General features: G+C 43.8%; 11 protein-coding genes and 3 long non-coding RNA genes across 33 annotated transcripts; 6 read left to right on the plus strand and 8 right to left on the minus strand.

Annotated features, from left to right (window-relative positions):
• Positions 1–12922: 12922 nt before the first annotated feature.
• Positions 12923–17632, plus strand: KCTD13 (potassium channel tetramerization domain containing 13). Its single transcript, XM_003762088.4, has 6 exons — positions 12923–13311; positions 14566–14735; positions 15784–15873; positions 15958–16010; positions 16207–16402; positions 16746–17632. The coding sequence occupies exons 1-6, from the start codon at positions 13035–13037 to the stop codon at positions 16980–16982; spliced, it is 1023 nt and encodes a 340-aa protein (XP_003762136.2). The 5' UTR covers positions 12923–13034; the 3' UTR covers positions 16983–17632.
• Positions 17500–19848, minus strand: ASPHD1 (aspartate beta-hydroxylase domain containing 1). The gene is made up of 3 exons (XM_003762065.4): positions 18683–19848; positions 18438–18551; positions 17500–18315 (listed from the first exon to the last, which is right to left on the minus strand). The coding sequence occupies exons 1-3, from the start codon at positions 19416–19418 to the stop codon at positions 18206–18208; spliced, it is 960 nt and encodes a 319-aa protein (XP_003762113.1). The 5' UTR covers positions 19419–19848; the 3' UTR covers positions 17500–18205.
• Positions 19849–20736: 888 nt separating this feature from the next.
• On the plus strand, positions 20737–35657 carry SEZ6L2 (seizure related 6 homolog like 2). 2 transcript variants are annotated; one of them, XM_003762058.3, is made up of 18 exons: positions 20738–21730; positions 23012–23143; positions 23613–23909; positions 24116–24255; positions 25036–25237; positions 27917–28102; positions 28378–28546; positions 28936–29099; positions 30351–30551; positions 30967–31105; positions 31538–31734; positions 31997–32191; positions 32806–32997; positions 33145–33336; positions 33700–33738; positions 33960–34077; positions 34397–34493; positions 34870–35657. In XM_003762058.3, exons 1-18 carry the CDS (start codon positions 21658–21660, stop codon positions 34897–34899), a joined length of 2763 nt encoding a protein of 920 aa, XP_003762106.1. In that variant the 5' UTR covers positions 20738–21657; the 3' UTR covers positions 34900–35657. The 2 variants fall into 2 exon arrangements, with proteins under 2 accessions (XP_003762110.1, XP_003762106.1); XM_003762062.3 differs by lacking the exon at positions 33700–33738 and having other exon boundaries at positions 20737–21730.
• A 997-nt stretch (positions 35658–36654) lies between these two features.
• Positions 36655–39727, minus strand: LOC100929721. Of its 2 annotated transcripts, XM_003762057.4 has the most exons (9): positions 39526–39673; positions 39104–39178; positions 38862–39006; positions 38571–38607; positions 38018–38072; positions 37765–37836; positions 37549–37683; positions 37140–37298; positions 36663–36869 (listed from the first exon to the last, which is right to left on the minus strand). In XM_003762057.4, exons 2-8 carry the CDS (start codon positions 39173–39175, stop codon positions 37140–37142), a joined length of 675 nt encoding a protein of 224 aa, XP_003762105.1. In that variant the 5' UTR covers positions 39176–39178; positions 39526–39673; the 3' UTR covers positions 36663–36869. The 2 variants fall into 2 exon arrangements, with proteins under 2 accessions (XP_023353626.1, XP_003762105.1); XM_023497858.2 differs by lacking the exon at positions 37140–37298 and having other exon boundaries at positions 36655–36741; positions 39526–39727.
• A 119-nt stretch (positions 39728–39846) lies between these two features.
• Positions 39847–43907, plus strand: CDIPT (CDP-diacylglycerol--inositol 3-phosphatidyltransferase). 2 transcript variants are annotated; one of them, XM_031963588.1, is made up of 6 exons: positions 39847–40882; positions 41059–41193; positions 42007–42160; positions 42446–42527; positions 42807–42888; positions 43104–43907. In XM_031963588.1, the coding sequence occupies exons 1-6, from the start codon at positions 40840–40842 to the stop codon at positions 43247–43249; spliced, it is 642 nt and encodes a 213-aa protein (XP_031819448.1). In that variant the 5' UTR covers positions 39847–40839; the 3' UTR covers positions 43250–43907. The 2 variants fall into 2 exon arrangements, with proteins under 2 accessions (XP_031819448.1, XP_031819455.1); XM_031963595.1 differs by lacking the exons at positions 39847–40882; positions 41059–41193 and adding an exon at positions 41337–41451.
• A 3089-nt stretch (positions 43908–46996) lies between these two features.
• MVP (major vault protein) lies at positions 46997–80391 on the minus strand. Of its 3 annotated transcripts, none has more exons than XM_031963607.1 (15): positions 80063–80391; positions 70826–71005; positions 70321–70519; positions 63050–63173; positions 62465–62596; positions 61870–61964; positions 61000–61236; positions 60634–60918; positions 57524–57768; positions 57221–57418; positions 56030–56416; positions 55413–55529; positions 48335–48461; positions 47742–47930; positions 46997–47301 (listed from the first exon to the last, which is right to left on the minus strand). In XM_031963607.1, the coding sequence occupies exons 1-15, from the start codon at positions 80116–80118 to the stop codon at positions 47146–47148; spliced, it is 2727 nt and encodes a 908-aa protein (XP_031819467.1). In that variant the 5' UTR covers positions 80119–80391; the 3' UTR covers positions 46997–47145. The 3 variants fall into 3 exon arrangements, with proteins under 3 accessions (XP_031819467.1, XP_031819482.1, XP_031819474.1); XM_031963622.1 differs by having other exon boundaries at positions 79944–80137; XM_031963614.1 differs by having other exon boundaries at positions 79824–80137.
• An 82-nt stretch (positions 80392–80473) lies between these two features.
• Positions 80474–82769, minus strand: PAGR1 (PAXIP1 associated glutamate rich protein 1). Of its 3 annotated transcripts, none has more exons than XM_031963685.1 (4): positions 82521–82769; positions 81435–81954; positions 81037–81119; positions 80474–80869 (listed from the first exon to the last, which is right to left on the minus strand). In XM_031963685.1, exons 2-4 carry the CDS (start codon positions 81929–81931, stop codon positions 80670–80672), a joined length of 780 nt encoding a protein of 259 aa, XP_031819545.1. In that variant the 5' UTR covers positions 81932–81954; positions 82521–82769; the 3' UTR covers positions 80474–80669. The 3 variants fall into 3 exon arrangements, with proteins under 3 accessions (XP_031819545.1, XP_031819544.1, XP_031819542.1); XM_031963684.1 differs by having other exon boundaries at positions 82260–82768; XM_031963682.1 differs by having other exon boundaries at positions 81435–82768.
• Positions 82770–83070: 301 nt separating this feature from the next.
• PRRT2 (proline rich transmembrane protein 2) lies at positions 83071–87553 on the minus strand. Of its 2 annotated transcripts, XM_031963677.1 has the most exons (4): positions 87423–87553; positions 85401–86395; positions 84835–84967; positions 83071–84486 (listed from the first exon to the last, which is right to left on the minus strand). In XM_031963677.1, the coding sequence occupies exons 2-4, from the start codon at positions 86334–86336 to the stop codon at positions 84476–84478; spliced, it is 1080 nt and encodes a 359-aa protein (XP_031819537.1). In that variant the 5' UTR covers positions 86337–86395; positions 87423–87553; the 3' UTR covers positions 83071–84475. The 2 variants fall into 2 exon arrangements, with proteins under 2 accessions (XP_031819537.1, XP_031819532.1); XM_031963672.1 differs by lacking the exon at positions 83071–84486 and having other exon boundaries at positions 84553–84967.
• Positions 87554–87720: 167 nt separating this feature from the next.
• LOC116422996 lies at positions 87721–91460 on the plus strand. Of its 2 annotated transcripts, XR_004233486.1 has the most exons (3): positions 87721–88252; positions 89631–89806; positions 91094–91460. It is a non-coding gene; the product is annotated as an uncharacterized LOC116422996 (long non-coding RNA). The 2 variants fall into 2 exon arrangements; XR_004233487.1 differs by lacking the exon at positions 89631–89806.
• Positions 88653–94576, minus strand: MAZ (MYC associated zinc finger protein). Of its 4 annotated transcripts, XM_031963647.1 has the most exons (7): positions 94487–94576; positions 93362–93448; positions 92387–93234; positions 91981–92044; positions 91514–91685; positions 90192–90431; positions 89718–89797 (listed from the first exon to the last, which is right to left on the minus strand). In XM_031963647.1, exons 1-6 carry the CDS (start codon positions 94520–94522, stop codon positions 90214–90216), a joined length of 1425 nt encoding a protein of 474 aa, XP_031819507.1. In that variant the 5' UTR covers positions 94523–94576; the 3' UTR covers positions 89718–89797; positions 90192–90213. The 4 variants fall into 4 exon arrangements, with proteins under 4 accessions (XP_031819518.1, XP_003762103.2, XP_031819507.1 ...); XM_031963658.1 differs by lacking the exon at positions 90192–90431 and having other exon boundaries at positions 88653–89797; XM_023497856.2 differs by lacking the exon at positions 94487–94576 and having other exon boundaries at positions 93362–94350.
• An 817-nt stretch (positions 94577–95393) lies between these two features.
• On the minus strand, positions 95394–107001 carry KIF22 (kinesin family member 22). Of its 8 annotated transcripts, none has more exons than XM_012543315.3 (15): positions 105940–106574; positions 105065–105132; positions 100323–100518; positions 99976–100103; positions 99711–99865; positions 99293–99502; positions 98899–99129; positions 98288–98450; positions 98038–98155; positions 97067–97235; positions 96712–96877; positions 96556–96620; positions 95784–96005; positions 95627–95686; positions 95394–95549 (listed from the first exon to the last, which is right to left on the minus strand). In XM_012543315.3, the coding sequence occupies exons 2-15, from the start codon at positions 105078–105080 to the stop codon at positions 95490–95492; spliced, it is 1959 nt and encodes a 652-aa protein (XP_012398769.1). In that variant the 5' UTR covers positions 105081–105132; positions 105940–106574; the 3' UTR covers positions 95394–95489. The 8 variants fall into 8 exon arrangements, with proteins under 8 accessions (XP_012398769.1, XP_031819558.1, XP_023353620.1 ...); XM_031963698.1 differs by lacking the exon at positions 105940–106574 and adding an exon at positions 105337–105911 and having other exon boundaries at positions 100323–100655; positions 105065–105190; XM_023497852.2 differs by lacking the exon at positions 105940–106574 and adding an exon at positions 105337–105910.
• LOC116423016 lies at positions 95956–98911 on the plus strand. Its single transcript, XR_004233507.1, has 3 exons — positions 95956–96029; positions 96939–97021; positions 98856–98911. It is a non-coding gene; the product is annotated as an uncharacterized LOC116423016 (long non-coding RNA).
• On the plus strand, positions 99501–100419 carry LOC116423018. The gene is made up of 2 exons (XR_004233509.1): positions 99501–99786; positions 99872–100419. It is a non-coding gene; the product is annotated as an uncharacterized LOC116423018 (long non-coding RNA).
• A 15307-nt stretch (positions 107002–122308) lies between the features above and the next one.
• Positions 122309–125764, minus strand: ZG16 (zymogen granule protein 16). Its single transcript, XM_031963740.1, has 4 exons — positions 125709–125764; positions 125424–125473; positions 125099–125231; positions 122309–122747 (listed from the first exon to the last, which is right to left on the minus strand). Exons 2-4 carry the CDS (start codon positions 125470–125472, stop codon positions 122432–122434), a joined length of 498 nt encoding a protein of 165 aa, XP_031819600.1. The 5' UTR covers position 125473; positions 125709–125764; the 3' UTR covers positions 122309–122431.
• Between the last annotated feature and the right edge of the window lie 10577 nt (positions 125765–136341).

Raw genomic sequence — 136341 nt, forward strand, 5'->3', positions numbered from 1 at the left:
TAGGTTGAATCATAGACAATAGACACACAGTCTGTCAGTCACTGAACTCATTCTTGAAAGCTTTCTAGCCTGGCTGGACTGGCCAGAGTTTGTACACTACTGGTGTAACCAACAGTCTCACCAAAAGAATTCCACTTTATGGTCCAATTAAATCAGAGTCAGTCATTGTAGCAATTTGAATGAGACCAATTTCTGTTTGTCCTAGGAATTTAAAAAAATGAACTTAGTTTCTCCTAATCAATGCAAGTCCTACACTTGGTAGATGCAGTTGGTCTATGCAAATGAGTGATTTTCTAGTCTATTCATGGTCACATTAGGGAGAGCAAAAGGAGAAATCCCATCAATGAGCTAAAGTGTGTATATATGAGATTTATTAAAAGATATTAGGTATAGATGATCAATGTTTCAGGAAGATAAAAATAGAGGTAAGAGGGGTTCTTTGGTCCCCAGCTTTATATCATGAATAAGATGACTTCCCAGTTTTCCACTTTTGTACAAGAAATGTTTAATCTCTGATTTGTTTATCTTTCATCTCTGCTTCTTTGTCTACATTTTGGGATCTTTGAGTATTGGTGGAGAAGGCAAAGGAAGAAGAAAAGGAGTAGAGAAAGAATATGACTCACTATGAGTCAGACTTGAGTCCATTCTCCTCACAGAGTTTGAAAGCTGTTCTTCATGGCTTTGGTTGGACTTCTCAGGAACTTTTCCTCTACAAGTAATCATGAGCTCCTACAAAGAACAAATGAACCAAATTTTGTTGATGACCTGAGTTTCTGATTTAATTCTTAATTCATTTGGATTTCTAGATGCTAAAGCATAGGTACAACGAACAGCTTCACATTAGCTCAGGGCCTTTTGTTCAGGATTTCATATATTCAGATGTCTTTCATCTATGAAAGCAAGCATTTACTTTGGCCTAGAATAATCCTCAATATAAAAAAGGTCACCATGGTTAGATACAGATTGCAAGTGGAATTACAATAAGAATAGTTTTCACTACTATATTTGAAGGCTAAAGAAGCCGCTTTGTTATTGGGTAGAAAGTAGGACAAAGGTTTGTGGCTCTACCAGCCCTTAGTGTTGCTCCCTGAGGTGATTCACAAAGATAATTGGCAGGACTGGAATAGAAAGGAGTTGAAAAATATTTTCACACTCTAAGTCAAATAATGAATTGATTTCATAAAAGGGAAGGCAAGAGTGTATTAGAGCTACTTTGAAGCCACTCCTGGGTTTGTTAAATCTCAGGTTTTAGCTTTTAGAACTCAAAGTTTTGTTGATTGTTTAAGACTTAAGAAAATGAAGGAGAAAAATGTTAATAATGCAGATTTAAATTTAAAAGTGTATCTTGAACACATTTTCCTCCTCTATTCCCTGCCATCTGTTTGTTATATTAAACATTTACTTTCATATCCCTGAGCAAAAGTATTCAAAAGATAGATTTAATCAGAAACTAAGATTTTCTGCTGGTTAGTGGTGGCTTTGGGGTTTAAATATCAAAATTACAAAATAACCTCTGAGGCCACATGCTAAAAGAGCTGCCAGATCATTCCTTATCTCCACCTCTACTCCTCACTTTAAAGAATAGCAAAAGACAGAATAAACACAATTTATTGGGCTAAACATTAGGTGTGGACAGCTGAGAACCAGTAGACAGCAGTGACAAATATCATAACAATCTACCATAACAATCTATAACTTATTGACTATTGTACCAGCAGATGAGTGGAAGTAATTCAGCAGTATATCAAAGGAATCTGAGTTATCCTAGCTACATGTAACTAGTATTTACATACTTCTGTAAGGTTTACAGAGCACTTTATGTTATCTCATTTGAGGTAGATTCTATTATTATCTCCATTTTAAAGACAAAGAAACTGAGGTAGAGAGATGTCATGTAATTTGTACAAAGTCACAGAGCAGAAAGTATCTGAGCCAGGCTTTGAATTCAGATGTTCCTGACTCCAAGTTTTCTTTGCCATCTAACTGGCACCTGATTGACACCAAAGACAATACATTACTGGGGGCTCATGAATTATGGTTTTAAATGGAGGCTGACAGAAAATATGCCTTGAAACCAGAGTAGCTGTCTAGGGGCATATGGGCATTAGGCGAGTCCATAGACAAATCTAATAGTTTGGATTTTAAAACATTGCCAATATTTTATTTCACTTGAGCCTCAAAAATAGCTCTGTAAGGTAAATAATGAAAATGTTACTATTACTATTAAGGAAATAAGGTGTTTAAAGCACCATTGCTAGTAAGTGGTAGAGCTGGGATTGGAATTTAGAACTTCTGACTTCAGAGCTAATCTTCTTTTCTCTATGCCATTTTCCTCAGGTTGCATTGTTGCATTCTGAGTTGAATCTCCCTTTACTCCCAACTCTCCTAGACATAGGGACCCTAGAAGTATAATTCATTTCTCATTCAGACCCAAGCCCTGATTCATCTATAAGGGAATTACATGAATGAAAGCATCCCTGCTAATTCTTCAGGTATTCCCAAGACTTTTGACCAGATTTGAGGAAAGTGGTCTTCTAATTCTTTTCACACTGAGGTTGAAATAATAGAACAAAAAGTTTCTTCACACATATGTATATGTATATACACACATGCACACACACACACATATAGATATACACACATATATGTATATAAAGCTTTTTGATAGTGATTGCCTTATTTGTTATTTATAGGAACTCTGTGAAGTTATTTCAAAGGAAAAAACTGAAGTTCATTGGACATTAAGTCATAAAGTTGAGCGATAGAATCCTAGTTCTCATCACTCCAAGTGCAGTGTTCTATTTACTACATCAGGAGGATACAAGAGGAGCTTGGTTCTCAGAAGACTGATTAATGAAGTTTTACTGTACGGTTCTTATCACCATCACCATAGCTACAAGCTAGCACTAGAGAAAGTAGAATGGCCTGCATCTCTTTTCTATAAAGTGGAATTTTGACCTCATTCATAAAGTAGAAAATGTGGCAGGCAGCCTGACAAATGTTATCCTATGAAGCTCTTGGCTTCTATACCAAAATTTGACTCATTCAAGCAGGAATAGTTATAGCATTTAAAAATTCTTGGCATTATATACTGTGAAGTTAGCTTTCAGTGATATGACAATGATGTTTGCTTATTAAGTTGCAGAATGATGAAAGAATGTTTCTTCCTGCCCATTTTCTTTTTCCCTTCTTTCATTATATTGTTCCTTGCCTTGCTCTCTGCCTGTCTCCCCATCAAAACACTACTTATTCCTCAAGATGTCTATATCGATACACACATATATACATATAGGTATATGATATGTATACATAGATATATGTATATAAAAACACATTGATTCTGGCTGGGGCAAAGTTAAGAATAGTTTTGGGGAGAAGATGATATTTCTCTTGTGTTTATATATATATATATATATATATATATATATATATATATATGAAACTCATATAAAGCAGATACACTAGTTTACATTTATTTATATTTCATTTAAGGTTTTGCAAAACTACTTGATTGGGGGAGGTAGTGCCTGAGCTAAGCTTCAAAGAGAGCTATAGGTTTTGCTATTGCATTTTACTTTGAAGCTCTTTAGAGCTTCTATAACTATAGAATTTTTGTCATAGGAATATAGATTTAGAAATGGAAGGGATCTTTGAGGTCATCTAGCTCAATTCTCTTTATTTTACAGATACGGAAACTGAGGCTCAGAATGGATAGACAATTTTCACAACACTATACAGGTATTTAGTAGCAGACTAAGGATTTGTTCTCAGATCCTCTAACTCCAAATTAAGCATACTGGCTTGAGCATCATGCTATCTTCTTTCTCTCTGGTTACACATGTAAAATTGCTGATACCTTTTTTTCTAGTACTTATAACACTGGGCCTTCTACTATAATTAAGGTATGTGTCTTAAACCTTATATCCTTTAGAAATAATTCATAACTTTAGCAAAGTTGCAGGATATAAAATAAATCCCCATAAATCCTCAGCATTTTTATACATCACTAACAAAATCCAACAGCAAGAGATCCAAAGAGAAATTCCATTCAAAATAACTGTCAACAGCATAAAATATTTGGGAATCTGTCTACCAAAGGAAAATCAGGAATTATATGAGCAAAATTGCAAAAACTTTCCACACAAATAAAGTCAGACTTAAATAATTAGAAAAATATTAAGTGCTCTTGGATAGGCCGAGCGAATATAATAAAGATGACAATACTCCCTAAACTAATCTATTTATTTAGTGCTATACCAATCAGACTTCCAAGAAAATATTTTAATGATCTAGAAAAAATAACAACAAAATTCATATGGAATAATAAAAGGTCGAGAATCTCAAGGGAATTAATGAAAAAAAAATCAAATGAAGGTGGCCTAGCTGTACCTGATCTAAAACTATATTATAAAGCAGCAGTCACCAAAACCATTTGGTATTGGCTAAGAAATAGATTAGTTGATCAGTGGAACAGGTTAGGTTCACAAGATAGAATAGTCAACTATAGCAATCTAGTGTTTGACAAACCCAAAGATCCTAACTTTTGGGATAAGAATTCATTATTTGACAAAAACTGCTGGGATAACTGGAAATTAGTATGGCAGAAATTAGGCATGGACCCACACTTAACACCGTATACCAAGATAAGATCAAAATGGGTCCATGATTTAGGCATAAAGAACGAGATTATAAATAAATTAGAGGAACATAGGATAGTTTATCTCTCAGACCTGTGGAGGAGGAAGAAATTTGTGACCAAAGATGAACTAGAGACCATTACTGATCACAAAATAGAAAATTTTGATTACATCAAATTAAAAAGCCTTTGTACAAACAAAACTAATGCAAACAAGATTAGAAGGGAAGCAACAAACTGGGAAAACATCTTCACAGTTAAAGGTTCTGATAAAGGCCTCATTTCCAAAATATATAGAGAATTGACTCTAATTTATAAGAAACCAAGCCATTCTCCAATTGATAAATGGTCAAAGGATATGAACAGACAATTTTCAGATGATGAAATTGAAACTATTACCACTCATATGAAAGAGTGTTCCAAATCATTATTAATCAGAGAAATGCAAATTAAGACAACTCTGAGATACCACTACACACCTGTCAGATTGGCTAAGATGACAGGAAAAAATAATGATGAATGTTGGAGGGGATGCGGGAAAACTGGGACACTGATGCATTGTTGGTGGAGCTGTGAACAAATCCAACCATTCTGGAGAGCAATCTGGAGTTATGCCCAAAAAGTTATCAAACTGTGCATACCCTTTGATCCAGCAGTGCTACTACTGTGCTTATACCTCAAGGAGATACTAAAGAAGGGAAAGGGACCTGTATGTGCCAAAATGTTTGTGGCAGCCCTGTTTGTAGTGGCTAGAAACTGGAAAATGAATAGATGCCCATCAATTGGAGAATGGTTGGGTAAACTGTGGCATATGAATGTTATAGAATATTATTATTCTGTAAGACATGACCAGCAGGATGAATACAGAGAGGCTTGGAGAGACTTACATGAACTGATGCTGAGTGAAATGAGCAGAACCAGGAGATCATTATATACATCAACAACAATACTGTATGAAGATGTAATCTGATGGAAGTGGATTTCCTTGACAAGAGACCTAACTCAGTTTCAATTGATCAATGATGGACAGAAGCAGCTACACCCAAAGAAAGAACACTGGGAAATGAATGTAAATTGTTTGCATTTTTGTTTTTCTTCCCGGGTTATTTTTACCTTATGAATCCAATTCTTCCTGTGCAACAAGAGAACTGTTTGGTTCTGCACACATATATTGTATCTAGGCTATACTGTGACATATTTAACATATATAGGACTGCTTGCCATCTAGAGGAGGGGGTGGAGGGAAAGAGGGGAAAAATCGGAACAGAAGTGAGTGCAAGTGATAATGTTGTAAAAAATTATCTTGGCATGGGTTCTGTCAATAAAAAGCTATTATGAAAAAACAACAATAACAACAAAACCCCTTATATCCTGACTTTCAAGCTTTACAAGGAGAGGGGATATTATAGATTGAGGAAATTGAGGTTTAAAGAAGTTAAATGATATCAAAATTCACACAACAGGAAATTTAGGAGTTTGGATGCGGAACAAAGTCCAGTATTCTTTCTATTATATCAAACTGTATTTCAATATTGTGTATTTTACCCTTAAATGCTTTCTGTTTGTGTAGTGCTCATCTCTGGGAGAGATAGGAAGATTGGTTAATATTGATGCTTTCATGAAATTTAATAGAAGTGTTTCCCCATTGTATGTTAGACAGAGTAGTGCATATATAGTTAATGTTCAGTGGGAGTCTGATTGAATAAATTGATATAGAATATAAGAGCATTGGACTGGGAATTGGAGAGCTATGTAACTTAAGACAAATCCCTTCAAAGTTCTCTTTGATGAGTAGAATCTTTTTTCTTAATTGCTTTAAGTGAGACGAGATTAAAACCTGATCATTTCTCTAAAACTTTTCTCATTGGTGGAGAGTAGAGTTGATGAGAACTTAGGATAGGTGAGTTCATTTGGCTTCCAACTCTGAGGGAGGACATGCACTGATCCAAGGTCTCTTCTGAGAGAGAACTCCAGAGGAGAGAAAGACTTTGGGAAGGAGTTGACATGTAAAGGGAGCCATTGTCTCTTAGTATATCCTGGATTTCCAGGTTGACAAAATAGAGACTTTGGGAAATTTCCCTTTGGGTAAGAACAATAAAAGGCAAAGCTGAGATATAGGTTACTACCAATAATAACTTCCTTAGTGAAGCTGAGAAAGGAAAAAAAAAGAATCTTTAATAGAGCAGAGGACTTTGAAGAATTTCTGATGAAAAAATCAGAGCTGAGCAAGAATTCTAAAATGCAAATAGGAGTTGAGAGGAAGCTAGAAAGGTAAATGTACTTGTGCAATTAGAAGGGGCTGTATGATGATACAGTGCTAACATCTTAACTGGAAGGGAAGACATGAGTTTCATTTCAGAATCTTAGAGTTTCCAAAGGAAATTAAGGGAATTAATAAAAAACAAAGGACCTGGGAATGAATTGGTTCTGTTCTGACATTTTTGAAGAAGAGAAAGTAAAGGAAGGGAGGAACAAAGGAATACACCAGTGTAGGAAGGAAGAAAAGTAAGGTGGAACTTGTTATTTCTCTTCATTGGGGTGCATTAAAAGTGTACAAACATGAAGATGAAGAGGTAGGGAAATGAGCATCTGGTGAACCTCTGAATCTTTTATCTGAATTGAACAAAAAAGACTTGAATATGTGTATACATACCAAGAGTTTGGTGTAAGAATACTAGACTAAAAAGGGAAACAAGTAAAAATAGGAAAAAGGAGTTAAGAGGAAATATAGTGCCAAGAGCAAGTAAAATGCATTTCTGGATACTGGAAGAGGAGGAGGGGAAAAAAAAAAGAAAACAATCAGAATTTAAGGGAATGCCTTAGATAGCCTCAGGCTCTTGAAGAATAAGCAAGTTGTGACATATAAATGTAATGACATATTATTACACCATAAGAAATGGTGAAAGAGATGATTCAGAGCATTCTGGGTAAAATAAACTGATGCAGAGCAAAATGAGCAGAACTAGAACAATTTATGAGAACAACACATGGTAAGGAATAACAACATGGAAAGACTTAAGAACTCAGATCAATGCAATGATCAACCATGCGTCCAGAGACTCTATTGGAAAAACATGTTATCCATTTCCTGCTAAAGTGATGGATACAAGGATCAGAAAGAAACATACATTTTGGGACATGATAACTGAATAGATTCATTTTTGCTTGTCTATGCTAATTTGTATTCTTTCTTAGTTTTTAATGAATGGGCTTTCGTTGTTCTTTATTCTTGAAGAGGACCAAAATGACATCACTATTTTAGCATTAAGTTACAGTGTCTGACTGTGGCTGATCAGATAAATAGGAATTTAGAAGCTTCTACTACAGGTGAGGAAATAATAATCGATGAGAACATTAGGGTGAATTCTCTAACTTTGCATATCTTGAGTTTCTTTTGAGCTACTTAATTTCTGTTTTGTTCATGAAGCACAGCACCTTCTCTGATGAGGGCAGTCAATGCTGGGCAGTCCAATGCCAGTGTCTCCCATGTCCCACAATGAATCCCAAACTTCTGAAGAGAGGCTTTGAGCATATGGAAGAGGCTTTGGAGGACAAGACAGATTAACAAAAGTGTTGCCCCCCTCTCCAAAAAAGGGCAATTGAAACATTTTAAGTTAACAAAAATTTTTATTAAAGCTTTTTATTTTTCCAAATACATACAAAGATAGTTTTCAACATTCGCCTTTGCAAAACCTTGTGTTCCAAATTTTTCTCCCTCCTTCTCCCTTTCTACCTTCCCTCAAACAGCAAGTAATCCACTATAAGTTAAACATGTGCAATTCTTCTAAACATATTTCTATATTCATCATATTGCACAAGAAAAATCAGATCATAAGGGAGAAAAAACCACGAAAGAGAACAACAAAAACATTTAGTCACCACAGCTCTCTCTCTGAATTCAGATGGCTTCCACCACCACCAAAAGAAGGTAATTTGATTTACATTCATTCTCCATAATTCTCTCTTTGTATTTGGATGGCTTTTTCCACTATTGGAATTGCCTTGAATCTCACCTCGATGTTGAAAAGAGCCAAGCCCACATTGATTATATTAAATTAAAAAGGTTTTGCACAAACAAAACTAACAGAAACAAAATTAAAAGGGAAGTCCAAAGCTGGGGGGGGGGGGAAATCTTTTTTTTATTGTAGTAAGTTTATTTTTTTAAATACATATTACTTTATGAATATGTTGGGAGAGAAAAATCAGAACAAAAGGGAAAAACCATGGGAGAGATTAAGGAAAAAACCCAGAAAAAAGAAGTGAACATAGCATGTGTTGATTTACATTCAATCTTCTTCATTCTTTTTCTAGATGCAGATGGCATTTTCTGTCCAAAGTTTATTGGGATTGCTTTGGATGACTGAACCATTGAGAAGAATGAAGTTTTTCATAGTTGATCATTGCACATTCTTGTTGTTATTGTTCACAATGTATTCCTGGTTCTGCTTGTTTCATTCAGCATCAGTTCATGTAAATCTCTCCAGGCCTTCCTATAAAGAGCTTGTTCATCATTTTTTATAGAACAATAATATTCCATTGTCTTCATATGAACAACTTGTTCAGCCATTCCCCAATCTTCTCATTTTCCAATTCTTTGCTACCACAAAAAAGAGCTACTACAAACAGTTTTACACATGTGGGTCCTTTTCCCTCTTTTAAGATTTCCTTGGGATATGAACCCAGTAATGGCACTGATGGGTCAAAAGGCATGTATACAGTTTTATGGCCCTTTGGGCATAGTTCCAGATGGCTCTCCAAAAAAGTTGAATCATTTCACAATTCCACCAACAATGCATATTAGTGTCCCCTACCCCAAAATAAGGTCAAAGGATGAAACTATAAATAAATTAGGAAAACAAGGGATAATTTATCTATCAGATCTTTGGAAAAGGGAGGAATTTATGACCAAAGAAGAACTAGAAAACATTATAAAAGGCAAAATGGACAACTTTGATTACATTAAATTTAAAAAGGTTTTGCACAAACAAAACCAACAGAAACAAGATTAAAAAGGAAGTACAAAACTGGGAAAAAGTCTTTGTAGCCATTGTTTCTGATAAAAGTCTCATTTCTAGTCATATGAAAAAATGCTCTAAATCACTATTGATTAGAGAAATGCAAATTAAGACAACTCCAAGGCACAACTCCACACCTCTCAGATTAGCTAAAATGACAGGAAAAGATAATGATAAATGTTGGAGGGGATGTTGGAGAACTGGGCCACCAATGCATTGTGAAATGATCCAACCTTTCTGGAGAGCCATCTGGAACTATGCCCAAAGGGCTATCAAACTGTACATACCCTTGGATCCATCATTGCCATGCCTGGGTCTGTATCCCAAGGAAATCTTAAAGGAGGGTAAAGGACCCACATCTGTAAAAATGTAGCAGCTCTTTTTGTAGTAGTAAAGAATTGGAAAATGAGTAGATTCCCATCGATTTGGGAATGGCTGAACAAATTGTGGACAATGGAATATTATTGTTCTATAAAAAAATGATGAACAAACTCATTTTAGAAAGGCCTGGAAAGATCTACATGAACTGATGCTGAGTGAAACAAGCAGAACCAGGAATACATTGTACATAATAACAGCAAGAATATGCGATGGTCACTATGAAAGGCTTGGTTTTTCTCAGTGGTTCATGATCCAAAGCAATCCCAATAGACATTGAACAGAAAATGCCATCTACCTCGTAAAAAAGAAGTATGGAAGCAGAATACAAATCAACACATACTGTGTTCAGTTTTTTTGTTTTTTTTTTTTTTAATATCTCCCATAGTTTTCCCCTTTTGCTCTGATTCTTCTCCCCCAATATAATTATAAAGTAATGTAGAATAAAAATAAATAAATTTATGAGGAAAAAAAAGGCAAGTTCACCATAGCTGATCATCACATAACCTTGTTGCTGTGTACAATATTCTCTTGATTCTACTCATTTCACTTACATCAGTTCATCTAAGTCTTTCCAGGCTTTTCTAAAATTACTCTGCTCATCATTTCTTTTAGAACAATAACATTCTATTATTTTTATATACCATAGCTTAATCAATCATTCCCCAACTGATGGACATCTACTCAATTTCCAGTTCCTTACTACTACAAAAGAGCTGCAACAAACCTTTTTTTAAAACATGTATGTCCTTTTGCCTCTTTTTTGATGTCTTTGAAATACAAATTGAGTAGAGATCCTATTGTTTCAAAGAGTATGCATGGTTTTATAGCCTTTTGAGCATAGTTCTAAATAACCAGAGTGGTTAGATCAGTTCACAACTCTACCAATAATATCTTCTCAGTTTTCCTGTACCCTTTCCCATATATCATTATCTTTTCCTGTCATCTTAGACATTCTAAAAGGTATGAAGTGGTACCTTTGAATTGTCTTAATTTGCATTTCTCTAATCAATAGTGATTTAGAACATTTTTTTATATGACTAGAAATGACTTTAATTTCTTCATCTGGAAATTGTTCATATCCTTTGACCACTTATCAGCAATTGAAACAATATTAAGAAAATAGAGAGCACAGAAGGAAGTTCAGAAGGAAACAGAAAAACAGGACAATTTTGAAAGTAACATGTAGAATTTATTATATATACATATATATATGTATTTTTAAAATGTAGCATGAGATAGATTCATCATTTCGTTCAGAATCATTTTGTGTTCTGCTGTGTGTATAGAAAGATTCTTTAGGGTGTTTAAGTTAATAATTTTAAAAATGACACTTCCTACTCTCCCCTTCCCCCAATCCTTTCTTTCTCTCCAATCTCAGTTGAAAGATTGCCTTACAGGAATGCATATTATTTAGAAACAATATTAACTATGGTTAAAAGGAGTTAGAGGCGGGGCTGGGGACAAAAGGATAAAGCTGTGGTCTTTTATTGCATTTTTCCAAACTATGGGGCAACAACTCTTTCAAGAGAGGCAGGAAGAAGTAGTTAAAATCATTGGGCACTTTGAAGTACAACTTTTATAAATGTTTGAAACTGAAAGCCTTTAAAATATTTGGCTATGAGTGAATAAAGGGTTCTGTGTATTAGACAAAAAGGAAACCATTTTTCACTATTCTTTTTTTAAAAAATTTATTAAAGCTTTTTATTTTTCCAAACTTGTGTGGACAATTCTTTAACATTATAATATTCATATACCACAATTTATTCAGCCATTCTCCAAATGATGGGCATCCACTCAGTTTCCAGTTTCTGGCCACTACAAAAAGGGCTGCCACAGACATTTTTGCACATATGGGTCCCTTTCCCTCTTTTAAGATCTCTTTGGGGTATAAGCCCAGTAGAAACGCTGTTGTGTCAAAGGATAGGCACAGTTTGGGAACTTTTGGGGCATAGGAAACTTTTTTTTTTTCTCCAAAATTTACTGGTTCTTAACACCTTATTTCTATGAGAGGTTTTTCTGATATGGCTATTGTAACAACAAAGTTGCCATCTTAATTAATAGCAGCCATTAATTCAATGACATATAGTTTTGGAAAACTGCACCTAAAATAAGCCTATCCTCGTATGAATAATGTTATTATGCTTATTTAAAAATCATAAATATGAAATTTGGAAAGTTTAATCAATAAACAAGTATCTCAATCTGTTACCTTATATTTTGTTTTCATATTAATTTATTATAAAACATGTTATTTATTTTTTTCTTTATTTTTCTGGTCATCTATGGATGTTAAAAATAAAAAAAAACATTTCTTTATGAATCACGTTGGGAGAGAAAAATCAGAACAAAAGGGAAAAATCACTAGAGAAAAAAACAAGAAAAAGGAAAAAAATAACGATGTTTTTTATTTGAATAAAATACAAGCTAAGAAATTTATTTTAATAGTTTTTTACTGAAAAGCGCGCCTTGGGGCACATGAGTAATTTGCTCCGTTTTGTTTTTAGCAGGGCATCGCTGCATTGAGTTCTTAGAGAAGGCAAAGACAAGAGTACCAGACCCTCCCCCACGGCCCCCGCGTGCCCCGACGCAGCCTGCGCCGCTCAGGGCTCTGGGAACGCCCGGGGACACAGGGGGCGCTCGAGAACCAAACCGCTCCGGCCGCCAGTGCGCATGTCTCCCTCTCTTCTTCCTCCTCTCCCAGGGAAGTCGCAGTGCGTTTGCGTGGCTTGGGTCAGCACTAACTTCCGGGCAGCGTTGTAGAGATGGGGCCGCGAAGGGGTCCGGGAGCCGAGTAGAGCCGAGTCGGGGCGGGGGGGGATAGCGGGGTGGGCGGGAGGGAGGGGTGGGGGCGGGGTAGGGGCGGGGGGGAGGCGGGGTGGGGGATTGGAAGGGCTCGCGGAGAGGGGCGGGGTCTGAGGACCAGGGTCAGAGGTTGCCGCTAGGACTGGAGGCTCGGTGGGGGGGGGGTGATTTTGCCGCTGTCTCCGGCGGGAGGGGCCAGCATGTCAGCCGAGGCCACGGGCGCGGCGTCCCCGGCCGCCCCCTCTCCTGGGGGTCCCGAACCCCCGGGCCCGGCGCTGCCGCCCACGCCTCCCACCCCCGGGGCCGCGGGCGGGGGCGCGGCCTATGACCTCAAGCCGCTGAGTCCGAGTAGCAAGTACGTGAAGCTGAACGTGGGGGGCTCGCTGCACTACACCACGCTGCAGACCCTGACCAAGCAGGACACCATGCTCAAAGCTATGTTCAGTGGCCGCATGGAGGTGCTCACAGACTCGGAAGGTAGCCGGGCTTGGGGCCGGGGCCGGGCAGGACAGCTGCGAGTCCGAAAGCTCCGCGGGCTCCCGGGGACGGAGCCCGGTCTACACCCCGCCGCGCGGGGTAGCCGTCCCGAGAAATGGGTTTGGGGTTCCGGGCGAGTCACTTAGACCCTCGGCGCCTCAGTTTCCTCATTTGAACCAAGTTAGACTTGGGCAGCTCAGAATAACCTTTCTCTAAAAGCGTCTCGTCTCTTAAATATCGGTTGGATAGATGAATAGAGATTAGAGGCTAGCCTCAGCACTGTCAGAAAAAAAAGATGGAAAAGTACTCAGAGTTTGCAGGTAACCTGTATCAGAAGGTGAGGCCTTCCTTCCGAGAGAGCGACATCCCTGTCGTCGTTAAAAAAAAGTGCCCAAGTGTTTCTCCAAGTATTGGTGCTATAGCTTTACGAAACTGCCCTCTAGGTAAAGGGCTGCCTTTTGGGGCCAGAGGGAAATTGTTCCTCCTGGAGAGACAGATGGCTAAAGGCCGAGTGTTTCCCCTCCGGCAGGAGTGCAGAATTAAAGGCATGCTTGGTCCTCAACTCAGGATGGAGTAGGGACCCTTGCAATGCCTGCTTTTCTCAAGAGGCAGGGGTGAACCCTTCACATCCAGAAGGAAAGAAAAAGCAGCTGCTAGTAGATGTATTTGTTGGGGGTTGGAGTTGGAGTTGGAGGAGGGGAAAATGAGTATTGAATAAAGAATAAAAGCAGCTGTTCCATATGTTGCCGAGGGACAGGATTATGCTTTTGTTCCTATAGAAGCCAAGGACTTGGGAAGTGGGGGTGGTAGGCTTTGCTGTGCACCTGATCCCACCAGAGGAAAAAGGGGAGGATACACGTTTGAAGGAGCATATTAAAAGCTGAGAAGTTTGGGTGATTTTGTAGTCACAAAGTCTTGTTGAAATAGGAGGATAAGTCAGTGGTTACCTCTGAGAACAGGACAGAGAAAGGATATCCTGAATATTTTAACTTTTTAGGTTAGATACTAACCTAGATCAAAAAGCAAGGTTTATGGAGTTGGGTACAGTATGATCATTATCAACAAAAACTTGTCTTTTCTCCAAGTATTAATGGTTTAAAGACAATGATTGCCCTCTAGAGAAAGGGCGGTTCTTTTTTTTGGGGGGGGGGATTTTTATTTGTTAGATATGGTAATAATTAAAAAAACATAGAGAAAATTGAACATTTCTCCCTTCCTCTTTGTGTTTCCTCACCCCCCCCCCCCCCCATTCAGGTTGGGTGCTGATTGATAGGAGTGGACGTCATTTTGGGACAATCCTGAACTACCTTCGGGATGGGTCAGTTCCTCTTCCAGAGGGCCCTCGGGAGCTGGGTGAGCTGTTGGGTGAGGCACGTTACTACTTGGTTCAGGGACTAGCTGAGGACTGCCAGTTAGCTCTACAGGTGAGACCACATGTTTTTCTACCTTTTTCTCTGTATGTGTTGACTTCTTGAGGGGCACAGAAAAAACACTTTTGTCTCCAGCCTATTTCTTCCCACACTATTCTATCCCTCATTTGCTTTTTATCGCACATTATCTGAAGTAGTAACCAAGATGGAATGGGTACAATTAATGTGAGAGAATAAACTGCAGGGAGTGACATGTGAGTAAGGGAGCCTGGGGCCTTGTGGGCTTTTTTTTTTTTTTTTTTTTAGGAACACTGTGTTCTCATTCAGGCTCCATGCCCACATTAGCTAGCTTTTTAATCTCTCTGGATCTGTTTCTTGTGAAATGAATAAATGGAACTGGTTCTAATATTTTGTCTAGTTCCAGCAAGAATAATTCACACTTATAAAATATTTTAAGGGCTATAAAGCATCACTACTACCCCTCCCCCCAAATCCTGTGAAGTGTAAAAATTGAGGAAACTGAGGCTCAGAAAAGTAAAATGATTTTGCTCCTGATCATACATCTAATGTCAGAACCAGAACATAAACTCTGGTCTACTGACTCCCAGTATCTTGTCTTTTCTAGTATGCCAATTGCTTTGGGTGTCTTAGTGCTGTTTTAAAATACTTAAAATGGCACTAAGTTTGAGACATTTTCTATTTTTATAGTATGTTCAAAAATTTATGTAACAAAATAATCCCATAGAATAGTTAGGCTCAGTGTTTTCTTCCTTTCACAGATTAGGAAATATACTAAGAGGTAGGTAAAGTCCTTTGCACTAGTTCATTCAAAGCAAGTGGCAGAACCAGAATTATATCCCAGTGTCCTTTCTTTTGTATTATTTTGTTTTTCCTGCTCTGATTTAACAAGACCCTCTTCTGGGCTATTGTGTTTCCTGATAGTTGTGGAGCTCTGAAAAGTGTTGTAGCCATGAGTAATAGTGAAAAGAGAAGTAGAGATGGCTGAATTTCTTACTTGATTCTTAAGCCCCAGTTCTTCTCACCATTCTTCCCACTTCTTCTTCCCTGTCAAGCAATAACTAATCTCCTTTTTCTTTCTTAGCAAAAGAGTGAGAGTCTTTCCCCGCTCTGCCTTATCCCCATGGTGACATCTCCACGGGAGGAACAGCAGCTTCTGGCTAGCACCTCTAAGGTGAGACACCAGCAGATTGGGAAGGATTGGCTTTTTTGAACTCAGCCTGATCCTTTTCTTCTGTCCTTTCTTTCTCCCCCTCAGCCAGTGGTGAAGTTGTTGCACAATCGAAGTAACAACAAATATTCCTACACCAGGTAAGGGGGAATCCTGGATTGGCCCAGCCCTTCAATTCTCCCCCCCCGTTCTCTTCCTTAACAGGTTATAGACTTATTCCCCAAGTTCCTATCTCCTTTCTAAATACATTCTCAATAACCATAATTCTAACTTGGTCAGTTGGTTTTGGTGCTAGAATTTGACTGCCTTTTGCTACCCACCTCTCCAATCCCCTAGCACGTCGGATGACAACCTACTAAAGAACATTGAGCTGTTCGACAAGCTGGCATTGCGCTTCCACGGGCGGTTGCTCTTTCTCAAGGATGTGCTAGGTGATGAGATCTGCTGCTGGTCTTTTTATGGACAGGGCCGAAAGATTGCCGAAGTCTGCTGTACCTCCATTGTCTATGCCACTGAGAAGAAGCAGACCAAGGTCAGAGATGAGCCTGGGATTTGAAGATGGGAGAGGTCTACTTTAGCATTCTTAGCTGTTAAAGAAGCAATGGAATGGGTATTTGTATGCTTATGGGAGGAAGAAACTGGGTGTATTGAAAATAAGGTAGTTGTAGAGGCTGTCACTTCTCTTTCTCTCTCTTCTCCTTTTCCCTCTTTCCTCCCACATCTTCCTCCCTTTCCTCTCTCCATTCTTCTCTTTCCTTCCTTTTCTCTCTTAATTTCTCTTTCTTCCTACTCTTCCCTTCCCCACTTTTGATGAGACCAAAATGGCTCAAATATGGGACAAGTGATTGCCAACCTTGACATCTACCTTTTTACAGGTAGAATTCCCAGAGGCAAGGATCTTTGAAGAAACATTGAATATTTTGATCTATGAGACACCCCGGGGGCCTGACCCTGCTCTCCTAGAGGCCACTGGGGGTGCTGCTGGAGGAGGTGGGGCTGGGCGGGGAGAAGATGAAGATGGACGAGAGCATCGAGTCCGAAGGATCCACGTCAGACGACATATCACTCATGATGAACGACCCCATGGCCAGCAGGCTGTCTTCAAGGATTGACCTTTTCACTCACCCTGCCCTCAAATTTGTCCTACTCTCTTACTATTACCACCATCATAATGCTTCTACTCTCTCCTTTCCCATGATTTCTGCCCCGGCTTTGCTGGTCAAGTCGTGGGTTTCCTTTCTCCACTCAGTATTTCAGATTTATGTTACGGTACATTTAGCCCCTTTTATCCTCCTTATTACTCCAAGACCATCAACAACATGGTACATTCCAAGGCATATAATACAGTGCTTCCCAAAATATCACATTTATTAGATTCACCCTCTCCAAACCACTCAGATATTTTCTCCCACTCACTCTACTTTCTCCCTATCTCCAGTTCTTACATTCCACTGTCTTTGCATCCATCATAAGTCCGTTTCAGATTTTTGGTTCTGTGTTTTCACTTCCTTTTAGTATGTATTATGTGCCAAAGTTTTTTTCATGACCTTAACCATCTGCTACATTCCAAGCCTACTTCTTTACTCCTTTATGTTTTACAACCAATTCACCTACAATCCTGTCCCTGGCCCTTGTTCCTTCTTGAATTGGTACTGAAGTGGCCTGTGGTCTTTCCAACCTGGCCTCCCCACCTACTTTTTTCTTATTATTTATTTTAATTTTCTATTAAATTATTGAAATAAAATTAAATTGCAAGGATAGACTTGGTTTCTGGAAGAGAGATTTTATCTTTGACAGGCTGGAATTTGTTTTGTGGGGGTATGATGAGAGAAGGTTGAGGAACTTCTGTGCAGGGTAGGTAAGTTTCACCTATTTGTAGAGTTGGAAGGAATCTTAGGTTATTAGTCCAGCCCTGTCATTTCAGAGATGTAAGAACCTGAATTTCAGGTAGTTAAATGATTTGTTTAAAAACCAAATTTTAGTGGCAGGAGCAAGCCTAGAAATTGGTTTTCTCATTTTAAATGTAGTGTTCTTTGCTTTATATTATACTGCATCTAAAACTACCCAATCTCAGCTTTGTGTCCCTTTTACATATCATAGAAGGATGCAGCCAGGATTTAAAGAGTTTTGTAAATTTGTATTTTAGTTCTTGGATATGCCACCTCCTCACTTCTGCATGCCCCATCAGTGACACCCATAACAGCACCAGAAATCAGAGGCAAACCATGTCATACCAAGCTGTCCAAGTCCAATGTATCTGTGGTTCATGGATAGGAGATGGGGGGGGGGGGGGGGGGCTCTCTCTAGGGGGAATAATGGGACATCAAATTACCCTTCAGGGGTCAGGTGCAAAGACAAAATCAAGAGCTTGTCTCTCAGCCCCAGCAACATTGGGATGCCAGAGGTCAACAATGAAGACCACACGAGGGCCATCTTCTGCAGAGCCTGGAGACAAAAAGGAAGCAGAGGATTATAATTGTTTGGGTTTCGTTCTTAAATCCAGATTTGGTCAAACCTCACTTTAGACTCCCAAATCCCATATTTGCAGAACTCTGTGTCTTGGTTACCATTGTGAGCTGCAGTGTGCAGGAAAGAATCATCCACGAGCAGGCAATGTCCCTCAGACCAGCACTGGGGCTCACCCCCAACAACTAATTCACAGCCAGGGGGAATCTTCAGGCCTGTTGGAGAAGGCCCAGGTAAAAATCAGAGAAGTCACCAAACTCAGAAATTACTATCACTTCCCCAGGTAGACCCATAATCTTCCATTTTGCCCCAGGTTTGACCTAAACATCCTTGATTCACTACTTACCCAAGTGACAACGAACCCGAGCATTAGTGGGTCCACAGCGTCCTTCAAGTCTGGCTCCAGGCAGAAGAACAGAAAAACCAGCATTGCCAAAAGAATTGGCACTCACAAAGCTCCTCAGTCCTCGAAGAGCCCGATATGCCCCTGGGCAGCGTCGGCAATTATTTGGCTGACACCGACCAGCCCTGTAGAGTAGGAACTGGTGGCACCCAGGGGCCAAAGGAGGGGACCAACCCCGTGGTGGAGAAGATGTCCCTGAGAAATCCCAGCTCACAGTTCCAAAGTCCCGAAGAATGGCAGGGAAACTACTCTCTAGGAGTTCCACATCATGTCGCTGAGCATCCCGGGGCACAAATGGAGCAGAAGGAAGGTCCGGCAAAAAGAGTAGAGCTGGGCGTTGGATTCCTGGACCTCCACCGAGGCCGCCGCTGCCCTGAGCTGCCCTCCTCACCCTCCCCATCCCAGCCCAGGAGTAACGCTGGGCATAGGCCCGAAGTCTCTTACTCACTAGGCCTTCTGCCCCGGGCCCTTCCCCGGGCTCCCTGGTGATCCCTGACCCTTGACCTCCAGCCTCCGAACCTCTACCAGCTCCAGTACCCCCTCTGCTAGCACCCCCTGCCCCAGGGATCAGGGTATCCTGTGAGCCCAATCGATAGCAGTACCAGAGGAAAAGGGAAGTGAGGGCCCCAAGGATCAGAGTGAGGGCTGGGCAGGCCAGGGGTAGTGGCCAAGGGGGCATGGTGGAAATGGAGTAGGGAGTCTAGTCAAAAGGCCCCAGGCATTCCCTAAATCTTTCCCTCCACACCTTGCCCTACTGGCTCTTTCCTCTGGCAACCTCAGATTTACCCCCCTAGGGCCTTACTCCATGCTGTCTTCCTCATTCTCCATCACCTCTCCTTCCTGGCCCCCTTTTTCTGGGGCTTCTGCCTCCACGATTCTGCTTCCACTTCTCAATTTCTCTCTTCCTCCATCAGCAGTTCCTGCCCCACCTCATCATGCAGCCCTCAGATCCTGAGGTGGTGGATCCTAATCCTCTGCAGCAGCTTCCACCTTCCCTCCACGACCCTCTCCTTCCTTTCCTCTCTTCTTCTGTCCCTCTCCACCTCCTCGCCTCTCCTTTTCCCCTCCCCTTAACTCCGCTCTGTCCCTTCTATTCTCCTCTCCTCTCTCCCCCTCCTTTCCCACTCACCCTGACGTCACCTTCTCCCCCCTTCCCGCCCCCGCACCCATCCCTTCAGGCCCACCCCAGAATCAGCCGCATCTCGGGGATACTCGCGTCAGGAAGGGAAGGAGCAGGGGGAAGGGGGCAAGGCAGGGAGGGGAGGGGGAGCTTTTGTAATCCGGGGTCGGAGGCGGGGGGGGGGATGACCCCCGAAGGCTCGGAAAGCAACACTGACAGAGCCGGACTCCCCTCCTGGGCGGGGTGTCAGGTCCGCTCCGAGGTGGCTGCGCTGGAGTCCGGCCGGCCCGCAATGCGAAAAGGGGGGAGGGAGGGGCGGGGCGTGGAGCCAACGGTTAGGGAAGGGCGGGCGGACCCGCAGATTGGCGGGGCGAGGGCGGCAGGGACAGCCGCGGGAGGCTAGCAGATAGTCAGCAGCTTCTAGGGCCCGGGCCGCCTCGGGCGCCAGGCTCCGCTTCCCGCTAGCCAGTCGCGGGAGCTTGCCGGCGAGGGGCGAAGGCGGAGGCGGCCCCGGCCAATCGGCTTCGGAAGCCTGGCTTCTGGAGCGGGGGGCGGGGCTGAGGCCGAGCGCTGTCCTTGGGTCCGTGGTGCTGAAGGGGCCCGCGCCCCGAGCCCGTCCAATAAAGCTCGGCGGGCGGAGTGCGGCGGGGAGCCCTTCTGGGGGGGGGGGGGGGGGGGGGGCAAGCTCCGCGCCAGGCCGAGGCCGGCCTGAAGGATTCTGGGGTTCCCCGAGGAAACCCAGAAGGGACATTCTAGACCTCAGCCCCCCCCCCCACGTCCCACTGTTGTCCTTGGGGGTGGGGAGCGCGGGCCCTCCGACGCGCGGGGGCGAAGCCACCCTGCAGGGCTGAGGGAAGGGAGGGGGAGGTAAGGCCGGGGGCAGGGTGGGGGTGCCTGGGAGACAGAAGGAAACGCAGCTGCGCTGCGGCTCACAGACCCGGGGAGAAAGCGATTAAAGTCCCAGATGTACGGGGAGGCTGCCCGGGAGGGTTAAGGAGCGCGGATGCGGGGTGGGGGATCCCGCACAGCTCGGGGCCCGCCTTCATACAGCGGTCTCCTCCTACGTCGGCTCTCCCCCCACACCCCCACGCAGCAGGTCCCTCCCCTCGCCCGGCCCCAGGATCTGACGTGGGCTTCGACACCTTTCTCAGCTTCTCCCTCTCGCACCCGCAGCTCCCTCCCCCAGGACCCTGCGACCCTCTCTCCTCTTTCCCCCCCAAACCCTTCTAGAACCCTTTAGAGACTCCTCCCTGGCCTCCATTCTCTCCACCCCCCACCCCACGCTACAATTCCAATCTCTACCCCGCATCCCAACAACCCGGGATCTAACCGAGGCCGAAAGCAGGCGTCAGGGGTAGAGGGGAACCCAGGCGTCCGGACCCCCGAGAGAGCCTGGGCTGATTTAGCGCCCCCCACCGAGCCCCACCCCCTGCAGCCGCAGCCGCGCCCCCTTTTCCTCCCCCCCCCCATCCCCGGGAACAGAGAGGACAGAGGTGTCCGGGCATCCAAGGAGGCAGAAAGCTCAGAGTCTTCGGTCCCCAGTCTTTCTCCCATATATTCCTCAACACCCCCCCCCCCCACCTCGGCCCTTCGCCTCCTGTCGAGCCCCGGATTTTCTTCCTTAAAAGGAAGCAGTAGTAGAGGGAGCAGAAGGGGCGAGAAGAGCGAGAAGACTAGCTCCAGCTCCTGGCGAGGGGAGAATCGGGGAACAGCCAAGAAGCTGAGTCAAGACTAGTCCTTCAGCGCCCGGGAGCACAGGGGTTGGGGTGCGGGAGAGGGGTTTGGGGACCAGGGTGCCATGGGGACCCCCGGAGCCGGCCTCCTGCCCCCACCGCTGCTGCTGCTGCTCCTCAGCTGTCCCTGGACTTGCGGTAAGAAAACATGGCCTTGCATGTAAGAGATGGGGGAACTGCGCCCCCCGAATGCGGAGGGGGCAGGGCGATCAGGGTATGCTGCAAAGAGAAGCCTCGGGGATGCTGCCTCCTCCTACAGCCCCCATGCTCTGCGCGTCTGGCCTGGGGCTTCCTCGGAGCCGGTAGAGCAAGGGGGAGGGGCGCTGCAGTGGCGAAAGGGGAGAGGGCTGGGATCTAGGGTTTCACCGCCGGCACTCAAGAGTTCCCCCAAGTCCCGTCGCTGGGGCTGTGGGATGAGAGGAAGAACCGAAGGACAAGGGGATCAGTGGGGTTAAATCCAGGAAATAGGAATGGGGGAGGTAGTGCCCATGGTGCTGAAAGGCAAGGATCTGAGGCAGAGAGGCAGGCGAGGAGAGGAGAGAAAGGGGGGCATATTACAGGAGAGATGCTTAATCTTTGACGTATGGCCAAAGGCAGATGGACATCTAAGTAAGGACAGATCCCTAGCAAAACAGCTACCCGCACCGACCTACACACAGGCACAGGGACATATTTGGCTTCTGACTGCATAAAGAGGCCCAGAGATCTAGAAAAACAGTCCCAGGGAAAACCAGAAAGCAGCGTGTGTGTAGAGAGAGGCACTAGAGAGAGACAGAAACTCAGAGAAATCCAGTAACCCAAAAAGAGGCTATGGATGCCACAGAGAGAGAGGCTAGAGGCACTACAGAAATAGACATAAAGTTGGGGGGGGGACCCCAGCACAAAACAGCAGATGGTACAGAGAGACCTGGAGAGAGCTATTAGGGGAGAGAGAGAGAGAGAGAGAGAGAGAGAGAGAGAGAGAGAGAGAGAGAGAAACAGCAGGCACTACAGAGACGGTTACTCAAAGATGTGAGTAAAAGAGAGGCAACAGCCCCAAAATACTGACACTCACCAACGTAGGCACCGGAGAGGGAGCTCTGCGAGATGATGGAATCAAAACCTTAGCCTACCAACCAGGAGCTGTCCATGTTTTGTCAAAAGTACATGGAAGGCATTCATTTCCTTTTCCTGTATCTAAATAGTTGAAGAAACAGAATGGAAGGAAACTGAATCACCTATTTCCAAGCATCTTAACCCCCTATCCCAAGTTCTGTTCTCTAGAGAAAAAAGACCAGAACTAGAGGTTATGACTTGAACTGGTAGTGATTAAGAATTGAGAAGCTTGTGGAAGTATAGGAAACAATATAGGAGAAGCACAAACGTGGAAGAAAGAAGAGATAATCAATTCTCTCAGACTCACGGGACATTTCCTTCTAGGTGTGCCCTTAATGGAGGAGGAGAGTCTGGCTGGGGAAAGCAGTGAGTCTCCCACAATTCTACCAGCTGCACTGGCTGAGCTGCTACATGGAGCTCTACTAAAGAGGGGGCCAGAGATGGGGGACATCCCTGGTAAGACTCAGACCAAAGTAGTTTGGAAACATGGGAGCAAAGACAGAGACAGGAAGACAGGAAATAATTTAAAGGAAAGTTAATAGATACAAATATTTAGAAGCACATAGGATGGGAGGCTTAAGAGAATAATGTGAAAGAACACTGGGAAGATGGAATATAAGAGTTGGAAGTGTAAGCACAATTTAGGCTTTATCTCATAGTCTGTTATGGGAGGAAGGGGTTAGAAAGAATTGTCTCTTGGCCATGTCCTCATCCTAATCAGCCTGAGCTTGACCTGAATCCTTCTGGGTGGATAGAGGGATTCTTTTGGGAGAATCTCAGCTTAGTGCAGGAGGGCTGTAAGGATGGAGACCCAAATCTTTTCATTTTCCAGCCCATCACCTAGAACAATCCTTTCTGTCCCAAAGACTACTTTTCCTCAGGTTCCTTACTTTAGATTTTCCTTCTCTTCGCCCTGCTGTCTCAGGATCCTTTTTGATCCCCACACTAGCTGCTGATACAGAAGACCAGACTCTTGCCCCCCCCTCCCCGCCTTGGGTCACAGAACCAGGAACAGGACCTCTGACAACAGCTGTGACTCCTAAGGGAGCAAGGGGGGCTGGGCCTACTGCACCTGAGCTACTGACTCCACCTCCTGGAACCACAGCTCCACCTCCCCCAGGTCCTGCCTCTCCAGGCCCACCTCTTGGGTCTGAGGGAGGAGAGGAAGAGACCACAACTACCCTCATTACCACAACCACAGTCACCACAGTGACAAGCCCAGGTAATCCACCAATGTGGAGAGGAGGAAGCTGGGTCCAAATGGATGAAGAGTGATGGATATAGAAGAGAGGAGAATGTATTGTATTTAAGGATAGAATAATAAGAATGATTAGGAAGTGTGAATATGGGGGAGGGGAAATGAGGACACTTGAATTGTCATGGGAACTCCATGACCCTGTGGATTTTTTTTTTTTTTTTTTTTTTTAGTTTTATGTAACAACAACGTCTCTGAAGGTGAAGGTTATGTAGAATCTCCAGAATTTGGGCGTTCAGCTGCACCCACTCTAGGACCTCTCGACTGCACTTACAGCATCTCTGTCTATCCTGGCTATGGCATTGAAATTCAGGTACTTAGGACTCCATTCTTATCACTAGAAATCGATTCTTCCTTTTCCCTGGCAATAGTGGTAGTAGTAGGGATGATGTTGAAAGAGCCCTGTCCTAGGAATTATACCTTGTGGAACTTCAGAGTAAACCTAAGATCCTATCTACTCCAATCTTCTCACTATTCAAATGAAGACCTTGATGCCCCGGAAGAGAGACTTGCCCAGAATCATATTGTTGATAAAGGATAGAGCCGAGATGAGAACCCAGTTCTGATTCTCCCTCCGGAGTCCCTTCTACTCTATCATGCTAATTGGGGTTCTGGTCCTGACTCTTCCATCACCTACCTGTGTGACCTTGGGAAAGTCACTTGCCGTATCTGCCAAATGGGAAGACTGCACTAGACAATAAGAGTAACTCATATGTATATAGTACTTTCTGGTTTACAAACTGCTTTTCTCACAACAGTGACTTGCTTCCTATCACAGGATTCTCAGATGATGTTACTTGGGGCACTACAATGCCCCAAGTATTAGGTAGATGACATGGAAGCCCTTTTTGATTGAGCTGTGTGAAGCTGCATTTCCCCTTTCTTATGAGCCAAGACTCAAACATGGGTCTTCTGCTTTTTAAGCCTACTTCTCTTAATACTATATTCCCACAGTTCTTCCAGTGCTAACATTATATAATTTTATTAATGTTTGAAAAAGTACAGATCCACTACAGAAGGGCTAGGCAGGATCAAAGATTTCTGAGTACTCCTTATCTTCCTTCTAGCCGGGTCTGTTGCTTTAATCTTCCAGGTACAGTCTCTCAACCTGTCTCGAGAAGAGGGACTGCTTGTGTTGGCTGTGAGTGGTGCACCAGCCCCAGCAACCCAGCTCCTGGCCAATGCCTCCCTACTGGGGGAGGGTCAAGTCCTTCGGAGCCCAACTAACAGGCTGCTTCTGCATTTCCGGAGTCCCCGGACCCCTCGAGGTGGTGGCTTCAGGATCCACTACCAGGGTGAGAAGAATTAAGATCCTGAAATAGGCCTGTGTTCAAGTGGACAGATGGTGTAGCCACTCAGGGACCACTTGGAGTGCCTGCGGGCACATCTCCAAGATGACTGATAGTAAGAGGCAGGAGGATGGAGGAATATCCATGATAGCGAGGGATGGGTGTGGTCACCCCTGGGCTGAATGGTCACTCTTCTGTGCTCCTAGCTGAGGGCACTTAGCACAATACTGGGCAGATACTCCTCACATTGACTAGGCTCCCTGGAATCTTCCAAAGACCAGTTGGGGCTGGGTAGGTTCAAAAAGGACATTTGTGCACAAATGTGTAAATACATATATAAACATGCTCATTATGCCTGTATTTACATATACAAGGATTTTAGGTACACAGTGTACACACATAAGATCCATATATCCATGTACATATGTTCGTGCTTATTCCATGTACATTTAAACATGCACCCTTTCTCAGCACCCAATCCTGCTGCTTCTATCACGATTATCTCCTATTCTCCAAGCAAGAGAACGAGATCCCTTGGGTTAATGGAGCCTCGGTGATTGGTTTCACATGTTGAGATGCCCCCTAAAATGTGAATTATGTTGATTCCTCAAAAACCTCATGGATTAGGAAAGTAAAGCTTGTGCCAGGGTTGTGAGTCTCTTGGTGTCCCTGCCACTGTAATTCTCTCCATGAACTCACAGGGACATAAGTGCAAAGGTGCCTTCTGCAGCAAGGAGGACTGACTGCCAGGCTCTCTGAGGGAAGGTATATGTGGGAATGGGGCAAGCTAGATGGTGCGGTGGATACTTACTGGCTGTGTGACCCTGGGCAAGTCACTTAACTGTTTGCCTCACTTTCCTCATTTATAAAATGAGTTGGAAAAGAAAATGGCAAACGATTCCAATATCTTCGCCAAGAAAACTCCAAATGGAGTCGTGGAAGAGTCAGATATAACTGAGTGACAATATGTGGGAACAGCCTTAGGTACATCTGATAGATTAAAAGGACCATCCCAGACTTTGAGACTGTTGTGTAGTGCTGTAGGGTGGAGTGGAACTGAAGAATGGATTTTGAGAGGATATTTGAACCAAGAGCCTCAGGAAATAGTAGTGGAGCCATCCTCTGAACTCAGGAAATCTTGTCTGATTTGGGAGTCAGTGCTCATTTTGCTGAAGCATGAGCCCTTTTGGAGACATGGTCCCTGCTTCTGGAACCTTAGAAGAGTGATGGCAGAAATAGCATGAAGGAATTAGAGAACAATACAAGACTATACATGGTCATGTGTGGGCTCCAACACTGGTGGGGGAGCTCGGGGCTCAATTTAACCCAACACACATTTGTTAAACACCTGATATATACAGGGAACCTGTGTTGGACATCAAATCACATAGAGATTAAATATATATATATATTATATATTATTATATATTAATATATATATAATATCTCACAGAAGAGCAAATGCTATATTCTGTGAGATATTACAGAAAAGAAAATGAGGCACAGAGGTTAAATGCCTTGCAAATGATCACCCAGGGGTCAGACTTGACTGTGGACTCCTTTGTGAATCAATGTCTTATTTATTGTAGTTCTAATTTATGCCAAGAAATTTGCCTTCTTCACCTAATTGTCATCACCATAGGTTATATTTATATAGTACTTTAAAGTTTGCAATGCCCTTTATAAATATTTGATCCTCACAATAGGTGAATTAAGTTCCCAATTATAGTTGGGGAAATTGAGGCACAGAAGAGGAAATTAGGCAGAGAGGTTAAATGTTTTGCAAATGATCAGAGGTCAGACTTGACTGTGGACTCTTTTGTGAATCAATGTTTTATTTATTGTAGTTTAATTTGTCTCAAGAAATTTGTCTTCACCTAATTATCACCAGGGGTTGTATTTATATAGTACTTAAAAGTTTGTAATGCCCTTTACAAATATCTTATTTGATCCTCACAACAATACTGTGAATTAGGTCCCCAATTATAGATGGGGAAACAGGCAAAGAGATTAAATGACTTGCTCAGGGGCACACAGCTAGTATCTTAAATAGTATCACAATTCTGGGGCAGCTAGGTGGTGCAGCGGATAGAGCACCAGCCCTGAAGTCAGGAGGACCTGAGTTCAAATCTGATCTCAGACACTTAACACTTCCTGGATGTGGGAACCTGGGTAAGTCACTTAACCCCAAGTGCCTCAGCAAGAAAAAAAAAAATCAAAACTCAGATATGACTCCAGACCCAGTGTTCTGTCCATTGTGCCACCTGGTTGCCTATAGGCTTAGAATGTTAGAAATGGGAAGGATCATCAGAGATCTCACCCCTCATTTTACTGAACAGAAGTCTGAGGCTGGGAAAAATAACTTACCCAGGATGATAAGACCCTCCAGAGTCTGAACTCAAGTATTCCCTCACTCCAGGAATCTTTCCGTGCTGCCTTTTATACTTTATTCAGTCGATGTTATGCTACTCTGCACTTGATCTGATGTAATTTTTTAGGATTGTCCCTAGGAAAGTTTGTAATGTGCTGGGTTGACTAAACTTCACTCAGACACCTCCAAGGTAAGACTGTAATGGTTGGGCAGGAGGAAGCCAAGCGAAGCCAGAGGTTTAAGGGAAGAGCCCAGAATGTTCATCCTGAGGCTGAAAGGAACAGCGGGTCCTGGTTTCTCCCTTATTCTCTTAGCCTACCTCCTGAGCTGCGGCTTCCCTCCCCGGCCACCTCATGGAGACGTGAGTGTCACAGACCTGCACCCCGGAGGCACTGCCACCTTCCACTGTGACTCGGGCTACCAGCTGCAAGGGGAAGACACCCTCGTTTGTCTGAATGCCACCCGACCAGCCTGGAGTGGGGAGCCTCCGGCCTGCCTTGGTGAGCAGCAGGAGAGCCGGCATTCCGGGGTTAGGGAGAAGGGATGGGGAGAAGGATGGGAGAATATTCTTATGCCTCAGAGTATTGCTGTCTGGGAAAAAGCATTCAAGTCCCTGTAAGGGAGCCTGGATGAGAAGCCCGGGGCTTTGGGGAATGTGATGGGTGCAGGGTCTCAAAGAACAGAAGCCACCTTGCAGGTTTGGGAAGAACAAAAGTTAAGAGAGGAGGATTTCTTGCCTGGGCAATAAACTTCTTTGATTCCTCTTTCCCTTCAGCTGCCTGTGGAGGCTCCATCCACAATGCTACTCTTGGCCGGATTGTCTCCCCCGAACCTGGAGGGGCTGTAGGGCCCAACCTTACCTGTCGCTGGGTCATTGAGGCAGCTGAAGGACGGAGACTGCACCTGCACTTTGAAAGGGTCTCACTGGATGAGGACAATGATAGGTGAGGGGATTGTGGAAGAGAAAGTTCTCACCTGAAGGTGGAGAGACTATAGTCTCTCACTCTATATGGGGGAAGGAGGGTTCTTGAGAAGGTTCTCACTGAAAAGGGGGCTCCAGGGAAGAAAGTTCATATCCCACAGAGGGAAGGAGACACAGAGGGGAGAAGGCCCTCACTCTAAGACATGGGGAGGGATGTGGGGGAGAAGGCTATTGTCCCATGGAGGGAAAGTCGGGGGGGGGGGGAAGGAGGGATAGAGAGAGAGACGGGAAGAGATTCTCATCCTCAGTGAGGGAATGATAAGGGAGAAAACTAAGTGACCTGCAGGGATGAGGCTCTGGAGATGAATCTTCTTATGCCTGGTGGCCCTGATCACCTCCTCCCATCCCCAGACTGGTGGTCCGATCTGGGGGTGGTCCCCTCTCCCCACTGATCTACGACTCAGACATGGATGATGTCCCAGAGAGAGGACTGATCAGCGATGCCCAATCCCTCTATGTGGAACTGCTTTCTGAGACACCAGCCAACCCCTTGCTACTAAGCCTCCGATATGAGGGTAACAAGCCCCCAAGGGGGACCCCAAAACTGGGGCCAGTATCCTTCAAAAGATAGCTCATCCTTTTAAAACTCAAACTCCATTTGTTTTGTCATTCATTGCATGATTAGGGACTAAGACCCGGAAACCCTATAAGCTCTCAAAGTTCAACCCTCCACATCTAGAGAAGCCTTCCAATTCTACCCTCCCTGAACTTCCCACACCCTACAGAATCTCTCAAACTCTCATATCCCGAACCTTATGGACCCTGAACATCTTAAACCCAAGACTCAGAAGGCTCTCTTTAAATCTAGTGAGCACCCAAGCAATAGCTCCCCAAACTTCATAAATCCACTTTCCCTTTCTTATGTGTGCACTCTCTCCATATCAAACTCCTGTTCTCTTTCCTCAGCCTGGACTAGTCAGGCATTTGTGGCGGAAGGGATAAAGGGGTCATGCCGCTGGAAACTGAAGAGGGCATTATGGGAACCTGCCTAATCTGAACTTTTCTGCAGCCCCTAAATCCCACAGACCTACCCCAGCCTAAGGCCTATTCTTACAAACATCTTTTGCCTTTTCTCCCCCTGCAAATTTTAAATTTATTGCCCACAGTAAAATTGGTTTGAAAATGGGTGGCAAGCGTGGAAAAGAGAAAGCAGTGGCCATATCTCCACTCGGGAAGGTTAGGGTTAGGGAAGGCAGACTGACTTCTTTAATCAAGAATGTGAAGCCATCACTAATTAGCCGGGGTATTTCACCTCTAAGCACCATTTCCTCATCCGTAAAGTGAAAGATGGATAGATGTCATCTGAAAACCTTATAGTCCTCCCATGCTAAGAGTCTAAATGGGGAGAAGGGATGGGAAGGAATCATGCACTGTCTTTCAAATATGACTATGAATAACTTTTGGATTATTTGTTTTAGATTATCGATAATTTCATGAACTTCCATCAGCAGGAATAATCAAGAGGTTATTGTTGGGTTTTGTTTTGGTCCAGACCAATGATTTCACTGGCATAGGGAATTTTCATCATGGAAACTATAATGATGGACTATAATCTTAAGTTTGGGGACACAAAGATTAAATAACTTATTTTTAGTCAAACCATCGATATGTCAAAGGGCCACTACCAATTTTGCAGTCTCCCAGGATGAAGTTTGTTAGGAAGAGATGAAGAGGGGGTGAAGAAGTTGCAGAAGGGTGGGGAATGGGAAGGACAAAGGAGTACGGAGGGGCTTTCCTGAGTCCCTTGACTGCTGTTTATTCTCCAGCCTTTGAGGAAGATCGCTGCTTTGCTCCATTCCTGGCTCACGGCAACGTCACCTCCACGGATCCCCAGTTCCGTCCTGGAGCCCTGGCTACCTTCTCCTGCCTCCCAGGATATGCCCTGGAACCCCCCGGTCCTCCCAGTGCCATTGAGTGCATCGACCCCTCTGATCCCCACTGGAACGACACTGAGCCAGCCTGCAAAGGTGAGTCCCTTTCCTAGAGGAGGGCAGCATGTACCTGGATTCTGTGTTCTTGGCCCTCTCATACAGTGTTATTAAATGACCTAAGATCAGAAACAATCCCCCTTACAGATGGGGAACCTTGGTCCCCAGCTCAGCATCATGTCCCCATAAAGGCAAATGTGGAATTCTGAGCCGTTTTGGAATTGTAGGGGAGTGAACTTTCTCCCAAACCTGACCCAGCCCTTGCAGAGAGCCTGAGGATTGGGCCTGGTTCAGCCCGCCAGAACTTGGACCCCTTGACTCATTGCTACCTCTGTGCTCTTGGACAGTGTTTTCTCTGAGATGAGAGTTGGACTAGAGGCTGTCTAAGGTATTTCAGGCTCTAAATGTGATCTTCCTGCGTCCTTTCTTCTGCCTCACCCTTCGCCTGGCCCAGCCATGTGTGGGGGGGAGCTGTCCGAGTCGGCCGGCGTGGTCCTCTCTCCCGACTGGCCCCAGAGCTACAGCCCGGGGCAGGACTGTGTGTGGGGCCTTCACGTCCAGGAGGAAAAGCGGATCTTGCTCCAAGTTGAAATGTATGCCCTGGGATGGAAGAGGAGGGAGGGCTGTGTGGGGGCAGAGCGGAGGGATGTGGTCTGGGGCCCAAGGACTCTGGCCAGGCTGTGCCTCCCTTGGAGGGGAGTGGGTTATTACTGGCCTCAGGGGATGCTAAGGGGTGGGGATGGTTTCCCAGACTCCGCCTGTGACATGGCCAGCCCAAGACCAGCCTTGTGGGACAAGATGGGGAATCGGGCTGGCCGGCTTCCCAAACTCCCAGGTCGTCTTGGGCATTTTCTATGGGCCCATTTCTTCCATCCCACATGCCTGACCCAGGCAGAGGAAGGAGGGCAGAAGGAGGGCAGGGGGAGCGGGAGGGCAGCGAGGGAACCATGTAAGGCTGCGGACGGTGAGGGACTCGGGGCCTGCGCTGGGGACCGTGGCTTAGTATCCCGTTTGCATCCCTGCAGCCTGAATGTTAGGGGAGGGGATATGTTGACCCTGTTTGATGGAGATAGCCCCAGCGCCCGGGTGTTAGCCCAGCTTCGCGGGCCCCAGCCTCGCCGCCGCCTTCTCTCCTCGGGGCCAGACCTCACCTTGCAGTTCCAGGCACCAGCTGGGCCCCCTAACCCTGGCTTGGGTCAGGGCTTCGTGTTGCATTTCAAAGGTAATTGGGCACAGAGATCAGGAGGGGGTAACGCAAGATCCCATTCGGAGATGTACTGGGGAGGAACCTAATCCTGGCCCCGTCTCGGGCTAGGGATCCTTAAAGCTCGTCTAGAGGCATCTAGACACTTCACAGGGATCCTTCACCCAAGCAAAGCCCTAAGCAAGGCAGCCCAAAGCTGACGGGAGATCCCCAAGGCTGCGTCTCCCAGGCGCAGCTCCAGATTCTCTAACCCAGGGCCTCTCTCTCTCCCCCTCTCTAGAAGTGCCTCGGAATGACACATGCCCAGAACTGCCCCCTCCAGAGTGGGGCTGGAGGACAGCATCCCATGGAGACTTGATCCGGGGAACCGTTCTCACTTATCAGTGTGAGCCTGGCTACGAACTGCTTGGCTCAGACATCCTCACCTGCCAGTGGGACCTGTCCTGGAGTGCTGCACCCCCAGCCTGCCAGAAGAGTGAGCCCCGATCCTGCTCCTTCCCCAGGCGCTCTCTATCCTCCCCGGGCTCGGGGTTCCCCCCTCAAGCCTTTCCCTAGCCCGTTCTTCCAGGCTTGGACAGGGGAGAGGGGAGAAGAGGGGAGAGTGAAAGTTGCTCCCTGCCCCCAACTCCTCTCTAGCCTATCTGGAATAGATTTGTCAGGACTGGAAGTATCATCTGGTCTAACTTCATTTGTCAAGAGAACATGGTAACACTGAGCGGGTCCCCTCACTCTGTGGGCCTCCCTTATTCACACGTCTAGGGGAAGCGGCCTGAGCCAAGGGATTTTCATTGTCTTTGACCTCCAGGACTGATTAGAGACCAGGGCTTCCTTTCTAGGCTGACAGTTTTGTTCCACTTAAACCTCTTCAGATGTTGTGAACAAAGCATTTTGCAATTGGTAACAAGCTATGCTAACCCTGTACTAGGGAAACCCTCAATTTCTGAAGCTGATCAGAAACAATAGGCTCTTGACCCTTCCCTTGAGCCAATTTCCGCTAGTGCTGGATGCTAGGTAACCGGTGTTCAGGGGTGCTAGTTAATGGAAGCATCCCCTCCCCCATGCCTCTTAACATGCATTCCCTCCTCCTAGTCATGACCTGTGCAGACCCTGGAGAGATTAGTAATGGGCACAGGACAGCTTCTGATGCGGGCTTCCCCATTGGCTCCCACATTCAGTATCGATGTCTACCTGGCTACAGTCTAGAGGGGGCAGCCGTCCTCACCTGCTACAACCGGGACACAGGCACCCCCAAGTGGAGCGACCGTGTCCCCAAGTGTGTCCGTGAGTCCCCGGTCCTGGCTGGGGGTAGAGGGACCTGCCAGGGTGGGAGGGAGAAGGAATGACGTCCCAAAACCTGGGTTGAAAAGCAAATTGTGGAGAGGTGATGGGAATAGGCAGTGACTAGGCCCTGGCTTCTGCATTCTCCAGTGAAGTACGAGCCATGCCTGAACCCCGGTGTCCCAGAGAATGGCTACCAGACTCTCTACAAGCATCATTACCAGGCTGGGGAGTCTCTCCGGTTCTTCTGCTATGAGGGCTTTGAACTGATTGGGGAGGTCACCATCACCTGCCTCCCGGGACACCCCTCTCAATGGACCAGCCAGCCCCCACTCTGCAAAGGTACTTGGAAGAGAAAAGGGAAGGGCTTTATGGGGCTTGCAAGGGCCAGGAGGGGGGCTCGACTTGGATCAGCTCCTAGCTTCTGCAAAGTAGGGACAAGGACCTGGAGGTCAGGGGTCCTCGGTGGAGATGGGGCTTGGGGAGGCAGGGTCGCTGATCCTTAGGAACAGAAAGGAAAACAGGATAAGGCTCACTTCAGGAGTTGTAAAAAAAAAAAAAATTTGTTTTTGAGATGAGAACAAAGGAAATACAGATTTAGGATTTGGGTAGATTGGACCAGAGAGGAGGTTCTCCTGCCTGGCCTGGCCTCCTGCCCTCCCCCCTCACTGGCTCAGACCCCACTCCCCCCTCCTCTCCCTGCAGTGGCCTATGAGGAGCTACTGGACGACCGAAAACTGGAAGGTCAGTGAGGGATGAGGGGGAGAGCCAGGGCCCAGTTGGGGCAGGATGCCTGGGTTTGGGGAGGGGAACAGACTCTCTGAGGGAAGAATCAGGGGCTGGGGTTATAGGCCAACTGGGTTCCTTGAGGGAACTAAAGGCTAAAGGGCAAAGCTCTTGTTCCCTTGAAAGAGCCCACGGCAAGCAGCAGGATACCAAAGTTCACCGTCTTCTCCTCTCTGCAGTGACACAGACCACAGATCCTTCTCGGCAAATGGAAGGTGGAAATCTAGCCTTGGCCATCCTGCTGCCCCTGGGCCTTGTCATCTTACTCATTGGGGGTGTTTATCTCTACTACACCAAGTGAGCACTCTTGATTTTTGGAGTAGTGTGGGTGGGCCTGGGCTGTTCACAAGATGGATGTCAATGGAGGTCAGGCCCAGGGTTCCAAGTTCTGACTGGGTCTCCCTCAATCTGTCCTGAAGAGATTAGCTCTCTGGTTGGTTCTGGGCTCTATCTAGGTTCCATCTAGGCTGTGCAGATTATAGTCTTGGAAAACCTTAGAGGTAGGTAGTGGATCTTTGGTGTTTTGAGACATGGAGGAGGGACGGATAAATTATAAAAGATAAAAGATGGCAGATAAAGGCACCTGACCCACATTTTCTTGCCTCCCCTCTCCCAGGCTACAAGGAAAATCTCTATTTGGCTTTTCTGGATCTCACTCCTACAGCCCTATCACTGTGGAGTCTGATTTTAGCAACCCACTCTATGAAGCTGGGGTGAGTAAAAACCTTCATCTAGTCCTGCTCCTTGGGGTTTATAATCTGAGTTCTGCCCTCATGGCCCCATAAATCCCAGTCCTAATCCTACTAGAGAGCCTGTTTGAAACATTCCCCGTAAGTCTTCCTGCTTATCCCTCCCCCATCTCTCATTTCCCCTCTTAGAGACTCCCAACTTCTCTCTTCATTAACCCAGTGGCTCAGCAGCCAACAAAATCCTCCACCCTCTGTCCTGACTCCCCTCAGTGCAGCTGTACCATACCCAAGACCCTACCTCAAGAATTTCCTGGAACCACCAGATGGTGAATAGCATCCCTCTTGCCCTGCCTCCCACCCCCAACAAGCTGACAGATGACACTGTTATCTCTGTTCTCAGGATACAAGAGAGTATGAAGTCTCCATCTAAGCACCAATGGAAGGAGTAGAACTTTTGGATGTCCCTTCCTGACCCCTCCCCCCAGACCAATCTGGGAAGGGGGGAAGAAGTAAAAAGAACTGGATCTTCCACTCTCAGCTCTCAACATCTCATGCTTCTCCCTTCTCCTTGTAAATACCCTAAGACCCCATTAAGGACAATAAATACCCTGAAGATCCTCTGGTAAAAATAAGCCAGCACCCTGCCTCCCAAGTCATCCTTTTTCTCTGTTGCCAAATGCAGGGGGTCCTTTTGCCTCCTATACCCATAATCTGGCTCCCCAGCTCTAAAATACAGTTGTCCCTTGGTTACTTAGCACTGGGGCCAATAAGGGGAGAGGGGTAATATATCTTAGTCCAGGTCCTAACCTACTTGTCCCTGTGGCTACCACAGGGATCAATCTCACTCAGAAGGCTTGATAAAATTTTCCTTATTCTCTGGTGGCTCTCATTGCTTGCCAGTTCCCTGGCCACACATGTTCCTGTCCTACCAGCACTATCCATTCTTGGATTTTCCTTTTGCTCTCCCCTACCCACTGCTCCTTCCGGCCAAGAGCTCTAGGCAGCCCCTTTTTTGCCCAATAGCCCCAGTCTTTTGGCTAGGCAGAGTAAGAGTAGGGAGGGCTAGGGAAATGACCCCTAACCCCTGCAATCCCTCCCTCCCTCCAGGTTCCCCCAGTTCTACCCTTTACCCCTTCTGGCTTCTGGATTTTTGTTTTCAAGCAATAAACAGAAAATCACCATTTGTAACTGGGCCCAGTATTATGGTGGGGGCAGCTTATAAGTGGGAAGAGGGAGCAGAAGAATTTGTTGGGGGAATGGCAAAACAAGACCATACTTCCTACTCTTATGGAAGCTGAATAGGTTCAACTGAGGCTTGGAGCAAATACTCTCTTAAATGCTTAACTGAAGATCTAATGGCAACAGCCCTTCAGAGAGAAGTAAGAGCTATGAGAATGAAAAGGGAATTTCCAGATCTTCCAATCTCACCACATATTGTACAGCTGAGGGAAAAAAAAGAGGCCTAGAAAAGGAAAAATGGTTTCTACAAGGCCACTAACTTAAGAGCAGAGAAACAAGGTCCCCCAATTCCCCCTGTATTTGATCTCTTTCCATTCCACCATCATGGCTTTTGAGGAGAGCCAGGAATTCCTCTTATCCTCAGAGCTCAGTGATCTATGTCCAACCCTCAGTTGACTATGTGAGTAAATGAAGGAGATTCTGGGAGAGAATACAAAGTAATAGATAATTCAAAATAGTCGATTATCAATGATCCTAGATTAGAAACCCCTAGCAGATAATCTGCAATACTAGATAGTCCAAAAGCACTTTACATTCTTCCTAGGGATGAAATCATAGGATGCTAGTGCTTAAGAATTGATTTTGTTTTGTTTTGTTTTGTTTTGTTTTGCCTTTTTTAATGATTATGCTGAGCTTTAGTGAATGCTATTATAAAAATAGAATTTGCCTTTTTTCATTAAGTTTTGTGTTGGGTTTTTTTTTTTTTTTTTTTAATGGTGATGCTGAGCTTTAGTGAATGCTACTATAAAAATAGAATTTGCCTTTTTTTTTTTTCCAGCAAGGTGGTAGTGGAAGTTCAATAATAAAGTCATGTCCTAGACAACCTACCTTGTAGATCATATATACCTGAAGAACTCCTTAAAGATGAGCTAATCTACTGTTCCCCTCTCTCCCTTGTACCAGTGGTAGTGTATCCCACTCATTACCCTTCTCAGATAAGGTCAGACTACAGCATTGCCTGAATTGGGGGAGGGGAAAGCGGGGGTCCCCGTCTCTTTATTAGTCTCTGGCTCCTGATGGTGTCATGGCCGGGCTGTAGGGAGTGAAGAAGAATGTCTTTGGGAGAGTCTTTGGGTCTTGCGGATGATGACACTCATAGCCAGGAGTCCACCCTAGGATTTTTTCAGATGAATTGTGAAGAGTGGGATCTCAAGCCACATTCTGAGGGAAGAAAGGGAGGAGAGGAGAGATGTGAATTCCTCTTCCCTTTCCTAAATGATTCTTTCTTGGGTCAGGAGTCAAAGGAGAACATCTGCTTCTAAAGCCTTTGAAGGAAGTATTCTGTCCCTCCTAATATTTTTGTGATCTGCTGTCCCTTGGTCCCCACAAACCTAGATCCTGCCCCAACCCCCAAAGCACCCCTATAGAATCTTAGTGGTAGAGGGTCTTACAGGTCATCTGGGTTAACATCCAACCATGGAGAAATCTCACCTACAACCTCTTAGAGAGATGGTCATCCAGTCTTTGCTTCAACACTTCTAGTAACCCAGAGCTTTTTGAGGCAGCTGGTGAGCAGTTCTGATGGAATATTTTTCCTAAATGGAAATCTCCTTCCCTGTCACTTCCTTCCATTGAGTCTAGTTCTTCTCTCTGGAGTAAATACAGATTACAGCTATTGCCTCTTCCACACGATAACACTTCAAATCTATGAAGTCAGGTTTCACATCTTTCCCAAGTCTTCTCTCTTCCAAGCTAGGTAGACATAGTTCCTTCAAAAGCTACATATAAGAATGATTTTTCAGGTTCATCCTCATGCTAATTACCTTTCTTTGGGTGAATTCCATCTTGTCAATGTACCTTTGACTCTACCTTAAAATGTTGCAGCCACCGTTCAAAATACCTTGATACTTCCTTGCTCTTTCCTCAAAGGATAGGAAGAGAGGCCTTCTGGGATTGTAGTCGACCTCCGAGCATTCCGTCGGGGAGTCAAATACATGCTTCCACCCAGAGTGTCCTCTTGTCGTACAGTCTCTACCTAGAAAGGGATAGAGATTAATGCAAAATTCTATTCCCAGGTGCTAATCAGGAATAGAGTAAGGGAACTCTTCTCCCTCACCTGCTTATGTTGGGATAGGTCTTTCTCTTTCAACTTCAGCAATTTAACTTTCTCATCTTTAAAATCTTCAACCTAAAGCATTACAAGGAAGAAGAAGGGCTTGGGTTGTTTCTGGAATTTGGAGTATAATCTTTCTTATTCTGAGGTAGGGGAATTCCTGTAGTTTCCTCCCTCAAGTGAGAAAGCATAAGAATCTTCTCTCTTTCACATCCCTTTCTACAATCTCTAGTTGGAAGAAAATCTTATCACATACCATCTCTCTGGATGGCAGGAGATGAGTCTTGTTTCTGGTCCTGTTTCTGTCAGAACTACAAAGAAGAAGAAAGGATGGGATAGAAAGAAAATGAATTCCATAGTAAAAATGAATTCTATGGTGGAGTGCAGCCCAGCTACTCCCTCTTCAAAGTTCCTTCCCACCTAAAGTTCTCCATAATATCTCCCCCCAAAAGTGAATTCTCATTTCCTACTTCCCCTTCACCCCTGTAAAATATAGAAAACTACTGGATTTGAAATATGAAGACTTGGGTTCAAGACCTGGTTCTGACACTTTCTAAACTTGTGAGCAAGTTATTAGTGTATTTTTTTTTTTATTTCTAAGTGGGGAAGATAACACTTGTACTCACAAGTTACTTAGCTTTTTTGTTTTATTATCTGTAAAATGGGGAAAATAATATTTGCACTCCACAGCCCTATAGGTTGTAATGAATAAAACAAATTGTAAAAGCCCCATAAAACAATATTATTGTTTCTCTTTCTTCAATGCCCCAGTGCCCTAAGGTGTGACCTTTCTCTTCAGGGATTCTCACCGAGTATCTGTGCCCTTGGTCCGAGTGGTTGGCGGCACTGAAAACATAGGCCCTAGTTAGAAAGAGTGCCTCTCTCTGTGACCAAAAAGGGAAAAAGGGGTTGGAATAACTAGTCACAGGGATTGGGTAAGTAAGATCAAGAATACGGAAATGAAACACAGATGCTTGTAAGGTTGTATGACGTTAGGTGGGAATGGCACCTAAGGGGGGGCCTGCCAGGGTTCAAAACGGGTTCCTAGGGAGTAGACTTTGGGGCTGGAGTTCAGGGCACTGTATTAGAGCAGGGATCACCGTGTCGGGACATCTGAGTTCCCTGGTCCAGTTTTTTCAATTCCTTGGGCAGGTCAGAGCCTATTGGATATTGGGCTCCCATCAGGGCCTCGTTGGTAAGTTCTGTGCTGATACGGACCAAATACTCCTCAGATCTGGTTAACACCTTGCAGGAAGGATGAGAGTTGAGGGGACCAGGGTCAGATGGTTGATTTGGGGGGAGAAAAGTGCCCCTTTCCCTGCAATCCTCCCACTGCACTCACCGCTGGTGTAGGGGGATTATGTGAATTTAGAGTGCCCTTTTTCTCCTGAGGCCCTGAAGGACTGGACGCCATCCCCTGGGAACAGGTAGAGAGAGGTGGGCTATTAAGTTGGAAAGTTACCCCACTTTTTTTTTTTTTTTCCCCTTTGGAGGGTGTGGGCCAGGCATGGCCTGAGACTATCCCATGATGTTATTTTCAGTTGTGCGGAAAAACCACCTTCTGGTTTCCTTTCTCCAACAGATTAACACACAAACTTTAGGGCATCCAGCCCATCATTAGTCGTTTTTCCACTTTCCCTCACACCAGTCTGTCCCCCCTCCCTTTCCTCAATTTGGTCCCTTCAGTTGACTCCCTCCTCCTCCACCCCCTAGTCCTCAGGGTCCTTTCCCAAACCCAAGGGTTCAGTTTCCCATTTTCGAGACCTGATGTTGGATAGAAATTGCCTATGGCCCGGGAGGGGAGAGACGGGGAGGTCTTTCTAGTAGTCCCGCCGTTGCTGTTGCTATGGTTACCGGTCGCAGAGGGAAGGGAGGATGGAAGGGGGAGGGGAAGAGTGGCACGGGGAGGTTGCCCCGGGAACCACGCAGGCGGAGGGAGCTCGGCGGCGCGTTGCTAGGAGACAACTCCTTTGAATTCTAGACGTCAAATCCGAAGTCATCTTTTTTTTTTTTTCTTTCTTTCTTTTTTTCCCGGCATCCCTTTCTTCTCCGCTCAAGCATCATATGCAGTAGAACTACTCAGCTTGCAGGGCGGGGAGAATTATTTATCCTACTAATAGGCTTGAATATTGAAAGAGTAGTATCCTCCCAGGGCCCAGGGGGCGATCTCTAGAGTCAGCTCCTTCTAGTCTAAAGCTGCTTCCGGACGCTCTAGCTGCCACCTTGACGTCCTGGAGTAACTGAGATCAAAAGAGGATGAGTCAGAGTTGGAGGAAAGGGATGATTTAGGACGGAACCAAATGCTTCATGCGGTGGGTCCTTGAAGCGTGGGTTACGTGAAATAAGTCTCTCTTTTGTTCCTTTTTAAGAGAAAGACCCTCACCAAAAATTAAAGCTAGTTATTAGTGTGCTTATCTAGCTTCTCTTCGGCACCTTTTCCATTCTGAGTTTACAATTCGTTCCCAGTCTCTGTGCGCGTAACCCCCTCCCCGCCCTGAACTTGGTTCAAGCCGCCGGAGAGCCGAGCAGGAAAGAAAGGGGAAAGGAAGAGGGCCGTTCTTAAAGGGATCGGGGCCGCTTTTGGCCGCCAGCTTTGCGTCAGCGCGGGCGGAAGGGCAGATTTCTGGGATTCCGGGGGCCCCCCCCGCCCGGCCGGCGCTGTGACGCCAGGAAGAAAGGTGGAGAGGAAGGACTTGGAGTCCCTCCCTGGGCCCCGAGCGAGCGGCCTAAGGGGAGCTGCCTCCCTGCAGGAGGAAGGCCGGCCGGGCGCCGGAAGCTGCACAGCTGGACCGGCTGATGCCTGGGACGGCAGGGGGGGCTTGCACATCTGGGTCCCGCCCGGGGCGGAGGCCGCGGGGTCCGCTGCGGCCCCGGAGCTGCTGATGCGCGGGGGCGGACGGGGCGGCTGCACGGGGCCGGCGCCGGGGGGTGCCTGCGGGCAGAGGGAAGGGGCGGAGCGGCAGCCGGGGACGCGGCAGCCCGAGCCCGGGGCTTGCTTAGCTGCCTGACGCGGCAGCGCCCGGGGACCGCTGCCCCTCCCCCGCGTTTCCAGAGGCCGTCCCTCCGCGCCCCGCCGAGATGCCGGAAGAAAACATCTTTCTGTTCGTGCCCAACCTCATCGGTGAGTCTGCGGACCCCGAGCGCGGGCCGCAGCACCGCGCGTGACCTTGGGCGGGCGGCTCCCCGTCCCCGATGCTCCTCTCCCCGGCCCGGGTCTCGGTGGGGGTCGGTGGGGCCCCTCGGGCCGGCCCCGTTTGTTCACACCCGTCCTAGTGCTCTCTCTGCCCTCGTCCTCAGGCTATGCTCGCATCGTCTTCGCCCTCATTTCCTTCTACTTCATGCCCAGCTGCCCGTTCACTGCCTCCTCCTTCTACTTGCTCAGCGGGCTCTTGGACGCCTTCGACGGGCACGCAGCCCGGGCCCTGAATCAAGGTGACCGAACGCCCAGCGCGCCGCTCCCCTCCCCCCCCCCCCCTTCCCCCTCCCCGAGCACCCTCCCCGGACTCGGGCCGGGCACCGAAGCAGGGGGGGAGGGGCTAATCATTAGCCAGAGTCGGCTCCCTCCGGTCCAAAGCTGCTTCCGGACGCTCTAGCTGCCACCTGGACGTCCTGCAGTAACTGAGATCAAGAGAGGATGAGTCAGAGTTGGAGGAAAGGGATGACTTAGGACGGAACCAAATGCTTCATCCGGTGGGTCCCTGAAGCGTGGGTTACCTGAAATAAGTCTCTCTTTTGTTCCTTTTTAAGAGAAAAATCCTCACCAAAAATTAAAGCTCCCTGGTGGTTAGATCGCAAAACCCCGAATTAAGGGAACCAGAGAGGTTTGGAGCACTTTCCCCTGGGGAATCTTCTCTGGGTGTGTTGAGATTGAAAAAAGGAGTTTGGGGTCACAGACTGGTGTCACGGGGTGTCTCGGAAGAATTTGCAGTCAAGGGGCAAAGTTTAGTGAATTGTAATGTCATTACAAACCCGGGCTTGGAATTTCCCAAAGAAATTTGCTACCCACCCCTTACACCTTCTAATCTTGGCCCCTTATCTGCTCTTAGATCCCTGTCTCAGTTGATTGGCAGTTTCTGACTCCTAGTCCTCTCTGGGCCCAGGAGAGAATGAACACCCTTAGTTTTTCAGTTCCTGCCCATCTGCGGGTTGGGAGCAGCGTTGCTCATGCTGACCCTGGCCGGGGTCCATTCACTCTCACTGTTTTCATCCCAGACTTCTGTCTCCCTCATTTCTACCTCAATTTAGGAACACGCTTTGGGGCAATGCTGGACATGCTGACTGATCGATGTTCCACCATGTGTTTGCTGGTAAACCTAGCTCTGCTCTACCCGCGGGCCACCCTGCTCTTCCAGCTCAGCATGAGTCTGGATGTTGCCAGCCATTGGCTGCACCTACACAGGTTACAACCACCACCCCACCGGGCTGAGAAAGTATAGCCTTGGGTTTGGCCCGTCACTCACCGAGTTACTTCAGGAGGGGTCCTAATGATCACCTTTCAGTGAGGGTAGAAAGAGGAAGTCCTAGAGATACTTCACTGGGGAATGGGCCTTTCTTCTTAGAGGCAAGGGAGAATCCATGGGTTAGTGGGTGATGGAACAAGAGAAATATGGGTGGGGGAAGTGGGGCAAGGTGGGAGTTTGAGTGGGAGAGGGAATACTTTATATTCTCGTATCTTTCCTTCCAGCTCCGTGGTCCGTGGCAGTGAGAGCCACAAAACTATTGACCTAACAGGGAATCCCATCCTTCGGCTCTACTATACTTCCCGGGTGAGTCCCAATACAGATCTTACCCCTAGACGGCACTTTGAGTGTCCAGATACCTTGCCTTGCTGCCAGGTATCCACTTCCATTCTCTGAAGTCTTAACTGGTTTTGGAATGAATGTGAGGGAGCATATGAGTGAGTGTGTGTGTGTGTGTGTGTGTGTGTGTGTGTGTGTGTGTTTGTGTGTGTTTGTGTGTGAGAGAGAGAGAGAGAGAGAAAGAGACGCTGAAATTGTGAGCCCACTATTCAAATTAAAAACACATGTTTTACCTTCTTCTTGCAGCCAGTGCTATTCATCATGTGTGCTGGGAATGAATTTTTCTACTGTCTGCTTTACTTGCTCTATTTCTCCGAGGGGCCATTAGGTATGACCCATGGGGGCCAGGAGGCAGATCTGAGGTCAAGATGTGGGGAGTGGGAGCCAGAGGGAGGTCTGGCTATGTCAGGGTGGCAGGTGGAGATTGGAGGGATAACTGATTTGACTAGATACTGATACTGAGCCTCTTAAGTGAATTCACCTGAATTAATTTCCTCCTCTTCTTTGTTTCTTTTCCCTCTCTATATTGGACCCTTTTTGCAGTGGGTTCAGTGGGTCTGTTCCGACTGGGACTCTGGATCTCCGCTCCTATTGCTTTTCTCAAGTCCCTCATCAGTGTCATCCATTTGGTCACTGCCGCACGCAACATGGCTGCCCTGGATGCTGCTGACCGTGCCAAGAAGGAATAACCCTGATGTCTTCTCTGCTTCCAGCAAAGTTCCAGCCCCGTTCCTCTCGCTGCCCCGCCCCCTGCCCCCCACGGGGCTGTTATGCCCTCCCCCAATGAGGTCAGCCTTTTATGTAGCACAAGGCGAGTCCTCCACAGTGCTGTCACCTTCCCTCCATGTCCCCCAGTGCTGTCAGAACTTCTTAAAGGCTGTCACTGTTCTTTGTCCCCCCTCCCACGTGATACCACTTCCCAAGATGAGGGTAGCAGCTAGACATCAGATGAGGGCTCTCTTCCTGGGGACAACGGTGGAAGTCCCAGCCACAGAGGTGAGGCCCTGGCTCCATGACCTGGGGGTGGCTGTGCTCCTTGGGAGAGATGGGGTGTCCTAGCACGGAGCCAGGCCAGGGGGCTGTTGGCAGCAGCCCCAGGAGACTCTGGGACCCATGCAAGCTGGCATGGTGCTGCTGTTTGAGGAAGATGGCGTGGGGGCTGGGTCTCCACTAGGAGCCAAACTCCCCTCCTGGTCTGGACGGTCCAGGATTGGAGGAGTCTTTGCCCTGGGGACTTTACCCAGGAGGGAAGGAGACTGTCTGGATCCTTCCCTGTTGTATTGTGTCTCATGATGTGTAATCTGGCCCTGAGGCCTTGATGATAAAGGAGGAAACTTCACAATCAGAGTCCAGGCTCCTGTCTTCACTCCCTGGATTTTACTTATGGTGGGGATAGGATGAGGGCTACCCCTTCCTTGGAACTTCCTTTGACTGAAGCAGTGAAATGGTCTGCATCATCTCCCCCTCCCCTCCCCTGTAAAAGGTTCTCTCCCTTCTGCCAGCAGAAGACCTAAGACTCATCTACTCTGAGAAGTCTGTTAGATAGACTTCTAATTTCTAATAGAAATTAGAAACTTCTAATAGATTTCCTCCCAATCCCCTGGGATCCTGTTAAACTCTAGCAATTATTGCCCATGATGCTAGGTACTTTTAATAATCCTCTTTTGTTCACTATCCACCTTTTGGCCTTATCTTTCCCATGGGACTTTGAACTCCTTGGGGGAAGGTGAGAAGTGTGCCCATGGGTGAGTCACTTATTCCTGATTATTTCCCCATCACCCCATCAGGAAAATATCAGTAATTATACTTCTTAGGTGAAGGGAGGCAGGAAGGGTGGGGGTGGGGTGGGGCCAGGCAGGGTGTGCAATTGGCTCCAGTGTTTGCTGCAGTAGAACCATATTGACTGCAGGTCTGTGAGGGGATTAAAATGGTCCCACCATTAGTAAGACTGAGGTATAGAGTTCTGAGCCAATGACATTTTTTTTTAAAAGAGTCTTAGTGAAGTAGACTTTCAGATCTTCCTCTTAATCCGAGATGCCTTCTTCCAGGCTCCTGTTTTTATGGGGCTAGGTGTCCAGACCTTCGAGAACAGCTATACTGAATGCAAAATATGTCAGTGGGGTCAAGTTGGGTGAAGCAAGGAATCTCTTCACTCAAGATGGACAGGCTTCTCCTGAGGCTGGGCAGGAGGAAAGAAGCTATCACAGTCAGTTACTCTTTGTCATAAGATGGTCACTTGTTCCTGTTGGACAAAAAAATTGGTCTGAAGTATAAGTATTTTAGGGGACTTTTATGCAGTTGAGTCCCCTCCACCATGGTGGGCTTCATCACCACCTCAAGGCAAAACAAGAGTGGAAAACCTTTAGTTAACTTCCTGTAGTTAAGCAAGTGAACTTAAGAATCTTCAACTCACAGCTCTGGGGCTTTTTTTTTTTTTTTTTTTTTATTGCTGAGACAATTGGGGTCACAACAGCTAGTGTTAAGTGTCTGAGGTCAGATTTGAACTCGGATCCTCCTGACTAAAGGGCTGATGCTCTTATCTACTGCACTACCTAGCTGCCCTCAAAATAGAACTTTGATAGGATACTATCCAAATGATTACTAGTGATTGAAAGAGTAGTGGCCCAAATTATTCCTCATACCCACAACATACAACAGGATAGGACTCAAGGTCATAGTTGGACATGAGAGTCTTGTACTAAATTAGCTGCAGCCAGAGGAAGAGAAAATGGAAAGTTGGGAGTTTTGGGGGTAGATGTGAAATAACTTGTGTACATACAAGGGAAAAAATGTTGGTTCAAATCTCGCCTCATTCCTTTGGGGAAGAATGTCATTTTACTTTTCCGAAGGGCTGGACTACATGGCCTCCATAGTCCGTTCCAGCTCTAAATCAGTTTTTTGAATTTCCTCTGCCATCTATTATATGTCTGACCTTCAGCTTCCCTGAGCCTGTTTTTTGTTCACCTCAAATGAGGGCTTTGAGCTAGATGTCCTGCCAATTCAGCTCCTTTCTTCAATCATGCTAGGCTCCTTCCTACCAAAGGTTTTAAATCCAGACAAGTGTGGTTAAAGCTATGATTGTCTCACCAGCTGGGAGAGAGATGCTGTGAAAATGGAGAGATGGGAGAAGGTTTCTAGTGGAGAATTCTTCAAGGAAGATGAACCAGTTGGTTTCTGATCAGAGCAAAAGGAAATGCAATGGAATTCTTAAAGAACCAAAATATTTATAAAGTGCCACCTGTGTGCCAGGCTTTAGAGAAGATTCTGAGACCTAATATCAGGTAAATTGACTCAAGGAATCTGGCCAGAGTAGATGGCACTGTTTCTATCCTATGTAGCAGTCGAGTAAGGGTTGCTTTTGGCTAGAGGCCCAAAGCAAGTCAGGGCCAGCCTGACAACCCAGAAGGCAATCGGAAGCATGTATGACAAACTGCTCTTTTCACCATCAGAGCTAGGAGCCTTGGAGATCACAAAGAGATCCAGAATCATAAAATTTTAGAGGATTGGTTAGGATTAAAATCATAATCCATCCAGACTAGCCTTTCATGTTTTTCTCCCTAAGCCAATGTTTCTCTAGAGGAGGATAGATTTAAAATTTAAATTAAAAAAAAACATAAATTACATCAACAAAAAGCAATTGGGGGAGGCCTTCAATTTGGGGGAAAAAAAAAAAAAAAAGCTATACCAGAAAGGCTGGGTTAGCACTGTTGCTCTGACCTGTGAAGCCTTTTCCTATGCATTAGAAATATAAAGTCCTACTCACTACTAAAAAAAACCACTTTAAAATGTGAGAATTGTGCGATTTAAGTTTGCAAAGCTTATTAATTGTACAAAATAGAAATAAGCTCATATTCTGCTTAGTTCCTTGGCAAAAAGAAAAGGTAGGGCCTCTCCCTCAGGGCTACATCCAGTATCCAGCCAGTACCAGACCTCAGTAATTTTTTAGAAATGCAAAAATCAAAGCATATTGTGGGGAGAGGGGGAAATACTCCAAATTAGGTAGTCTTCTGGTTTTAATTGGTGGCCTTTTAAGTACTGTATATAGAGTCATCCTTTGTAGCTTTCACCCTGCCTTAGGTGAATAGGGGAAACCCAATATATTAGGAAAAGGAGCCAGGCTTTTTGGTCCATGCTTACCTAGGTTAATTCTTTTACACAGAAGGAAACCAGTTCAGTGGTGAAAGGGGCTTGTTCAGGATGACACAAACTCAAATTCAAGTCTTTTAATACCAATTCTAGTGCTTATTGCTGTTTTGCTGCTTCTTTCACATCACAAATGGAGAAAAGCAAGCTAGGTCTACCTTTAAGCAGTCTACCCAGATGTTTAAAGGAGAAAACATGAGGGATTCCTATCATCCTTTCCTGAATCACAGACCTCTCGTCCTCCCCTCTCTGGTCCCCTTTACTCCCAATCCCCAGGAATGAGGCACTAAATGAAAGCAGAGAACCAACTGAAAAAAGGGGTTTATTTTTTTTTGCCATTGAAAACTAAGGCAGAGAAAGCCCTCAGGGCAGAAACTAAGGCACAAAAAGTTCTCAGGGAGGACAGTGGTCTAATTTTCCAGTGGAGCTGGGGGAGAAGTCCCTACATCTCGGTATCCTTATCCTTCTTTTTTAGCTCAGTAGGATGCCCAGGTGCCCCAAGCCCCAGAAGCCCAGTGGCTGTGCTGAAGAGATTGATGGGAGTGGAGCCATCTGTAATAAGGGTTGATTTCAGACCAAGACCTTGGAGCAGTTTCACCTGATAAGAGAAGGAAACAAAAATTATAGGATGATAAAATATTAAGAACTAGAAGGAACCTTGGAAAATAATTCCTTTATATAGATTTTGTTTTTTTTTTAAGTTTTCCAAACTGTTTACCTTATTACCTCCCTTCAGAAACAGTTTCTGGGGCTAAGTGGAGTTAATTAACTAACCTAGTGTCACATAGCAAGGACTTTGTATAAAGGTGTTCTGATTTTCTATTATACACATAACAGGTAACATTGAAACTGAAAAGGGACCTTGGGGCTGTCTCTAGTAGTAGTGTGAAGTCATCCCTTCCAGTCAGCTCAATGGCAATTTTCTCCCCTCCCCATCCAAAGACCCACAGCCTCTGGCCCTCAGGAAGAACAGGATCTCCCTGTTGTTGCTACCTGAACTGGGGCAGTCCCCTCCCTCATTTCTCCTGGCTGGCTTACCTGCAGCTCGGGCCCAGCCAGTGCCAGGTCCCGGATAGTGTTGGAGCCGAGAGCCTCTGTCATCTCCTTGAACTTTTTAACCTCCACTGCAGCCAGTTTCTCTGCTTTGTTCAGTTCCAGCTCCATTTGGGCCTTGGTATAGGCAAGCTCATGTTCCCTGGCTTTCTGTACCCGAAGTAACTCTGCTTCCTGAAAGAAGGAAAGCACTCAGCTCAGGCCCTGAGGGACCACCCAGGAGACCCCCTTGAGGCTGGCTCTGCCCAGGTCTTGGGATGCATAAGAACATGCGAAGCAGAGAAATGGTCTAGTGCAAATACATCTGCCCCAGGAATACACAACAGAGGACTGGTCAGAGGGGGGGGAGGGGAGGATGTCCGGAAGGGTTTTATGCAGAAGATACCAATTTTGTGGAATCCTGAAAGATAAGGAGGGAGAGCCATTCTGCACCAAGCAGGGACCAAGCATGGAAAATTTGAAGGATACAGTGTGAAAAAGGTTGCCTTTCCTCCTCCTCCTTTCAGGTTCCCTTCTGTTTTGGCTCAAACCAGGGAACCTTTTCTTTAGGACACTTTTTAAAGGTGCTTCCCACTTACCGTTTCTATGGCTAAGGCCTCCGCTTTCAATTTGGCCTGAAGCACGGCTCCTTCTCCCTCAATCCGGGCAGCCTCTGCCCGGGATTCCGCCTCCGCCTTAGCAGCCCCCGTCCTTTCTACAACAGTGCTTGGGGAGGAAAAGTTGGATGAGATCCATGGAAAGAAACAACTTCCTATCCCTTACCTGACACTTTCTCCCTCTACTGATTAGCTGCATCTTTCAATAATTAATTCATCATTTATTAATAAGTGCTGGGTGAGGCAACACAAAGAAGTGAGCAAGAATAGTAGCTTAGAGCTCAATAAACTCAAAGACCCCACTACTGAGATGAGAGCTTACCATCTGACAAGAATTGTTGGGAAACTGGATAGCATTTTCAGGATTTCACATGGATAATTGCTATCATATTGCTTGGTTGCTCAATGAGTAAGGGGAGAGAATTCAGAACTCAACATTAAAAAAAAAAAAAGAATGATAAAAACAAATATATGTTTTAAAAGAACATTAAAAATGACAAAAACATATATTTTAAAAGAACTCAACATTAAAAAATGATAAAAACAAATACATATTTTAAAAGAACCAAAAAAAGGAATGATAAAAACAAATACATATTTTAAAAGAACCACCAAATATATATTTTAAAAGAAACCCCAATAAACCACAAAAACTGAAAAGCAGATTGGAAGAAATTGGGTTTAGATTAATACCTCACACCTTGAAACCAAGATAAACTCCAAATGCATGGCTGGTCCAGATAAGAGGTCACATTATAAACAAATTAGAGGGATAAGGGAGATATTACTTTTCAGATCTATGGATAGGGGAAGAGTTTGTTACCAAGTAAAGGAACAGAAAGGGTGACAGAAGATAAAACTGACAATTTTAATTACATAAAATTAAGGTTTTTTTTTGTTTTTGTTTTTTTTAAACAAATCCAACATAGCTTAGATGAAAAGGAAACAGCTAACTGGAAGAAAAATCTTTGCAGCAAGTTTCTTTGAAAAATGTCTTATTTCTAAGATGTAAGCCATTGGTTTAAATTTGTAAGAATAAAAGTTATTTTTCAATTAATAAAAGATAAAAGGATCTGAATAAGTAAGTAGTCCTCAAGGGAAGAACCTAAGCTCTTTATAGCCATGTGAAAAGAATGCTCCAAATCACTAATAATTAAAGAAATACAAATTAAAGCAATTTCTCAGATTGATAAAGCTGACCAAAAAAAAATGTCAAAACACCAACATTAGAGGAGCTGTGGGAAAACAGGCCCATAGATATCCTATTAGTAGAGCTGTGAATTGATACAGTCACATTCAGGAAATCAATCTGGGGAGGGTGGAGCCAAGAACATCAGAAGTGCAGGAAGAAGTACAGCAATCTCTCTGCTCCATCTCTTCCAAAAAGATTTAGAAAAAGGTCCTGAACAAATGTGATAGTAAAATCCAAGAAAAAAAAAATCACAGTGAATAATTTTTCCAGTCTAGGTCAGGATGCAAAGACAAAAAAGGTCTATGGACATTGAGGAAGAGATATGATCAGGATGATGTCATGGGGAGCACTGCAGGACAGGGAGAAGACATGCACCTGGTACTGCAGGGTTTGGGAACAGGTGCCAACTGGAAGCTCTGTTACTACCCAATTCCAGATCCGTAGATCCAGGTTAGACTGAGGAGGGTATCTGGACCTAGGGAGAGTGTTCTGGAGCAAGCAGCAGTGGAAGGCCCTAGGCTGTGTGCCAGACAAATTTATAAGTAGCAGCTGGGTGGTTCAGATCTCAGAAACAAAGGAGGGTCTCAATTCCAGCATCCATACCAGCCTGAAGCTTGCAGAATAACCAGGGTAGGAAGCCCAGACCAAAGTATAGTCTGCAGTTCTGTCACTCTGAACCAGCAGAGCTTCCTCGTGACTGATAGGGAATGAGTCCAGCCTCAGTCCATTGTTGCTCAGACTTAATTTGCAGAACTCAGACTAGGATGAGCCAGTGATCAGCCTTGGGAAGTACTGAAAGCTTACTTTATCCAGCAGTGGATAAAGCTCCCTTAACATCAAATTTGAAGGGAAGTGGCTGGAAGAAGGAATAAACAAACCAACAAAAAAAGAAATCTAACCATGAAAAGCTATTATGGTGACACAGCCATTCCAGAAAAAAAAAAAAAAAAAAAAAAAGAATGTCTCCTAAGAATCTATAAGCAAAGCTTCAAAGAAAAACACAATTTGGGCACAAATTCAACTAGCATTTCCAGAAGAAATTAAAAAAAAAAAAAAGAATTTAAAAAATGAAATGAGAACCCTAAAGGAAAAATTTGGAAAAGAAATGAGAACTGTGGGGAAAGAAACTGGAAAGGGAATCAGTATAAGAGGTACAAAAATCTTGTCTGAGCAACAAAATCCTTGAAAATTAAAATGGACCAAATAGAATTCAATGATTTTATATGCCAACCAGAAATAATAAAACAAAATCAAAAGACCTTTGAAAAGGGGGAAAAAAAGTAATCTCATTGCAAAAACAACTGAGCTAGAAAAGATTGACAAGAAAAAAAAATTTAAGATATCATAATCAAAAAAAGCACCTACTAGACATCCTATTTCAATAGGATCTTAAGTCTTGATCAATAAATCTTGAAAGAAAACTGCCTTAGCACCATAAAGTGGAAACTAAAGAGGATTCTTTGGTGATCTTCCAAAAGAGGTCTCAAAATATATGTATATGCATGCATAAAAGTGTATATGTATATAGGCTTAAAGCCAAGAACAACTTACCACTAAAACTCAGTATAATCAAAGGAGGAAAATGGATTTTGAATCAGCCTGATTGTGGTATAAAAGCTTTAAAAAGCAAAAACAGGAATTCAAAGAAACATGAAAAGTTAAATATTAATGGACAATCATAAGGGACTAAACAAAAATTAACTCCTTCCCTAACTTGGGAAGATGATCACAAAGAGAATCTGATTAGACAGAAGGATTGGGAGTAGCTCTGTTATTTCTTGATGATTGTAAAAGAACAGAAGAATACACAGTGGAGTGAGAAAGAGGGAAAGGAAAATTAGGGAAAACTCTTCTAGAGGGTGTAGATAAACTCTAATCTTCACTCTTATCTAAATTGGTCAAGGGAAGAATGAATACACACACACAAACAAACACATAGTACATTTCACTCAATATGAAACAGGAGGGACAAGGGAGGAAGATGTAGCAATAAAAGTGAGTAGGTTAAGAGACAGATTAGTCCTAAGCAAAACTAGGCATCTATAAAAAACATATATATATATATATATATATATATATATATATATATATATATATACACACACACATATATATATATACATACATAATTATAAATATTTCATATGATTCTTTTTTTTAATGTTACTTAAAAAATAGAAATTGAATGTATGCTCATCAACTAAGGAATGGAGAAACAAGTTATGGTACATAAATGAAATGGAATACTATTGTGCTGTAAGAATGAAGGGAATACTTTCAGGGAAACCTGTTAAGACATGTATGAACTGATACAGTGAACAGAAATAGAACAATTTATATAATGATGACAATATGATAAAGACAAATCTTTTTGAAAGTCTTAAGAATTCTGATCAGTGTAATGACCAAACAATTCCACACAATTCATGATGAAACATGTTACTCCTTTCCTAATAGAGAAATAAAAGACCTAAAGTGTGAGAGGAGACAGGTACATGTATGTGAATATAGTATATGTATATGTGAGTGTATACAAGTGAAATTTCCCTTTGGATATAACCAATGCAGAAATAGGTCTTGTTTGGCTACTCATATGTTTGTAATAAGGTTTTTGTTTTTCTTTTGTTCCCATTTGGAAGGGAAGGAGAGAAGAATTTAAAAACTAACTTTTTTTTTTTTAATAGCCTTTTATTTACAGGATATATGCATGGGTAACTTTACATCATTAACAATTGCCAAACCTCTTGTTCCAATTTTTCACCTCTTACCCCCTACCCCCTCCCCCAGATGGCAGGATGACCAGTAGATGTTAAGTACATTAAAATATAAATTAGATACACAATAAGTATACATGACCAAAACGTTATTTTGCTGTACAAAAAGAATCAGACTCTGAAATATTGTACAATTAGCTTGTGAAGGAAATAAAAAATGCAGGTGGGCATAAATATAGGGATTGGGAATTCAATGTAATGGTTTTTAGTCATCTCCCAGAGTTCTTTTTCTGGGCATAGCTGGTTCAGTTCATTACTGCTCCATTGGAAATGATTTGGTTGATCTCGTTGCTGAGGATGGCCAGGTCCATCAGAACTGGTCATCATATAGTATTGTTGTTGAAGTATATAATGATCTCCTGGTCCTGCTCATTTCACTCAGCATCAGTTCGTGTAAGTCTCTTCAGGCCTTTCTGAAATCATCCTGTTGGTCATTTCTTACAGAACAGTAATATTCCATAATATTCATATACCACAATTTATTCAGCCATTCTCCAACTGATGGACATCCATTCAGTTTCCAGTTTCTAGCCACTACAAAAAGGGCTGCCATAAAAACTAACTTTTAAAAAAAGGGAAGTAATTTGGAATTATGTCTCCATAACTACAAAATTCTGTATGCCCTTTGACCCAGGCACCTCCCAATAACCAAAGTAAACAAAAAAAAAAAAAAAAAAAAAAAAAAAAAAAGGAAAAAGATCTATACATATATGTACTGAATATTTTTAGCAGTTCTTCATATAGTGGCAAGATCTGGAAACTAAGGGGAAGCCTGACATTTGAGCCATGGCTAAACAAATCATGGTATATGAATGTAATATATTACTATTGTACTATTGTACAGTAACAAATGAAGAGAGTTTCTGAGGAGCTTGGAAAGATTTATATGAACTGATGTAGAATGAAGTAAGCAGAACTAGGAGAACAATTTACACAATAGCATCAACATCATCAAAACAAATACATGTGTGAAAGCTTTAAGAACTTTTGATTCAAAAGGACTCATGCTGAAATCACTCACTCAAGATGGAGAAATGATGGACTAAGACAAAATGAGATATACATTTTGGATAGTCAATGTGAAAATTGGTTTTACTTGACTATGCTTATATGTTACAAGGATTTTGTATTTTTTTTTTTCCTACTCTGGGGAAGAAGAGAAAATAAATTCTTGATTTTTTTTTTTTTTTTAAGTTTCAAATGATGGGAATATTAACAGGTAATACACAAAGACCCTGTTCTGGAGGAATGCATAATCCCACATTGGGGAATATGACATGCAAACTGTTATCTGATACAAAGCAGAATACTACAGGGAAAAAGGAGAGCTCCAAAGTAGTCGAATTTGAGACAAGAGTGACCACTTTTAGCCAGAATCAGGAAAGATTTTGAAATTAGGGATTAACAGATTGAAATCTAATTAACAGATTGATCTGTTCAAATACAAAGAAGCAAATGTGCACAAGAGGTCACTGAATAGTCCAGTTTGGCCAGAGCATTCAAGAAGAGAATTAAGAAGAATGGAAAAGTAGGTTGGAACCAGACCCATGGAGGGCCTTAGATAGCAGGTCGAGGAAGTTTCTATTTTACCCTCAAGGCAATGGAAAGCCATGAGGGTTTCTATAATCAAAGAGCTGAGTTGATAGCCCTGTGCATTATAAAGATGCCTTTGGCAGTCACATGGATAGATTGAGATGGGGTGAGTCTGGAGGCAAGAAACCAGTTAAAAGGCTATAATAATCCAGACAAAAGCTTAACAAATCAGAGTAGTGATAGAATAAGTGGAGATGTAAGGAAGAATGCAAGAAATGCTTGGAGAACTGAAGAGACTTAACAACGATTTGGATATAGTGGCAAATGGGTAAGAAGGTGAGCCTTTAAAGAAGGAAGAAAAAAGACTGGAAACCTCGTAACATCTCCAGTTCTTCCTTCATTAATCACTTCTCCAACTCTTGCAGCTAATCAGCATTCCTTTTATTTTTCCTTTCTTGTGTGAAGGAAAAGTTGAACAGAGGAAGACATTGAAGGATCATGGTGTCAATGGCAGGAAAGACAGATTGGGGAAAATCTAATGAGTTTCATTGGTCCAGTGAATTGGTCCAGTGGTCCAGTGAACAATGAATTGCAACAATGCAAAATAATAATAATAGGATCAAAATTACATACACATCAATAATGGTATACCAAATATGAATGTTATGGAATATTATTGTTGTATAAGAAATGACCAGCAGGATGAATACAGAGAGACTTGGAGAGATTTACATGAACTGATGCCAAGTGAAATGAGCAGAACCAGGAGATCATTATATACGTCAACAACAATACTATATGAGGATCAATTCTCATGGACGTGGCTATCTCCAGCAATGAGATGAACCAAATCAGTTCCAATAGATCAGTAATGGACAGACCCAGCTACACCCAGTGAAAGACCTCTGGGAAATGAGTGTGGACCACAACATAGTATTTACACTCTCTGTTACTGTTTGCTTGCATTTTTGTTTTTCTTCCCAGGTTATTTTTTTACCTTCTTTCTAAATCTGATCTTTCTTGTGCAACAAGATAACTGTATGAATATGTATATATATATATACTGTATTTAACATATACTTTAACATATTTAACAGGTATGGGACTGCCTGCCATCTAAAGGAAGGGGTAGAGGGAAGAAGGGGAAAAGTTAGAACAGAAGTTTTTACAAGGTTCAATGATGAAAAACTGCCCATGCATGTTTTGTCAATAAAAAGCTAAAATAAAAAAGAAAAGTTAAGAAAAGAAAAAGCTTTAATAAAAAAAAGAATTTAAAAAAATGTAAAGGAGAATAGGTGGTGGAATTTCTGACAAGCCTAGAAAGGAACACAAAAATCTTATTTACTGGTACTTTTGTTAAAAGGTTTAGAGGGAATTTGACAAGATTTTTGCTATTTCTTCTGTTAAGTTACTTTATTGTTTTAGTTGATGATTAAACTTAAGGTTTTTAAATTGTTGGTGACACTGGAAGGTAAGAGTAACAGGTGACAGTCAGAGGGGCAAGGAAGGCCTCTCTGCATCCTCTTTTCTCATGGACTATGGAGCCATCTTCTTTCCTTACCTCTCGGCTTCCAGAAGCAGCAGCATCTTCTGAGCTTTCTCAGCTTCCACTTGGTCCAAGATCTTCTGTCTCTTCAGTCGCCCCTGAGCCTCCTGCTCCAATCTCTGAGCCTCATGTCTGATAGAATAGGAGACAGGAAAAGATTCTTGTGAGATGGTTGTAGAGGAAGAATGGGAACCAGGCAGGGCAAGGGACAAGTGCATTGTGGGGGAGGAAGGAAATTGGCATTTATTATTAAGCACCTACTATGGACCAAGTTCTTTGCCAAGTTCTTTACAAAATATTATGTGCTAAGTTTTTTTTTTTTTAAACAAATATTGCCTCATTTGACATTTACAACAACTCCGGGAGGTAAGGGCTATCATGATTCCTGTTTTACAGATGAGGAAACTGAGGCAGATAGTGGTATTTTGTCCAGGGTCATACAGCTAGTAAGTTCTGAGGCTGGATTTGAACTGAGGTTTTTCTGACTCTATTACACCAGCTGGTTCACTCAAGGAAGCCCATAGCACTAAGTACACAGGGATCTCAACATACAAAGGAGTGAATGCCATGGACCTAAGGCAGGAGAACTGGGAGGGGGAGGGGGTGTTGGAAAAGCCATCTGCTCGGCTCACTTGGCAGCAGCTTCTTGGGAATTCGTGGTGATTTCAATGGCCAGCTGCACACTTCGCTGCAGGGCGTCGCGGGTCCGCTGGTCCACAGGTTCCACAGATTGGACATCCACGCTACTGATCACCAGCCCATTCTGGGGAAAGAAAGCACGGTCCCGGGGCTGAAGCATGGGGTCCTCTCCAGCTCCTTTACGCTCTATTTCCTCAAAACCGAAGACGGACGTCCGGATGATGCGAGCTGAATTCTTGTGGAAGTCATCAAAGGTGACTGAGGCCACAGCCCCGCGCACCCGGGAGGCGATGGCTTTGCAGGCGTCGCCCACAAAGTCTGGGACGGAGAAGAGCCGAGCAGCCTCTTGGGGATTATTCTGGTCTCTCACTTCAAAGTGCCTGTGGGAAAAGAAAGGGAGAAAGATGTCCCACCTCCTCCCCTACTGCGGTCTGGGAGTTAGGGCTGTAATTCAGAACCTCATTACCTCTGGTCTGGATTACGGCAATGGGCTCCTAAATGGTTTCCTTCACTCATCTTACTCCACTCTAATCTGTCTCCACCCAGTTGCCAAAGTGCTATTTCCTTAAATAAAATTGTGACTGTCATTCTCTACCAAAACTCCAGTGCTGCTCTACTATCTTTGAGATAAAATATAATTATAATATATAATAACAATAAGAATATGGTATTTCTGTAGCATCTATTTTGTGCCAGGCTCTGGACTAAGTTTTATTCAATCATTTTAATTGTGTCCAGCTTTTCATGATCCAATTTGGGGATTTCTTGGCAGAGATATGGAAGTGATTTGCCATTTCCTTCTCTAGCTTGTTTTATCAATGAAGAGCTGAGGCAGACAGCGTTAGGTGACATGCCCGGGATCTGGTGAGTTAGGAAGCCAGATCTGATCAGGAAGATGAGTCCTCCTGGCTCCAGGGCCTGGGCTGCACCACCCCAGCTGCCCCCATTGTACTAAGTGCTTTTCACAAATACTGTGAAGGACAAATCTCTGTCTTTGCATCCTCAGAACTTAGCACAGAGCATGGCATCTGCCACAGGCTCTCCTGTGCCTGTTCAGACCCGTCGGACTCTTGACAAGGTTCCCGGGACCTCCCTCTGGACAACTTGGGTTGGACTAATCTCCCCCTCTCCCTGCACTGACACAGCAGAAGATCCTGGCAGGACCTGGGGGAATCCCTAGGTACCAGTTGTAAGCCAGCTGGAGCTGCAGTCGGGCATGGTCCGCTGTTTCAATGGTGATGACATCAGTAAAGAAATCAGGCCCCAGTAGCAGGCAGAGTGTCCGGCGGGCATGGGGCCGCTTGGGCCGGCCAGCTGAGAGGGACAACACCGTGAACTGTTCTTCAGGGCCAAGGCACACCAGCTCTGGCCCAAACACAACCCTGTGGAAGGTCCAGAGGGTCAGCCAAACAGAGAATTCACAGCCCCCAATCCCAAGCGCAACATCCCCCCGGATAGGAGAATTTTCTTCCCATGTTTCCCCTCACCGGGCTTTCTTTTCCCTGTAGTCATACACCTGCACAGCTGCATTGTGGGGGACCCGGTAGCTCACAATTCGAGTCTTATCCCTGGGAGGGAGGGAACCACTTTTTCTTGACTCCCCCAATGCACCCCTGTCTGCCAGTGGGTCTTGCCCCATGCTCAGCAGTTCTTCCACCCCAGGAGGCAGCTCCTTTTCCCACAACTCTTCATCGTGGGTCAGCATATAGGTTTTACCAACAACAGCCCGGACCTAGAGAATAGACCAGAGTAAAGAAGACATTCTCCAAAGAGGGCAGGGATGAGGAAATAAAAGAATCCAAAGCTTTAGCCCACATTGCTCCCTATACTCAAGAACAGAATTTCTCAGTTCCAGCACAGAGGTAAGGGCTATAGGCATTTAATAAACATGTATTGAATTGCATTAAAACACCTGGGTTCTGCTACTATTTCATTAATAGTCTTTGGAAAGATTTATTCCTTCCTTTGAGCCTCAGTTTCCTCTCTGTTAACGAAACTAAGGAAGGATAAGGGAAAAGTAGGTGCTGAGGTCTCCTTCAGTTCTAAAATCTAGGGTCCTGAGATCTGAAATGTCATCCCCTGACAGCAGAGATCCTGCTCATCTTTTACAGCTTAGTTCAAATGCTTTGCTTTCCAGTAAGCCTTCTCTACTTTCCTTACTTTATAATCTTCCCCCTGCCCATCCCTAGTCTTCACATAGCACTGTGCATTTATTTCTCTTAATAAATATTTAATGGATTGAGTTCAATAAGGATCTACAGTGTAGAACATTGAGCTAGGCCCTAGAAGAGGCAATGAGTTAAATAAGCTACAGTGTTTATTCTCATGAAGCTTACATGTTGGCCATATTAATTTTATGCAGCTGATAGTGAACTGGCTCTTAAAGAAATTCCAAAAGAATAATGTACTAAAAATATTATGCATTTTTTTTGAAGCTCTCCTCATCTCATCCAGACTGAAGTATAACAACTACTCAAGGCCTGACCCCATAGTTGAATAGAAACTTCAATATTTTTCCCTTTTCCAACAAGGCCAGTTTGCCCATCCTCAAGCAATCCATGGCCCCCTGATTCTTAGGGGTTTATCATGTCAGTTTAGAATTCAGTGTCAACACCTGATCATCTTTAGCTCTAGTAGAGTTCAAAACTTCAAATCTTAAGCAATTTGCCAGCCTCAGTTTCCCCAGAAGCAGGGACTACCATGGTGTTATGGATTATTTATATTATGTTATTATATGTTACTGTATTATTTATATTATATATCATCGATTTATATTATGGATTCTGTTATAGTTGTTCATGGGCATATTTGGGAAAAATACAAACTTCATCTTAAGTCTGGCTGATCTGATCCAGCTTCAATGAGACTCCAGCTCTTTCTTTAAGCCAAGCCCTAGAAGACTTTTGCCTTCAGCATCCAGATTTTTCAAAAACTTTGTAAACCTTCCCTGATCAATGAATCACCAATAAAAGACTAAACCCTCCCTTTGGGCCTTAGGCTACATCAGTATTTCCTTTATTACTGTTTTCCTCTTAGTCACTGGGATTAACTTTCTGTTAGACTTGTGGGTGGTACTTCTTTTTTCTACCAGCCCTATGCAGCTGACCATAAGAGCAATTTCCCAGAGTTTATTTCTTTTTTTTTTTCTTTTTTTTTTTTTTTATTTAATAGCCTTTTATTTACAGGATATATACATAGGTAACTTTACAGCATTAACAATTGCCAAACCTCTTGTTCCAATTTTTCACCTCTTACCCCCCCACCCCCTCCCCTAAATGTCAGGATGACCAGTAGATGTTAAAATATATTAAAATATAACTTAGATACACAATGTATACATGACCAAAACATTATTTTGCTGTACAAAAAGAATCAGACTCTGAATTATTGTACAATTAGCTTGTGAAGGAAATCAAAAATGCAGGTGTGCATAACTATAGGGATTGGGAATTCAATGTAATGGTTTTTAGTCATCTCCCAGAGTTCTTTTTCCCCAGAGTTTATTTCCAAGGAAAAAGGGAATATGCAAGTTTATAATACATCAGGACAAATACAGGCAGATAGAAGACAAAATTTCCCCCTCTGGGATCTTAAGGACATAGTGTTTTAGGCATAAAGAGAGAATCATAAGACAAAGCCATGGGACACCCATACCAAAGAGACCAGATTGTTTATATTCACATACCTTATTCTGGTTAATATTAAAAATCAGAAAAATAAATTGGGGGCAAGGTCTGGCAGAATTATTTGGTGAGGGGGCCACTACTTGGGCCTTTTGATTTACTATACTCTAAGCACCAGACATTTTCTCTGACTGTTCCCCTTCTAGCTGGAATGTTCTTCATTCTCATTTCTGCCTCCTGGTTTCCTTCAAGTCTCAGCTAAAATCCTATCTCCAAGAAGCCCTGTGTGGCCTAATTCCCAATCTCTCTTCCAGAAAATGTCCCTTTATTATTTCCTATTTAACACATACACAAGTTTCTGAGGACTAGGACTGTCTTTGTATCCCCAGGGCTTAGCAGAGTGTCTGGTACTCAGAAAGTGCTTAACAAATGTTTACCAGATTGGATTGAAGTTTTGTCACTTATTAATTGTCTGACTTATTGATTGACTGATTGAGGGGAGCCTGCCTTTCCATTCTGGGCTTCTGTTTCTTCATCTAAAAAAATGAGGGGTTGGTGGAGAAGTGGGGGAAGGTGTCAGAAAAGGGAAATAAATTCTTTTGGAATTTCTTTAAGAGCCAGCTCTTAGGAGCTTGGAGGTAGGTATAGGGTTCTAGAGCTATGGCAGGCACCTGAGGCAGTTTCAGATCAATTAAGGCAGCTTGATGGGGAGCACGCTGGACTTGGAGTTAGGGAAATTTTGTTCAACTCCAGCCTCAGACACTTATTAGTTCTGTGACCCAAGCCATTTAACCTCTGCTGCCTCAACTTCCTCATCTGCAAAATGAAGACGCTAATAGCAGATTCCTGCAGGATTGTTATCAGGACTGAAGGAAATAGCATATGGAAAGAGCTTCATGAAACTTCAAGGGCTACATCGATTCTAGTGATGATTATTATGAAATTCCAGATCTGGGTTTGGAAACGAGACCTACCTTGCCAGTCTTGATATCCCGCACATAGATGCCCTCATTCTCATCCAGAGGGATGGCCTGTCGCCGCTCTATCACTTCTACTTTGGCTGGGGGAACATATTCCAGGGGTCCCCTAATCAGCCAGCGGTCTCCGGCCCGCCTTTTCTTGCCATTCTCCCCATCGTTCCCTTCCTCCAGAGGCTGGAGGGCCCTCAACAGCAGCCCTTCATCTTCAGAGAGCACAAACACCTCCTGGATGCCTTCCTCTAAGCTCTCCCCAGGATGAAGGAAGAAAGATTTCTCCCCCTGTCAGGAGAAGGTGGAATAAGGCACTCGGCTCTTCCCAAAGTGTTCCCCCCTCGCGCCCACCCCCGCCAGCCTCATCACCTTCACCACGCGCTTGTGTCCCAGCTGGTTCTTGCCGTCGGGCCCCACGGGGTCCAGGATCACACAGTAGTTCCGTGGCCCCAAGGTAGTGATGTTCACAATCCCCAGCACTTCCTCATACACATCAGGCACATGGGCTTCGGTGTCCGCTTGGGTGACCAGCCACTCCTCCCCCGTGTGGCGCAGCAGGCCCCTCACATCCCGGAAGTTCCGCAGGGCCCGAAGGTGCAGGGCTATCTGTACAGAAGGGAGAAGGAAGCTAGAAGGGCCTCTGGCCTCTAATCAAGAGGGATGTGATCCCCCACTCGGGCCACAACACGGAGCCGCCCTTTATGTGGTTAAGATGTGTTAGTACTCTGCGAGCAGTCTCAGTTAATCCTCACAGCAGTCCTGACCCTCAGCTCCTCAATTGGTCCCCACTGCTCCTTTACCCCTCATCACTTCCACATCTAAGGGACTTAGGAAAGCTGTACTGATAGAAAAAGGTTTTCCATTCATCCTAATTTCAGGGTGACTTTCCAACACCTGCTGGTCAGGTTACAATGAGGTTAATTTATTCTTGTGCCATGGATCTTTTTAGGAGGCTGGTAAAACCCATGAACCCCTTCTCAGAACTGAGTTTTTAAATATATGAAATAAAATATATAGGATCACAAAGGAAACCAAGGTTACTGAAATATGCCAAGTTAAAAAAAATTATTTTTAAATTAGAGACCCTAGTGTTCAGAACCAATGGGCTAGATTCTGGAAAAGTGAGCTTAGAAAGATCACTACTTATGTTCCTTATCCACCCCATCCTTGGATAGTCTCCCCATTCAGTTTCCCTCAGTCTTTGTGGGATCCCTCCCAATTCCCCAGAGCTTATTGTACCTTGTCTGTGAGGACCACAGCGTTGACCACATCCAGAACTTCCTCAAACACACCTGGGAGGTAGGCCCCCATGGAGCGTACCAGCCATTCTTCTCCTAATCAAGAAAGTGATGTTAAAGGTTAGAAAATCTGGCAAAGCCCTGAAAAGACCATCTTAGTGGGTCCTGGTGATGAATACCCTTCCCTATAACAGACAGATGCAGGGCAAGGACCTGTCAAACTTCAAGCTGACAAATTCTGCTTGTTATCACTCATTTCTCTTGCTTTCTGACCTCAGCAATGTTGTGTTTTTTAAAAGGTTGATCTGTGGAAAAATAAATCTCTTTGAAATGGAGAATTCAGAAGTGTCAGTATTTATATATCTCCTTCAGATACTTTGTCTCTTTCTTAAACTGACTTGTTTTCCCATCTAAGGCCTCTGCCAAGTTCCCGAGGCTCTCTCCATGTCCATGGTTTCTCTCCAATCTCCTTTGTTCCCCTCAACCCTTCCCTTTGTAAACATCTCCACCCTTCTTGTTCTCTGCCCTCCAGATCATTCCTCACTCCCTGTCCCACCCCCTTCCCCGCCCCGGCTCCAGTTCCCCTGTCCCCTTACCTGTCACTCTTGGTTTGCCATCCCGATCCAGACATTCTTTCCGGGCTCGCAGGCGAAGAGCTTGGTTATGTCGAATCACGGTGGCCTGGATTGTCTCCACCACTTCTACTTCCTTCTGGGGGATGTATGTGCCTGAAAGGATGGAATGGAAAGTGTAGAAAATGCTTTATTATAATGTTCAGAAAACTGATCATCATACTGTTTAAATCTAACTTTATGGGACTAGAGAGAACGTCGCCCTACTCTCAGTAACTTTCCCGGAATGCCAGAGATGTCTACATGGAATTATGGGTTCCTCTCAGGGCCTGGATCCCATGAAAAGCAAACCTTCCGGAGCCTGGAGGACAGAGAATCACACATCTTCCAGCTCTTTTTCTTTTATCAAATGACCTAATAAAAATTTCTTCCTAAAACTATTTTAGATTTTGGAGTTTCTTTTCATAATTGACAAAATAAAGGAGAAAACAGGGGAAAGCAAGAGAGGCAAGTGATTGGGGAATCCTTCCTATTCCACCCAGGATGAAACCTGCTGAATGAGGTCAGATTCTACATAGCCGATGACCATTAGGGAGACAAATGACTTACCAGGCCCTTCAAAGAGCCATTCATCTCCTGCTATTCTTCTCTCCTCATTCTCATCTTCAAAGTCAAGTAAAGCCTTAAGGTGCAGTGCGGTATTGGGTAGGACCACCTGAAGTGGAGTTATATCCTAGGAGAATAGAAAAAAAATCCATGATTCATCCCTGAGGCCCTCAGAATTAGGACTCTCAAAGATCTGGATGGGAGGGCCTGAAATTCAAGGTGGACTCCCAGTTTTGGAAGTGAGAAATCAACTTCTGTCATGTAAAGAAAACAATGAAAAATGCCCTGAGCAGCACCTGTTCTGTCCATTTCCTCTAGGTTTGGTTTTCCTAAAAGTGTAAGTAGAGAATTTTGAAGGCTGTATTTTATGAATCAGAGAGTGCCAAGTTCTTTTTTAGGCATAAGTAGTAAATGCCCAAATATCACACAATCGTGTGAAATAGGAGACACAGCAATGAACCTGGAAGCATAAGATAAGTATTTCAGTTCTGAGTGAGACAATTACTAGCTTTGTGTTAACCTTGGGTAAATGTTGCTTAATCCCTCCAAACCTCAGCTTCCTCCTCTGTAGAAAGAAGTTAATTAAGATCTTGGTCTAGATTAAAAGCTAGATGGTGAAATTATTTGGATCTAGGGAAGAAGGGATGGTGCCATTTTAGCACTTAGAGCTATCTATCACTAGGATAAAACAGGAATGCTGACACATCTTTATCTTGTCCTTTAATTTTATCAGGCCATATTTCAAAGCATTCAGAAAAAGGATAGGTGGAATCCCAGATTTGAAATTCTTAAGGAAGAATTGTTGAACAAAAGACTGAGGGAAGAGGAAAGGAGGAGGCAGGAACTCCTCAAAAATAAATTCTGTTGGTGAACATAAATGATTCCCATGAGTAAGAAAAAAGTGTCAATGAGACCAAATGGTTACATACACATCACTGATAAACACTGAATTTGGAAAAGCAAATGAGCAAAGTAACTGAGACAAAATTCAAAAACATATCCTGAATCTGTAAGAATGCCAAGACTAAAGCTGCAAAAGATCTAAGATATGTAAATAAACAATAATGACCACAAAATAGTTTTAAAAAAATAAGATGGAACAGAAAGAAAGTAGCAAGGGACCACCCCTCAAGGTGATGAGACATGGTAAAAACTGAAAAAAGGAAGAAGTACTCAAGTCATTTTGCTCCTGTCTTTTTTCTCTACCAAGAAGAATGACCTTTAGACTGGGAAAGGTTGAACAAAAATGGTTAACAGGGCATTGAAAGAAAAGTCAACAGATGAAATGATAAATAGGTTATAGCTGTTCTCAATTATGGTCAAGCCACTGTGCCAGGGTGAACCCTGTCCCAGAATCCTAAAAGGATTTATTTATGCGACTTAAAAACTACCAACAGTAGTTAAGCAGAATCATGAGGAATAGGAGGAAATATTATTGGAGACATTCAAATGTTCCATTTTGAAAAAATAATGGAAGGCAGATTCTCAAATTGTAAGTTAGCTAGCTTATTTTTTTTGTTGTTTTGTTTTTCCACTTAACAGTATTTTATTTTTTCCACTTACATGTAAAAGTTTTCAACATTTACTTTTATAATATTTTGAGTTCCACTATGCTCAAAATTATCATACTGTGCATACCCTTTATATTACTACTGGGCTTATATTCCAAAGAGATCTTAAAGGAGGGAAAGGGACCTGTATGTGCAAGAATGTTTATGGCAGCCCTTTTTGTAGTGGCCAGAAACTGGAAACGGAGTGGATGCCCATCAATTGGAGAATGGCTGAATAAATTGTGGTATATGAATGTTATGGAATATTATTGTTCTGTAAGAAATGGCCAGCAGGATGATTTCAGAAAGGCCTGGAGAGACTTACACGAACTGATGCTGAGTGAAATGAGCAGGAGCAGGAGATCATTATATACTTCAACAACAATACTATATGATGATCAATTCTGATGGATGTGGCCCTCTTCAACAATGAGATGAATCAGATCAGTTCCAATAGAGCAGTAATGAATTGAACCAGCTACACCCAGCAAAAGAACTCTGGGAGATAACTATGAACCACTACATAGACTTCCCAATCCCTCTATTTTTGTTGACCTGCATTTTTGATGTCCTTCACAGGTTAATTGTACACTATTTCAAAGTCCAATTCTTCTTGTGGAGCAAAATAAGTATATGGACATGTATACATATATTGTATTTAACTTGTACTTTAATATATTTAACATATATTGGTCTACCTGCCATCTGGGGAAAGGGATGGGGGGAAAGAGAGGAAAAATTGGAACAAAAGGTTTTGCAATTGTCAATGCTGAAAAATTACCCATGCATGTATCTTGTAAATAAAAAGCTATAATTTAAAAAAAAAAAAAAAAGATTTTGAGTTCCATTGTTGTTCTACCTCCATCTACCCCAGTCACCCTCCTCAAGATGGCAAGTAGTCTAATATAAATTACACCTGTATCCTCATATCAAACATATTTCTACATTAGTCATATTGTGAAAGAATTAGAAAAAAGCACGAGAAAGAAAAAAATTAAAAAATGACAATAGTTTCCTTTAATCTCCATTCAGACTCCATAAGTTTCTTCTCCATAGCATTTTCCATCATGATACTTTTGGAATTGGCTTATATCACTGTATTGCTAAGAAGAGCTTAGTCTATAAAAGTTGATCATTACACAATATTGCTGTTACTGTTTATGATATTTTCCTGGTTCTAGCAAATTTATTGCTGACAAAATTTTTAAAGGGGTGGTTTGTGGATCCTTAGAAAGAAAATCACTAATTGTTATGTGCCAGCATGAGTTCTCTAAAGACAAATAATTCTGGGCTGTTTTTTTCTTTTTTGACAGCTTTTTTGATTTGGAAAATATCATTTGTCGGGCCACTAATAAAAATCCAGCACAATGGTGTTGAGGACCAGACAGACAGATGTGGGAAATAGGGAGATTTAGACAAAGGTAAAAAGATAGGAATTAAAAAATAAGATGTAGTAATACAACCTGGAATGAACTCTAAGTGGAATGCTCTCTCTAGGGTATTGTTGTTCTTAGTGTTTGGGAAACATGCTGATCCCATGAGGAAGAATGAATGTATAACATGAATGAGTACAAATCCATGAATATTAGAACAGTTAGAAGAGTAGACCAAATTTATTAAGTTTTTTTTTTCCTACTTTATTAAATTTAAAGTGCAACACTTTGGTTAAAAAACAAACAAAAAATTTTACAAGTACAAAACTAGGATATACGAGTAGACAAAAACTCTCGTGGAAAGGAATGAGGTTTTTAAAGTATTTTACAAGCTCAACATGAGTCAAACATGTTATATAGCCAAGTCAAGTCAATAAGCATTCATTAAGTACTTATTATGTGCCAGGCATTGTGCTAGAGATACAAAGGGCTGGTTATTGTTCTTTATGCGTAAAGAGGACCAAAATGGCACCATTTCTTGTTTTGAATGGGATAGTGTGAGGGTCAAAAACACTCAATCTACAACAAAAGATACTTAGGCAGAGCCATTTGAGATGCTCCCTTTTTGCGGGGGCTTAATTTTACAGTGCTTGATATACAGAAAATACAGCTGAGTCAAAGTAAAATTCAGAGTCTCATTGGTTAATTGATATAGCTTGCCCATGCAGAACTTTCAGTTCATGGGTACAATTGGTGAGAGGATTCCAAAACTGACCAAGTTGATGGTCATTCACTGGCCTCCTGTTAGCCAACAGGGAGCTGTAGGTAACTCTGGTAACTTGAAGACAGTGTTAGCTGCTGGCCAGAATACCCATAGGCCTGTTTCTCCAGCAAAGTGATTTGAAGATTGAGGGACCATCAGAAATACTGGGGTATTTTCTATATCATTGACTCATCTCCACCATGCCAGAGTGGATTACCTACTCAGCAGAAAGGGTGGAGGTCCTATAATCAAGGAAGTGAACTTTGTAACAAGCCATTGAACTTAGAATCTTAAAGCCCATTAGAAAAAAGAATCTATCCTACCTTATCTAATCATCTCCAAATAAAGATATGTAAATATCTATTAACACTAGTTGATTATACTGACTGAATATATATTAGTGGAAAAGCATATCACTAAATAATTACTATGGAATCATACCAAATTGAATAACACTGATTGAAAATAAGCTAGGGGTCTAAGTCTACAGGGTCTAAGTCATTATTTTCTACAATAGTCACCTCCCACATTGGGCAGACTAGGGTTAGGTTAGGTGGAGCAGGCCATTTTTAAGGGCACCTTTTCTAGTCCTTTCCTCACCAGAAGCAGAGCAGGGTGGCTGCTCAGACACCCAAGGGTTCCAAATCCCCCTGTTGCTTCAACACAATGAGAAGAGAACTCTAGGCCCTGGGCTGCTTGTGGACAGGGTGTGACTACTTCCAGTGCATTCCACCTGCTGATTCATCACCACAGGACTTTGAGGCAGGCAAAAAAGGCAAAATGGTGAAGTCTTTGACTTGAACATAATTGGATTTAAGGGCCTTCATGGCCCTTGGGAAAAACTGTTCTCATCTGACCATTCCACCAGGGAAGTCTTCCCGTATCTGGGTTAGATACCCCTAAACTGCTGAGGGATTTAAGGCCCCTCAGGTACCCTCAGCCTGATTTAGCCCATCTGTCGACACTGGCTGCTATATAAACCACAGCCTCTTGTGGCCACAGGTGGGAAATGGATGGCAGGTGAACACCAAAGGTGGAAAGCAGCCCTGAAAGGGCTCAGCGGCTCTCACATAGATGTGTTAGTCTCCTCTGACCACCTATCCACCCGCATACAACTATAAGCAAAACAAAATATATTCTCTGCCCTCAGGGAAATTCTACACCAAGGGAAGACAACACATATGAGGAAATTGAAAAAGAAAGGGAATGGGGAAAGGGGAAAGTGGAAAGTAAAGACAGCAGAAAGTCTGGATAGCCAGGAATGGAGCCCAATAGCTAGTCTAGGTGCCTTCCTTAAATTGGAGGTACCTGGAGGAACCAGCCAATCAGCGGGGCTGTGGTACAGCATGAACTTCTAGGGTGGGAAGGCTGCTGTGGACATGATGAAGGATGGAGCCCGGAGAAGAATGTCTGAGAAACAGTTGGAAATAGCAACTGTAGCTCGATAAGAGAGACTGGGGCTGGATATATCAGCTGGTGAAGATTTCTGAAACATACATTTTTGGACATGGTCAGGGTGGAAATTGCTTTTAGCTATACATAAGCATTATAAGGGATTTTTTCCCCAATTTTTTTTTCCAGTAGAGATGATAGGAGGGGAAAATGGGAGGGAGACTAGAATGGAATTAAAAAGAAGGCCAGAAAGAGAGGATGAGAATGTCCTTGAAACATACATGAAAAACTAATGTTCTGTTCAGTAGACCAAAAAAATACTCAGAGGAGACATGACTGCTGCTTTTGAGAACTTTAAGGGCTGACATGTAGAAAAGGGATTGGCTTTAGTTTATTTAGCCACAGAGGGAAAAACTGGGAATAAAAGTGTGAAAGTTACAGGAAGGTAGGTTTTGTTACTAAACAAGATTTCTAAAAAGTCTTAATTCAGTCTTAAGCTTCAGTTTTCTAAAAATGTACTAAGTATTTTGGAAATACTATAATTTTAAAAAATTTCTAATAAAGTTGAGAAAAAATAGAGGAAAAAAACACAGAAAATAAGGAATTGCCTCATTATTGGAAAAACTTCTAGCTGAATATCTTGGAGGGGAAGTTTCCTGTTGCACTGCCCATGATGCTCTATATCATCATATACTTCTGTATTGATTGTTTCTCTTCTCCCCTCAAATGCTCTTCCTCTTGAAACTTATTTCCTTGTAAACTCAGCCAGTTTCTGTATGAGGCCTCCGAGCTACTAAAGCTTCCCCACCTCCACACAGTTTGTATTTGATTTGTTTATGCCTATAAGTACATATATGTTGTATTCCCAGTTAGAATATAACCAGAGGCTGCAATAGATACGGCCTTAAAGGTCTCTGCTATCTCCACCGAAGGCTCCTGTGAACCCACAACTGTTGTAGGCAAGGAGCTCAACCTTGCTTCCTGAAGTCAGGAAGACCTGAGTTCAAATCTGATCTCAGACACTTAAACTTCCTAGCTGTGTGACCCTGGGCAAGTCACTTAACCCCAGTTGCCTCAGTAAAATAAAACAACAATAACAACAACAACAAAAGCTCTGCAATCCAGCAATACCAGTGCTAGGCTATATCCCAAAGACATCCAAAGAATAGAAAAAGACTTATTTGTACAAAAATATTTAGAGCAGCTCTTTCTGCAGTGGCTAAGAATTGGAAGTGAAATTGGGGGATGGCTAAATAAGCTGTGGTATATGATTGTAATGGAATAGTATAGTGCCATAAGAAATGACAAGCAAGAATATATCAGAAAGACTTAAATGAACTGATACATAGTAAAGTAAACAGAAGCAGGAGAACATTTGTACAGAGTAACAACAATATTATTTAATGAACTGTGAATAACTTAGCTATTCTCAACAATACATGATGAAGCATGTTTTCCATCTCCAGAAAAAAATGATACTGACTGAATACTAACTGAACCATGCTGTTTTCCACTTTAATTTTTTTTTCTTTCGAGTATTCTAGTACAAAGTGACTAATATGGAAATCTTTTTACATAATTGCTTCACATCTATAACCTATATTTGATTATCATTTCAGGGAAGAGGGAAAGGAGAGAAAAAGGGTTGTATCTGGACTCAAACCTTAAGTAAAAATGTTTTAAAAAAAATAAAGATGATGAAGTCTAGAAAGTAAATGACTTGTCTACATAGTTCAGGTCATGCCAATGGGGAAATCCCACCCAGAGATTTCTTCTCTTCCTGATCTTATCCCACTTTATTGTTTTTAATAATTCTATAAGTATCACGTGATCTGTGTCAACAAATGGGTAAAGTGAAATGTTTAAAAGGACTAACTGCATGCTGCCATGGTCCCTAGGAAAACTCTGTGAGAACTCAGTTCCACAGCAGCATGTGAAATAATTTAGTTATTGGTGGTCAATTACTAATAGGCAAAGAGGGCTACTGACAACTGTAAGCAAAAATATGGCAGTGAGAAAGCATGAATGTGTTAAAGGAACAACAAGAGAATGCTGATGCTCAAAAGTGGAAAGGAGGTTAGAGGGCAGAAGGGAATTCCTTGATAATTCAGTTCTACACAGCCTAATTTTAGTGCTAGCCAGGGCCCTGCCCCTCATGCATCGCTTCCTTGCAGAGGAAGGACTCCTTCTGGGTACCTGTTCCAGCTCCTCTCCTGGGTACAGTGGAAAGGGGTCCTGGGCCAGCCGGATCTCCAGGTCCGCATGACGAAGTCGCACTTGCCCAGTAGCTACATCAAATAGTACAGAGCCCGCTTTATCTCGGGCTACAGGATTAGCTACAATGCAATAATGTCGTGGTGGGACTGTCACCATCCGTGCTGGGGCAAACAGCACCCTGGGGAACAAAGGGAAAGTATGAGGAATCGCCGAGATCTTCCTCTAAGCCTTCCCACCCACCCGGACACAGCCCTGAGAGGTAAGCTCAGTGCTTCAGATAATGAGTGTTCCAGCAAGGAACACAGGCCTCCAATCGACCAAAAGCTGTCTGCCTGCCACATTCTTGCCCGAATGAGGTTTAACTTTTGCCTGGACATGAAGACAGAATGAACGACCTGGAGAGCCCGATCAACAAGGTCTATCCCTCCCTGCCCCAGACTTTCCTTTTTCTCTCCCTCTCTCCTTTTCAGGACTCAATACCAACCTTTCATTGTCCTGCCGGATGTAAGTCTTGGGTCCAACCTCCACCCGGGACACGTTGCTGTTCTGGTCAAGCACGTGGATGAAGTGGTATGGGGGGATTCGGATGATGGAATCTCCCTTATTTGCCATGGTGACTTCAGAGTCAAGATGGCCGGAATCAGGAGTGGTTAATACAGGATCTCTGGTGTGGGGAGAAAGAATTCAAATGAATGACAAACTGTGCATATTCTTTGATCTAGCAGTGTCTCTCCTAGATACTGTCTGTATCCCAAAAGATCATCAAAAAGTGAAAGGGATCTACTTATGCAACAATATTTATAGCAGCCTTTTTTTTTTTGTAAAGGCATGGAACTGGAAATTGAGTCCCATGAGTTGGGGAATGGCTGAATTGTTTTTTTTTTTTTTTTCCTTTTTTTTTTTTTTTTTTACTTTCTTGAACTAGTTTTTGTTGTTATATATTTTGAATCTTCCCTTATATTTTTTTTTCTTTTTTTTTTTTATTTAATAGCCTTTTATTTACAGGATATATACATGGGTAACTTTACAGCATTAACAATTGCCAAACCTCTTGTTCCAATTTTTCACCTCTTACCCCCACCCCCACCCCCTCCCCTAGATGGCAGGATGACCAGTAGATGTTAAATATATTAAAATATAACTTAGATACACAATAAGTATACATGACCAAAACATTATTTTGCTGTACAAAAAGAATCAGACTCTGAATTATTGTACAATTAGCTTGTGAAGGAAATCAAAAATGCAGGTGTGCATAAATATAGGGATTGGGAATTCAATGTAATGGTTTTTAGTCATCTCCCAGAGTTATTTTCTGGGCATAGCTAGTTCAGTTCATCACTGCTCCATTAGAAATGATTTGGTTGATCTCGTTGCTGAGGATGGCCTGATCCATCAGAACTGGTCAACATCTAGTATTGTTGTTGAAGTATATAATGATCTCCTGGTCCTGCTCATTTCACTCAGCATCAGTTCGTGTAAGTCTCTCCAGGCCTTTCTGAAATCATCCTGTTGGTCATTTCTTACAGAACAATAATATTCCATAATTTTCATATACCACAATTTATTCAGCCATTCTCCAACTGATGAACATCCATTCAGTTTCCAGTTTCTAGCCACTACAAAAAGGGCTGAATGGCTGAATTGTTAATGGCATATGAATGTAATTAAATATTACAAGCAGGCTTATTTCAGAAAAGCCTGGAAAGACTTGGGTGAACTGATGCTAAGGGAGGTGAATAGAACCAAGAGAACATTGTACACAGCAACAAGATTATGTGAAGATCAATGTGGCTCTTTTCAACAATGAAGTGATTCGGGGCAATTCCAATAGACTTGGGATGGAGAGAGCCTTCTGCATCCAGAGAGAGACTGGGGACTGAATGTGGATCACAACATAGCATTTTCATTTGCTGCTGTTGTTTGTTTTTCTTCTGTTTTTTCTTTCTTTCACCTTTTGACCCAATTTTTCTTGTGCAGCATGATGAATATGGAAATATGTTTAGAAGAATTGCACATGTTTAACATATTGGATTAGCTGCTGTCTATGGGAGAGGCTGGGGGAGGGAGAAAAATTTGGAGCACAATATTTTCCAAAGGTGAATGTTGAAAACTATTTTACATATATTTGGAAAAATAAAAATATATTAAAAATAATGATTACTACTATTGACGTACATTTATATGATTTGTGAAAAATATAAATGTATTGGGAATATACGCTTTAAAAAATAACAACAAATAAATGATAGGGAAGGGGTCACAGAAAACAAAGAAAAATGAAGGGAAGGAGAGAACCAAGCCTTATACAAAAGCTTGAACAAAAAAGGATTTTTGGAAACTCTTGGGGAAAACTTTGATTTCTTCCGTTTTCAACACAGACCAGCAAAACAAAAACAAAAAAGGCATAGTAGATACAGCATCATCCCTAGACAGGAGGACCTGAGTCCAAAGCTAGCCTTAGGCAATTACTACCTGTATGAACCTGGGCAAGTCTTTTAACCTTGACAAATCCAAAACCAAAATAAAAAGCAGAGGAAGAGTACTCTTCATTCTATTTAAGACCACCCCATCCCCTGCCACTTCCTCCTCACATGACAGTATGTTTGTAAGAATTCAAAGTACCATAATCTTTTAGTATTACAAGGTTCATCATGTGGAAGAGGCAAAGATTTGACTTGTTTTGCTCAGCTCCAAAGGGAGGAATGAGGAACCACAGATATGTTCAGGAAAGCATATTTTTACTTTAAGTAAAAACTCCTTAGCAATTAAGAATTGCTCAAAAGAGGAATGGATTGTTGCAGGAGGTAGGTGACTCTCCTTCAGTGCAATTCTTTCAGCTGATGACTATTGGTTGGGGATATTGTCCAGGAAATTCCTGTTCAGGTATGGATTATATGACCACTGAGATTCTTAATTAGCCCAAAGACCTTACTTAAACTCTCCCAAGCCTACTCTTAGCTAGTCCAATTTCAAGTTTTTAAAATAATAAAAAACTATGCAAAATCCTTCTCTGCTGTCTTATTTCACGGAGGTGATTTTGGTTCTTGGAAGGTTCTGCCAATAAACCTTAAGTTCTGGAAGGCTCTGCGCCACACTAGAAAAGCTTCACATACAGTTTTGGTGACAGACTGAGTACCAAAGTAGCTACTACATATAGGAAGGCTCATCACCAGCTGGTTGCCCACTAAGTGACAAGATTCTCTGGCAAGTCAACCTCAAAAGAGAAAATAAACATTCTTGTGTGGCTGCCTCACATATATATACTTATAGCAGAGTGATAAAAAAGGGGGCAGGAGCTGCTAAGAAACACAACTTTTAAACTTAAAAAGAAGAACTCAACAGTAGATATTCTAAATGTGGGATTTTGTGTCCAATGGCAATGACTTGAAATACTTTTGGTTAAGCTGACTCACATTATATAGTGATAGTCTCACAAATGAAAACAAAAGTGTTAAGCTAATGGGAAGGATAGCAAATATATTCTTCTCGGAAAGATAAAAGAATCAAAGAGATTGTTTCATTAGGTGCCCCAAAACAACTAAAAATAAAAATTTCATGGGATACTTGGTCATATCATCTTGTAGATGTTCTTAATGAGGATAAGCAAAAAAGACCATTTAGAGGGTGGGATAATCAATACACTGACATCCACTGCAGACATGAACTTCAAACTAAGCCAATAGAAACGTTGATATTTGGTGACTCCATTGTAAAAATAGATACTGAGAATGGCATTCAGGTTGAAGAAATTAAAATGATTAAAGATTTATATCCTATTCTGAAAATTCAGACTAGAATATTATGAATGCTCTCTTCCAAAAAGAATTTGAAAGGTGCTGAACATGGCAAATCAATGTCACAAAAATGAAAAATTGACTTCCAACAGGAAACTTAAGTTTCACCTGAATATCAGCCCCCTTTTCTTAGCATAGCCAATTGAAATGTGTCCTGACTACAAGACCCTCTTCTTTCCTGAATGTCAATAAAGAGGGTAACCTCCTTTCCATTAGAGTTAGTGATTTTACTGAGGTAGCCAATCTAACTCACTTTATTATATGTATCACTGTTAATAAACTGATTTTGCTTGTAGTATATACCTCAGTTTACCTTATCCTTCAACTTTGCTAAAGTTGTTAATTGTTCCAACTAGTTTTTTAGTTGATTCCCTAGGGTTCTCTAAGTATATCATTATAACATCTGCAAAGAATGATGATTTTGTTTCTTCACTACCTATTTTTATTCCTTTAACTTTTTTCCTGGTATCTCTGGCACAACATTGAATAATAATGGGCATCCTTCCTTTATCCCTGATGCTATTGGGGAAACAATGTTTATACCCATTACAGGTAATACTTGCTCTTGATTTTGGATACTACTTATTTTAAAAAAGACTCCATTAATTTTTATGCACTATTTTCCTACTAGCGAACTAGTTCTGCAGTCTTAATATAAATTCTTTGTGGTCAGTGTATGATTTTTGTGATATATTACAATAATCTCTTTGTTAGTATTTTAAGTTAAAATCTAAAAATTATGGAAACTGGTCTATAATTTTTCTTTTTCCTCTTCCTGGTTTAGGTATTGGAACCTTATCTGTGTCATAAAAAGAATAGTAGGATACCTTCTTTACCTATTTTTTTTTCCACTTGTGCATTCATCTGGCATTGGGGATTTTTTCAGGCTTGGTTCAATTACTTTTTTTAAAGATAGGGTTATTGGGGTAGCTAGGTGGCACAGTGAATAGAACACCAGCTTTCAATCAAGAGGACTAGAGATCAAATCTGACTTCAGACACTTAACACTTCCCAGCTGTGTGACCCTGGGCAAGTCACTTAACCCCAACTGCCTCAACAAAAAATTTTTTCTAAAAAGTTATTTAAGATTTCATTTTTTCTTTTCTTAACCCAGTTAATTTATATTTTTGTAAATAGTCATCCATTTAACTGAAATTGTCAATTTTACTGGCATATAATTAGATAACTCCCAATTGTTGCTTTAATTTCATTTTCATTGGTGGTACATTCACTCTTTTCATTTGATATTAGTAATTTGGTTTCTTTTTAAATTTTTAAAAATAAAATTAGGGGCAGCAATAGATAGAGCACCAGCCTTTAAGTCAGGAGGACCTGAATTCAAATTTGACCTCAGACACTTAATAGTTCCTGGCTGTGTGATCCTGAGCAAATCACTTAATCCCAATTTCCTCAGTAAAAAAACAAAACAAAATTTAAAAAAAATCAAATTAACCATTTCCCCCACAAAAGTAGTTGCATTTTATTTATTTGCTCACTTTCAATTTTATTAATTCTTTGATTTTCATGATTTCATTTAGATGTTTAATTAGGGATTTTTAATTTGTTCTTTTTTTCTAGGGCTTTTTTCCCCCTCTATATGCTCAATTTATTCATATGCTCTTTCTCTCTACATTTAGAAACATAAACTTTCCCCAAGTATTCCTTGGCTACATTCCAAAGGTGGGACAGAAGTCTTTCTAAGAGACAAGGAGGAAAAGAGAGAGGTTGATCTCTGGAATTCCCTACAGGGGAGAGGGGGGCTGGATCTACTTCACAGGAGAAGGAAAAAAAAAAAAAAAAAAAGACTCCTAACAGACTTTTCTCCTTCCACTTTCTCTTTCTCTTCTGAGTGCTGCATCCTTAATGCCAAAATAATATTAGACACAACTGATGGTTCATGAAGGGAGGTTAGAATAACGGAAAGATGGCTAAATTTTAGAGAATCAGCATGTTGGCTTGAATCCTCCTCATTCACTATGTGACCTACCTTCTCTAGGATTCAGTTTTCTCATCTGTACAAAAAGGGAACTTATAAGGAAATCATAAAGGAGTGAAAAGGCACATGTGTAAAAATGTGTGTAGCAGCTCTTTTTTTGTGATAGCAGAGAATTGGAAAAAGAGTAAATGCCCATCAATTGAGGAATGACTGAACAAGTGTTATATGAAGATAATGGAATATTATTGTTCTATAAAAAATAATGAACAAGCTGATTTTAGAAAATCTTAGCAAGATTTATACAAACTAATGCTGAGCAAAACAAGCAGAACCAGGAATACATTGCACACAATAACAGCAAGAATGTTTGATCAACTCTGAAAGACTTGATTCTTTTCAGGGTTCAGTGATCCAAAGCAAATGCATCAAGAAAAAAAAATTGGGAGATTGCATGTAAATCAATACATATTATGTTCACTTCTTTTTTGTTTTTTAAAATCTTTTTCATGGTTTTCCCTTTTGCTGATTTTTTTCTCCCAACATGATTCATAAAGCAATGTGTATTAAAAAATAAATCAAAACAAAAAACAAGAAGGGGATTAAACTAGATGACTTCTAAGGTTTTTTTTTTTTTTTTCCCCTCCACCTCTATGATCACAGGTCACTTTCTCGTTCAAAAGTCTTCAATGGTTTCATACTGGTAAAGCCTGAATTCCTTCTGTTATTCAAGGTTTTTCACTATCTGGCAGCAGCCCAATATGCATTACTCATTCCCTAGCAATCCTTTGCTTACAGTTTCCTAAGCCCAGAATGCCTTCTCTGTCCCTTTTAGGCTGTTGAATCCCTATTCCTCCATTAATGCCCATCTCAAAGACAATGAAAATTGTCTTCGTTTTACCCCATTTTACTTCAATTGTCCCCCTTGAGTTTCACATGGCATTTGGTACTTCATTAGTGCATTCATATTGAAATATTGTCTTCTGGCACATGTAACAGCAAACTATGATGCTAAGGTTCACAGGCTCATAGATTTATTATTGGGAAGGACTTCTGAGGCTATGGAATTCAACCTTTACATCTGACAAATGAAGAAACTGACACAGGGGTTATGGAAATGGAATGAACCACACTATCTTATGACAAGCCTGGATCCGACTCATTTCCCTTTCTATTCATTTATGGGTTTAATTCATTTTTTCTTGTGAAAAAACTTTATTGCGTTACTATTTACTTTTGTATTACTTAAACCTAGCCCTTCATTGCTGGGAAGCTGGACTATCTCTATCTGCTGTTTAGAGACCCTTAACTAAGGACCAAGTTACACTGACCAGAAACCCAGTCAGACCTGAAGACTGATCCAGTATTGGTCCAAGAGTTATTGTTTCCTTTTTCTTTTGATTGAATATAGATACTTGGGGCAGGGGGGAAACCTCTTTCCCTGATTTTAGGAAATTGTACCCATTCATTCTCCCCTGCCTAGTTTAAAAAACCCTTAATCTTTCTTCCAATTAAAAATCAGATTACCTAATCTTGAATCCTAATTTATATCCTGTTTTCTTTTAATATATCTTCCCCTTCTATTCAGAGTCCAGGGTCAAGCTGGGTAGATCTGGGTCTGATCTGGTATGCAACTGACATGCTTTGCTTAAAAAACTGATATACTTGGAATTTCAAACCTTTATTTTCTCAGTTATTTCAGGTTTTGCCCATCACAGTGTTTTAATGAAATCAGCCAGAATCAGGAAAGGATTCAGAACTCCCCCTCTCCCACCAGGGAATAGTATCTTAGCTTTGCAGAAGACTGCTCCAAAGGTCAAACTTCCCTATCAATTTCAAATTATTTTAAGTTAAGAATCCCCCCTATACTGTTGGGAACCATTTGCCCCCCCATCTTGCTGAGGAAGAGATACTCCCTTTAAGGAAAAGGACCCATCAACAAGACAGCCGAGGGTCACATAGCTAATAAATGTCTGAAATAGCCTCATTTCCATCTGCTCAGGACATCTAGAACTGTATGTCCCATAGACTTTTTAAACTCAATCTTTCTCTCCCCTCTCCTTTTACTAATTTACCTTTTACTATGAAGTATAACAGTACTTCTTGTCTCCTCCCACTCTAGTAAATCCTGTACTCAATCATCAAAATGATTTTTCTAAAGTACAAGTGTGACCTCCTTCCCCCAATTCTAATGGTTCTATTCCAATTCTATTTCTTCCAGAGCTCCTCTGTTTGGCTTCTAAGGACCTTCACAAACTGCTTCTTACCTTTTCAATCTTCTTTACTCCCTTCTATCTCATTTTAAAATTCAGTAGACACTGACCTCTTTCCTGTTCCTTGAACAAGATACTCCCGTCTGGAACTTAAGCTTTTTCACTGGCTTTTCCCATTGGTCTGGTGTGCAACCCTTCTGGCTTCCCTAAAAGTTTCACAAGGTCTTTTTCCAGTCCTCCTTAATGTTACCTTCAATTTACTCTGCACAGTTGTTTCTATGCTACCTGCCCCTGGGAATCCCTCAAGATCAAGAACGTTATTCTCCATCAGTATCTAGAGCAACAGTATTTGCACAGAAGAGCTATTTGGTGTTTCTTAACTTCCAATCAACTAATCTTTAATGCGGAGCCAGCTGTCTCATGCTGGGTCTCGGTGCCCAGGACACAGCAGGTGTTTTATCAAGCTTTTGTTGAAAGATCCATGAACTTCTTTTAATAGTGCCTTGTTCCTAACTTTCCTTGGAAAGATACTGCATGCCGCCTACCTCAGCTTTACATTCACAAGAGAGACTCCGGGGGCACCCGATAGCAGTCATGTCCGTGTGCTTTTATTTCTGGGAGCAGGCGGTCCCATTAAAAAACCGAAACATTTGTTACAGCTAGCATGGCTTTTTATAGCTAATGGATCACGAAGAATTACCCTGTGAGCGAAGTGCAATCAATTGGGCCTGAGCGACGCGCCCCGGCTCACACAACTAGTAAGGGTCCGAGGCCCGATTAGAACTCGGGGAATCCCCACTTCTACCCACTCCGCCTCTTGCTGGCAACAGGTCCGACGGCTAAGACTTGTCAGTGAGAAGCCAGCTGAGGAGACGGTGGCGGAGGCCGAGTCGGAAGATGAGGAAAATGATTTCCCCCTCTCTTGGATGATTTCCTTATCCGCAAAAGGGGAGTTGGGATCTCCAAGGCCCCTCCCAGGATCGTTACGAGATTTCTAAAGGCCCTTTCGGTTTCCAGGCCGTGGGTTTCGCTTCCTGCTTTTCCTCTGGGCTAACCCACTACCAAGGCCAGAGTGAGTCCCGGATTAAGGCCCTGGTTAAAAGGGTGGGTCGGGAGACAACTCTTGGCCCGGGGGGCTCGGGCCCAGACTGGGCCAAAGATTGACAAAGGAGACTGGGAAGTTGGGGCAAGGAGTAATCTCCCAACCTCGCCCGGAGCTCGCCCGGAGCGACAGTCTCAGCCGCGTCTGGGGCGGCTTTAAGAGGAAGAAGCTAGCCGGGCTGACCTACACCAGCCCGGGGCTGAGCCCCGCGCGGGAGCCCGCCCAGGAGCGCGGCGGGCGGGGGCGCAGGGGCAGACGGCGCGTTCCCTCTCAGCCTGCTCGGCGCGGAGGGCCAGGCAGCGCAGGAGCCTCTCCCGGGGCGGAGAAGGGGGGCGGCGGCGAGCGGGGCCCTAACCGCAGGGAGCGCTCTTCCGCTGCCAAGGCCGGGGCGCGCCCGTCAGTCGGGGGGATTTCTCCGTGCACCCCGAGCCCCTTACCCGCTCCTCCAGGAGCCCCTTCCAGAACAGCAGCGCGCTGCCCCGGCGGCGGTATCGAATCCGTGATAGGGAGGGCATCAGCCGCTGGTGGGAAGGGGAGAAGGGGCGGGGGCAACTCACCCGGGGTAGCCCCTTCCCGGCTGCCGCTCGCTACCCTTTTCTCCGGCCTGGGGTCCCGCCCCGCCCCAACAGGCTCCTTAAGGGAAGTGGGGGGGGGGGCGAGGCCGGAGAACACTTACGAGGGGGTCTCGGAGCCGCTGGGCGGGAGGTGCGGTCGGCGCGGCCGCCGTCTCATGCCTCAGAGTCGCAGCGCTCCCCCGCCCGCCTGCTCCCAGCCTGCTTATATAGACTTCCCGGCAGCACGAGCCGGGCCCGGGAGGGGGTGGGGCCGGAGCCTTTAAAGGGCCCAGCGGGGGCGGGGCGGGGGGCGGCGCTGCCTCCGCCGGGAAGCTCCCGGCTGTGAAGGCTCCACTTCCCACACGCATGATGTGGGGAGGCCGGGAGGAAGGGCCAAAGTTCTGGCCGAGCGTCCCGGGAACCCCGGGGTACTCGTGCACCTCCGCCGAGGGGAAGGGGGGCGGGGACGGCAGCGCCGCCCGCCCGAGCGAGCGAGCGCTTTCTCCGCCGCAGGGAGAGGGCAGGGCCGAGGCCAAGCTGCACGGGCTTTATTTAGGTACTAACTATCGGTATAAAAAGCCTGGCGCCTAACTGCGCGCTTACAAAGACACACCCACCGAAAGGCGCCCGGCCCCAGCGCGCCGCTCTCCCCAGCCGGCCGGCCTCGTGCCGAGCGCGCTCGCGTCCCGGGGCCTCGCAGGGGCGCCTCGCAGGGGAGCCCCCGGTCCGTCAGTACTTCCTCTGCCGCAAGAAGAGCCCCCCTCCGGTCGGCCGGACGGGCGTGCTCGAAGGCGAGGGGTCTTCCGAGTCCAGGCTGAAGAGATCCCGGCCCGTCCTGAGGATCTGCTCCTCCAGCTTCTTGTGGCGCTTCATGTCGGAGAGAACCTTATCGAGGCGGGCCTCGCGCTTCTGGCTCCGGGCCGAGCTCCCTGGGTGAGCGCACGGGATGGGAAGCCTGAGGACCCGCCGCCCGCCGCCCGCGCGGGGCCCCGGAGAGGGAGCCAGAAGGTCAGTGACACCGACTCCGCCGCGGGCAGGGGGCGCACACCCGGGCTCCCTCCCCTCCCCCCCACGCGCCCCCTCCGCAGCGCCGTACCTGGGGTCCGCCTTCTGTCAATCAGGGAGTTCTTGGGCGTCATCGGCTCGTCGTCAAAGTCAAACTCTGTGGGCACAGGAGGTCTGAGGCCGACCAGAGAGAGCGCTGCGGGTTAGACACCCCCAAGGAGAAGGGGGGCGCCCCGCTTTTCCCCGACACGCTCTCCGGGTCTCTCTCTGGCCCTCCTCCCTCCCTCGCTCGGTAGATCCCCCGGTTTCCTGCCCCTTCCCTGGGGCTTCCAAGTCCTACTTTAGAGAAGTTGGGGAGCCGCGAGAAACTGCCACCCAAGGGCCGCCTGCCTCGGTCTCCTCGCCCGTAAAAGCCCGCCCCTGCCCCCGGCGCGGGGGCCGCCTCGCCGGGGCTCTCCCTCCCCCCGCCCTCGGGCAGCCCCCGCTCACTTTTCCTCCTCCTCCTCCTCCGCCTCAGGCTCTTCGTCGGATTTCTCCTCCTCGCTCTGGACCTCGGGAGTGGGCGGTCTGCGGGGCAGGATCTCCGCCTGCAGCTCCAGAGTGCCGTGGGTGGCCAGCAGCTCGTAGAGCTTCCGGATCTCGGCGGGGGGTGGCATCCAGGGCTCTCCGTCCCGGGGCAACTCTAGCTCCTCGTCGCTGCAGGGCACGCACCAGTCCTTCTTCCCTTCATCTTCCTCGTCTTCCTCCTCCTCCTCGGATGTTCCCGCCGGTTCCACCTGTGGCTCTTCCGGAGCGGGCTCCTCCGCTTCCACCTCCACCTGGACTTCTTCTCGGGCCCTTTCCCTTTCCTGCTGCTCTGCCTCCGGAGTGGGGTCGGGGCGGGAAGGGGCCCCGGCGGGGTCCTCCACGGCCAGGGCCTCCAGGCCAGACGTCACCTCCCCTTCCCCGGGCTCCGACGCCGCGCCGGTCACCGCCAGGGACTCCATGGCCCCGGGCCAGGGCCCTCACGCTGCGGGGGAGGAAGCCCTACAGTGACTGACAGCTCAGGGAATCCCGGGCCGCTGGATACTGGCCCGCCCTCGGGGGGAGGTGAGTCTGCGAGAGGGATCCCCGGCCCCCAAGTGCGGGAAGGGGGAGAGCCCCAGCTTGGCAGCGTAAGGGCGCGCTGCCCCCCACCCCCGACCCCCATTTCCAAAGGCTTCCACATCGGCCCCGGGACTGGGCTCTCCCAGCGTAGAGGGAGGAAGGAGTTCTTTACAAAAAGCCACGCCTCCACCCCCAGTTTACGAAGCCGCCCCGGGAGAGGTCACGCACCTCGGCGGGACCCGTCTCCAGCCTCTCCCCCTTGTCCCCGGGAGTCAGACCCGGACAAGCTTGGGGGGATGGGCCGGGGAACGAGGAGAGTCCGCGCGCGCGCGCTTCTCCCACGTTAGCTCCGCCCCCCACTCTCCGCCCCAGCGACCGCGGCGCGCGCATCCACACGGTCCCCCGCGAAGTCTGTCTCGGGGCCAACTCCCACGGCCACGCGGCGTCTGCCCGCGTCCCTTCCTGAGCGCGAGGAGACCCGATACGCACCTAGCGCAGCGCCCCTGCCCGCCCCTGTCTCATCCCCACCCCGACTCGGGCCCCGGTAGGCGCGGCCCAGGAGGTGAGGCAAGAGCCCTGTGATCCAAGGGCCTGGCGCCTGCCAGGAATCAAGATGGCCACCAGGGCCGCGCGTGCGCACCGCATCACACATGCTCGCTCCGTGCCTTCTCCCTGCGCCGCCTGCTCCTCGCCTTCCTTCCGCCTCCCCTCCCCCTCCCCAGAGAGGCGATGATTTTGAGGGCCGGCCGTCGCGCGCGTCTCCGCATCCCCTTAGGCTTTGCAGAGCTGCTGCTGCGCCACAGCTGTAGGAGGCGGGCAGGGCGTGCGTCTCCCTGCCCGTTTTGCAGATGAGGGAACTGAGCCGCAGAAGGGGGGCTGCAGGGGGCCGTCTGAATCCCGGGATTGGAGTGTGCCTGGGATCACCTCGATGGGGGGGCGGGGAGTGGGGCAGCGGCGGGGAGTGGGGCAGCGGCGGGAGGGCAGAGCCCTGGGCTGGAGCGGAGGAGCAGATGGACAGAAGAAGCCGAGGAACAACGTCTCATGCACAATCTCAAGTTTATTGGTGCTCAGATTCATGCAGCATCCTCCATACAAAATGGGTAAACAGTAAGATAATTTTGCTGTTTTTTTTTTTTTTAAGATCCGTGGAGTTTTTCTAACCACGCTTTTTTTTTCTTTTCTTTTTTTCTTTTTTTTTGAGAAAAATCTACCACCTGGACTGGGTAGCTCCCTACCCCCACCCCCACCCTCTTGCCCCGCCTCGTGCGGCAAAGTCGCCCTAGTCCCCTTAAAAAAAAATCCACGAGGACACGCCCCTTGCAAGCCCAGGCTTCCAGCTCAGTCGCTGGGCATTTGGTCCGATTTTTTTGCTTTTTTTTTTTTCTTACAAAGCACGTGAATGGCACAACCCTCCCCCTATAAATAAACGAATACATAAATAAACTGTTAAAATCCTCTCCTTTGGGCAGCCAGGGGAGGGGGATGCGGGCCGGGGCACAGCGCCTGGGTGATTGGCCTGGGCCAGCACGCGCCCAGCTTGGAAACCACCCGCCCCAGTTACATTCCCTCATGCGTGGTACGTAAGACAGGCATCGCAGACCAAACAGCAATGCACCCCAGGCCCCCCTCCCCCCGCGAAATTAGGAGATTCCCTAAACCCACCCCCCTCCCTTTCCCTCATGCCCCTCGATGCAGCTTTCTCCCCGTACTCGGCTTCACAGGGAGATACTGGGAGGGGAGACATTTAGTCTGCTCCCAGGAATCGTCTTTGAAGAGACGGAACAGTCAGAGAGAGAGGCTGGGGTTTGTTTTTGCATATCATTCCCGGGAGGATGTCTCAACATCATTCCCTTTCCCAATTTGAACTGGGCAAAGCCTCTGTCAACGCCTTCTTGTGAAAGAAGGAGGAGAGCAGGCTCTCAGAAAGATGGGTCTGTTCACCTGGAGGTGGGGACCAGGGTCCCGTCACCCACCACAGCCCCTTCAGTCTATTCGTTTTTGTAGTATGCTCAGGGGAGAGGGAAGGTGAGAAATGGAGGCAGGGAATGAAAGGGAAATGAGAGAGAAGGCTAGACTGAGACTGGGAACGACAAGATGAGAAGAAAAGAGATTGGGAAAAAGAGGAAGAGAGGCTGAGAATATGGGAAGAAAATAAGATGAATACGGGAAAGGGAGATGGGGAGGGAACAAGAAAAGGTGGACAAGATTGGGGGGTAGGGAAGGTTGGCGGGTAAGCAGAGAAGGGCCTGGAGAGATGAATGAGGTGGGAGTGGGGAGGGAGAGGAGAGGAAAGGAGTACTGTAAACAAGGCCCTGCTCCAGCTCCCTGGGTCTCCGAAGAATCAAGGGCTGCTGGTGGGGGCTATCATTAGGCCTCACCCCAGGAAAGAGATGGACCCCTGGTAGTTCAGAAGAAAAAGTCCGAGGGGCACAGGGTAGAGCTTCTCATTTAAATACTGTTCAGAGGAGAGAAAGGGATGGGAGGGGAGATGTTGAAGTGGGGAGGGAGAGAGACAGAGATAATCAGAGATAGGCAGACAGATACAGAGAGACAGGCAGAGAGAGAGGGAGATGTTGGTGGGAGAGATAGAGAGAGCAGGTACAAGTTAGTGATAGACCTCCACAAACAACCAGTTCAACTTTTCCTCAGATCTAGTCCTATTTCCACAGAGCCACAGTCCTTCTCCACCCACTCAATTCTCTTAACTAAAAATTTCTGGGTTCTACCATAATCACCCACCATTCACCCAACCTTCTTCTCCATCCCCATCTCCACTCCCCAACCAACTCAAGTTCATACTCACATCCAAAGTTGATGACACAGGAGGTGATGATGATGAGGATCCCACCCACCAATGCTACGATACTCAATAGCTTGGCCACCTGTCCCAAGCGATGAGCTCCATCCACATCACCCTGCTGTAGACTGTTCCGAGACTGTCGCCAACAACATTGGGGATCACGGTGAGGGTCGGGTAACCAGTGTGAAGTCAGTCAGAATTGTCAGTCATGATGTATAGAGAGAAGAGGAAAAAAGAAGAAAAGGAAAAGAAATGATCAATATGAGGTCAAAAACGTTTTCTTCCCCTTTCTCCTCCCTGGGAAGTAGAGGATCTTGGAAAAGGAACCAGGGAAAAATGAAATCAAAGGAGAGGAATAAAAGGACAGAAATTTAAAGGGAGAGGCCCAGGATTTTTTGGAAATGTGGTTCTCAGGATCCATGAGGAGGCGGCTCAGAAATAAACCCCCTTACCCCAATTCCCATCCCCTGCTCCCCCAGGGTTTTCTTCCATCAGGCACCTGGAGAGCACTTCACCTGAAGTATAAGGGAGCTAGGGTAAAGGAAAGGTAAGGATTCACAAGCACTCACCATGATGGCATAAGCAAAGGCCACAACGTTGACTGGCCACATCGGGCAGAAGCAGGATAGGATGGCGATGATGATGTAGTCACGTGGCTTTGGAGTCCCTTCACCCCCCTCCACTCCTGGCCCCCCCAGCAGGGAGCTGGGTTGGCGGCTCAGACTGCCTCTGGGGGAGCCAGGCTTTGCACCATGCCCCCCAACTCCCCTCTCCTCATCTACCAATTGCTGGAGCACCTTTGGGGGTGCCCCATTGGCTGGAGGGCCTTTGGGAGGAGGAGGGGAGTGAGACAGAGGACTTGTGCCTTTGTCCTCCTCTCCAGCCTTCATGGGCACTACCGCCCCATTCTCTTGTTTCTCTATCAGGTCCCCCGTTAGGTCCTCGGGTGTTGTCTTTTGGACAGGAGATGTTGGCTGGGAGGCTGGCCTGAGGTCAGAGACTGGTTCCTGCTTGGCCCCCTGTGATGCCTCCGAAGGCTCTTTGTTGACTTCTAGGATTGGGGCAGACTCTTTGTTCCCTTCTTGGGGTGGCTCTTTGCTGTCTTCTTGGGGTGGCTCTTTTCTCCCTTCTGGGGCTGACACAGACTCTTTGTGGGTTTCTGGTGTTATTGGAGGGTGGGAGTCTACTCCAGGGGTCTGTTCTGTTAATGAACTTCCTGGGTCTGGGATGGAGTCTGTATCCTTGACTGGGTTTGGGGTCCCTTCTGGTGCCTCTGAAGGTTTTGTTGCCTGTTCAGGGGAGGTCCCCACTTCTGGGCTACCAGCTGATGGTCTGATGGAATCTGGAACCATTTGGGGGGTTTCTGTGATGTCCTGGGCCCCAGCTGGAGCCTGGGGAAAGGTAGTCTGTGCTCCAGGAGTGGTGGTTCCAGTCCCTTCGCCTTGGGCTGAGGAACCCTCCTCATCCCCCTTCATCTCTGTCCCTTCAGAGCCACTGGATGCCATCTTGAGATGGGAGAGAGGAGGGATGGGGGGGGGAGGGGAGAGAACAGCAACAGGAGATCCTGGAATAAGAGGAGACAGAGCTGGATCTGGGGAAGAGAAAGTGTAGAACACGGAGCCCGGCAGCCTCAGCAGGGTCTGAATGGTGAACTCTGGCTGAAGAGGGCTAAGGTAGTGGCCAAACGTGGACAGACTCGGGGGAAGGACGGACCCGGGAGGGCCACGCGTGTCCCTCTGAGCTCGAGGGCAGGCCAGCAGCTCTGGGCTGAGACTCCTTCCTTCCCGATGGGGCAGCCCCGAGTGGGGGCGGCGCTGCCTGTGGGATCCTCAGAAAGTGAGACTCTCCCTCACTCAGCGGGCTGCAAAGACCCGGGCTGAGCCTCTGGGGGCAAGGAGCAGAAAGCTGGCCTCCCTGGGGCTCCCCACCCACACCCACTTCCTCAGCCGCGGACAGAGACGCAGACACGCATGAACAGACCTAGGCGCTGACTGGCACAAGCAGGCAGGCAGACAGGCAGTCACCACCGCCTTGCCTACAGATCCGGCCTCTCGCAGGCACGTTGAGGAGCCCGCTGCCAGGCAGATGCCAGGAGAGATGCCCTGCGCTCTCTCTCTTCCTCCATTCCCCCTCCAGCTGGTTCCAATCTCCCTCCTTTGGTAACTCTCTCATCCCTTTTTCCTCCCCGACTTCAGCTCAGACTGGTGTTTTTTTTACTGCGTGTGTACAAGAGCCCCCTCCCCTAGGGAAGGGGGAATCCCTGATTTCTCTCCAACCCCTCCTCCCAGGGGAGCGCCCCCCCTTTCTCCTCAGATCCCCCAGCCTTTACATGACCCTAGCACCTTGGCTTGCCGAGGACCCTTTCCCCCCAAGTCACCACCCAGAACCTAGGTCCCTTCTCCCCCCCCCCCCCCCCCCCCCCCCCCCCCCCCCCCCCCCCCCCCCCCCCCCCCCCCCCCCCCCCCCCCGCAGGGACCCCGCATTCTTGCGCGGAGGCTCCATTTGTCCGTGCACCCCACACTCAGAGCGACTCTCTTCCACCCCTGCCCCCTCGGACCCCCGGGCCCCTCCCTGCGACACCCTCCGCTCACCTGCTCTTCTTTTCCCAGAGCCCCGGGGGCTGCTCTTGCGGCGGCCGCTGCAGCAGCCGGGGAGCAAGCGAGCGAGGCAGCGAGCTAGAGATGGAGCGAGGCAGCGGCTCCCCCTCCTTCCTTCCACCCCGCCTTGTGCGCGCCGCCCCCGCCCCCCTGCACTCTATCGCCTCCCCTCCCATCCCGGACCCGGGGGAGCCTCGCGCGCCGGGGCCCCAAGTTACCCTGGCAACCAGGAGATTGCTTCGCCCCCCCCCTCCTCACCCAGCGACCCCCCCAGGCCCTCGCGCCCCCTTTCCCCTCCCCCCCTGCCCAACGGTCACCGAACTTCCCCTCCCCCCTCCCTCAGCTTGAAGGGCTGCGGTGCGGGGTGTGAGACCAGGCGGGAGAGGCTGGCATGGGGGGAAGGGGAGAGGAGCCGGGGCCGTGTCCAGAGAGGGGGGATCGGCCAGGCTGCGGGATGAGGCTCAGGGTGGTGGGAGAGGGAAGGGACTCATGGGGGATGGCAATGAGAGAGGGCCCCGCCCCCACCCCTCACCCCAGGTGGACCAGGGGCAGCCCAAAAGGGCAGGGAGAGAAGGGTCCCACACAGTGCCCAGGACATGGAAAGGAGGGTCTTGGGAGGCGAGGCGCAGGGAAAGGGGCTGTGACGGAGCACCCCAGGGGAGGCTGGTGAGCCTCAGGGCAGATCGAGGCAGGAACTGGGTGTCAGTAGGGGCCGACTGCAACTTGCCTTCTTCACTGGCCCCACCCACCCCCGGGGCTGGGGCGCTCAGGCTTTCCCCAGCCCTGCCACTGTTCCAGCTTGCATCGATGACATGACTTTGCAGGTATTTGACTGTGGGGTCCCAAGATAGGCCCTTTGGCAGGGATGCTGGGGGGAGCTGGCGCTGCCCGAAGCAGAGCGGCTAGCCCGCCCGTGTCTAGCAGAAGCCTCCAATAGGGCTGAGCTGCTCATGGGCAGGGATTGCCCCCAGAGCCTGCTAGCCAGACTGGGGATCCTCCCTGCTCCACCCTGCAACTGGGCTGCAGCCACTGGTGCCCTCCCCTGAGGAGGACAGGAGCCTGAGATCAGGGCCCAGAGAAAGGAAAGAAATAGACTCCGGGGTCCTGTGGGTGGGAGCCAAAAAAGTCCTTTTGTGGGGACTGTGCCCGTGGCTCCAGGTGACAGGTATCTGGGTGTGACTGAGAGGGTAGTGGGGCAACAGACAAATAGCCAGAATCAAGTTTTTGTTTTTGTTTAAAATTTATTGTAATGGGGTCCGCAAAGGAGGGGGTGAAGGGTGGGGAACATGCAGGGGACACAGGAACACGATGTCATGGCTAGGGCCACAATTTCTGTTGGGGAGAGGAGGGGGAATAAAAAAAAAAAAAAAAAAAAAAAAGACAGAACTACAGTTGAGATGAGAGGGGATGGGGGAAAATACTGCTGCTGCATTCCCCCCCTGGGAAGCACCTTTATTTTCTGGCACCCTCCCAAAAACTATCCTCTCATTCTGTCCTTTACTTACCCTATTCCCCTCCCCAAGGTCCTGCCTCTTATTCTGCCTTCTCCCCAAAATGTTTTATCCCCTTAATCGCCCAGTCTTCATTATGTTACATTCTAGAGGAAGAAGATTAGGGCCAAGGACCCCAAACATACCCCCACTTGTGACTAAGTCCTTTACTGTTTGTTCCTCACCTTAACCTCTTTCTTTTCAAATCTCTCTTCTCCCCACACCCAGGACAGAATCTTTCATTTTCCTTCTCTTTTCCTCCACACTCTTAAACCCCTGCCCTACCCTCCCCCCCCCATTTAAACAGCACCAACTCCCCAGGGATGGGCAGCAGACAGTAGGTAAATAGGGGACTGGAAAGGTGGGAAGGAAGAGGACCTTTAGGGAAGAAACGTTCTTGAATCCCTGGGGGAGCACGGGAAGGGCAATGGAGAAGAGAGGGCAATGACACAGCTGGTATGTCCTCTGTCACCCCTGAGATCAGTCTAGGGGGCCCCCAAATCACCAGAGGAACAATGGGGTTCACATAGGGAGGGGAGAGAAGAGAAACAAATGTTTAAAATCTAGCGAATTCCCCTAAGAAAACATTTCTTCACTCCTTCCTTCTGGTGGCTCCTTGGTTGGTGAGGGAAGGAACTGAGTTGGTGGGAAGGGGGTGGGAGAGGAGACAGGGGACTGAGGCCTTTCCTCTATACCCCAACCCCCACCTCAGGGCTCACCAGGGCTGTGAGGGAAGTGGCTGAGAGCTCACAGGGACACCCTCTGCCCCAGAAAGCGAGCCCACAGCTGTGGGGGTAGCTGCTGCAACTGCTGCTGCTGCTGCCGCCGCCGCCGCTGCTGCCGATGCTGCTGCTGCCATAGGACAGACCTCACCTGTACCTGCAGCAAGTAGGGAGGGAGAGAGTTGGGGGGGGGGAAAGAGAGACAGAGTTATCAGTGTGGAACCTGTGGCCAAATCTTTGTCCCTTGTAGCCGCTTCCTCTCTCTGCCTGGGAAGCTGTTTCTTCTACCATTCCCTCCCCTGGGACACAGCCGTTGCACATTTCCTGCTCCCTCTCCAGAGGTTTGGGTTTTCACTTTTTAGCCTGTATTCTTTCCCTTGGAGACACTTCAAAAGTTCTCCTCAAAGACCCTCCCTAGCCCAAGTATCCTCCCTAGCCTATATTTCCTAGTGACCTATCCTGCCCCTCTGGGCCTTCCTAAACTTAAGTACCCCGGGATCCCCTTCCACCCCTCACCTCCCATGCCCCACCAGCCGTGCGCCTCGCCTTGCCTGGTGGGTGCAGGGGTTCCCCTCAGCAGGTGGGCTGCGGCGGTGGCGGCTGTGGCTGGGGGGCGTCTCCAGGGACAGGGGGTGCGGCCCCCCCGAGGTGGGTCTGCATGTGGCCAGCCAGCTGGGTAGGGGTCTTGCAGTGCACACTGCAGAGCTTGCACAGGAGCCGGTCGGGCCGGGGGGCCTGGAGCCCGTGGTCCTTCACCGCATGGACGCGCAGGTATGCCGCCGTGGTGAAGCCTACGGGGTGACCGGGATGGGGACAGGGACAGGGGTCAGCTAAATGGAGACCCCCGGAGACGGGGATGTTCTCCTAGGTTGGGGACTTGCTTCCCCAGTATAAGTCAGGTCAGCTATGCCCAACAACCTGGGGAATGGCTTTCTAGGTAATGATCTTCTGCCCAGAGGTGGGATTATCTTTTCATTCCCCAAACTCAGAACTTTTGTCTGCTCAGTAGATATTCCTTCCCAGAGATAGCTGTGATCTCTTTCCCCAGGACCCAATTTGCAAAACTCTCCCAACTTGCAAAACCCTCTCCAGAGGTGGCAGGATTCCTAGTTACTCAGGGCATTTCTTCTAAGTGAATGTATCCTTCCCCAGAGACGGCTGTGTCCCCCAACCCCCCAAAACCTAAGGATTTGGTTCCCAATTACTGAAGAAACTTACTCCATTTAAAGGAAGCTTGTTCTACTCAAAAGTAGAGTTGCCTGCATTATCTCAGATGCAGGTCTTCCATCACCCACCTCTCATTACAATTACAGTTACTGTCACCCAGAGGGTTTAGTATTCTCTGCCTGGTATGTCCTTCCACAAATGCTATTTGTTGCATGTTCTTCCTCAAACCCTGTTGGGCCTATTATACTCAGTCAACTTGTTCTCAGTGGATTGTTTCCCTTTGCAGAAGCGGTTGCATCCTCGGTTTCTCAAGACTGAGGGAAACCAGTTTCCACTTTCCCATGAAGTTTGTTCTACTTGGCTACTTCTTTTCCAGAGGCAACTGCATCCCACCCACCTTTTCTTCACTAAGACTTAGAAGATGGGAGCACCATTTCTCAGCACTAAGCCATGTTTTCTCCCTTACAACATAAATGTAGTTCTGCAAACTTTAGATCTTTTAATAATCTATTGTGTCTCTCCCTAGATGCAACTGTATTCTTTTTATCAAAGGGGAAACTAACTAATCCTTTGAACTGTATGTTTCCCTTCTACCATTTCCTTCTACCTAGTCTTGCTGATCTATATTTTTATTATGGAATTCAACATTGTAATGGGTCCTTTGTTATTTTTTCCCATAGTCCCTTTCAGTCCCTTCACTCCATACCTTTGTTGCAGAGCTCGCAGACGTGGTGAGGTCCCTGGCTGTGCACCTTCATGTGGTCGGAGATGTAGGCTGCGCTCAGCATCTTGCCACATACATGGCATGGCACCTTCTCTTCATGCCGCACCGTATGTGCTCGGAGTCGGTCCTTGGTAGCAAATGCTGCTTCACATGTCTGGAGTGGAGAAGTCAGAGGAGAAGTTAAGAGGCTGTTAAGAGATATTAAGGGATGAATACTGGGGATGGGGCAGATAAAAGTCAAAGCCCCAGAAATGTGGAGTATGGGATCTTAGAGCCATAGGCAAATAGGAAAGAAGAGATTAGTCCTTTAAGAAGGAATAAGAATTGAATTAAAAGCCAAATAGAAATAAGAATTCTGAGAGAATGAGATCTGAGAGGCTGTCTGGATAGGCAAAAAGGGGTTTGGTTTAAATAATGAAAAAAGTAGCAGTACATCAAGGTCTCCATACCGCACATTTGAAGGGCCGTTCTGTTGAGTGCACCTGTCTGACGTGGCTGTTGAGGTGGTCTGGCCTGGGGGAATTTGTTAGGGGAAGGGATTAGGCCTTTGGCCTTAAAAGTGGGGGTGATCCTACTTCCCCTACTCTGTACTATGTTTCTTTCCCTTACATTCTTTTTTTGAAGTCCAGCAACTATTTACCCAGCAATTCCTTCCCCTCATGCAAAACTTCTTCCCACTGTGAGGCCATCCCTTTTTGTTTTTCTTGAGGTCTCCTTTAGGTGAGGCCTCTCCCTTTTGCCCTTAACTACCTTGAAACTCCCTTCTCTCCTCCCCCATATCCTTGGAAGCTACCTTTGCCTGATGGGCATCTTCCCCCTCCCCCCCTCCCATGGGTGGCCCATCCCTGTGCACACCGGGAAAAGCTCTTGCCACAGTGGGAGCAGTTGTAGGGCTTGTGCACAGCGCCGTCATGTGAGCGCACATGGTAGCTCATGCGGTCCTTGCGCTTGAAGCGCTGCTGACAGACAGGGCACTGGTACGGCTTCTCATCGGAGTGTGACAGCTTGTGCCGGTTCAGGTGGTAGACATCCCGGAAGGCCTTTCCGCACATCTCACATGCATGGTTCTTCCGGATCCGCTTCCCAGAGGCTGTGGTGGTCACCACGCCGCCTCCACCAACTCCAGCCCCTCCACCCCCGGCTCCCCCTTCACCCCCACCCCCACCAGCTCCGCCCAGTGTCGCTGGCACGCTCAGGAGGCTCAGGGGCACCATGGTGGGCATCCTCATAGCACCTGGGCCAGCCCGCCCAGCCTTGGCACCCGTATGGATGGCTTCATGCCGTCGAAGATTATAGCCGTTCTTAAACTCCTTGGCACAGAGGGCACAGATGTATGGCCCTTTGCTCTTTGATTTCTTCTCCAAAGCAGTAGCTACAGGAGCAACGACAGCTGTGGAGGTTGGGGCAGCAGCAGCTGTAGCAGTAGCAGCAGCAATTGTAGCTGGAGGTGCAGCTTCAGGAGCTGGTGCAGAGGTGGGAGGGGGTGGCGGAGGTGGCGCAGGGGGTTGTTTCAGGGCTGCTGTGTCCACTGTGGAAGCTGTGGCAGTAGCTGGGGGGGTGGCGGCGGCGGCAGCTGCTGCAGCCGCGGCTGCTGCTGCTGCTGCAGCAGCAGATTCCTGGGCTGCAGCGAGGACAGGGAGGAGGTCAACCTGGAGGGGCTCAGCAGACGGGGCCTGAGGAGTCGGTGGGGGGGCTGGGGCAGCCTGAGAAGGAAAGAAGGGAGTGGAAAGAACATGTGGGACATAAGCATCCCACTCCTCAATTTCCCAGAACCCACTATCCTGTGTACCCCCTCATCCCCCAACCTCCACCTGGTACTCGAGTACTCACCTGGAATGGACTCTGGTTGCAGCCCTGGGATGCAAAGAACCGGGACTGAAGCTCAGCCCCAACCTGCAGGGGATTCTGGGCGTGACCCTGAGGTGGGGGAAAAGAGTTCATTAGATTGCCAACCCCCCTGGAATCCAGTCCCAGTACAGGGAATGGGGGGGCCAGGAGGGTGCAGGGGAAAACAGGAAACATGGCCTCCAGCCAGTAGGGTCTTAGGAAGAGAGGGAGAGAGTACTTGGGGTAACGACCCCTTAAAACAGGTTCTTGAGCTCCCTGGATTAAAAGTGTCATATAAACAATAAAACTGGAAAAAAGAGAGTAATCCTCATCAAAGTGCCCGTCCCCTTAATTGGGGGGGGAAGGTCAGATCCCCTTGGGGGGGAGATGGCCCCGTAAATTGCCTCCAAAGTGGCCAAAAGGGCAGTATGCTCCGGAAGAAGGGATAAGCAAGCCAGCGAAAGCCGGGTGGTGGTGGCCAGAAGCCCGGGGTTGTGGGGTCAGCCCCCCGACCCCCCTCAGTGGCACACCACTCTCCTCACTGCAAGAGAACAATCGTTTTTGACCTGGGGAGGCCGCCTCCCCTCATTGTTGAGGGAGCGCGCCGGGCAGTGGGGGCTGGGGGACAGTCACATCCACATCCCCTCCCAGAAGGCGAGAGGACCAACTGCCACCCCACCCGCTCGGAAGGCTGAGGCGGAGAGAGGCAACGCCCCCTAGGCGGGAGGGGGAAAAAGTCCCCTCAGGTGGGGAGCAGGAGCTGGTGCAGGAGCCGAGGGGGGGGGCGGGGCCGAGGGGCAGGACCCGGGAAGGGAGCGGGAATGGAGGGTGAGACGACGCGGGAAGCGGCGCGAGGCGGCGGGCTGGGCGCCCGGTACGCTGCGGCGGTTGGAATCCCCGGGGTGGGTGGGGGGAGGGGGGAGCGCGAGGGAGAAGCCTCTGCCCCCGCCGCGCGCGCTCCCTCTCTGCGCCTCGGGGAGGGAGGGAGGGAGAGGAGGAGGGGGGCAGCTGCGCGCGCACCGGGCGCGCGGAGGGGGGGGGGGAACGGAAGGGAGGGAGGGGTGTAGGGAGGGAGATGGGGTGGGGGGGAGGAGAAGGCGTGGGGGGGGGGGGGAGGGGGGTTGTTACCTGGAAGATGAAGCTGCTCCAGTTGCCTGGATCCATGGCGGAGGGAGGGAGGGAGGCAGCTCGCGCTCACCCCGGGGCGGGAGGAGGAGGTGGGGGGAGGGGGGACCAGAGGGAGGAGGAGGGCGGGCGGGAGGCGCGCGGGGCGGGAGGGATGGGAGGAGGATGGGGGGGGGGAGCGGAGCACACACTGCGCGCGGGGAGGGCGGGCGAGCGGGCGGGAGGGGGGCGCGAGGACACACACACGGAGTCGCGGGCAAGCGCGAGCGCGGGCGCGCGAGTCCAGGGGGGAGGGGGAAGAGAGAGGGACACGGGCAGGAGGGGGAGGGGAGGCGCCCAGCTGCCCCGGCCTCCGTTAGCGCGAGACCCTCAAGACAAGAGCTGATTGGCCTAGGATGGTGCAGGTGGTGGGCACGCGGGGGATGGGGCGGCTCCCCCCTCCCTCTACCGAGTCCCCCCCTCCCCTCTCCGCCAGCGGCCGTTATTCCGCGCGCACGCGCATAATGTCGCTGCCTTGGCTGAGCGAGTTGGGGCGCGCGCGCAGCGATGGGAGGGGCGGGGAAAATCCTAGGCACGCGCCTAACGGTCGTCGCCCTCCAGGCCTCACAAAAGTATTTTGCCGCGTTTCGGCCACCGTCCCTCCCCCCCAGGAGTTTATTTACAATTGTCGCTCTTCCCCTCCCCCTCTTCTCCCTAAAAGATGGCGGCTGTTGACCCTCCCTACCTTTCCCTTGGAGAAAAGGAGACGAATGTTAAATTGTGTTGAAAAAATAGATCAACAATTAGCCCCCGCGCTAGTACGGCAATAACACTACCCTTCAACATCTCTTCCCCCACCCCCGGTTCCGAGAACAGATGCGCAGATGGCGGACTCCGGGAGACCCCCTCCCCCCAAGAATCAGGCAGAGGCGACTGGACAAAACACTCTATTTACAAAACCCTCCCTCCCCCTCCCGTAAAACACGGACAGAATGCAGGGGCTGCTCGGGTCCACAGGCGGCGGCGCTCAGGCATCCCTCCGAGGCAAGGCACTGAAGCACTCGGCAGCGAAGCTTAGGATGTTGGCCTGGGAAAGGAGAGTAAAGGATATTAGAGCCGCAGCCCGGCCCAGCCGCCCCCACCCTTGCCCAGCACTCGCAGTACCTTCAGAAAGGTGGCCACCTGCTTCTCGGAGATGCCTTCCACTCGCCCCAGGTCCTCCACCTGCGGGGTAGAGAAGAGCATCACTCCGCTCCCACAGGCTCGCCTCCCCCTCCTTCTCCTTCTCCTTCTCCTCCTCCCAGGCCGGCCCCCGCCTCACCTCCGCAAAGGGGCCGTGCAGTTCCCGCCAACCCACGATGAGCTGGGCTTTCTTCTCTCCGATGCGCTGCAGCCTCCGAAGCTCCTTGGCGGAGCCGGTGTTGAGCAGGCCCAGGATCTTCTTGCGGCTCTCCGCCAGTAGGTCCGGAGGCACCTGCAGCAGCGCCAGGGTGGTGCGGAGCCCCTCGGTCGGCTCCTCCTGCTGCCCGCAGAGCGGCTCAGGCTACGGCCGGACGGAGAGAGGAGGGTATGTGGGGGATCTCCTGGGGCTCCCTGCAGGCTGCAGGTAGGCAGCCAGCACCACGTGGAGGGGCTGGCCAGCTTCAGCCTCCCTTTCCCTTCTATCCCACTCTTCTCTGGCGTAGGGTTGATTATTGCCAGAACACACCCCATCCATTCCCACCCCAGCCTCAGACCTATCCTAACTCAACCCATCCTTCAAGAACCACCCTCCATGAAACCTTGGAGAACAGGCTGGTCTAGCCCACTCTGCTTTCTCCCTTCCCTGAGCTCCTTTGGCACTTGAGAGTACCTCCCATTTGGCAATTATTTATGTCCCACCTCCTGAGATCTCTACTTTTATCACAGCCCTTGGCTAGTGTTTAATTTTTCTTGTATTTATATTTTTCACTTCTGTCAACTAGATACTAGCCTCTGGAATTGGGGGCTAACTCATGTCCATAGAGAGTTGAATGTCAAGGGTTTGCCAAATAAGGTGTCTTGGCTTCTCACACTTCACAGGCCCAAGCACCCAAACTTCTAGATTGCCTTACCTTCCTTTTCCGGCTGTCTTTCTGCAGGACATTGGTCTTGCTTTGAGATGTTGCCTGCTCCTGAACTAAAGGTGAGGATTGGAGGCAATAATTGGGTCAAAGCAGTTCAGTTTCCCTTGCCCCATCCAGAACTTCCCCATCCAGAACAGTTCTTACTTAGCCGGAAGGGTACAACCCTATTCAGAGGTTTAGTCACAGGCACTGTTTGGGTCCCCATGGGAAGAGGACCTGATGAGGCTGGGGAATCATTCTCTTCCTCCAGTTCTTTGGGCCTCTGATTCAGTCTGTTGGCTTCCAGTTCTTTATACTTTTCCTTCAGCCTCTGTGGGAATAAATGAGGGATAAGGGACACCGGAAGGTCTGATGTAGGTTTGTTTTTCAAGGGACAGAAAAAATCTGTATCAAAAAAGGTCCAGGATGAGGGAGCCAATGAGGGCAAGATGGAAACACATAACAGGACACAGAGGTAAGGAAAGCTTTAACTCAATCTTGAATTTTCTCTGATCTGTACCTGAATCTCTGAGTCCTTCTCTTTCAAAGCCTTTTCTAGGGCTGTTCGCTCTCTTCGTGGTGTGCTTAAAATTGAAGCTCCTTGGCTTCCCCGGGAATCCAGAATTCGGTCTAGGTTTAGCAGGCGCTCTTGCACAGCTGGTTCTAGAGTGTTCAGCTGCTTCAGGGGGCTAAGAGAATAGAGGCTTCACTTTTCCCTTCTTTCTCTTTCATCATTTAATAGCCAACTACCGCCCACAGCTCAATTCTCCATTTTCTCACAATTCAATAGGTACAATAAATTCTAGTGTCAAAAACACTAGATCCAAGATTCTGAAGGCCTTCTGCAGTTTATTATGCAGGATTATTTTTTTTCCCTTTCATTTTTTTAAGTAAAAATTAAAACATGTCTTTTTCTAGTGTATATGCATTTCCCCCCAAATTCAATGTTCTCAAATTCTTCCTCTGTCCTTAAATAGCTCGTGTATCAGGATCAGATGCATCCTCAGCAAAGTCACATTCTGATGTATAATCTAGTCTAGATGACTTTGCCGTGTAGATAAGCCATGGAAAAAGTTGTTAGATTTGATATCTTTAACTGCAAATTTGGATAGAACTTGTACCCAGACCAATCCCTGAATGCTTCTTGAGACAGCTGACTTAAGAATGTTATTTTCAACATCTAGCTATCATGGCAGGGTAGGACAGAGATAAAGAAAGTTGGGGTAATTTTCCAAAGCCATAGCTCAAATCCCTTTTTGATGACAGAAAATGCAGATAGCCACAACATTGCACATGTTTTCTGAATATTTTGCACAGCTTTAGGAATTAAATATATTAAATATAAATAGTACATATTAAATATATGTACTAATTCTAATTGTATTGTTCTTATTTAGGAAGAAACTTGCCCTGAACACATCATTGATATGTGGGAGAGAGGATATTTGAAGGAGGGAGGACCAAATGGATGTCCCATCCCTTCTATCTCACCTGAGTTTGGGACAACTAGGTGGGGGCTCTGGACTACTCGTCCCATCTTCCAATTCTTCCTGGCTTCTGGCCCTCTTCGCTTCTGGAGGGTCCATCAATTCTTTTTGGGCCAACTTCACTGGGATAAAAGTTACATGGTGAAAAGGATATCATATCCATCTATCTCTTTGCTTTCAACAGCCTCAGCAAGACCACAATACTTGCTCCTTAAGATCCATTTCCTTCCTTGTCCCCTTTTCTCCTACCATACCTCTCTCACTAGAAGGCTGAAAACTCTTATGGGTGAATGGCCGATTGATCACTTCTTTGGACCTGGAGGCAAAGTTGAGTGATGTGACTGTATCAAGGTAGAAACGTCTCTCTGGAGCAATATTAGCAATTAGCACACTGTGGGCTGAACCTCCGAGAGAGTCCTATGAAAGACAGGGCATGTGAGTCAGGACTTAGGTATCCTACCTTCAACCACGGTTTACCCCTATTTCCAAAGATACAGCTGCCATTACTACACCTTGGTCATTCTCAGTCCTCAACTTGGTATAATGGAAAGAACACAGGCTTGCAAGTTAAAAGACTTGGTTGGGTTCTATTCTTGTTTTAGTGTTTACAACATACTTTTGACTTTGGACAAGTCACCTTATCTCTGAGGTTAGTTTTCTTCACTAAAATAGGGATGCTATTTGACCCACTTATCTTAATAGTTACTGTGAGCTTCAAGAAAGTAAAAATATAAAGTGCCATACAAATAAAAGGGGTTTTTAATACAACTGAGAAACTTTGATCCTCAAGAAGAAATCAGTCTCTTCTTTTTATGTTTTTAGAATGAGAATCCCAGGAGACCCTTATGTCCCAGAGCCACCTAACCTGCAATAGTCGGGTAAGCTTGCTGTCTCTGTAGGGAACACGAGGCAGGCCCTGGTTCAGTGCATCTACCACCTTGCCCAGCACAAAGAGGGAGGCATTGATGGCTCCACTCTCCTTCAGTCGCAAGCCCTGGTTGCCTGTACGACGATTGTCCTCTGAACCAGCCAGGTCAATCAGATAGAGTTTTCCTTCCCGCTGCCGGAATGGGGCCATGCGTTCCCGCTGTTCTACCTGTATGTGAAAGGTTACTGAATGAACAAAAGTTCAGACCTAGCTCTGGGTCATCTTTTTTCTATGCTGCCTCTACTTCTTACCACCCATCCAAAACCCAGATGGATTCCCCATTCCCAACACAGTGATAGCACTATTTGAATCTCTTTCTCTCCAAACGCACTTTGACCAGAAGCACAGCATGACTCCGAGAGGACCGCTGGTTAAGCCGGGTGGCTCCTACAGTCCGGTTTCTGCTGGCTGGTAGGAAGTGTTGCTCAAAATCAGTGAAGGAAGCAATGGGTTTTTGGGTGAGCCCAGGGATCAAGATGTTCCCCCACCGATCTTCTCTGATTACTAAGTCTCCTGAAGCTGGGGCAAGCAGGTCCAATACCTAGGAAACAAAGAAACAAAGCAGAATGCCTTATATGTAGCAATCTGACAGCTAGGTCTCACTGCCATCCTAACCCACTTTCTCTAACAAGATTTGAGTTTCCCCACTCACCCATTCCTTCTGTTCCCTTGAGAGCCTTCTTGAATTCTCCTATCTGTTCCAAAGGTTTAGGCCTCAAATTCCTACCTTAATCTCTCCTGACTCTCACCTTTTCCTGGTAGATTTCCAAATAGGACATGGAGACAGCAAGAGCCCAGGGTCGCCCTTCAGCACCCTCCTCCCAGGTAAGCTGCAAGAGGTCTTTGAGGGCACGAGGGATAACTCCAGGCTGCTCTGGGCTGCCTAACATTGTATATGTCTTCCCTGTAGGAAGAAGACAAGAGGGAACAGTAAAATTACTGGCTCTCTGACAGCCTTATTGTCTCTTCTTGCCATCTGCACAAAGCCCTGGATCCATTCTAGTCTTCCCTAACCTGCGCCTGTTGGACCATAGGCAAGCACACTGGCATTCTGTCCATTCATCAAGTGGCGCAGGATGGGCTGGACAAAGCCAACATAGATGTCCTGCTGAGTGCTTGTTTCTCCATAAAAGGCATCAAACCTGTAAAGCAGAAATATAGGAGTAGGATGAGCTAGTTAAAACTATAAAAGAAAGAGGGTATTGGATCTAGAGCACAGAGATGGGATATCATAGCAGGGACATAGGCATGAAGAACAGCAATAAACATGGTCAGCGAAGCAGTCCCCTCAGTAGATGCCAATGTGAGGATACTAGGGATTCTGAAGCAGTGAGATAATGAAAGGGACCCAGGGCCATTACTGGTATTTGAGTGTCTCCTGACTATTTCTTCCATTGGCAATTTCCAAGGAGCAGCTGTCTAGGCCCCGGACACAGGAGCTCTCACTGGTACTGCTGTCCTCTTCCACAAAAGGCCTAAGTCTCACAGCCACACGAACTCGTGCTGCGGCAGGGCGCCGGCTGGTTCTGCCTTTGCTCAGCTGGTTACGTGTAGCACCTGAAGAAGAGAATATATACTGGAATTTAATGTTTTCTCCTAGCACTTGCCTTTTGATCTTTTGCTGAATCACCATGTCCTCTTTGGGTCTGTTCCTGAGGGTTTACCCTGCGTGACCTCTAAGATTTCTCCATGTTCTGAAATTTAAACACATATGTGGAGTTTAGAGAATTGTAAGAGTATAAGATACTTTTGGGGAATAGTCAATAGAAGTTTGCAGAGTAAAACAAATAGAGGCACAGTGGGAAATAAGGTGAGAAAGTTATGTTAAGATAAAAAAACAACCTAATTTGGGATAGCCTGGGGAAGCAGAATGCAGGATTTATTTACTTATTTTTTACTTTAAATTTTTTTTTGAAATATTTAGAATGAAGGAGGGGGAAAAATCAAAGTTGATATTGAGGATTCAGGCCTGAGTAATTAGAAAGATATCAGTAACAGCAACAGAGGACGACAGGAAAATAAGCTGATTGTAGTTTTAGATATGTTCAAATTGAGAAGCCACTGGGACATCCAGGTGAAGATGTCCAAAAGGCATTGAAGATATTTATCTAGGACTCAGGAGAGAGTCAGAACAAGAAATATAGATTTGGGAATTATATGAAAGGAAAGCAGTGGCTGAAATATATGAAACAGTTCAATTTTATATCCAATCCTCTTTTCTTTATACGCTGAAGTGTTTATCTTTGGTATTAAAATTCATAATAAAAAGGAGGCACTATAACTTAACAATGTATAGATGAGGAAACGGAGCAATTCGACAATGACTTGCCAACTGTCATACAACTATGACAGTCAGCAGTCATGAGAGGTCTAGTCAGAAGATCTAGCAGTCTGGCTCTACAAATTGCTTCACTGTCCTACAGCATCTAACTCCAGTTTTCTTTCCAACACATCTATCTCCTTTCCTTGTGATTGCACAGAATGTTACTGGAATATACATGATTATTTTATATCATTCTCTGTTAGTTCTCTTGGTCAGAAGCTGGGCAGCATGGTGCAGTAGGGACACTGGATTGTGAGAACTAGGATAAGCCAGCAACAAAATAATCAAGTCTGACAACATTCCACATATTCCATATCCACAACTTAGAACACATCTTTGTAAAAATGGTGATAACACTGAAATTCAAAGCTCATTCTAATTCTAAGATTCCATGACTACAAAAACATAAAAATTAGACTCCCTATCGATAAGTAAGTAAAATCAGAAATGCCTTCTCTCCAGTGGGTAACAATCTTTAAATAATGAAAAAAAGAAACATTTCAACAGCTGGGTAACAGAGATGAGGACTAACAAGAGAAACATCACCATAAATTGTAACTTCTAGTGTGCAAGTGTATACTACAAATAATTATGGATGATAAATACTTAACACTATCTTCCTAACAATTACCAAATAAGCATTTACAAAGAATCCCATAGGTATACCACTCCATATTTCTGACTTCCAATGAAATGGCTTACAATATATTTATACAGCATTTTGTAATCTAAAACATACTCTGATGCCTGTCATCTTATTAGAACTTTACTAGAATCTTGTGAGATAGGCAATGCAAATATTTTCATGTTTTCCATATTTACAGGAATCAAAAATTATTAAGTATCAGAATTCAGACCGTTTTCTAATTTAGCATTTAATGCTTTTTCCACTAATTCACATTGCCCGAGAGTTAATAAGAAGGAATAAAATGGTCTGATATGTCTTTCACCTCTTAAAGATCCCAAGGATCCATGGGTGAGAAAGGATCTTGTATTTATACATTCATTTTGGTCATCTTTGGCTTCACCAGTCTCATCTTTTGACCCTTCCTCACCTTACTTTTCAACTTTGTTTTGTGTTTTGTCTTCCCATATTAGATTATAAACTCTTCGAGGGCAAGGTCTTCTCTCAGTATTTGTATATCCAGTGGTTAGCACATAGTTGGCACTTCCATGCAGTGTTTTAAAGTTAAAGTAGTATTTCTAACTTGAAAAATACAAAATTTAATTGACACAGGTAAATCTAAAGCAAATTATAAACATTCTGTAACATAACAAATGCTATATAAGATTACTGTGATCAAAATAAAATTTATCTTTCCTATGTCTCTCTGAATTTGGCTACATTGGTTGGGATATCCCATTTCACATATTAGCTTGGCAGAATCTATCAGAGTTTGTGTTCCAATTATGGAATTTGGTTAGAACTTTAGTGAAGTTTTATTGAATGTAGGTGTGATGTAGCAGAAAAATAGCATTTTGGAATCAGGACTAGATTTAAATATTTTTTCCCCTGAGACAATTGGGGTTAAATGACTTGCCCAGGGCACACAGCCAGGAAGTGTTAAGTGACTGAGGCCAGATTTGAATTGGGGTTCTCCTGACTTCAGGGCTGGTGCTCTAACCAACTAGCTACCCCTAGATTCAAATCTTGATTGACAGTAGCTATGTAACAAGCAATAATACCTCTTTTGAGTTTTACTCTCATCTAGAAAAAGGAAATCAAAACACACTGTATACATCATCATAGTGAAGAAACTGCTGTGTAAAACCATTAGACATTAATGTGTTAGGAAATGAAAAAGATATGGTTTGCCTTCTCTGAGCTAGTAAGCACCAAGAAGGATGGATTGATGGGTTCCTGAATGAAGCCCCTTATTCACCACAAATAGATGCTCAAAAGTTTGATTCATCCCAGCCCATTTGGGAAATTAAAAAAAAAAAAAAAAAGTAAACTTAGGCAAGTCACTTCCCCTCAGTTTCACCCTTCCACTTTGTGCCATGGTTATGGGGACAAAATAAAAATAATATATCTGTAACTTCATTGGTACAAGAAATTCCTCTACCAAAACAGGCCTGTACCCCCTCTGCAAATTAATAGCTAAAAATAGCAAGCATTTAAAAGTTTGCCAAGTACTTAATCATCTTATTTGGTCCACAAAACAATCTGGTGAAGCAGGTGCTATTACTACCCCTAATTTACAGATGAAAAAACTAGGAAGTGGCAGAAACAAGATTTGAAATCCAGTTTTGAAGTCCACTGCTCTATCCACCATACCTCTAGCTGGGTAGTGATTGAGATTTCTATTTTCTAGACTAGAACATTATCAGATTAAATCAATTGCCCAGGTTTACATAGTTGGTTTGTGTTATAGGTATGACTTTGAACTTAGGTTTTCCAAGCTTTGTAGATGGCTTATCTTACTCTGCTGAACTGCCCCTTATGAACAACATAGGAAAACAAAGGGAAAAACTAATGAGAAAATATTAATGTAATTGTTAATTGACTCAAAGTGGTTATTAAAAAATTGTTGTCCTCCTTGTCCATAACTTTAATCTCCTTATCTTTATTTTCTTCCTTTTCCAGAATCCAAACTACCAGTATTTTCACCTCCTTTTCTTCCAACATCCAAGAAAGTAGAAATTACAACCCCAAAGACTTTCTTCTGAAGCCTCTCATCATCAGGGGTCATGAAAAGAGGTCTTGGAATTAGTTTTGTTTTCTTGATTATCTTAAAAAACAAATGAAAAGTGAAGGGAAGAGTAATACAAGAAAGGGAAAAGGAAGGCAGGGAAAATTATCTTACATAATCAAGATGCATAAATAGAACATACAAACAAGTAGGAAAGGATTGAAGGGAAGCCACTGACAACTTAAACTTCACTATTACTTAACTGGTCAAAGGAAAGAATGAATACACATATACAGTTAGGTACAGGAGTACTTTTCACTCAAAAGGAAATAGATGGGAAAAGGGAGGAGGAGGCTAGATTAAGGGAAAGCTTAGTCCTGAACAAAACAATCTTAGTAAGAATGCACAAAAAAACACATATCCCTTTTTTGTGGTGGTAAAGAAGTGGAAACTGAGGAAATTTCTCTCCATTCCCAAGATGATAGACAAGTGATGGTATAAAAATATGATGAAAATCTATTGTGCTTTAAGAAATGATAAAAGGGATGATTGTTTGTTTTCTCTGTCTCCTTTTTAGTGAGGCAATTGGGGTTAAGGGATTTAAGTCACATTTGAATTCAGCTTCTCCTGACTTCAGGTTTTACTATTTAGCAACCTCCGAAATGGATGGTTTCAGAGAAACCTGGAGAGACATTTTGAATTGATGTTGATTGAAGTGAGCAACTAAATTTATACAAGGAAGACAACTCTGCAAGATTTAGAAAATGTGATCACCAGAACTCATGAAGAAACTTACTATCCACCTCTTGATAGATGAAGGACCCAAGATGCAGAATGAGACATATTTTCTTTTGGACACTGTCAGGGTCAAGTGTGGGGTTTTTTGTTTGTTTGTTTTTAAGAGATACAAGAAACTTTAAAGATTAAAAGCCTAGACTATAAAGCTAGTTTCTTGATGTTAAGCTAATCTATTATCCTTTTCATCATGCCTTCAGGTCTCAAGATCAAGTTTTTAGAGTGGATAAGCATATACAAAGCCTGGAATATAGCAAGCACTTAACAAATGCTTGTCTACTGACAAAACCACAAACACGTGATCGTAGAAATGGAAGGTTCAAGACAATCACCGGAAAAAGTCTTTCCCTACCTGAAAAGGTCTCCATTTCTGTGGTTTGCAGTCAGACTAGGAGACAGTACCCGAACCACCAGGAGTTTCTAAGAGAAACAGCAAAATCCTGACTGTCCCCGTTTGTGTTTGCTCAGATCCTTACCTCTAAAATGAAGGGGGTTTTAGTTTAGCTTATGTAAGGTTCCTTCCAATTTTTCTCACTCTGATCCGAAGCCTAACCCTCTAAAGTGACAACTTTAAACCCCGACGAATAAGCCATTTTGCTTTATTCACAGAAGCAACAAAATTACCTGACCGTGCCTCGTTTTCGTTCACTGATTGTCAGTAGCTTTCCCCGTACTGATTATCTTCAGTTTATCCCGCATGATGTCGTTTGTATACAATCTGCTGTCTCCCCTATCAGTGAGTTCTCAGGGGCTTCATCGGTCGGTGGGCCAGGCACTTGGTTCAGAGCTTGATATACATAATAATGCTTCCTAACCGACCAGTACCTGCTGCTGCTTTGGGTACTTTCTCCCCCTCGGCCTCATTCCCAATTCCTTCATCTCGCTTCCTTTTTGGGGGGAAGGGGAGATATAAAGATCCCTCCCTTTGGGTTTCTGGGCAATGGAGAGGATCCGCCCCCCATTTCTCCTGCCTCCTGCTCCTCTCCCATCCCAGCAACTCCAAACCTTGACCCTTACTCCTCCTTAGCTCGGGGGAAAGGATCCGGGGACGCCGGAAGGAGCGCGCACCGCGCCTGCGCCTGCCCAGCGGGACTGACCCCACCTTCCCATCCCCCATCCCGCCAGCTCACCCGCCTGGGAAACTGCAAAGAAATAACCTCGAGAGGCAAACCCCTGCTGAGATAAGGATGGTCATCCTTGTGCCGCAGCTGCCCCGAGCGTCCCTACCTGCAGCAGCAGCAGCAGCAGCAGCCGCTACCGCCATCTCCCAGGGTTTCTGCTCCGACGTCCCAGCCGCCACGACCGCCCCCCCCACCCAACTTCTCTTCCAGAGATGGTCCCTCCCGGTGTTCGAATTCCCCGGCGGCTCCGCCTCCTCCGGTCCTTTCGACCAATGGCGAGCGCCATACTGGTTGTGGCACCGGAAGGGGTGGAGCCACTCCGGCCACCTCCCAGCTGAGACGTATTCGGCTTGTCAAACGTTCCGGTATTGGTAAAGAAGCGCTCTTCCGCCCTTCGAGTCCCGGGGCCCTTTCAGACATCCTCCGGGGGACCCCTGAAGATGCCGGACCGCTGGAGCTGGCCCTGCTGTCCGCTCCTGACGCTTAAACTTCCGGCACCCGGGCCGGCTCCGGCCCAGACGCTCCTGTGGACATCGCTGCAGATCTCCCGGCTGTTATCTCCGTGTAGCGGCTGACTCTCGGGTCCGCTTACCCAGTCGCGACCTCCAGCTGCGTGTCCCGTGAACGCCTCATTTTCGGCAATTCCAAAGCAGGACTCCTCTTTCCCTCCCCCTCCTGTCCCTCCCTCTCTTCCAAACGCCCCCAGCAAAGTCGCAAGCGTTAACGTCCATCCTCCCAGTCCCCCAGGCTCAAAGCCCGCGGGTCCTCCCGGACTTCTTCCCCCCGCCCCGCCCCGCCCCGCCCCCCCGGCCGGTCACTTGCCAAATCCTGCGGTTTCTGCCTTTGTAACTTAGCATCTCCTCTGCGCGGCCCCTCCTCTCTTTGGGCTCTGCCACCCCCGTGGAGTCCACCCTGAGCTGCTCACGCCTAGACTTTTGCAGTGCCCTTGCTGTCTGGTCTGCCTGCCTCGGGTCTCTCCTTACTTCTCTCCATCCTCCACGCATCTTTCAAAGTGCAAGTCTGGCTATGTCGTCATGCCCGGAGACTTCCTGTTACCCCCAGTGTCAAATATAAAACACTCGGGCATTCCAAAGCCCTTCAAAAGCTGCCTTTCCCCTACCTTATCAGTCTTATTATACCTTACTGTTTCCCCCTTCCTTTCCTTACTCAAAATGACGTGGGCCTCTTTTCTGTTCCTCCCTAGGACTCTCCATCTCCTGACTCCACGCATTTTTATTGGTTGTCTCTTCCCCTAGCCTGGGATCCTCTCCATGGTCTCCACCCCCTGGCTTCCTTCAAGTCCCACCTTCTGCAAGAAGCCATTCCTCCATCCTTCTTGTGGCTAGTGTCTGCCCTCTCTTAATTACCTCCAATTGATTCTGCCTTTATCTTATCGATACCTAGTTGCAATGCCTGCATAAGCACTTAGTAAATTACAACAACCAATAATAACGATACCCAAGATTTATATATCATTGTAAGGTTCGTAAAGCACTTGACAAATATCTCTTTTTATCTTCACAACAATCCTGGGAGATAAAGTGCTATTGTTATCACCCCCATTTTACACATAAGAAAACCGAGGCAGAGGTTAAATGACTTGTTAGTAAGTGATAAACTAGCAAGTGATTAAGGCTTGATTTGAGTTTAGGTATTCCTAACTCCAGAGCTCTATTCACTACCCCCTTCTATTTCTGTCTAATTCTGGGTAAAATTGTGATTTTTAGATAGTAGTGCAAACGTGCAAGATAGGATACAGGTGAAGAGACAATCCTGTACTAACTTTCTTCATTATTTTTTTCTTTTTTTAAACTTATTTAGTATTTTATTTTCCCTCAGTTACATATAAAAATATTTTTAACATTCTTTTTTTTTTTTAAATTTTGAATTCCAAATTCTCTACCTTTCTTCCTCTCAACCTCCCTTCACTGAGAAGTCAAGTACTTCTATATAGGTTATACACATGTAGTCATTTGAAATATTTCCATAATAATCATGTAAAAAAAAATCTTAAGAAAAATAACATTTAAAAAGTGTGTTTCAAGGGGGCAGCTAGATGGTGCAGTGTAGAGCACCAGCCTTGAAGTCAGGAGGATCTGAGTTCAACTCTGACCTCAGACACTTAACACATTCTAGCTGTGTGACCCTGGGCAAATCACTTAACCCCAATTGCCTCAGCCAAAAAAAAAAAAAGTATGCTTTGATATGCATTCAGACTCTATCAGTTCTTTCTCTGGAAATGGATAGTATGTTTTATCATAAGTCCTTCAGAATTGTCTTGCATCATTGTATTGCTGAGAAGAGCTGTCATCTACAACTAATCATCTTACAATATTGCTGTTACTGTTATTTTGTATATCATATATTTAACTTTGCTTCAGCTCATATAGGTCTTTCCAGATTTTTTAGAACATCCTACTCATTTTTTTAATAGCACAATAGTATTTCACAATAACAGCGCAATTTGTTCAACTATTCCCCAATTGATGGGCATCCCCTCAATTTTCAATTATTTGACACCAGAAAAGAGTTGCTATAAATATTTTTGTAATATAGATCTTTTCCTTTTAAAAATAATTTTTAATCTCCTTTTGGTATACAGATCTAATATTAGCCAATATAATTATTAGCCAATCTAATAATACTTAAGAATTTATTTAATTTGCATTTCTCCAATCAATAGTGAGAGTATTATTTCACATAGATAGCTTTGATGACAAAGTTCTCAGGAGTTACAAGTATCATCTTACCCTGTAGCAATGTTAACAGATTAATCTTCTTAAATCCCAGATAATTTCTTTTTCCTGTTTGCCTTTTATGTTTCTCTTGAATCTTGTATTTGAAAGTCAAATTTTCTATTCAGCTCTGGTCTTTTCATCAATAATACTTTAAAGTCCTCTATTTCACTGAATACCCATTTTTTTCCCCTAGAAAGATTATAATCAGTTTTTTCTGGGTAAGCTTCTTGGTTGTAATCCTAGCTTCTTTGCCCTTTGGAATTTCATATTCTAAGGCCTCCAATTCTTTAACGTAGAAACTGCTAAATCTTGTATTATGGTATGGTATTGTATATTGTATTGCAGGCAGCCAGAAAGATGGCAGATAATTTATACCATTCCACTTTTCTCTTTCCCTTTCTCCCAGCATATTCTTCTCTTACCATTTAATTTCATCTTTTTTTTTTTTTTTTTAAGATATTATCCCTTCATATTCAACACCAGGAGGGAACTGTTTCCTTTACTAAGCTGTATTTCTTTTTGATCTGTGATCTCGATCAGATTCTCAGCCCCTTCTGGGGAAGGCATATCCTCCCTAGACAAGTTATCTTTCCAGGATGCCAGAACCTTCGATTCAATTAGAAATCCTAGTCAAAAAGTACCCCTTTGAAGTGTGACAACCTAATCCATATATTTAGTATTTTTGCCCCAGTTCAAATAATTTCTTTTCATTTGTTTTAAAATTTTTTAGTTCTGAGGGCAGCTAGGTGGTACAGTGGATAGAGTACCAGGAGGTGCTCTCCTGAAGTCAGGAGGACCCGAGTTCAAATCTGGTCTTGATGAGGTTTAGATTTCGGGTACCCAAATGAAATTAGGGTTTCTGGTGGTCAGAGAGTTAAATAAGGTCGAAATGAGGTCTAGTTACAGCGCAAGGGTAGGGAGTTCTGGGATTCCCTTCTGGGGTGCAAAAACCTAGATTGATAAAAGAGGTTTATTATGGGGATTGGAAGTAAGATTAAAGTCTAGTTAATAAAAGGTGTTAGGTAAAGAGAAGCAGGCATAGGAAACAGTATTCCAGTGGTCAGAGACTCTTGGGGTTGGAACCACTGCAAAGAAAGAGTTTTAGTTTGGCTCCTTTATAATAGGGGGTTATGGCTACAAGCTGAAGGGGGCTCATGGATGGAGTCCCAGGTTGGCTTCAGCTGGCTTTCAGCTGAAGGATTAGAATTTGAATTGAATTCAGTGGGTTTCTGGACCGAGCCGATCCTACCCAGATAATAAAGATGAAACTGTTTGTGCTTGGGTTGGAGTCCCCTCACTGAGGCAGAGTTGAAGGAGGTTTTCTCCTTTAAGGAGTTTCAGTTTTGGGGTTCCCTCTTCAGTCTCACACACTTGACGCTTCCTAGCTGTGTGACTCTGGGCAAATCACTTAACCCTAACTGCCTCAGCAAAAAAAAAAAAAAAAAAAAAAAAAAAAAAGAGTTCTTGGTTTTCTTCCTTTTCCTCACCCAAATTAAGAAAACTTGTGAAGTTATGCAAAATATTTCCATAAAAGTCATAGTGTGGAAAAAAAATAGATCTCCCATCCTAGTGAAAATAAAAACCTTCAAGAAAAATTAAGTTAAAAAAAAAGAGAGAGAGATGAGAGAAAGAGAGAATACTTCAATCTGTATTCAGCCATAATCAATTAATCAATTTCTTCTCTGGGAATGGGTAGGATTTTTCAATATAAATCCTTCACAATATTCATGGATGATTGCACTGCTGAAAATGGCAGTCATTCACAGTTGGTTATCCCCAACTTATAGGTGGTATCCCCTATTACTTTGAAAACAGTACATTTCACTTTGCTTGAGTTCATGGAGGACTTTCCAGTTTTTTTTTTTTCTGAGAGCATCTTCCTCATTATTTCCCATAGAATAATAATATTCTATCATAAACATATATCACAGCTTATTGAACCATTTCCCAATTGATGGGCATCCCCTCAATTTCAATTTTTTTTTGCCCTGAGAAATGAGTTGCTATGAATATTTTTTATGAACATAGAGGTCATTTTCACTTTTTTCCCTCAAAAATCTCTTTTGGTATTCATGCCAAATAATAGTATTGTAAAGTCAAAGGATATACATAAATTTATAGCCCTTTGGGCACATATCATTCCTTTTGATCATTTATCAATTGGAGCATGGCTATTTTTTGTAAATCTTATTCAATTCCCTCTGTGTTTAAGAAATGAAGGCTTATCAGAGAAACCTGCTTCAAAATTCTTTTTGCAATTACTACTGCTAACTGTTTTTCCCCCCATCTCTTTGTCCTTTCACCCTATTAATCTTAAAAGTATTTTGGTACCAACCACTTCCTCCCCCAGTATATCCTATCTTTTATTACCCCCCCCTTCCCATATCCCATTCCCCTTTTATTTTCCTGCAGGGTAAGATAGATTTCTATACCCCTATTGGGTATGTATGTTATTTCCTATTTAAGCTAATTCTGATGAGAGTAAGGTTCATTCACCCTCTCTCTCCTCTCTCTCTTCTCCTTTACTGTAAAAGCTTTTTCTTGCCTCTTTTTTATGGCAGATTATTTACACTATTCCACTTTTCTCTTTCCCTTTCTCCCATCATATTCTTCTCTCACCACTTAATTTCATCCTTTTTTTTTTTTTTAAGATATTATTCCTTCATATTCAAACTCCAGGAGGGAACTGCTTCCTTTACTAAACTATTTCCTTTTGATCTGTGATTCCTTTGAGATTCTCAGCCCCTCTTGGGGAAGGCTTATCCTCCCTAGACAAGTTATCTTTCTAGGATGCCAGAACCTTTGATTCAATTAGAAATCCTGGTCAAAAAAGCACCCCATTGAAGTTAATTCCAATAGGAGATCCAGGCTGTCCCAGCCTCCATCTGGTCTGATCTGCTCGGATTGTCCCAACCCCCACCAAGATACTCAATATAACAGCTTCCTTCAACTAAGGTCTTTGCAGATGGGCCTACATAGTTTAAGATCTCTGTCACTCTCAGCTGCCAGGATCCTTCTGCCCACTGAGAAAGCATTCTCAGTGCCCAAACTCCATTTCCCACTAGAAACTGATTTCTATCCAACAATAATCTTTCATTTTGCAATTAATAATTCAGGAATGAGTGAATTCTTTCACTCTAAACCTGTGGCCGATTTAAAGGGAATTCTTAGCAACTCTCTTATTGCCATTATTAACCTCTTAACTACCAGGAATTGAGACCACTCAAACTGCATCAAACTCATGTGTGCCCTCTGTCTATGTATACTCCTCCTAATAGCCATAATAATGAGAAAGTTCTAATGAGTTACAAGTATTTTCCCATGCGGGAATGTAAACAGATAAACCTTATTAAGTCCCTTATGATATCACTTTCCTGATTACCTCCTTATGCTTCTCCTGAGTCCTATATTTGAAAACAAAATTGTCTACTCAGCTCTCGTCTTTTCATCACAAGTTTAAAAATTCTCTATTTCATTGAATGAACACCTTTTCCTCTGAAGGATTATACTCAGTTTTGCTAGGTAGGTGATTTGGTTGTAATCCCACTCCATTGTTCTCCATAAAATCATATTCCAAGTCCCTTGGTTCTTTAAAGTAGAAGCTGCTAAATCTTGTGTTATTCCGTCTGTGGCTCCACTATACTTGAATTGTTTCTTTCTAGAGTTTGCAATATATTCTCCTTGACCTAGGGGTTCCAGAATTTGCCTAAAATATTTCTGGGAGTTTTCCTTTTGGGATCTCTTTCACAAGGTGATCTGTGGATTCTTTCAATTTCTATTTTACCCTCTGGTTCTAGAATATCAGGACAAGACAACCTATTCTAAACTACAGCCTGGAATAGGACACATCCGAAGTCATAACTTCAGGAGAACATGACTACATTTCCACAATACCTCATACTAATATCAAGAAATTGAGATATTAGATACTGGGAAGTAATGGCTGAGAGGATCTTGCTATCTGTCTTCATTCCTGCTCATACAGAAGTGGATTGATGTTTCTAAACTCAGATTTGTCAAGAGCCACCACGCCACAGGATTTAGTGTCACCACCAGCAGCATTGTCTTGGTTATCAAGAAGTTCATTCTCCCTATTGTGGCACATTCACTGAACTGTTTTGTTGAATCAAACATAAAACTGAACATTTTCTCTTCATGGTCAGTGTCAAGGTCACAAAGCAAGCTAGGAGCAGAGCCACAACTGTACCTCACTTATTTTCAGTCCCAAATCAGTGTTGTTTTTTTTTTCTATTACACTATACTTTTTTCATTATTAGAAATTTAATAAACAATTCATATAGCAATTTTAAAACTTAAAAAAAAAGATTTCCTCAAAACCATATGAGGTAAATTGTATAAATATGATTTAAATAATTTTCCAGAGGAGGAAACCAAGACTGAGAGAATTGTTTGCTCCTGATCATAAATTAATAAATGCTTGTTGACCAATTAAATAGACAAAATTCATAGGGTTTAAAGCTAGAAAAGTTTAAAAAATTATCAATCCAGGGGTTTATCAAACTTTTTGTTTTTTTATCTCAGGTTCCCTTTACACTCTTAAAAATTAAGAACCTGGCAAGCAAATGCAAATTGAGGGGATGCTCATCAATTGTTAATTGGCTAAACAAGTTGTGGGCATATGATTGTAATAGAATCCTATTGTGTTATAAGAAATGGTAAGTAGGGTAGAAAGATTTACATAGGCAGGTACAAAGTGAAATTTACTATGTACAAAGTAACAGCAATATTGTAAGATGATCACCTGTGCATGACTTAGCTCTTCTCAACAATGCAATGATTCAAGACAGTTCTGAAGGACTCATGATAAAACATGCTGTCCATTTCCAGAGAAAGAACTAGTAGTCTGAATGCAGATTGAAGCATATTTTTTCTTTATTTTTTCTCTTTCTTTTATAACATTGCTTAATTAATTAATATGTTTTGTTCAGATATTGTTTGTCTTTTGTTCTCAAAGATTACCATGACATCAAGTAGGTGATGCCATGATATCTATGAGTAAAGCTGGCCTGGAATTGGTTAATTGGAAAACTTCCTTGCTTCCTTCCTTCCTTCTATGTGGAATAGAGAGATAAGGTGAAGAACTTACAGAGTAAGCACATATTGATTAGGAGACTATTAGCTAAAGTAGATCAAGCCTATAGGCCTCAGTTTCCGCTTCTCCAGTCACATGATTTTAGATAAGGCCTGGACTACATTCCATTGTCCAAAGAAGGGAGTGGCTGAAGAAGCTGTACAACACCTTATCTACTACATTCCATTGACCAACTAGGGGAACAGTAGACTTATGTGACCAATCACAACATATAGAGGACGAGATTTTGGAGGTTCTTTGTCTGAAATGTATAAAAGCTGTAAGCATTTTCAAGGCTCTGGCCCTATCCTGCTGTGAAATTTGGCTCTTGCACTAGGATGGGGTCCGCTTCTCAAAATTCTAACAAATAATTTTGCTTTCTATGAGTGATCTCTGTAGTAGTCAAATTGGCTAGGTCTTTTTGTCCCAAACCCTTCCTTCCTTCCTTCCTTCCTTTCTTCTTCCCTTTCTCCCCCTTTTCCTTCCTTCTTCCTTCCTTTTCTCTCTCTCTTCCTTCCTTTTTTCCTTTCACATAGGGTATCATCCCCTTACCTACAGATGCTCTTAAAAGCATTTATTTTTTCTTTTGCACTTTCTCCAAACTCTCCCAAGATACCTTGGAGTTTACTGGTAAGATTTCTTTCTGAAGAACCAGGCCTTAAATCAAAACCAATCTGACTCTAATTGGCCACCAAAAGATCCTAGGCCAAGCCCCATTTGGTCATTGTTTAGGTCCTGATTGACTCAGGTTGAATGTAAACAATTATTTCTGCTTTGGCCAGAAAACTTGAGAGTCTTCCCCTCACAGATTCATTCATTCTTCATTCATTCATTTATTTATTTAGAATTTTTTTGGTCTAGGTGAAAGAGGAGATTCTTTGCCTCGATTGCTATCTAGTCTTAATCACTGAATGATCACTGAATGGGTACAGCCTCAATTAAACTGAGATCTGTTGAAGATCTTAGCTTAAAAAGGCCATAGTCTCCCATTTTATCTAGGACCATCTCCAGGGATGTGGTAGAAACTCACAGTTGCTTTAATGTACATTTCTTTATTAGTAATTTGGAATGTTTCTTTTTCTTTTTGACTGTTGATAACTTGAATTTCTTCCTTAGAAACTGACTATTCATATATTCTTTGTCCAATTGTCAGTTAGGGAGAGTTTGCAGGATTTCAAAACATTTTTTAGTTTTTCATCATAAAATCATGCTTACCATATTGAATGTTAAGTGTGCTGTTATGAGTTTGTTGATCTTTTCTACCTAGCCTTGATTAGTTCCCTCTCTCCCTTTTAAAAAAATTATTTAAATCTAACTTTATCTGTATGAAAAGTATTTTGTAATTGTGTTCATGTAGTTCCTGAGTTTGTCTTAGTAGATAGACTCCTAGAATATTTTATATTGTCTGCATTATTTTGTTTATTTTTTATTTTTTTTTTATTTAATAGCCTTTTATTTACAGGTTATATGTATGGGTAACTTTACAGCATTGACAATTGCCAAACCTCTTGTTCCAATTTTTCCCCTCCTTCCCCCCACCCCCTCCCCCAGATGGCAGGATGACAGTAGATGTTAAATATATTAAAATATAAATTAGATACACAATAAGTATACATGACCAAAACGTTATTTTGCTGTACAAAAAGAATCGGACTCTGAAATATTGTACAATTAGCTTGTGAAGGAAATCCAAAATGCAGGTGGGCAAAAATTTAGGGATTGGGAATTCAATGTAATGGTTTTTACTCATCTCCCAGAGTTCTTTCGCTGCGCGTAGCTGGTTCAGTTCATTACTGCTCCATTGGAAATGATTTGGTTGATCTCCTTGCTGAGGATAGCCAGGTCCATCAGAATTGGTCATCATATAGTATTGTTGTTGAAGTATATAATGACCTCTTGGCCCTGCTCGTTTCACTCAGCATCAGTTCGTGTAAGTCTCTCCAGGCCTTTCTGAAATCATCCTGTTGGTCACTTCTTACAGAACAGTAATATTCCATAATATTCATATACCACAATTTATTCAGTTATTCTCCAATTGATGGGCATCCACTCAGTTTCCAGTTTCTGGCCACTACAAAGAGGGCTGCCACAAACATTCTTGCACATACAGTTCCCTTTCCCTTCTTTAAGATCTCTTTGGGATATAAGCCCAGTAGTAACACTGCTGGATCAAAGGGTATGCACAATTTGATAACTTTTTGAGCATAGTTCCAAATTGTCTGCATTATTTTGAACGGAATTTTTCTTTCTATCTGTTGCTGCTGGACTTTGTTGGTCATATACAGAAATACTGGCGATGTGGGATTTTAAATCCTGCAACTTTGCTAAAGTTATTAATCATTTCAACTAGTTTTTTGGTTGCTTCTTTGGGATTCTCCACATATATCAGCACATTATCTTCAAAGAAAGATAGTTTTTTTTTTTCTCATTGCCTATTCTAGTTCTTTCAATTTCTTTCCCCCCTTCTTATTATTAAATAGCTAACATTTCTACTAGAATATTGAACAATTGTGTTGATAATGTGCATCCTTGCTTTATCGCTGATGTATATATGAAAGGCTTCTATGTTGTCCTCATAATAATTGCTGTTAGTGAAGGAAAATGCCATTCTTATGCTCTCTAGTGTTTTTAATAAGAAAAGATGTTGTACTTTGTCCAAAAGCTTTTTCTTCATCTGTTGAGATAATTTTATGATTTCTGGTGGTTTTGCTATGATATGTTTAATTATGATGATAGTTTTCCTAATATTAAAACATCCTGTATATACTAGATGATGACCAGTTCTGATGGATCAGGCCATCCTCAGCAACAAGATCAACCAAATCATTTCTAATGGAGCAGTAATGAACTGAACTAGCTATACCCAGAAAAAGAACTCTGGGAGATGACTAAAAACCATTACATTGAATTCCCAATCCCTATATTTATGCACACCTGCATTTTTGATTTCCTTCACAAGCTAATTGTACAATAATTCAGAGTCTGATTCTTTTTGTACAGCAAAATAATGTTTTGGTCATGTATACTTATTGTGTATCTAAGTTATATTTTAATATATTTAACATCTACTGGTCATCCTGCCATTTAGGGAGGGGTGGGGGGTAAGAGGTGAAAAATTGGAACAAGAGGTTTGGCAATTGTTAATGCTGTAAAGTTACCCATGTATATATCCTGTAAATAAAAGGCTATTAAATAAATAAAAATAAAATAAAATAAAATATCACTCAAAAAAAAAAAACATCCTGTATAAACAGCATCTGCTCATAGTGTATGATATTAGTAATATATTACTGTAACATCCATGTTAATATTTAAATTTCAAACCTATATCAAATTGCTTGCTCACTCAATTAAGGGGAAGAAAGATAGTGAGGGAGAAAGTTTGGAACTCAAAAATTAAAAAAAAATGTTTAAATTATCTTTATACCGTAATTATACAGTAATTTACAGGGTAAATAAAATATTACCTTAAAATTTTTGAGGAGCTTTTGTTTATAAGGTTATTTCTATTGATATTTACCATATTAGAAATGAAAAAAATCTTATTATTATAAACCTAATTTTGACCTCAAGAACTCTGTGAAAGACTTTCAAGGAGCCATCAGCGATTTTCTGATCACACTTTGAGAATCTCTGATAATTCATTTACATCCTCATTTTACATAATTAGAAAATAAGACCCAGAGAAACTAAGTTGCCCAAGATCACCCAGGAGGTAAGATGTAGTAGTATTGTGAATTTAAGCCCAGCATTTTGTTACAGCATTTTTGCTGGAAGTTGGGGAACAAGGGCATGACTGATGAAATTTTTAAAAAATAGTTGTCTTTATATGTGCTTTAAGGTTTACAAACCATTTTACATATATTGTTCTATCTTATCCTCACCACAACCTATAAGGTTCTCTTAGTTATGTGATTTGATGCTGCTTTCCATAAGGCTACAGAAAGGAAGTGTCTCAGTGTGCTAATTATCTAGCAAGAGAATATAATAGTTAAATTATCAATAGATGGCATCCGACCTGAGCTACTCAGCCAGCCTTCTCAGATTCTCCCTTGGGTTTGGTAGCTATACTAAAAGGCTGCAATAACCACATGGGTCACTACATGGACAGCAGCCTTCAAACAACAGGGATGCTCAATCCTTGCCACCCTTCTCCCCACCTCAAGAAAGTTCATACTATAGCAGGGCCTTTTTTTTTGTTCAGTGGTTTGGGTTAACTCCTCATTAGCTAGTCTAATAATAATCTAGAGAATGAAATGGGGTTTTTGTTGTTCAGTCACGTCCCTGTTTAGGATTTTCCTTGGCAAAGATACTGAAGTGGTTTACCATTTCCTTCTCCAACTCAGTTTACAGATGAAGAAACTGAGTTAAGTGACTTATCCACAGTCATATAACTACTAAATATGTGAGGCCAGATTTGAACTCAGTTCTTCCTGACTCCAGGCTCAATACTCTATTCATTAAGCCATCTAGGTTTCCACTTCCCATTTTACTGCAGACTACATCCATAGATTTAGAGACATGTTATGATCTTATAGTTTGTTATTCATAATAGAGTAAACTGAAAAAGAGCTAGATAACATACTCCTGAATGGTAGCATCCTTTTCCTGATGATTTCTAAAATGTCTCCCAGTTGTCTTTCCAGATGTGGCTCAAAGATGAATCCTGATCATCCTAGTCTGTGGCTCATGAGAAATGAATCAGATTCTTATTCTTCTCTCAGGAATTATAATTAGAGACAGTGAAAACAGTGGTCGAAATCAGTTTCCTATCTTACCACTCCAAATGGGATACATAATGGCTGCTAGTTTCTGCTACTCTGGATCTTTATTCTTCTCAGGACACTCAGCTCTTGTCTCTGCTGTTGCTTTTTCAGATGTGCTGGACTCTAGTCACTTTATCTTCTGGGTCTGCTGACTCTGCTAATTGTTATCTCTATACATTTGCCTTCTCTCCTCTCACTCTGGAAGCTTGCAAAAGAAAAGTCTTTGGAAAAAAGAGAGGAAGTAAACACCATTGTGTACATATAGTGCTTTCACTTTTTCCTCATCCAATCATATATCTTTCTACTCCAGAACATATCTGTGCAGAACACTTTACCCTAATCTCTGTGACAGCCTCAATTCTGATGGTGTTTCACAAATTCTTCTCTCTCTCTCTTTGTCTATAAAAGACTCCAGGACTGCAATCTCCTCAGAGACGAGAAACAGTGCAAAAGTCGTGGTGCTCATTCACAGATTTGTTGCTTATTTGGTCAGAGGGAAGAATTTCTGAAAGCAGACTTTCCCAATCCAAGACATGGAAGCATCTGGGGCCATAGTGGAGTGTCAAGAATTCTTGCAGAAATAATTATAAGTTTGCCTATATATACCAAGAAGGAAGGGCAAGGACAATGTTCCTGAAGCTCATCTTGTTAGTGTATGCTCCTTTAACTTTCTAGTTGGCAGGTATATTTCTTGAGTATCATCAGTCTTGGAAGTTACCTTCAGAGTATTACCAGATTCAAATATTGAAAATCAGACCTTCTGGAAAGAACAAAGGAGATTTTCCAGAAAGGGATTCTTTTGGAGAAAGAACAGGAACATTCACATGATCTATATTATACAGAGAGCGTCTACTACAGAAGTTTTACTTCTATGTTTTACTCCCCATTTAAATAGCAAATTTTGGAGCTTAGGTTTGATGAAAAGAGGATTATCTACATAGAAGTCCTAAAGTGTGTTTGCCTTCCAGGAAGAGTCCAGATCATATGGTGGCACTATATATATGGAAGGGAATGCTTAGCATTCTGGGATTCTTTGAATTGCCTGATGGTAGCAAGTTTATTTTACTCTGAAAGAGCTTATAGGCTACTTTGAATACTTTTTGCATTTTCTGCTTATTTATGGACTCCTGCTAGACTTTTATATTTTCATATATATGAAATGGCTTTATTTCATCATCTGAAAATTGTCTGTTCTTATCCTTTGACCATTTATCAATTGGGGAATGACTTGTATTCTTATAAATTTAACACAGTTCTTTATATATTTTAGAAATGAGACCTTTTTCAAAAATACTGACAATAAAGATTTTTCCCCAGATTTGTACTTCCATTTTAATCTTGTTTCTGATGGTTTTGTTTGTGCAAAAACCTTTTAATTTAATGTAATCAAAATTGCTCATTTTGCTTTTTATAATGTTCTCTAGTTCTTCTTTGGTCATAAATTTTTCCCTTCTCCAAAGATCTGATAGGTAAATTATCCATTGTTCTGCAAATTTGTTTATTGTACCATCCTTTATTCTCAAATCATGTTTCCATTTTGACCTTATGGTATGAGGTGTGAGATGTATGTCAATGCCTATTTTCTGACATATTTCCCAGTTTTCCCAGCAATTTTTGTCAAATAGTGACTTCTTATTTCAGAAGCTGGAGTGACGTTTATATTTTCTATGTGATAACATAAATACTATCCTGTACCAAACATGGATTTATTACTTTGAATGTTTATATAATACTTAGGGATTTGGTTATTTCCCTCTGAAGAAACCTAGACATATTCTATATTTAAACTACATATGGTGACTCAGAAAAAATCTGGGTAGGAGCAAATGAATCAAAAGTGAAAATTGCCTTTAGGGCCCAGATCCTAAATTAGATTTAGTCTTTGTCAATCTGGAATTTGGAGATCCTTAAGCCATGGATTACAAAATTACAAAATTCTCTTCATGGGTCAGGGGGTTACCCTCAGTCATCCTTCTCTTCTGAGATGAAGATGACTGAATTCTGGAGATTGATCTTAGGGACCCAGTTCTGGGAAGGATAATCATAGGCGCATATAATGTTAGATTTGTAAAGAACCATTGAGATAATCTAATCTAATCTCCCTATTTTATATATGAAGAAACTGAGACTCAGTGTGGAGAAGTACCTTGTCCAAGATTGGAACTGGTACTACAATTGGTTGCTCTTGGTTGCTCTTTCTAGTAAAACCCACTGCTGTCAAGATTGGGGGTTCAGAACATCCAGGATTCAGAACAGAGAAGAGAGGATAAAGTTAGAGGTCTATCAGAGAAGTCACATAGTCTCTTAAAGGTTGTAGGTGGCAGCAGGTGTGGACCAAGAAATCCTAATAATAGTTGATAATTTATATGGCACTATATGGTTTACAAAGGTCTTTATATAATCTAACTCATTCAAGCATTATCCCAATCTTCTGTGATACTACAATGGGGAGGATTATTTTCATTCTTTAATAGAGAAAAATGGATCTCTAGTTTAGGTGACTTGCTCATGGTCACACAAATAGTTAATGTTAGAAGTGGGATTTGAATCTCTATTATCTGACTATCCATCTCAAGGATGAACAAGCAAGGGGAAAAAACAAGCAAACATGTTTTAGGATGAGGAGGAGAGTAGTAAAGTGTGGGGGAGCAGGATTCTTGGAGAGGAGCTGAAGGAAGGTACTTCCTCTATATCAACCAACCTGTATAACAAGATTACAGGTTTGGTAAACACTTCTATCACTTCATTCTTGGGGAAAAGGTGGTCCTTGTTGGTCCTTATTTGCTCTTAAGAAAATATCTTGGCTAATTTCTAATAAGGAACTAGTCCACTGAGGGAATTTCTCAGTATAATAAACCCATTTTGCCAAAAACTTCCCTTGGAGATTGGGACTGTGAATTCTTTTGCAAAACTTGTGACACCAGCCTGGGGACTCCCATTGCTGTTAGGGTATCTCTTACCTCTCAACACTTCGATATCTCTAGCTATTGCCAAAACTGGTTGACTGCTTCCAAGTGCCAGAAATTCCTAATGACCATATAGAGTGTAGCTAGAAGATCAACTAATTGGTTGATCTTATAGCCCCTTTCTATTTTCAGAACCACTTCATTTAGGGATAATCTCCGATAAGGCACTGAGCTCCAAGGAAAAGATTTCCCAAAGGGTGGACAATTAATAAAAATTTATTAAGCACCAACTAGGTACCAGGAACTGTGCTAAAAGCTGAGGATACAAAAAGAAATAAAAGGGCCTGCCCTCAAGGAGCCTGAAATTCAATGGGAAACAACAAGTAAGCAAATATGTAAAATAAGCATAAGTAAGAAATAGATTAAAGAGGGGCAGCACCAGATTTGAAAAAGAATTCCTGTAAAAAGTGAGATTTTAGCTGGGATTCAAAAAAAGCCAGGGAATGTGGTAGATGGAGATGAGGAGGGAAAGCATTCCAGGCATAACTGACACTGAAGAAAATGCAGGGGAAAAAGAACGGGATAGAGGTGGGAAAGGGAGAGGTGGGAGCTAAGATGACAGAGTAAAAGAATTTTTGCCAGTGTGCTCTCAACACAGCCCTCCAAACAACTTTAAAAAGCACAGTCAAACTGAATTCGAGTAAAAAAGCCAAAACAACAACAAAAAGAAAGAAAATATTCTCTGTATTAGCTCACCTGAGCCCAACCACAGCCCTATAAAATTAAGAGAGATGTTATCTTCATTTTATTGAAAAGAAAACCGGCTCAGAGAGGTTAAGACTGTTTGAGATACTCCCAAGTGTCCTTCGGCCTGATATCAGAAAGAATTACTGCACTTTGAGATGGACACAAACATAGGGACGCTTGCTCTGGGTTAGAGACATACAACAGAAGCATACTCCCACACACTGGCTTTAGCAACATCCTTTTATTTGAACCCGTTAGTGGTGGGGGGTGGCGGGGAGGGAGAGGCTCAGGGGTGACAGGGACTTCTTTGTTCAGGAGAGGCCCTCCTGGGTCGGCTGCGTCTGGATGTTTAGCAGCTGCTGCATTCACTGGGGTAAACATCCCAGTGCAGACCAATTGCGTTGATGAGGGAGCCCGAGCGGCCACTGAAGAATCGCAGAACTGTGTTGGGGTACAGTGGGGCAGCATTGAAGCTGGTGCCCGTGTCCTTGCCAAAAGGCAGATAGCGGCCCTTGTCTGTCACAAAGACCAGCTTCCGAACATAGTACTTATATTTGCCAGACACTTGGATGATTGACTCCCCGGGGTACAGGAAAATCTCCTCCAGGTCACCCTGAGAACCCCCAACATAGTTGCTCCATTCCTTGCCGTATCGGACCTGGAGGCTGGGGTTGGGGGAGGAAGGAGAAAAGAAAAAGGGAGGGAGGTATTTAGCGTCCTGCCAGCAAGAAAAGCAGAATAATGTGCTGGCTGGGAGACTGAATATTATATATTATAAACATGGCAGACATCTATCAAGCACCTATTCTATATAAAACACTGTGCCAGATAGAGAGGAGATATGTATTTAGATAGAATATTATACCCTTAATAATAATAAGCAAGCACCTAAATAGCGCCTTAAAGTTTGCAAAGTTCTTTACTAATATTATCTTATCCTTGCAGCAATCCTGGGAGAAGATGCTATTATGTCACATAGTATTTCCTGATTCTAGTTTCCTAGCCCTGGATTCCAGTCCCAGCTCTGTGACATACTAGCTGTGTGACCTTGGGGCAGGTCACCTCTCTAAGATTTAGTTTTCCTATCAGTTGAAGGCGTTGGGACTGATGATATCTAAGCATCTCCTTCCTCCAACTGAAAGAGGCTGTTTTCTGGTTCGCTTTCTTACCTGTAAGTAGTTAAATATCAAATAGCCTCTAAGATGCTGGCAAACTCTAAATCTAGAGTCCTATGATATGACAACAGCCAATATTTATATAATTTTATATATCAATATTATATATTGATTTCCCTGATAGGCCTCTAACTTTATCCTCTTCTCTGTTCTAAATCCTGGATGTTCTGAACCTCAAATCTTGACAGCAATATGTCTTACTAGAAAGAACATTTATATGTTAAAATTTGTCGAGTCTTTCAAATAATGTTATAGCATTTATAACACACAATATAGGTGAAAGTGCTATTATTGTGCTTATTTTACAGATAAGGAAACTGAGGCAAAGAAATGTTAGCCTAGGCACACAGTGTCTTAGGCAGAATTTGAACTCAGGTTTTCCTGACTCCAGATCCAGAACTCCCTCTATTACATCAACTAGCTGCCTCTTTAAATCTCTATTTTGTTTGTTTAGTCATTTCAGTCATGTGTGACTGTTTATGACTCCATTTGAAGTTTTGCTTTCAAAGATAATGGCATGATTTATCATTTCCTTCTCCAACAAACCTATATAAACCCCATTCAAGAAAAGAAGATGAAATTGATCACAGCGAATGAAATGTTCCTTGCAGAATAAAAAAAGGGAATCAATGTGAAAGTGAAGAAGGAAAAAGGATCTGAGGAGAGGAATCTTGATCTGTATCTGAAAGCAGGAGAGCAGAAGAAAGTGGCAGAAGAGAAAGGGAAAAGGACCTTTGAACAACTGGGAGCAAAGTCATTAAAAAAGAGGGGTCTCCTGATGGGGAGGGTATTGTGCTGTCTAAGGAGGAAGCAGCTGCTTGTCTTCCAAGGATCCCTCTTTGGAGGGATCCACTGCTGCTATCAGGAGAGAAATCTTCAGGTCAGGGTTGGAGGAGAAAGAAATGAATAATCTTGGTTTCTGATTCCTTGGTAGTGAAATTTTGAGGCAGTTCTTTGTTAACTTGGCACTAAAAATAAGGAGAACAAGCCAAGGTATGAATCCAGGAGGCTACAGAGAAACTCCAAAGACTTTTCAAACCCACTGACTGCTAACTATTTCTTATGATGCATGTGGGCACCAATGATAAAACCAGAAGGAATCTCAAAGCATTGTCAGGGTTAATGAAGTTTGGGGAAAAAAAATTGAAGGTTCTCAGTGCTGTCAATCAAAGGCAAAAGTTTCAGAAGAAAAAGGCCATTCTGGGAAGTAAACACTTGATCCAGCATTTAGCACAGTACCTGGCACACAGTAGGACCTTAACTAATATTTAATTTTTGTTTGGGTGACTGGTTGGGAAGATGTTAGGCAATCACCTTTGTTTTCTGGAAGATATTAGGCAATAGGCTTTGTTTTCTGGACCCTAGCCTAAAATATATGAAAGATGTGATTTTGGCCAGGGATAAAGAATATCTAATAAGGACTGGTAAGGTTTTTGACTGGAAGCTTTCAAATATAATCAAAAGGGATTAAAGCTGAAAATAAAGTAGGAAAATAAAACTGCCTACCAGTCTTTATAGAACTAGCTAATGTAAAAAATAGTGCCAATGTAGGAAATATAGCAATAGAGATTCCAGAGATTCACAGGAGACAAACCTGGTAGAAGCCAGTGATAGGCATTTACACATAAATGCCCCAAATATTGGCAACAAGTAAAACGAAGGATTCTAAAGCAAGGAATCTGACTATGCCCTGAGACTTGGTAGAGGGGGACTCATGATTGGAATATGTCCTTGGAAGGAGATGCTTTATTAAAAAACAACACAACAGGAAAGATAAATGAGAGGGTAGAAGATTAACTGAGGGATGAGTAGTGAGGGCCAGCCCCACTGGGGATCCTCACCCAACAATGTAGTATCTGTTGACCCGGATTCGGATGGCAGTGATGGGGCCATCTAGCTGATTGCCTGAGTGGGAGAAGCGTTCTCCTCCGCCTCCTCCGTACTCCCCATTGTAGGAGGATGATCGTGGCTGAACTGGAGACAAAACAAGTGATAAAGGGGATAAAGAAAGTGGCAATTCTACTAAGACTCTGTCACCATCCCTAGGAGTTCTTCCACAGATCTGCATCCTCTCCAGACCCAAGCTTGAATGTCTATTCCATACACCTCTCACAGTACCAGGTTCTTTCTCTGATATTAGGCATCCTATACCTACAGATCACTTACCGGATTCAGCTGAGACACAGAACAGGGCGAGGAGAACCAAAGCCAACATCCTAGGAGTCAAGAAGAAAGGAATTAACATCCGATCCAATCACCCTGCTTACCTAATTCAGTCCTAGGCCTCCTAACCAGCTACCCCAGACCCTGGCACCCCCACACCCTGACTCAGAGCCCTTCAAGTCTGCCTTCCTAACTCTGGTATCCTCATTCCCTAACTCATGGCTCTAACAAATCTACAGCGACTACTCATCCTCCTAATTTAGGACCTGGCATCCCCTACCCCCTCACCTGGCAGATCTTGGTATAGTGGAAACTTAGTGAAAAGCCAAGTCCTTTTTATCTCAGGCCCAGACCCTCCCCTATTTCTTATCGTGCGAACTTCACCTCCTGAACAAATACTATAAAGTCATTAGGGTCAGGTGTGGCATAGAGAGGGGGATATCTCTCACTGGTCCCCTCCCAATTTGGGGTTTCTTCCAGGATTGTAGCTGGCTGAACCAGGATCCCAGATCAAAAAGAGTCAAGATGATGGGGTGGGGTAGTCATGGGCAGCAGAGGGAGAGATCTAAGAGAAGGGGCAGCCTGAACAGCATGACATTGAAAGTATTGGAAAAGGTTACCCTGTCCAAAATTTCTCTTATGCTGCTTTTTACAATGCCTGAAATTCTACCATTAGTGATCTCTTTCTTTACATCAATCACTTTTCTCTATAGGCTTTTAAAAGTCCCAGAAGATATTCAGTTTTTCTCACCTCAATGTAAATGAATTGTTCAGGGACTCAATACAGCAAGAGAAGAGGTCAAGGCTGACAAAAGAGAAATGAGATTAGACAGGAGGAGGACTGTATCAACTTCATTTCCTTCACTCTTATTTTGTTTACTAGCCTTTAGGACAGACACAGTCCAGTCAAAGAGAGAACGTAGCCTAGATCCCTTCAGAGAAAATGCATTAACCTACACTTGAGCTGATAAAAACAATTTGAATTTTTATAATCCTGTAATTGTAATCCCGTTGTTATAACCTTCCTATGAGGTAGCTGGAACAAGCATTAACAACATTTTGCAGATAAGGAAACTGAAGCTTTAAAAATTGGATTGCCTTGCCTAAGATCATGCATCAGTATTAGAGTTATGATTTAATTCCATGTCACCCAATTCCAAATCTAGCTCTGCTTCTACTATACCACTGGCCTAAAGTTCTTTGTGAGTGGGCCTCAGATAGGGGCTTGGGCTAGAATTATTTTCTTCCTCTTCCTGGCCCCTTTTCTCTGTCTACTTCTTTCTCCCTCCTATTTCTACTTTCTGTCTACTTCACTGTCACTTCTCTCTTCTTCATTTTTCCTGCCTCTCTCTTTCCTTTTGTTTTTCTCTCTATAGCTCTTTCCTTACCCCTTCTCTTTTCCTGAGTGTCCATCTTCCTTTCTCTTCCTGTACCTCCCTAATCTCTCTCTCTCTCTCTCTCATCTCCTCCATCCCTGCTCCTAGAGACTTATGTACCCCCTCAAATATTCCCTCTTCCTAACCCACCCCACCTGTCTGGGCTTAGTCGATATCTGGGAGAAGAGTTCATCCCAATATCCAATCCGTTGTCAAGTCTTGTCATCTTTCTCTTATTAAATCCCCTTCTCTTCCTTAACACAGCCGCAACACTAGATAGATTCTCATACCCTCTCACCCAGACTCTTGCTATAAGTCTAATGGGTCTCCTTGCCTTGCTCCAGTCCATCCTGTGCTCAGCTGCTAAGGTGTTGTGTTATTTATTTTATTTTTTCTAGAATGTACATCTAGCCCTGTCAAGCTCCAGTGGCTCGCTGTGACCTTCAGAATCAAATATAAACCACACTTTTTGGCATTTAAAGCTCTTTATAACTTGGCTGCTTCCTATCTTTCCAGTTTTTCAGTTGACTCATTTCCACATGCTCTCTGATCCACGTAAACTGGCCTATTTCCATTGATAAACACAGCACTACATCTCCTATGCTCTGTCCCCCGGGGTCCTACTGCTCTGCTACCTATCTTCTTCCTCTTAGTTTTCCTGGATTCCTTCAAAATTAAGCTCAAATAAAACCTTCTATTTGAGGCCTTTCCTGTTTCTCCAGCCTTGAGTGCTTTTCCCTCCTCAATTACCTTTCATTTATTCAATATAAATACAAACTAGGTCCCAAAGTTTGAATAATGAAGGAAGAAAATAGCATTTATTAAGTATCTACTATGTGCTAAACACTGTGTTAAGTACTTTAAAAATATCATTTCACTTGATCATCACAACAGCCCTGAGAAACGGGTACTATTATTATCCCTATTTCACTATGGCAGGAGATTGGCATGGAAGGTTAGAGTGTGGGGACACCCAACTTGGAAGACAAGTAGATGTGTGGAAGAGATTCATAAAAGTCCTGGCTCTAAAACTCTCATACATGTTATACAGTTTAATGATCTCTACTTGTTGTTTGGGGTAGGTAGTGTGAGAGCTGGTTCCTAAATGCTTAAGATAGAACAGTAAGAGCAATTAAGTATAGTCCTGAGAAGAGGACCATGACAAGAGGTACATGGTAATTTGAAACTGTGATGAGATGCAGAGGGTGATTAGAGTATTCAGTAGTTTCCAGACTTTGTGTAGCAATACCTCATTTTACAAAAATTACTGTGCCCCATTCCCATCTTACAAAATAATCCATGCAGATAATTTTCTTAGATCATATTATATTTAATAACATTAATAATTTATTATGTTTTTCTAACTATACAAATACTAAATCTGAATGTACAATAAAAATAAAATATTTAATAATATAAATTATCTCTACATTGTGTTCATAGGAACATAGATTTAGAGATGGAAATGGCCTTTCAAATCAGGGATACTTAGCCTTTATTGTATCATGGATCCCTTTGGTGGGCCTATGAAGCCTTCTTCTCAGAAGAATGTTTTTATATGCATTTAAAAAAAGACAAAGGATTACAAAGGAAACCCAATTTTATTGAAATAAAGATAGTTTTTTTTCCCCACCCAAGTCTATGAATCTATCCACTCACCAAGTTAAGAATCCTTATTCTTAGCCATCTAATCCCCTCATTTTTCAGTTGAGGAATTCAAGGCTCAGAGAGGTTAATTACTTGCCTAAGGTCCCACAGATAGTAAGTAGCAGAACATAACTTTAAACCCTCTCTTCTGATTCCAAATCTAGTACTCTTTCTTTAAAAACAATTGATGATGTACTTGTTTTTTCTTAAACATCACCATAATTTCCCCAGTATTCCTACCCAAGCCTCTTCTAGAGATACATTCCATACAATAAATAACATTTTTTAAAAATAAAAAAAGAAAAGGAAAAGAGTTGATGCTGTAAGTAAATGAATAAATCAGATCAATACATTGAAAAACTCTGAAAATATGTGCAATATATACATTTGCAAGGGAGTGGTTGGGGGATTTCTTTTCGTTATCTCATGATAGTTCTTTGTAATTTGCAACATTTCTTTTTTTTTTTTTTTTTTTTTTTTTCTTTAAGGTAGTTCTTTCCACTTACATTTTCTGGCCTGTTTATAATTGTTTTCTTGACTCTGCTTGTTTCATTCTGCCTCAATTCATGTAGATTTTTACATATTTCTCTATATTCATTGTTTTTATAATATTATTATATTCCTGTCCACAACTTGTTTTTTAACTCTTTAGTTGACAAGCATCTATTTTATTTCCAGTTATTTTTGCTATCACAAAAAAATGTGACTATAAATGCTTTGGTGCATATATGGACTTTCTTTTTAACAATAGCTTTCTTGGATCATGAACTTAGAGATGGAATCTTACAGTCAAGGAGTATGGACATTTTAGTCACTTCATTTACACAACTCAAAATTATTTTTTAATAATTGTATTGATTCACAGCTCTATCAACAATATATGGTGAGCTTTTTACCCCACAATTTCTTAATCATAGACTGTTCCCATCTTTTGCCATCTTTGGCACTTTGCAAGATCTAAGGTGAAATCTCAGGGTTGTTTTGGTTTATATTTCTTTTATTATTAGTGATTTGATACATTCTTTCATATGTTTATTAATTTGTGATTTTTCTTTTGAGAACTATTTGTTCATACTCTTTGGTTGGTTGTTGACAGGGAAATAGAAACATTTTGTGGTCTTATACATTATAAGTTAATTGTCTATATAGCTTGGATACCATAAACCTTTATCAGGGAAATTCGATTCAAAGATTTTCCCCACTTGACCACTTCCCTTCTTATGTTAAGTGCATTATTTTTGTGTTTATAGAAGTTTTTGATTTCATGTAATCAAAATTATCTATTTTATCTTTTGTAATTGTCTCTATTCTTTCTTTGTTTAAGAAACATCTAGCCATAGCTGTGAGAAATATATAATCTGTTTTTCTTCTAATTTTTTTATAGTATGATCTTTAATCTTAAAGTAATTGTAAATTTGATAATATCACCTTTTTTTTGTTATACTGACAGTCATAAGCAATGAATATTCCTAGTTACTTAAGTTGCTCTTTATTTAAAGAGTACTTTGGAATGGAATCTGAGTATTTTATGGGGTTTGTTAGATTGATCCCCAGATATCTTATGCATTTTGTGGTGGTGGTTGTTGTTTTGCTTGGGATTTCCCTTTCTATTATTGCTTCTTAGATTTTATTATTATCATCTAGAAATACTATTGAATTTTGAGGGTTTCTTTTTTAGATTGTAAATTTGATAAAGTTATTATCCTAATTAGTATCTTTGTTAATAACCTAAGATTTTCTTGTACATTATTATGTCATCAGCAAATAAAGATAGCTCTTCTTTAGTCTCTCTTTACCTCTTTTTATATTTGTAATTGCTTTCTTTTGAATACTGTTATTTCACTATTCTATTGCCAGTTAAAAGAAAAAAAAAACACAAAATATGAGCAGGCCTCTATCTTTAAATTTCCATGCTCTGATGTGCTAGATACCTAGGGCCAAGGGTTGAGGAAAGGTGTAGATAAAGAAGGAACAATGAGAAAACTGATTTGATGATGATTCCAGAATTGAGGGAGGGAGGAAGGAAGAGAAAAAAATATTGAAGAGAGAACAAGGAGACTGGTGGGAAGAAGTATTGGGAATGAAGTGACATAGCTAGGGCTTTTCTTGAAATAGTAGTTTGGGAAAAGTAGTCACCAATCAAGAAGTAGATTCCAGGGAAAAAATTTTTCTGTGACAGAAAAGCACATGGTAAGGAAGACATGGTTGTGAAAGTGAAATGTAAAGTTAGAGTAGAATATGAGAATAATAATAGAATATTTGAACTGAAAAAGATTTTGGATATCTCTTCATTTTGGGACTCTCCTTTCAATTAATTAACAATCATTTATTAAATCTCTACTCTGTGCATGGTGCTGTGCTTCTAGAAATACAAACTCTAAAATAAAACAGATCCTATACTCAAGGAATTTATGAAGTAAAGATAAGATATTTTAGGGATTTAATGGTCATTTTTTAAAAGAATAATTTTTATTTTGAATTTAACAAACACCAAAATAAGTAAGTATTTTCATATAACAGTGAAAGAGAAAAAAGAAGATTGCACACAAAATGGTACCAATTTCTTTTAAAATACATAGCAATTCAACATGTGGCTTTCAAAGCTGTCTTGCTGGACTAATTATTTCTGTGACTCTTTCTGTACTCCATTGTGCATTAAAATAAATGGTCCAATTTTTCTTTGAACTGGAAGCACTGGCTTTTGGCTGTGATGTTTCTGGAAGTGTTCCTTTTGAGGTTTCCTTCAGGAGGTAACTGATGGATTCTTTCTATCTAAATTTTTGCTATTGTTGTTGTTGCTTCACTCTAGTGAATAGTCCTAATAGATTTGCGTTGTTTTCATTTATGATGTTTTTTGAAACAAGATAGCCAGGATTTTTTAGGTATGATTTTCAGATAATTTGTTGATTCTAAGAACTCTAAGTTCTCTCCTTGAACTGTTTTCTATCCTACCTTATGTCTGATTTTTGCTTTAATATTTCTCACATGAAGAAGGCATTGCTTTCTGTCAGACCCATTCTAATTTTCAGGGAATTAAAATCTTAAGTAATGTTGATCATTTGTTCTAAGCTATTAATTCTCTTTGTCATCTTGCCTTCCCAGATTTTCCTTTAACATTGTATCTCCTATTTGTTTCTAACTTTCATCCAGATCATTCTTTTGTTTGAGATTCTACTTGGACTTGCTTTTTAGTTATTCTTTTTTTTTTTTTTTTGGTTTTAACACGGCCTCTCCAGTCCAAGATATTTCTTAATTGTATTTGGTTTTTTTTAAGTGTATTTATATTTCTAGCCTTAGTTTTTGAATTAACTTTGTGTATCAGCAGTGTTCAGACTCTGCTTCTTCCATTTTCTTGGATTGTGTGGGTAGGTCCTCCTGGGTTCTGGAGATGGTGGATAAGGCTAGACCCTTCCTTCTGCAGAAATGATTGGATTTTGTCTCAGTCTCCGTAGACTTAGGTTTTGGCCTTGGCCATGTGAACACTGGTTTGACTCAGTTTCCTTGTTATGCTCCTGATTGGCTCTGAAGGCTGAGCTGGGGATGTGGGATGAGGATAATAGTCTAAGCATTTGCAGATTATCTGATGGCCAGTAGGATTGCAGCAGCCTTTTGAGAGGCCATATTACTTTATGTACCAAAGATGGCTATTGAATTAGTGGTTCAAGGAAAATACCACCTTGTAGATATGTCAGATATTGCATTCCTCGTTGGGTAATTAAATACAATCAGTTTTTTGTCTTGGGCAGCATCCAAGTTGATTTGAACTGTTCACACTGCTATGCCTCTGTTGCAGTGATCCATGTCCCTCGCAGTGTACACACACAAGGGCATATACATACCTTCGTATTACATCTGGATAGAAGCTATAAATTTATTTTCTCTTCTTGGTTCCTCCTTACCTCTATCTACAGGCTGCTTAGCTTATCTCTTTCAGCCACTCCCTTCCTCTTCCTTTTGGTCCCAGGTCTTGGAGAAAATAAGGACTATTGGTTCTTTTTCCAGCTACAGTCCCACTGAGTCAAGACAATACTGCTTTTTTGGCAGGCCCAAGACACCTCAGAGTTTGTTCTTCTCTTTTCATCTGGTAGTTCTCTTTCCTGGGAGCCTACCTTCACAAGTCACTTTGTATAAGTTTCTAGCTGAGGATGACTTCCCCTACATTCTCTTTCCAGCTCCCTTAAATTCCCATGGAATTTTTAGAAGGGTCCATGTATTAGAACCATTGAAGAAAAATTACTAGTACTGAATTCTGAATTTTAGACACATATCTGACAGAAACAATTTAATTTATTTTTTAATATTAACTGAATATACAAACCACTTCTGGTTTGAGAAAGAGAGGACGAGAGGTTCAAACTGACTCAGTTCCTCCATGATCTCCAACATAATTATCAACATATCTCCAAGATAATTAGAGTTAACATTTATTTATAGGAATCTTGAATAAAAAAAAAGATAATGTTAAAATACAAATTGGAGGTTAACATTCCAAAATAACAGTGACTATTAGAGGATCAACTGTTATAATAATCAAAGGGATTTTTTTCCCCTTTTATCTCTTAATTTTTTGTTATTAGAGAAGGGAGGGCCATAGCACCAATCATTTCAAAAGCAGGGAAAGTCAATGATTTCAACAAAACCATAAATATTCTAAGTTTTGAGAGAGAAGTATCTTCCCTCCTAAATATATATCCCATTTCCCTAGCAACGATCTTTTGACCTATAACTTATCCTTCTTCAAATAGGAAAATTTAAAAAGATGTTTTTGTTTTAAGGATATATTAAGAAAAACTATTTCTTAATATTTGTAACTTTGCTTAAAAGAGTTTTTAAAATATGCTTTGACAATGTTTTTCTCTACTTTCTAAAAGAGTTTCAGTTTCTTTTGAGACTCATAGAAAGTAATTGAAAAGGAAGATGAATCAATCAAGATCCTCCTATTCACATTGTTTCTACATTTAACAGCAATTGCTATCTAAATGGAGTAAACAATCGTTATCTAAATTTCTGATAGTCTAACCACTATACCAATGGACTATATGCATAAAATTTTAATCCATTAACAAGTACTATTAAGCTCCTACTATGTGTCAAGTGCTGTCTTAGCTTCTGAGAATATAAAATACAAGTAGCCAGGAGTTTCTGGACAGATGGAGATGAGATGCTCCCTTCTTTCAGACCTGGTTTCTTATTTGGTTTTCTACCAGCTCTCTGAGACTATAGGCATGTTGTAATGGAAGTAAGGGAGTGGAAAAGGGGAAATGGCATTAGCTAGTAGAGGTGGTGGTAGTTGTTTAGACATTTTTTCTTCCTGACTCTTTGTGACCCCATTTGAGGTTTTCTTGGCAAAGATACTGAAGTGGTTTGCCATTTCCTTCTTTTGTTCATTCTGAGGAGGAAACTGAGACAAGCAAGGTTAAGTGAGTTGTTCAGGGTCACCTGGCTGGTGAGTGTCTTAGGATGGATTTAAACTCAGGTTTTCTTGATCCTAAGATCAGTGATCTATCTACTGTGCTACCTAGCTGTTTAGGCAATATAAGGTCTACTATCTCTAATACTACCTAGTGATAGGGGTGAGGGATAGTGGCAGCTCAAAATCCCTTCTAAAATGGCTCACAAGTTTTTCTTTTTAATGCTAAAAGAAGGCCCCATCTCTGATGTAATTTAGAGTTATTTTAATTTTTTTTCAACTCTTCAAACATTTCAAGGCAGTGAATGGCTATGTGAAATTGGGGCTCATCTTCCCCCCCCCTTTTAATCTCTGTCTCTTCTTAGAATGAGAAACCTGTTATTTATGAGAATTAGAAAACTACAGAAATTTGCTTCAATTGAGCAGAGTTGAGCATTATTACAATTTTGGAAACAGGGACAGTTGTTCTCTACAAAATGGGAGATAAGGTAAAATAGTGAAATCTTGTCTCTGACTAGTTTGACCAAGGTCGAGTGGGTCTTGATTTTCCAGGAGAAAAATAATATCCTCTTTTTGAGGAGTTACAGCTTTTCCCCTTTCCCTTTCCCATGTATATATGAATGTTGACCTGGATAGCAAAGTGTGGGAAAGGAAACTTTCATTAGTATTCTAATGTTGAAGAATAATAATAACTGAGAATAACTATCACTACCATCACAATAATAATAGTAATAATAATAATAAGGGAAGATTGATATTTGAAGTTGTAAAATTCTAAATGACAAATTCATCTCTTTATACCTTTTTGACAGGAATATTGAACTATGGAGACCAAATATGAACAGCATTGTAATATTTTGCACTTTTATTGACTCACCCCAGTCCTTGAATGCATTGGAAATTTTAGTGTTTCAATTTTTTAGCAAGACAAACATCTGGAAACAAAATAGATAATATTTCTCACAAATACATGTATTACATGTGCATGATGTATGTGTGTGTGTGTGAGTGTGTGTGTGTAGCAGACAGAAAGCTGGACTGAAAACCAACCCAGATTTGAGTTCAGTTTCTGTTTCTGACATATGCTATTTATATGATGTTAGATAGGTTACTGGACCACTAAATATTACAGGAAACTTTCTAAACTTTCTTTTTTGATAAATTGCTGATTTGTTGAGAAATGGTAAAATCACCATAGGTCCAGTCTCTGCCCCTTTAGATATTATTATGATTAATCAAATTCATCTGAAATTATTACTTAATGTGTAGTAGTTTGGATTTTTTTTATCATTAATATGAATTTTCTCAGACTAATGGATGTTAATTGTACAAACTGCTATCCCATGGAGGTAAATGACACTTTCTTTTTTTGACATGAAAACTGAGTTGTATTAAAAACAGTTGGGAGTCTTTTGTCAGGACCTTAGCAACTGATGATGAAAAGTCAGTGTGGACTCTAATTGGCAGCATGTATGAACGTGGGTTTTCAGAAGTAAAACTGAAGGAAAAAGGGTAAGAGGAGGATGGATGGAGAAGATCAGGTGTCATATGTTCTGCCAAGCTTAGGATGAGGAAGCTTTGGGAGGTCTCCTTCCCTCCTCCTAAAGTTCAGTGTTGCATGTTGGTATTTTCCCAGTTTCTTCATTCCTGCTGATGCATGGCTTGCAGACAATGCAGTTGGTGCTCTTGCAGACCCCTGGACAGATTTTCTTCCTCTTATGCAGGGGGGAAGAGAGGGATGTTCTGGAAGACTATAAAGATGCCTATGCCCCCCAAATAATGGGCAAGGTCTACTCTCCCATCTACTCCATTCCTCTGGATTAAAGTCCCTCTGAGACTATGGGACCCTGGATCAGAAGACCCTGGACTCTCAGCAACCCAGCCATTTGAGTGCCAGAGTGGAGGTGAGATAAGAAGAACCTTGACCTTGGGAGCTGATTATGTGTTCTATGTTACCTGTACCTGATGTTTTTTTTTTTTTTAATATTGTGTTTTCCTATCTAATCTAAGTAAAACGTTTGCTTTTCTACAATATGTTATAAAAATATTTTAATGACTTTATAAGACAAGGGAATTTCCAGTGGGGTGAGGGGGTTAGGCTAATTTACAGGATCCTGAATCTGGGCTCTGACTAGAGTCTCAGGGAGTAACTGGTTAAAAAAGAGCTTGCCCAGAGACCCTTAAAGAATTGATTACCTTGATGTGACAGCTTTTTCCTGGATTCAGTTTGAATTTTTTAGATTTTTTTTTTTTTGGCAAAACTATTTGATCATTGAGTTAGATTAAAGTTGCAAGGGCCATTTATCTATATCAATTTATATCAATATCAACATCTTTCTCAGTATATATCTGTTTATTTCTCTTCCCTGGGCAGTAATTGATTAAGAGTTTTTTTTTTTTTCCTCACTAAAATCCTTTCTGTTCAGGTGAGTTGCTGTTTCACCATATCTCTTTATTCTATGGGCATGTAAAGAATCAATTTGGTACA

This window comes from Sarcophilus harrisii, chromosome 1, assembly GCF_902635505.1.
Source record: "Sarcophilus harrisii chromosome 1, mSarHar1.11, whole genome shotgun sequence".
NCBI lineage: Eukaryota > Metazoa > Chordata > Mammalia > Dasyuromorphia > Dasyuridae > Sarcophilus > Sarcophilus harrisii.

Excerpts from the sequence above, each read along its gene's own strand:
- KCTD13 (XM_003762088.4), top strand. The coding sequence starts at position 13,035 with ATGTCAGCCGAGGCCACGGGCGCGGCGTCCCCGGCCGCCCCCTCTCCT. Across the intron at positions 13,312-14,565 it reads GGTGCTCACAGACTCGGAAG|GTTGGGTGCTGATTGATAGG; the intron begins GTAGCCGGGCTT and ends CCCCCCATTCAG. Across the intron at positions 15,874-15,957 it reads TTCTGGCTAGCACCTCTAAG|CCAGTGGTGAAGTTGTTGCA; the intron begins GTGAGACACCAG and ends TCTCCCCCTCAG.
- ASPHD1 (XM_003762065.4), bottom strand. The coding sequence starts at position 19,418 with ATGCCCCCTTGGCCACTACCCCTGGCCTGCCCAGCCCTCACTCTGATC. Across the intron at positions 18,552-18,682 it reads TCGGGTTCGTTGTCACTTGG|GCCTGAAGATTCCCCCTGGC; the intron begins GTAAGTAGTGAA and ends CTTCTCCAACAG. Across the intron at positions 18,316-18,437 it reads GCACACTGCAGCTCACAATG|GCTCTGCAGAAGATGGCCCT; the intron begins GTAACCAAGACA and ends TTTTGTCTCCAG.
- SEZ6L2 (XM_003762058.3), top strand. The coding sequence starts at position 21,658 with ATGGGGACCCCCGGAGCCGGCCTCCTGCCCCCACCGCTGCTGCTGCTG. Across the intron at positions 24,256-25,035 it reads GCTATGGCATTGAAATTCAG|GTACAGTCTCTCAACCTGTC; the intron begins GTACTTAGGACT and ends TTAATCTTCCAG. Across the intron at positions 34,078-34,396 it reads GTTTATCTCTACTACACCAA|GCTACAAGGAAAATCTCTAT; the intron begins GTGAGCACTCTT and ends CCCCTCTCCCAG.
- LOC100929721 (XM_003762057.4), bottom strand. The coding sequence starts at position 39,175 with ATGGCGTCCAGTCCTTCAGGGCCTCAGGAGAAAAAGGGCACTCTAAAT. Across the intron at positions 37,684-37,764 it reads ACCTATCCCAACATAAGCAG|GTAGAGACTGTACGACAAGA; the intron begins GTGAGGGAGAAG and ends ATCCCTTTCTAG. Across the intron at positions 37,299-37,548 it reads AAGAGCAAGGAAGTATCAAG|AGAGAAGAACTAGACTCAAT; the intron begins GTATTTTGAACG and ends TATTTACTCCAG.
- CDIPT (XM_031963588.1), top strand. The coding sequence starts at position 40,840 with ATGCCGGAAGAAAACATCTTTCTGTTCGTGCCCAACCTCATCG. Across the intron at positions 42,161-42,445 it reads CATTGGCTGCACCTACACAG|CTCCGTGGTCCGTGGCAGTG; the intron begins GTTACAACCACC and ends CTTTCCTTCCAG. Across the intron at positions 42,889-43,103 it reads TTTCTCCGAGGGGCCATTAG|TGGGTTCAGTGGGTCTGTTC; the intron begins GTATGACCCATG and ends CCCTTTTTGCAG.
- MVP (XM_031963607.1), bottom strand. The coding sequence starts at position 80,118 with ATGAGACGGCGGCCGCGCCGACCGCACCTCCCGCCCAGCGGCTCCGAG. Across the intron at positions 63,174-70,320 it reads CAGGAGAGGAGCTGGAACAG|GATATAACTCCACTTCAGGT; the intron begins GTACCCAGAAGG and ends CTATTCTCCTAG. Across the intron at positions 56,417-57,220 it reads CTCCAGCTGGCTTACAACTG|GCACTTTGAAGTGAGAGACC; the intron begins GTACCTAGGGAT and ends CTTTTCCCACAG.
- PAGR1 (XM_031963685.1), bottom strand. The coding sequence starts at position 81,931 with ATGGAGTCCCTGGCGGTGACCGGCGCGGCGTCGGAGCCCGGGGAAGGG. Across the intron at positions 81,120-81,434 it reads GAGGAGGAGGAGGAGGAAAA|ACCTCCTGTGCCCACAGAGT; the intron begins GTGAGCGGGGGC and ends GGTCGGCCTCAG. Across the intron at positions 80,870-81,036 it reads TGACAGAAGGCGGACCCCAG|GGAGCTCGGCCCGGAGCCAG; the intron begins GTACGGCGCTGC and ends GCGCTCACCCAG.
- PRRT2 (XM_031963672.1), bottom strand. The coding sequence starts at position 86,336 with ATGGCATCCAGTGGCTCTGAAGGGACAGAGATGAAGGGGGATGAGGAG. Across the intron at positions 84,968-85,400 it reads CCTTTGCTTATGCCATCATG|TCTCGGAACAGTCTACAGCA; the intron begins GTGAGTGCTTGT and ends TGTTGGCGACAG.
- MAZ (XM_023497856.2), bottom strand. The coding sequence starts at position 93,652 with ATGACACTTTTAATCCAGGGAGCTCAAGAACCTGTTTTAAGGGGTCGT. Across the intron at positions 92,045-92,386 it reads TGTGGCAAGAGCTTTTCCCG|GCCAGACCACCTCAACAGCC; the intron begins GTGTGCACAGGG and ends AAATTCCCCCAG. Across the intron at positions 90,432-91,513 it reads CTGCGAGCTCTGCAACAAAG|GCTTCACCACGGCGGCATAC; the intron begins GTATGGAGTGAA and ends GTCACCCCGTAG.
- KIF22 (XM_031963698.1), bottom strand. The coding sequence starts at position 100,594 with ATGGTGATTCAGCAAAAGATCAAAAGGCAAGTGCTAGGAGAAAACATT. Across the intron at positions 99,866-99,975 it reads CTATGGTCCAACAGGCGCAG|GGAAGACATATACAATGTTA; the intron begins GTTAGGGAAGAC and ends TTCTTCCTACAG. Across the intron at positions 95,550-95,626 it reads AGGTGGCCACCTTTCTGAAG|GCCAACATCCTAAGCTTCGC; the intron begins GTACTGCGAGTG and ends CTCCTTTCCCAG.
- ZG16 (XM_031963740.1), bottom strand. The coding sequence starts at position 125,472 with ATGTTGGCTTTGGTTCTCCTCGCCCTGTTCTGTGTCTCAGCTGAATCC. Across the intron at positions 125,232-125,423 it reads CTGTGTCTCAGCTGAATCCG|TTCAGCCACGATCATCCTCC; the intron begins GTAAGTGATCTG and ends TTTTGTCTCCAG. Across the intron at positions 122,748-125,098 it reads AACAGATACTACATTGTTGG|CCTCCAGGTCCGATACGGCA; the intron begins GTGAGGATCCCC and ends CCCCAACCCCAG.